General features: G+C 41.0%; 1 protein-coding gene and 1 long non-coding RNA gene across 3 annotated transcripts; one reads left to right on the forward strand and one right to left on the reverse strand.

Moving 5' to 3' along the window:
- Positions 1–10,264: 10,264 nt before the first annotated feature.
- LOC125456798 (uncharacterized) lies at positions 10,265–121,199 on the reverse strand. 2 transcript variants are annotated; one of them, XR_007248515.2, is made up of 4 exons: positions 121,080–121,199; positions 68,858–68,995; positions 56,290–56,429; positions 10,265–11,696 (listed from the first exon to the last, which is right to left on the reverse strand). It is a non-coding gene; the product is annotated as an uncharacterized LOC125456798 (long non-coding RNA). The 2 variants fall into 2 exon arrangements; XR_009446560.1 differs by lacking the exons at positions 10,265–11,696; positions 56,290–56,429; positions 68,858–68,995 and adding exons at positions 78,245–79,432; positions 88,633–89,607.
- On the forward strand, positions 14,569–79,517 carry LOC125456797 (uncharacterized). Its single transcript, XM_048540205.2, has 6 exons — positions 14,569–14,809; positions 32,161–32,505; positions 53,130–53,207; positions 54,465–54,554; positions 59,024–59,099; positions 76,174–79,517. Coding segments are annotated over exons 1-6 (639 nt in total). The 5' UTR covers positions 14,569–14,760; the 3' UTR covers positions 76,175–79,517.
- Positions 121,200–133,831: the final 12,632 nt, after the last annotated feature.

A 133,831-nucleotide genomic window follows, 5' to 3' on the forward strand; every position in this document is an offset into this window, starting at 1 on the left:
TCCTCGTCCACATGCTTGGTCATCTTCTCAAAAAGCTCAATGAGGTTTGTGAGACACGACCTGCCCTTGACGAATCCATGCTGATTATCTCCAATCAAATTGTTGCTTGCTAGATGATTATAAATCTTATCTCTTATAATCCTTTCCAAAACTTTTCCTACTACAGACATAAGGCTCACAGGTCTATAATTTGGTGTCTACTGCCTTTCTTGAACAAGGGCACAACATTTGCAATCCTCCAGTCCTCTGGTACTAAACCTGTAGACAATGAGGACTCAAAGATCAAGGTCAAAGGCTCTGCCGCCTCCTCCCTAGCTTCCCAGACAATCCTCAGAAAAATCCTATCTGGCCCAGGGGATTTATCTACCTTAACTTTAGGCTTTGGGAGGAAACTGACAGACACAGGGAGAATGTGTAAACTCCATACAGACAGTCACCCAAGGGCAGAATTGAACCCCACTCCCTGGTGCTGTGAGTCAGTAGCGCTAACCACTGAGCTAACATGTCACCCTTTAGCTTTCAAAAAGAAAGCACAGGGTGAGGTAACAAGAATTTTCATCTCCTTATTAATAAATGGAAATCACCATGGAACGATATGCATTGTTCAAGAAACGCTGCAGATCTCAGCATCACATGAAATTTCCTATTAATTGTGCTTTTGCAGTTTACTCTATTGTCCACGATGGTACAGAGCTATTTTCCCATGGAACTCCAAAATGCTTTTGTTTGCACCTCAGCAGTCTCCAACTGTAGCAAAGGTGCAAGTGGTAGCTTGACCTACAGAAAGAGAAATTCCTATCTTACTTGTAGTGAAGAAGACTTTATTGCCTCACTTTCAGCATTGTCGTCAGAAAGTTATTTGTTCTTTTCATTTATCAGTTTCATCCCTAGTTCAGAAAGCAAAGTCTGCAAAAAGTGAGAAATTTGTTTCCTTGTCTTTCTTCCCAAGAGGAACATAGGAAACCTGGATTCTCATCCTTTTCCTTGATTGGTCTACATGCAAATCTTCTTGAGCATCACAGAAGTTGGCATCCTATTCTATTAATGTATTGGTCTTTGAAATAAACAAGGAAGCATACACAGCCTATATGTCCTCGAAGGTAAGACAGAATGCCATTGGAGATTGCTTCCATCTTCCAAATCACCTCCCCCCAACACCAAATGCTGACTCTTTTGCACAAGAAATTACACTAAAGGAGTTAAATTTTCTTGATTAAAGATTAATGCTAAAAACGCTACCATGACATAGCTTTGGAGAAGTTGTGCAAAGGGAATTATACCTTCAATTTAAGTGCATGTGCAAATGTAGCTCTGTCGTGAAGCACATATCAATTTACATGTGACTGGAGCCTGTGTCTGTAGCATTCCACATAGCATGATAAAACCTGTTGCTGTTTACTCACAAGAGTATAGAACATTTAGTACTCATTATCCGGGACATGCGTATTGTCGTCATCCTCTTTTCAGAAGGCATTCAGAGATTTGTGACTGTCTTAGACAGCCAAATGTTGCAGCTCACTGATGGGATGCTGAGTTTGTCATTTGACATGCACTCTTGATTTGTCTCAGAATGCTAGGGCTTAGAGACTAAGGTGAGAGGAGGACAGGGATCCAAGAGCTGTAGCCAGGTTCTCTCAGGGAAGCAGAAGGGATAAAAAGGAAGATAGGACAATGGATGAACAACTGCTTTTGTGTCTTAAGGGCTGTTTTGACAGAGTAGTCTCTCCTCTGACCCCTCCCATTGACATCAATGCCTCACAGCACCATGGTGACAGATGAGACTCCTGCCCTAGGAAACTCTGACAACTGATACTCTGACATTCAGTCATAGCCCTGACATGTGCTTATGCCAGGTAGATAGGCTTTGCAGATTCACAAGATTGCTAGCTCTGACCTGCTCCTAAAGCAGAGGTAAAAGAATAGCTCGTGCATTGTTTGTGTATTGATATGGCTAGACCATTTCAATTTCTAGCCAATGGTAACCCGGGATGTTAATATTAGGGGAATGAATAATGTAATGTGATTGGATGTTAAGAAGCGATGGTGAGATTGTCGCTTATTGCAGGTGGTTATTGATTGGCATTTATGTGGCGTGAATTTTACTTGCTACTTATCAGTTGAAATCTGGATACTGTCCAGGTTCTACTGAATTTGGACATGGATTGCTTCAGTGTGTAGGCAGTCGCGAATGATGTTGAACATTATGCAATCATTAATGAACATACCCACGCGTTGGTCAGTGGAGGGGAAAGGAGAAGGAGGGTTCACTGAGGGCACATCAGGACAACGTTTTTAAAAGTTTGTTCTGTTCATAAACGTTTGTTTTCCTTCATTCATCTGGTGATCCGCATTTCTGTTTAAAGCCTGTACGCATCACCGTGCCCTGTGGCATCACTCCTGGGGTAGTAATTGTTGGGAATGGCCAATGATGAACACCAAATTCATCATGTGGGAACAGGGTTAGCAATGTGAATACGTGGCACCTGCTCGCTCTGACACATTAGCCCAACCACTTCAACATTTCTTACTTTTCAGCTGTTTATGTGAATTTATCGACAGGACACCAGCAGAATCTCTCCATTCTTTCACACAATTTGAAGAGCCCATATTGCTCAGACTCTGTAAGATTCTGCCCGTCGATACAGAAATATGCTAGTTAGCACCTCAAGCTTATTCTGTGAGATCATGGTTCATCTTCTACAAAGCCACACGTTTTGCCCGGTATTCCTTGACATCTAAATATCAATCCATTCTTTAATGATCCTCCAAGCTGCGATTCTTGGTATAGGCTTCAATTATGTTTGTGAAAGATATAGGCAAATCCAACTTTTCAACTTTAGACCCCATTTGGCTATCTTGGAATTCCTTTAGTGCTTGAGGTATTATCATGGTAAATCATGGTAAGTATATAAATGCCATATTTGGGCCTGGTGTAGAGCAGTGGCAGCGTCCCTGCCTCTAAGCCAGAAGGTTCATGCTCCATCTGCGCTGGAAATGCATCTTAAAATACCCACATAGGTTGATTTAAAATATTTATAAATGCCACTTCAAAGCACTGAAATTTACCAGTTTAGTGACATGGAAATGCAACCTTACTTGTTCTTTTTCACAAGCCATTGCAATGCGCTTTAAATCACCACATCCTAATGATTTATTGGCAACACATAAACCTGCCTCTGTACGTCACTTTCAGGCTTTACTACAATTCTCTTTCATGTTCAGCAACATGAAGCCAAGAAGGATAATTACTGTTTAGATTGTGCAGCTATCTCAGCCATTCTAATTCCAGATTGTAGCCACATCTAAACATGGGTTTGCATCCAGATTTCACTGTCAGCAAATAATTCAACCGGAGAAGCTGGTGGCATGTAACTCAGGTCCAGCTGTTATTATCACTGGTCCGACCAACAAAACTTCCAGGTTGATAACCCATGTGTCTTGCTGACTGATCGTACTGAGAGTTAACTTGCCTCCTTTCAGCATTTTATCAAGTTTGGTGATCATGACTATTGCTCACCATGTCAAGTTGTGCTCTTGCTTAACCTAAAACCACCTGGCATGAAAACCTTGGAAAGTCCCCGTCCAAAAGTCAATGTAACAAAAACAACTCTGCTCTAGGCAAACTCTGAAATGAGTCAGGCCTTGTTTCCCTCTGACTTATCTGCTATTTTTCAATGTATTAATTGTGCACTGGGGCCAACCCTCACTATTACCATGACATTCTGCGTGAGGTCAAATTTGTATCAGATTTCCACTTAATTGAGGCTTGCAGTTGCTGGCCACGAAATGAACTCCACTGCAACACTATCATTATCAACTTCCACTATGTGCCATTCCATTATAGCACCTTTGAAAGTGGTACAAGAGGGCACAGAGAAAAAACGTTCCAAAATTCCTAATCCTGTTTGCATCATCGGACTGTCAGCTGTAAACTGCAGGCTGCCAAGGGAAAATAACATACATTCTAATGTTTGTTTGATATCGTGGTATTTTGCATATCACATAATTTTCTGCAAATTTAAAGAACAGCTCCTCAGCTCTTTACTGAATTAGGTAAATCAACAGCAGTCCTGACAGTGAAAACTCTGAAAATGTATTCAATGGAAGTATAGACCTGTATTTATTTAATTCAAATTAGGCATCAAACTCCTTTCTGCAGAAAATAAGTCTAAGACTAATTTATTTTATGTGCAAACAATTTGTTTGTCACACATACTTTAATGATGATGTTACCATTCTACTCTTCCTTTTACTAATTATTTGCAAAAATAAACAAATGTATTTAAAGAGTAATATTGAAGAATAATATTTAACACAGCAGAAGAATCTATCTTCATGCTTCTTAAATAAAACAGTTTACCTTACAAACTAACACAGCCAACATTTTCTAAGTTGCCAGCAAATAACTATTCAACGTCAATACATCAATATCTCTGGAGATGTTCATTATCAAACTATGTTTGCCAATACCTCCATTTAGTCACTGTCTAAACATTTTTGTTCAAGATGTTTTTGAATGTTCTTTTAAGAGAGTAAGTTTTCTACCATGTGGGTGGTTCATAGATAGAAATTCAAGTAAAAACTGTGAGCTGTATTTTAGATCCAGCTGGAGCTGGGATCAGAGGTGAATAGAAAGTTAAAAAAATGTCCTGCTAGCCAGTCATTGTCTACTTGGTTCCATCAACCCTAGGCTATTTTCATGGTCGAAGAATTGTATGGGGGAAAGGCTATTAATAATTGGTGGTTGACATATTTCAGTAAACTTTAAAGCTAGAAATTCCTAGTTAGCCTTCATGTTCCCACAGGCAAGGGGCTCCTTTTTTTTAATGTATTCAATCATGTGACATAAGTGTCCCTGGCTGGACCAGCATTTATTGCCTGTCGCCAGAGAAGGTGGTGAGCAGCCTTCTTGAACCATTACTGTTCAAGTGATGTAGGTTGACTGCCCGTAGGGAGGGAATTCCAGGATTTTGACCCAGTGGCAGTGAATGAACGCTGATATTTTTCCAACTCAGGATGGTAAGTGGCTTGGAGGAGAACTTGCAGATATCTGTTGCCCTTTTCCTTCTAGATGGTAGCGGTTGTTCTTTTGAAAGGTGAAGACTATGGAGTTTTGGTGAACTTCTGCAGTGCATCTTGATTCTGCTGAACTCTGGTGGTGGAATGAGTAGATTTTTGTGTACCAATCAAGTGGGCTGCTTTGTCCTGGATGATGTCAAGCTTTTTGAGAGGTTTTGGAGATGTAGCAATCCAGACAAGTGGTGATTATTCCATCACACTCCTGGCTTGTGCCTTGTAGATCATGGGGAGACATTAGGGGCTTGGGAAATGCATTACTCATTGCAGGATTCCTAGCCTCTGACCTGCTTTTGTAGTCGCTGTACTTATATGGCTAACCCAGTTCAGTTGCCTGTCAATGGCCAAAATTGCATTTGGACATGAGATGGTTTAGCATTCGGATCACAAACGGCATTGACCTTTTGAAATCATCAGCCAGCATCCCTATTTCCAACAAAGCAGCTGAATTCAGTTGGGCCTAGGACCTACCCTGAGGAACTCTTGCAGGGATGTCCTGGAGCTGAGATGACTGTCTCCAAAAACTAAACAGCGAGGAGCTGGAGGAACACAGCAGGCCAGGCAGCATCAGAGGAGCAGGAAAGTTAGTGTATCAGGTCGGGACCCTTCTTCAGAAATGTGGAGAGGGAAGGGGGCTGGGAAATAAGTAGAGAGAGGAGGGGTGGGCTTGGAGTAGGTAGATGGGATGGTAATAGGTGAGTACATGTAGAGAGTGGTGGGATTGTTAAGTGGGATGAGTGGGGCAGATAGATGGGAGAGAAAATGGTCAGGTTGTGTCAGGTCAAGGATGTGCGAGGACAGATGGATGGAGAAAGGTAGGTGGTGTGGTCATTGGTTGGATGCGGGTAGGGGATAATGGGGATTGGTCAGCAGGAAGGGTCAGACGGGTAGGTGGGGAAGAAGGTTGTGTCAGGTCAAGGAGGCAGGGATGAAAGTGATATTTGGGTATGGGGTGTGGCCAGGGGTGGGGAGATATTAAAACTGGTGAATTCTATATTAAGGCCATCGGGCTGTAGGCTCCCCACATGGAATATGAGATGTTGTTCCTCCAGTTTGTGTGTGGTGTCATTGTGGCACTGGAGGAGGCCCAGGATGGACATGTCACCCAGGGAGTGGGAGGGGGAGTTAAAATGGTTGACGACTGGAAGGTGTTGTCATTTGTTGTGTACAGAGTGCAGATGTGCCATGAAATGGTCCCGGAGTTTGTGCTTGGTCTCAATGATGTAGAGGAGGCCACATCATAGGCAACAGGTACAGTAGACCAAGTTGGAGGATGTACTGGTCAACATCCCTGTACATCCCTGTCAGATGCAAAAGGTTTGCTTTGGGCCTTGGATTGAGGTGAGAGGGAAGGTATAGTGGTAGGTGTAGCACTTCCTGCGGTTGCAGGGAAATGTGCCAGGGGTGGTGGGGTTAGTGGGGACTGTCGAGTGGAGGAGGGAGCCATGGAGTGAGTGGTCCCTATGAAAGGCAGATAGAGGTGAGAGGGAAATATCTCTTTGGCTATGGGGTTGGATTATAGGTGACAGAAGTGGCGGAGAATGATATGTTGGATGCAGAGGCTGATGGGGAGATATTTGGTTCTCATATACCACCCCACCAACCTCCGCACTTCCAAACAATTTTGCCACCTTCGCTGTGCATATAATAATGTTTTAAAGAATGCTGGGTAAACTTGCAAAAAATTCCAGAATTATCGATTGTGAGAGCTGCTTTTGACATGCTGGCATAGCTAAAGAATTCTCAACCTCCACTGTGAAAAGCTGATGGTGGTCTCTGTGATGTTTTTTACTTACATGTACTAACAGTCTGCACCCATAATCTAGATAAGGTTTTTGAAATTATAATGGTTCCAGACAGCATACCCCTAAACCATTTAGCTTGCAGATAACAGAACATTAACTGGCTCCCCTTATTTATTCACCACCCCCTCAACTGGTTGCAAACAGTTCAATTTAGAAATGGATCTCTTCTTATGGGGATTTCCTCCTCCCGTACTCATATGAACGTATGTTTTCATAGGAGCCAGGCTTTCCTAAATTAACAAAGAATGAGTTTATTAAATACTAAATACAAAGTAAGAATTAGTAATGTAACACAGATACACAAGGGTGAGAAAGATCAGTCACTGAATTGTTCATTTTGCTCAGAAAGTTGAACATTGTAGCTATAGATAGAATTGTGAATTCTGGCTGTTTGGTGAAAGGGTAGTATTGAGATTCTAGACAAGCTCACTGGGCCAGTGGGTTTAGCTGCAGGTGTTTCATCACTTTGCTAGGTAACATCATCACTGCACCTCTGGTGAAGCGTTGGTGTTCTGTCCCACTTGCTATTTATATGCCTCAGTTTGCTGGGGTGGTTGGTATTAGTTCCAGTTTTGTTTCTCAGTAGCTCGTACACAGGGTCTAATCCAATTTGTTTGTTGATGGAGTTCCGGTTGGAATACCAGGCTTCCAGGAATTCCCTGGTGTGTCTCGGTTTGGCTTGTGCAATTATGGATGTGTGTCCCAGTCAAATTCATATCCCTCATTGCCCCTGTGTAGTGAGACAAGTGAGAATTGGTCGTGTCTCTTGATCGCTAGTTGGCGTTCACGTATCCGTATTGTCAATTTTCTTCCAGTTTGGCCTACGTAATGTTCTTCACAGTCCTTGCAAGATATTCTGTATATTAACCTAGTTTTGCTCCTAGGTATCAGAGTATCCCACAAAACGACAACCACCCTAAGACAGCTACTGATGAACATCAAGGGTCCCACATCCAAAACCAACATGACAGCTAAAATACTCCAACTCAGGATACATCTCATGGCCACAACCCCCACAGTGCAATCACATCCTTCCTATAGTGCAGTGGCCAGAACTGCACTCATACGCTGGTTGTGGCCCAACCCCAAAGCTTTGAACAGTCTTAATGTAACCTCCCTGCTCAAATAATCTATGGCCTGATTGATAAAGGCATTTGTCCCATATGCCTTCTTGACCACCTTATTAACCGGACCTGCTGCCTTCAGGGATCTGTGGACAAGCTCACGAAGATATTTGCTTCCCTGTGACCTTCCTAGGGTCTTGCCATTCATTAAATACTCCCTCATCTTGTTGTTTTTTTCCAAAGCACAACACCTCACACTTTTCAAGATTAATTCCATCTGCTGCTGATCTGCCCATCTGACAAACTCATCTATGTATTACTCTAACTTAACTTCTTCTTTCCTCACTATTAACTACACAATTAAACTTCACGTCATCTGCACACCTACCTATAATTCCCTCACATTGCCTTCTAAATAATTTATTAACATACAAAAACTGTAAGGAGCTCAGTACTGATCCCTGAGGTTTGTCATTTGATACCTGCCTCCAGTCACTCAAACAGCTTTCTATCACCACCTTCTGTCTACCACGACTAGGCTAATTTTGGATCCATCATGCCAAATTACCCTGGATCCCATGTGTTTTTAATTTCTTTATCAGTCTCCCATGTGAGATGTTAAAATCTACATAAACGAGAGAAGTAAAGTTGCCATAGTCCCAGAGGACCATAGGGAGGGATCATTCATTAGACACAGATGACTGGTAGTGATTTTAACTAGAAGGTCAGCACTCCTCAGGTGAAGTTGAAAGCTGGACTTGCATGATAACCTCGGTGGGCATGGGAATTGAAGGGAGCTGTGTGTCAATTCAATATTGCCCTGAACCTAAGTGCAATCCCCCAGTATATCTAAACCAAAATCACTATCCTGCCAAGAAGGTGTGAAGCTGAATGAACACAACAGGCCAAGCAGCATCTTAGGAGCAGGAAAGCTGATGTTTTGGGTCTAGACCCATCTCCTCCCTACCTCCCCACCTACACTCACTTTTACTGGCTCCATCCCCACCCTTTTAACTTGTCTGTCTCCTCTCCAACTATCTTCTCCTTTATCCATCTTCGATCTGCCTCCCCCTCTCTCCCGATTTACTTCAGAACCCTCTCCCCCTCCCCCATTTCCGATAATGGGCCTGGGCCTGAAATGTCAGCTTTCCTGCTCCTAAAATATTGCTTGGCCTGCTGTATTCATCCAGCTCTACACCTTGTTATCACTATCCTGCTGTTCCTTAATTCAGAGGGCTAAATATTTCTTTAACAAACATGATATTTACGCTTTGTGCCCAGGGCATCTCATTCTTGATTCTAGCACCACTAGAAACAGTTTCCTTCTTTCTATTCATCCAATGGTTTCATAACTGTAAACCTGACAAAGATATCCAAAGTGGGAGTAAGCCAACAGCCAGAGGCAAAGACAGGTTGGGCTACAGTGACCTTGACTACAACAGGAAATGCTATGTTAGCTGCAGCAGACATGTTGCAATTGCATTGTTTTATAAATAAAAGATGAACAATTAATAATCAAAAGATCTTGTTTAAAAATCATCAGTTTCTCTTGTGGCCAGTCATAAAGCAAAATGGATTGACAGCCAGTTTATAAATCTCTTTAGTAGATTACTCATCTCTAACAAGTCAGATTCATAGAACATAGAACATAGAACATAGAACATTACAGCACAGTACAGGCCCTTCGGCCCTCGATGTTGTGCCGACCTGTCATACCGATCTCAAGCCCATCTAACCTACACTATTCCATGTACGTCCATATGCTTATCCAATGACGACTTAAATGTACCTAAAGTTGGCAAATCTACTACCATTGCAGGCAAAGTGTTCCATTCCCTTACTACTCTGAGTAAAGAAACCACCTCTGACATTTGTCCTATATCTTTCACCCCTCAATTTAAAGCTATGCCCCCTCATGCTCGCCATCACCATCCTAGGAAAAAGGCTCTCCCTATCCACCCTATCTAACCCTCTGATTATTTTATATGTTTCAATTAATTCACCTCTCAACCTTCTTCTCTCTAATAAAAACAGCCTCAAGTCTCTCAGCCTTTCCTCGGAAGACCTTCTCTCCATACCAGGCAACATCCTAGTAAATCTCCTCTGCACCCTTTCCAAAACTTCCACATCCTTCTTATAATGCGGTGACCAGAACTGTACACAATACTCCAAGTGCAGCCACACCAGAGTTTTGACCTTTAAAAGAATTCCATTTCAACATCCAAAAATGATATACTAAAATGTTTACTGAGACCATGGCATTAGCATTGCAGAGGTACAGTACTCCATGGAAAGACTGTAGGTCATTCTTAGGTTGCTATTGGGTATGGCAAGGATCAATATTTGGGACTCAGCAAATCACAACATATATCAGTGATCTGGATGTGGGGCACAAATGTAATATTTCCAAATTTGTGGATGACAAAAAATTTAATGGAAATATCAGCTATGAAGAGGATGTGAAGAAGCTTCAAGAATGTACGGACTGGCTGAGTGAACGGGCAAGGAGATAGCGTATGGGGTATATGTAGATAAGTGTGAAGTTATCTTCTTCGGTTGGAGGAATGAAGGCACAGGGCTTTTTCTAAAACATGAGAGATTGGATATTATGCATATCCAAAGAAAACTAGGTTTCTTGTGCTTAAGTCAAGGGAAGTCAACATGCAGATCCAACAAGCAATTAGGACGGCTACTATTACAATCAGATTTGCGTACATGGGTAAATCTGAATCACTTCAATTGTTTAGAACCTTGATGAAACTGCACCTGCAACATTTTATGCTGTTTTGACCTCTGACTGGGAGCATACTTGCCATTGCTGAACTGTGTGCAGTGAAAGTTCATGAAACTAATTCCTGGCATGAACCCTCCTTTGTGGAGAGTTGAGAAGGTTCAGTCTGTATTCTCTAAAGTTTAAAAGCAACTTCCAAAATTCCTAAAGGTCTTGACAAGGTGGATGAAGAAAGGATATTTTTACTGCCTTGTGAGTAAGGGTCTAAAAACTAAAAGTAAAGTCTCAAACTAATGGAAAAGCCATTCAAGACTGAAGTAAGGAAGGATTTCTTCACTCAAAGAATAGCATCATATTTGGAATTCTCTTCCCCAGAGGGTTGTAGATATTCAGTCATTTAATTATTTACAACAGTGGTGTTTGATTAAGTGATCAGACAAGTCATTGATTGCCCTATCCTGTTGGTGGAAGAGTCAGGTGACTGACTTCTGAATCGTAAAGAAAATTCTAGACAGTGAGAGAGAGAGAAAAGACATGCTGTTCTTGTCTGTAATTGCATGTATGTCTTAAGTCATGTCACTAAACTGTTTGAATTCAGAAAGATCTCTGCATCACTCTGAGATAATTAAGGTAAGTAGCAAACCAATTCAACCATAACAAACTCAGAAAACAGCTTTGTCTACCATAACAAAAAAATGGATGCCTAAGCACCCTATGAGACTGTATGTATAGCTCAATTTTACTTTAAAATCATGTTCCTGGTAATCAACCTGTGAAAGTTGGCATCATGCTATTGATTGTGGATTTTGTTGCAGACGTTGACATGACTCTCTGACAGCCTTTTTGGCAAAACAGCTTCCCTATGCATTGCCAGTTGACTGTAGGTCTGTGCTGCTCAGCTTCATTGTGTTGGGAAGGTATGGATTTGTATACGTAGGCCTCCTTCTGTTTTCTCTCCTTGTTGTGTATTGTCTTTGCTCCTTCTTCTTGCTGCCAATCCTCCTTTATCAGCTACAAGGACTGTAACATAAACAGAAGTGTGATGATGGAATCTTCTATAATTACTGAACATTCCACACATTGACAACCTTTGGAATTTGACGATGTAGCAAAAAAACTCAGTGTTGAATACATCATTAATGGCACAAAATCCTCTAGAATTTTACACATGGGAATCCCTTTAAGCATCTCAATCTAAAAATTGTAGCCACCCAAATGATCTAGCCTGTTTTTGGATGAGATCAAGAACTAGTACGAGCAAAAGCAGAAGGGGTTTGTAACAGCATTGTGCATTTAGTAATTAGGCCTGATTCCATAGTATCTTCCGTTACCTCAAGCTGCCCCAAGATCAGAACTTAACAAGAATAAATGCACATGTAACTCTTTAAATCTACTAGCAATTTCACTTGCACCACTGCATATCTTTTAGCACAGAACATTCAGTGTAAAGATGAAAATCAGTTCCTATGTTTGCATATCATAAGTTGATTATGATGAAATTGATGTAAGTAATCTAACGTGTCAATCCATCTGATAAAAAAAATCACATTGTGAAGAATGTCAAAAATGTTGCAGGAAATCTCTTCTGATAATTTTAAGTTGTAATTATTTATGAATGAGTAGAGTTTAAGTCAAGCACATTTATATGCATTATTGAGTAAGTTCCCAGTTGATAAAACAATACAGATACTTCTTCTATTAATAAAATGTTTTTCAATATATCACATATTCTAATGGTTACTTAGCAACTAGTTTCCTGCAAAATTAATATCTTAATCAGTGAATTGTTTTGTGGTTAGAACTTATGTTTATGCTTGTCCAAGAGCACTACAATATTAAGTAAGATGCCACCTCCAAGATTTTGCAACATATTCAGCTTTTTCTTAATATATCAGTGGAATTATAAAAACAAAGATAAATCATTATATCAATACAACTTGAATTTTATTAATTCTAAAGAAGGCCGTTAAAACATGGAGCAGCTGAAGCCTGTCTTTTTTTATTTACCTCTTAATTCAACCTTTTTTTAAAAAAAAATCAAATCATATTATGATGCAATAGGGAATGGAGCAATCTAGACACCCAGCCTGGGCAATATTTCTTTTTTGCAAGTCCTATATATTTGCTACTAATGCTGTAATATTTTGGAATTTTTACTCACCCAACCACAAATATGTTTTATTCCAAAACAGTCAACATGTTTTAACTCAAATTCTCTAAAAAGTTCATGTGTATATGTTTATATCTTTTGTCTAAATTGTTATAACCGAGGCTGGAAGAGTGAACTGTCTCCCTCCAGTTCAACTGATCCACTGGTGACAACACAAATTTACCCATCTACTGGTGGGGCCAATTCCGTAATTCATCCTTATTGGGTTCAAAATAAAATGATTAATCAATCAAGTTTAGTTTGACAAACAACAAAATTATTGATTTATTATAAATACAGAACTAAGATTTGATAAAGCTGATTAGCATGCAGTTTAATGTATGGAACTACAAATATTTACTTTCCTAAATAACTCAAAATATACACAAATATACACACTTATCAGTTAAAAGAGACACAAAGAAGCTTTAGCATTTTGTCAAATCTTTGCATTGCGCACTCATCAGAGTTCTCAAGAAGTGTTATTGTCGAGACTCACTTTGTAAAAAAATTCTTCTCCCAAGTATTTGTTACTTCTCAGAGAATAAAAAGATAATGAATGAAATGCTCCAGATGGCTTTCAGTCCGGCATCCCTGCACCACATAACAGGATGTCACTTGACACATGTATTTGTCGTTGGGATCTTCTCAGAAACGCAACATTCAGGAAATGTTTAGAGGAAGCCTTCCAGAAACCTCTCGGATACAATATCTGTTGTGGCTTATCAGCTCTCACTGGGAATCCGCTGAATGGGTTCTCAGAAAGATGGCAAAGGCTGAGCTAGCTAACTTATCCCTTCATAAGCTAAGCACACCTGAACTCTAAACAATATCAAAGAACCAAAATCCTGACAGCAATAAACACAAATATGTGACTTACCGTTAAGTCCAAGCAGTTCCTCAGTCTATCAGCCTTGACTGTTTACTTAGCTTAAAACATGGGACTGCCAGCAAGTGGTTTGAAAAATAAATATCCCACTGCATACTTTCAGTAATGGTTTAAGAAAATTAGGCCTTGGTATCTACTCAGCACTTCAACTGAATAATTTTCATAATCCTGTATGTCAGTCCTCAAACTATATTAATAATGTATATGCCTTAATTGAAAAAAAATTGCTGGCTAGATTTCTAAAATAAAATGTAAGTACAGAAATACCTACAAAAACAAAGTTGCTGGAAAAGCTCAGCAGGTCTGGCAGCATCTGTGGGGGAGAAAATAGAGTTAAAGTTTCTGGTCTGGTGACCCTTCGGCAGAGCAGATATAGCTATTTTGGCTTAATTCATGAGCATTGTATAATAGAAATATTTTAACAGTTGAAAGGGTCTGAATTTAAATTTTTCATGTATTGACCAGCAACACTACAGAAGGCCAGGTAAAGTAAAACTCAGTCCATTCAGTTCATCATTCTTACACAGTGAGGCTGATTTGGTTACACACAAGACAAAGTTCTGATGAATAGGTTATGCAATAAACCAACCCCTTTTGCAAGTTTAGTTCCTGGAAGTTTGGAGGGCATTGTGAAAATGAGCAATTGAAGTTTTAATAATGGACATTGATAGAATTAAGGCATAAAATGGTTAACAATGTGAAAGCTGTACTTGAATTTGAGGTAAGTATCATTTCAAATGTGTAAATTAGAATAAGTGGGTTGGTGGTTTGGTGGTTAATGACAGATGTATGATGACACCGGATGCAACATTTATTTCAGCATTTTGACTTCTCTGTCAGTTCAGTAACACTTTTGCATGTAACACTGAAATTAGCTATAAAGAAAGAACAAGCAAGGCTGTGAGACACATCAACAACAACAACAAAAACCAAAATTTCTGGAAAGGTTCAACAAGTCTGGCAGCATCTGTCAAGAAAAAAATCAGAGTTAACGTTTTGGGTCCGGTGACCCTTCCTCAGTACTGTGAGATACATCTGTTGTCAGGATGGGTTTTATTTATCATGCAACTGCTCTTTTGGCATTAAACGTGAATGGTAAGTGACTCCTATGTTTGATTAAGTAATATTTCTTATATTGGAAGAACAAATTTAAATCACTCAATAAAGTAGAGAAGAAAGCAAAGATGAAGTGATAATATGAAGGTCATGCAGAAACCTTTGTCAAGGCTACACAGAGTAATTTGGAAAGGCACAATTACACTGGTATTTTTGCACTGATAGAAATTGTTTTTAGGTTGGTTTGGAAGTGTAGACAATATGTTCCAATCTAACTTCCAAATGTAATACAGAGGAGCTGTGCGACTTTTTTCAAACTGGTATTGTTGCCTCAAATCAGAAATAAAGTAAATTCAGTATAGCTACCCGTTGCCTGCTACTTTAACACACCATCCTGTTCCCTGGCCAACGTCTCTGTCTCTGGCTTACTGCAGTGTTCCAGCTAAGCCCAATGCTAGCTAGAAGAACAGCACTCATTTTCTATTCGGGGATCCTGCAGCCCCCCAGACTGACTATTGAGTTCAATAATTTCAGGGCCTAAACTCTCGCATGTCCCATTCCCCTAACACAGACACCAGGCCGAATTATCACATAGCCTGCCATTACACGCCCACTGTTGTTAGTCACTAACAGTCCCCATTAACAACTATTCACCCTCCCAGCCAGATTGTTATCAACTCCTTTGTTTGTCCAACTGTTCTCTCTCTTTAGGCTCTATCCTATCATTTTACTCCCTATCCCATCCAACCTCCATATTTTCTTCCCAGTTCTTCCAGCTGGACCCGAAATGTTAATTCTGATTTTTTTTCACAGAAGCCACCACACCTGCTGAGCTTTTCCTGCAACTTCTATTTTTGTTCCTGATTTACAGCATCCGCAGTTCTTTTGGTTCTTTTTAAATGTAGTTCAACCTGTAGTACAACTTGGATCTTCCAAATTGACTCTACTGATACCAGTGTGACACCAGTTACGGTAACACAAATAGTGAAAAATGGATGTGAGAAAAATACAGAGATTTGCTAAATTACAGGTTATGAAAGTAAAACCCATTCATAAACCAGAACAGCTTGTAACTTGCCATACAGTTACATGGTGCATGCTTTTGTGTAAACCCTTTGAAGAGGAAAATATACCTTAAACATTATATTGCATAAATTCAATGGTGATCAATAAAAATAGTTGCATACATGAGAGCGATTTAATCATGATTTGCTTTTCTGATATTCAAATGAAAGTTGCGATATTCTCAAAATTTTTTCCATGATCTGAGATTGTCCAAAGTAGATTGACCTCTTGAAGTTAGCACCAGTATATATCATATTCTTTACAGTTGCAAATATGATGAAATTTCGTATCTCTGTGAGGTAGAATGAAATGACCAATTACACGCATGTGCTTCAGCAAATAAATTAATTACTATCAAAAAAAGACAAATTCCATTGCAAAGCTGTCTAAATAATCTGAAATCAATAAAATATTAATTTTACGAGATCAAGTGGAACAGATATTATGTTCCAGGCAGTAAATGAACTTCAAATAGTACAGTAGGAGGAGTTGGTTGAGGAATAGTAATGCCATTAGATTAGCAATCAGGAGTCCAGGTTAATGTTCTAGGGAAATAGATTCAATCATTGAATCCCTACCGTGTGGAAACAAGCCCTTTGGCCCAACAAGACAACACTAACCCTTGGAGCATCCGCACAGTCCATCCCACTATAACCCACCTAATCTACACATCCCTGAACACTATGGGCAATTTAGCATGGCCAAGCCACCTAGATTGCACATCTTTGGACTGTTGGAGGAAACTGGAGCACCCGAAGGAAACCCACGCAGACACAGGGAGAATGTGCAAACTCCCACAGACAGTTGCCTGAGGGTGGAATTGAACCCGGGTACCTGAGGTTGTGAGGCAGCAGTGCTAACCACTGAGTCACCACGCCACTCCAAGTGTCATTTAATTTCAGCTCATAAAAAAATTGGAACTGAAAGCTATTCCTGATAATAGGGACCATGAAGCTATAATTAATCGTAGTAAAAGTCCATATGGTCCAATAACATCCTTTTGGCAATCAAACCTGCTATCCTTAACTGTTGTTACCTACATTTGACTCCAGACGCATAGAAATTTGGTTAACTCTCAACTTGTGCAGAAGTAGCCTAGCAAAACACTCAGTAGAAGGCGAGTAGGGATGAGTAACAAACACTGGCCTTATCAGCCATGATCAAATTCCATGAATGAATAAATACATTTTTAACAAGTACTTTGCTGACTCAAAAGCATTTTGAGATATTAGTAGTTGTGAAAAAGACTACATAAATGCAAGCTTTTTCTATAAGAATAATGCTGGTTACTGGGCTGTACCCTTCTTCCTTTTCCTGTTCCCCTGCACCTCCGTTTCTGCTGACTGGTTTACCCTATGTTTGTCCAGTGTTGGTGAGCTACAAAAACAAAGCTTGTTTGGTGCATTTGATTCATCTGCAGCAAAGACTTGAAGTCTGAATCTAAATGTGGTTCAGTTCTCACCCAGGAGGGTGTGTACAGGATCCACACCATGTTTTGAGCAGAAGTTGGTATTGTGACTCTATATTTCACCCTATCACACTGAACACTTTTCAGGAATATGAGCCTTTTCTCTACATGCTGCACATCCACCCCAAATGCCCATTTCCTTGTGTTGATGCCTCACCTAAATAACCTACCTCCAATTCATCCCAAACAGCGTCTGCAAAAGTTGTGTATATTTAAATAAATTATGTTGTTTTAAAAGGCTTGATGCATCTTTTAACTTCCTTGCAGCTATTTCCCTTCAAATCACCACAATGATTAAACTCTAAAGTGTCTCTTTAATTGCTATATGTGATTGCATATATGATTCCTATTTGTGTCACGCATAGCCAGTAACACTGGGAATTTGTTTAAATGTCACTTATGGCTGGTTGAAGTCCATTCAGTTTAACTCCCTGGTATCTGGTATGTGAAAAGACTTGAACAATAGGATCTTGGCAGTCTTTTTAGCTGGAATCCTGAAGCAATTGGAGAATGGCAGTGCCTATGATGTTCTGAGATTACGCTTATGCAGGCGGAAGCTGGTGTGAGGAACTCCTGGATCTGCTTTCCCACCATATTTTCTCTCACTAGTTCCAGCAGCAACTGTTTGCACTTGAACGCGCTGTAAAACCTTGCATGTTTAAGAACATGAGAACATTGGTTGTTTATTATCTTGCTTTTACTAAGAACTGTGCAATTAGTGACTTTAGTTTATTTTTGCTGGGATTCAGCTTGTTGATTTTTTAAAAAATCTATAAAACCTGTTAAATTAAAATCCTATAAAATGGCAGGATTTATAATATTGGACAGATGTTTGTTTTCCGTCAGTGTTGAATTTGAAAAGGTTTGGAATACTGCGTTAGCTTTAGCCTGGAATTTAATTAGCCAAACTCTCATGTGCATTGGCAAAGTTACAACTGTAATTTCAAGTGACATAGTTTTATATTTAGTTGTCAGATACAATATATAGAAACAATGGTAGTGATGTTGTCAAAGTCAAAGCTGACCAAATACCTTATCCGTTGAGGAAGTCATCTATGCTGAATCAGTTCTAGCAATGTTTTAATTTTAACTCTAAACTGAAAAGCAGCCCAAAACCTCAAAACCTAATAGAGATAATTTTAAATTATGGTCAAGCGAACATGGCCCCAAAAATAGACATTCTAAATTGATTCACAGCCGGAGAAATCAAACCTTGTGGAAAATTGACCAAACTAAGTTAAACAGCAGCCAGCAGTTATCAACAATGAATAGGAAATATCAAGATCAAAGAGTTTACAAAGTTTCAAGGAAAGCTAGTTACAACCACCCAAAGCCTGCATGTTGGAAATGCGTTGATCAGACATTCTGGCAGCTTGACTGCCTGAGTATGTGTACTTTACAACTCCCAGCATGGCAACATGGTGATAGCATGACCCAATGTAAACCCGGTCCATGACCCCCATTCAGCAAAGGCCACAGAATATTCTGAAAGTATTGGGTGATGGAAGAGAAAAATATGCGCTCCTCGAAGCCTGTCCCTTAGTTAAGCTTCATTGAAGATTTAGCAAAGACTGGTGAAGACTTGTTGGGAAAACTTATAGCAAGACTCATGGCAGAAAACTTTGCAGCAACCCAAGAAGACCTAGGAGAAGACCCACCCTGATCTGTGAGATCCACTGAGTGGAAGAGAGCTAGCACTATGTTAGAGAGGAAGGAAATTCCACAGCCCAGCTCCAACATGTGGATCATTGTGGGTAATATTCTTTCTCAAACAGATAGAGCTAGATAATAAGGAATATTTCGTTAAGAAAGATCGAGTTGAATTACAAATTGAATTCTGTGTTCCTTTGTCTGCCTCACTGATGAGCACTTGGATAAAGTGTTTTTAATACACAAATTGATCAAAGTGTCCAAAGCACAGACAACAGATTTCAGTCCTTTGTTATTTCAAATGATCACTATGCAAAATTGTTTATTAGCTATGTAGATTTCAGGATTTATTTTATACCTAGAACAAACTAATCAAAAATATTTAACTTTCCTAAACTGACTTGTAATTTTATTTTTCCCCGTTGGAACCTCCGGATTGTCATTTTGTGTGTAAATAGACTAAAATGATACAGCTGAGAGCCGAAAATGTTCTTCAGATAATATGCTATACAGCTGCTGGGCTGTATGAAACTTAATGGAGTTAATGCAAAGCTGCGTGCCCATCAGATCACAGTGCGTTGGGCACAGCCAACCTCCATTATAAGACATAGAAGCTTGAGGTGTCCTATATTGTAGAGACTGGATTTGTTATTATTGAAGGCCTGTTTTCCTGGCAAATATTAAGCTCATTAAGCCTTGTGAAAAATAAAATTAATGCTCTTGCACCACAACATATTCTTGCCACGTGAACAATGCAGCACCTCAAATATAAATACAGCTTCAAGGCTGAGTCCTATTAGTGCATGTAACAGAAGAGAAGCTTGTTTGATAGTTGGAAGTAACTGTGTGCTTTATTATTATAGCTAATCATATGTTTATCATCTTGTATCTGACTTAGTTGTAAACAGGGCTTACCTAGGTCCTAACTAGGCCTCTTGCTGGATATTTGTCTTTACTTGTTGAAGGAAAAGTCATGCAATGCTGGCATGCAAATAAAAGATGATTATAACCTGGTGCATTTTGCACAAACTTCCCTTTAATAAACATTACTGTAAAATAAGCAGGAATAAAGAAGGCCAGGCAGAATCAGAGGAGCAGGAGAGTTGATGCTCCGACCGAAAACATCAACTTTCCTGCTCTTCTGTCACTGCCGGGCCTGCTGTGTTCCTCAAGTTCCACACTGAATTATCTCTGACTCCAACATCTGCAATTTTTACTATCTCTAGGAATAAAGAAGGCCTACACTCGTAGAATCAGAGTCATTGAATTTTGCGGTATAAAACAAAACTATTCGACCCATTGTGTATGTACTACTCCTGAAAGAGCTACACAGCTGCTCCCACTCTCAAGCCCTATCTCCATAGCCATCTAAGTTAATGACTTTGAAACATATGTCCAGCTATTTTTTTGAAACCTTGTATGGAACCCACCTCCACCACCTTCCCAGGTAGCACATTTCAAATCTTAACTACTCTCCAATTAAACAAGTTTCTCCTTATCTCACTCTTAGTTCTCTTGCTGACAATCTTGAAATTGTGATCCTAAATTCTTGATATACTATCTAGGAGAAACAGAATATCTTTCTTTACCCTGTCAAAATTGTTCAGCATTTAGAACACATCAATAAGGTCACTTCTTACTCTTCCCTAATCCAAGAGTAAAAGCCTAATTTCTCTAATCTTTTGTTGTATCTAAAATCCCGCATTCCTGGTGTCATTCTAATAAATTTCTAGTGCATGCATTCTAGTGTTTTAACATCCTTCCTTAAATAAAGTGCCCAAAACTGAACACGATACTCCAAAAATGGTCTGGCTAATGATTTGTGAGGTGTAACATTACTTCCTTGCTTTTACAATCTATATTCTGTACTTTTATACCAGTGACAAAAGAGAGCTTGAAAGAACTTGTGAATATACATTGTTCCTATTCTAATCTCAGATGCACAGCCAACTCACTAATGCTCTCCAGCCCCATAATCATTGAAGAATAATGCTTCCTGGAACTTTGACCTTTGTGTATCCCCTTCTGTCTTCCCAACAATATTGGCAATTGTGCCTTCAGCAGTATTGAATTCCCTCTCTAAATTACTTCACAACAGTGACCTCTTTACAATCTCTCTTTAAACAAGCATTAAGTACCTATTTTAATTTGTCTTCTTTGGCAGGGTGTAAATTTGTGTTTTGCTTAGCTTCTGTTAAGCAAAAAATAGCATCTTTAAATGGTGAATGTGTCATAGAAATACTAAGTTTTGTTATTATAATATGCCAATAAGTTGGTACATGATTTACAACAGTTAGTGATGTGCCTAATCAATGAGAATGTTGAGCTCTCCTATTCATGTAATTGTTCTGCACGTGTCAACTAAATTCGAAGCTACTCATTCTCCATGCAAAAATCTTTCTGCATTAGCTAAAAATAATTTGGAATATAGTTACTTTGTCTTTCACAGCTGTTAGAAATATGGGATTTATATGATCGTTATGCTTTGGGACTGTCTCTTGAAGTTAGGATAAAATGAAGGGGATCATGTGATCTGTTTTGACGTCTGTTTAACAACACGCCTGGATGATGTAACTCTTGAAGAATAAAGAAATATCCAGGCTGCTTTGCTGAGAAGAAGGTGTAAAATGATAATATTTAGAGACTATGGCAATAACATCTGTGCTTATCAAAGTGTGGTCGTCTAAAGAAGTCTAAGGAAGTTGTTCATAATTTTACATAATAAATAATTGTGCTTTAAGCTGCCTACTAATACCAAGATAGAATAGAATTGGATTCTAAAGTAAAGCTAATTAACATTCCTACCTGGATACAAGGCCCACAAGATTCCTGTTGTCGTGGAAATGGACTTTGAGAAAAGGAATTCTAACGTATCCCTGAAATTCACAGAAACAGTTAGACTGCTAGAATTTGGTTGGGAAAAAGCAAATGGAAGCCAGAGGGCTCCATGATTATTGTGAATTTTGATTGGATGATTTACCTACCTTACATTTGAGGAAGAATCTCAGGTGGACAACTAAACTCTGATAGAAAATTCTGACATTAAATATTACTAGCTGAGAAAAGAAATGAACAAAAATAAACTTTGGGAACCAATAATCATTTTAAATTGGCTCTGAGAGAATTGAATGTCTTCATAAAGGACGGTGTAAAATACATCTGTGAAATTTGTTTTGGTTATGCAAAAAATAAAAAGAGGTAAGTTTTATTCTATGGTTGAAATGATAAGTTGTCTTCAAAAATACTGGTTATTTAATTAAACAATAGATGGATCTTATCATTTCCAACAAGCTAGTCCTAGAACAATAGATGCATTAGAAGCAATACTATCAGAAATGGGGCATCAAAAGCCCTAAAGATACCACCAAAGATACCTTCTCAAGCAATAATTCATTCTAAACCTCCAACTATCATGAACTACAGTGTGCTCACAGTGACTGCAGAACCATAAAGTTCACCATAAGAAAAAGAACATTCACTGAGGGCCTTGTCATCTCTAACAGGAAACATCATGACTGGGTTAATAAAAACAAATATACAGGACCTAGCCAAATGTAGGGATTGTGCCTTTTCACTGTTGTATTTTAAAGACTGTGTACTGAAATGAGAAAAACTATTTTAAAAACTAGTGTATGAAATTATGGCTGCAGTTTTGAAAGTACAGGGGCTGATACACATGGCAGGCACTGCAAACACAAATTTGAACAAACAATTATTGAAATTCAGATTGCAGACATCTGGAGCCAAGGATGTGCGCTTTACAATGCATTTATCCAGAATAAGAAATTGGTTGATCTGTGGACTCATGGCTGTTATCAATGACAGGGATATTTTGCTTTCTAACAGCTATGTGATTTGTTCTCAGGTAGCTAGGCTTGGAGCTAGAAACAATGTAGAGAGACATAGAGAGAAAGAGAGAGAAAGAAGTGAACAGATCTTCTTCCAACCTAGAACCTGCCTGTTTTCTGCAGTCAAAAACGTAGTTTATATCAGAAGAAAACCTCTTCCTGCAGCAGGTGCTGTAAACTGTGACTTTTAAATTAATACATCAGAATCATTTTCCAAGTGAATCAGCCGCTTTGTGTTCCTACAAACCCACGGAAGCACACAGAGAAAGACATCTGAACATTAAAATGTTTAGCAACTGAAGAAAGATCATCTGACATAAAAGTACAGTGGGAACCATGATCAGGCCATGGCTAATATGTGAAATTGGAATGGTATTAAATCCAAGGAAGGTGCATACATATTGGCCAAATAAACCAACTGACTTGAGGAATGGAAACAGTTTGGATTCCAGAAAAGGGAGACAAAAGAAAGAGGTTAAGTGGTGATGGAGGTGGTCAGGGGTGGAGGTGGGGGTGGGGGGGGTGTGCGGTGGGGGTGGGGAGACGGAGCATGAGAACCTGGAATTTTTATAGTAGGTGCAGTAGGGAACAAAGAGCAGACCAATTGGTGACATACTTTAGTTCACTAAGGAACACACAGATAACATCTGAAAATTATGAGAGAATGCAGGGCCTAATATAAAGGAGAAATTGAAGGAAACTAATATTAGCAGAGAAATATTACTGGGGAAGTGAATGGGATTAAAGTCAGATAAATCTGCAGGGCCTGAGAACGTTCACCCAGAGTACTGAAGGAAGTTGCCCTATTGACAGCAGATCTGGTACTGGTCATCTTGCAAAATTTTGTAGACTCTGGAGCAGTTCTATAGATTGGAAATGAATTAATGTAACACCACTAGTTCAAAAGGGTGGCTGAGGGAAAATAATGAAATAGGCCAGTTAGCTTTTCATTAACAATGACAAAAGTGTTTGAATCTATTCTAAAAAATGTAATAGCAGAGGACAGGTGGCATGGTGGCTCAGTGGTTAGCACTGCTGCCTCACAGTGCCAGGAACCTTGGTTCGATTCTAGCCTTGGGTGATTGTCTGTGTGGAGTTTGCACATTCTACCTATGTCTGCATGGATTTCCTCTGGTGCTCTGGTTTCCTCCCACAGTCTAAAAATGCACAGGTTAGGTGGATTGGCCATGCTAAATTGCCCGTAGAGTTTAGGGATGTGTAGATTAGGTGGGTTCAAAGGGGACAGATCTGGGTGGGATGCTCGAGGCTCGGTGTGGACTTGTTGGGTTGAAGGGCCTGTTTCCATGCTGTAGGGATTCTATTCTATTCTATAGAGTCAATGCATGTGGTTAACTTTGACTTTCAGAATAGTTTCAGTAAATTCCTATATAAGAGATTATTCTGCAAAAAATGCATGTGGGATTGCAAGGTGTTTACTAAAGTAGATTGAGTACCAGTTGGCACACAGGAAACAAAATGTACGATTAAATGGATTTGAATCCAAGTGGTAAGCATTGACCACTGGGGTAGCATAGTTATTCACAATTGATTTAAATGAGGAAACTTTGTGTCATGTGTGCAAGTTTGCACATTATACAAAGCTGAGTGGGAGGGTACTGCTGTGACAAGGATGGAGAGAAGCTTCAATTATGACAAGATAAGTAAATGGTCAAATATATGGTAGGTGCAGTATTATGTGGATAAATACGAGGTTATCCACTATAGTAGCATAAATAGGCAGGTACGTTATTTTCTAAGTGGTAATAGATTCAGAAAAAGGGAGGTGCAACAAAACCTGGGTGTCCCCATACACCAGTAACTAAAAGTAACTATGTGGGTGCAAGCAGGTGATAAAGTAGAGAAATGGTATGTTGGGATTGGTAGCAAAAGAATTCCAACACAGGAGCAGGGATGCATTGCTGCAATTGTACAGGGCCTTGGTGAGACTCTGCCTGGAATATTACGAGCAGTTTTGGTCTCCTTATCTGAGGAAGATCACTCTGGCTACTAAGATAGTGTAAAGAAAGTTTACCACACTGTCTCCTGGGATAGCAAGACTGACATATGGGGAGAGATTGGCTCAGTTGGGATTATCTTCACTGGGATTGAGAAGAATGAGGGGACAGTTCATGGAAACTTGTTAATTTCTCGCAGGATTAAACAGAGTAGATGCAGGAAGAATGTTTTTGATGCCTGGGCTGCCTAGAATCAGGGGTTACAGTCTAAGAATAAGGGACAGGTCTTTTAAGAGGATATTTCTCATTCAGAGTAGTGAGCTCCTGGAATTCCCTGCCACAGGAACGTGTTGGGCCAAAACATTGAAGACTTTCAAGAAACATGTAGATGTAGTTTTAATTCTTATGTCTAAAGGGATCAAAGATTATAGGAAGAAAGTGGGAATAGACTACTGAATTGGATGATCAGACATGATCATATTAAATGGCAGAGCAGACTCAAAGGGCTGAATGGCCTATATTCTGTTCCTATATTCCATGTGCTATTTCAGCATTGGAACCAGGAAGCAAAGCAAAGACCACTGTGTGTGCGCGTGCGCGCGCGCGTGTATGTGTGTGTGTGTGTGTGTGTGTGTGTGTGTGTGTGTGTGCTTCCAAGTTTTCATTAGTCATATCATACGCCAATGGTTTAAATCTGTTTACTTGTAGTGATAGTAAAATTACATTTAGTAAACAATTCTTAGTCAGTACAGAAACTTCGTGTTTGCTTTCAGTCAACCTTGATCAGAAAGTCAAGTAAATTGGTGTTCTGTGCACATTTAATAAAAACTTAAACAATTTGTACAACCCTGGAGAAACAGGGCTTAATTTATGATGTGCTACCCCAGGCGGACATGACAAATTGCAAGAACTGGCCTGAGATTGGATTAGATTAGAAACAGAGGCAATGAGGATTTGGGTGTGGGGTTAAGCAAAATTGCAAGTGAAGGAAAACATCAGGCTCTATACTGTGCTTGAGACATGGCACTGGAAACAGCCAAAGATTTCCTGCATGGGGCAGGCTACTCACTGTCAGTCTGAAAGGCAATTACGAAACCAAGGTTGATTGACTTGGATAAATGGAAGGCAGCATTGCTTGACAGAGCTAGAAAGGCAGAGATAATTGAGTTATAGCACAGCACTTAGATTGAGAGGAAATGCAGAAATGGCTGATTACTTCAAGTAGTGAAGTGTCAGAAATGGCTGATATTCAGTTAAAACAGCTTGAGTATAAGGACAGAATGGAGAAACTCAAGATCACTTAAAAAGTGTTTATCATCACAACTGTAGTTATGTCAACTCAAATCCCAGAAACTCTTTAAGGACAATTGCAGCTGGGGTTGTGGTGGAAAAATTAACTTGAGTTTTTCCAATCATTATGGACTGCCAGTTGAGATACAGTCTGATCAGATGCCTAACTTCATGTTGAAAATATTCCAGGAAATTACTATCAGTTTAGCAATAAAACAATTGAAGCTAACTGTGTGTCTTCCACAAAGCTTTGGAGAGCAATAATCAGACTTTCAAACCACGTGTAAAGCATTCAGTCATGAGGGCCCACAGAACTGGGAAATCATTATATATTTTATTATTTGCTACCAGAGATTATCCAAATGAATCCACTAGATTTAGCCATTTTAATTTGATTATGGACATAAAATTAGACATCTCTTAAAATTATTTAAGAAGTTCTTGAAAGACAAAGGTGAATTTTCAGCGTTGGATCATATGTCTATGTCTTGAGAAAGACCACAAATAGACTCAGAGGAGCATGTAGGGTAGGGCAGGAATATTTATAAGTTTCATGAGCAAAAATGGAAAAAATGGGCAGATAAATCTTCAGCGACTAGAGTGTTTCAGGTGGGAGATGAAGTATAGATATTGTTGTCTTTCCAAGGTGAACCTATGAAAACAAAATTCAGAAGTCCATAGTAAGTAGCTAGATATGGGTTCATAAAGTGTTTTAGCTGAAAAATATTCCTGTTCAGAAGGAAGGAGAAATTTATCACATAAGCATGTGAAAGAGGTGTTATCATTGTGAAGACGGTAAGGAGAGCAAGTAGGCCAAGTGGTAAGGGTAATGGAAGATGATGAAGATAATGTGAGTGATGTAGAAGAAAAGGTAGACAGTTCTCAGAGTGAACGTCCTAGAATTCAAACTGCTAACATGGAAATACTGGGATAGCTGCTGTGTTCTCATATTTACAGAAGGGCCAGTACAAGATACCATAAAAGTACTGACAAAGTATGAGGTGATCTATAGAGATACATTTGGATGTATTACACTAATTAGGCATGATGTGGATACAGAAGAGTCAGAACCGATAAAACTACATCCTTGTCACTTGAACGCAGCAAAACCATGTCAGGTCAATGTTGTAATTCAGTATGTATTAGAGAACCACTTGATTTAACCAGGTCAAAACTGGAGTTCACCAAAAGTGTTGGTTCCTAAACATGATGGATCAGGTAGAGTTTGTATAGATTCTTGAAAGGGCATTTGGTCATAACAAGAGATTGGTACCTGATTTCATGATTGGAAGATTGCATTGATAGTGTTGGCAATGTCTCATTCCTTTCTAAGATTGATTTGTTGAAGGGGCACTGGCAAGTACCATTAACTTCAAGGGCTAAAGAAATGTCCGTGTTTGATACACCAAGCGGATTATATCAATGTCGAGTGATGCAATTTGGGTTAAAGAACACTCAAGCTATATCCCAGAAGTTTTTGAAACAAATCATTCCTGGTATTGTTACTGCACAGTGCATTCAGATGATGTTGTAGCCTACAGTAGCAAGTGGGAGGAGCATGAAGGACAACCAAAGACCTCTTGATGCAATTACAATGATCAATGTAGTCAAAAGTAAATTTATGAAAGCAGGAGTGGCTTACTTGGACATATGATTACCAGGGGCAGCAAAAGTGAAGTCTTTAATATAATTTCCTGTTTGTAAAACTAAATGAGAAATCATAAGGTTTATAGGAATGCATGGATTTTATTGGAATGTGTGTGAAATTTCAGTATAATGGCTGTACCATTAACAAATTGTTAAGAAACAAGCAAAATTGGTGAGGTCAGCAGAATGCCAAACAACATTTGAGAAGACGGGAGCATTCATAAGAAAAGTGTTGGCCACCCATGATTTTTCCAGACGTTTGAAAATGGCAGTTGATGCTAGTGACTTGGAAGTAGGTGCAGTTTTGTTACAGGGTGATCAGTCAGAAGTAGAGAAGTCAGTGGGGTAGTTCTCTAAGAAATTAAAGTATCAGAAAAAAATACTGTACCATGGAAAAATCGGTTTTGTGATTGTTGGTAGCTCTTTAGAAATTTGAAATCTAATTCTGACATGTGAACAAGGAAATGTTATATTATGCTGACTATAATCCACTAGCCTTCATCAATGTGTTTACAATAAGAATGCAAGACTATTCACATGGAGACAATAAGGGCTGCAGATGTTGGAAACCAGATTCTACAGGTGTAAGGCTGGAAAGGCACAGCAGATCAGACAACATCCGAAGAGCAGATAAGTCAACATTTCTGATGTAGGCTTTCAGCATGAAACATTGACTTGCTCCTTGGTTACTGCCTGGCCTGCTGTGCTTTTCCAGCCTCACACCACTACTCACAATGGAGCCTGTTGTTGTAACAATTTATTGCAAAAAGTATTCATATTATGGAAAAAGATAATGTAATTGGAGATAATGATTGACTCAGGGAGCCTCTCTGACTGTTCATCTTTGGAAAAGTCACACACATGCACTGCTGGTAAACTGGTTAACAGACTTTTGGAGCTTCTCTTTATATGAGATTAGTTGGAGTTTGTTAATCCTGATGTTAATTTTTACTTTTACACGGTCTTTGAATGCCTTCCAGATATTGTGTGGTCCTTTTGCTTCTGCTTCCTGATATTTTATCTCGGTTGCTGCAATTTACAAATTGTAGAATCATTGTTTAAAAAATGTAAGCTTTTAATAGTAGGTTTCCGACTGAAGTGGCATTCGTGCCATTAAAATTTTGCACAAAGTTGGGAAAGAAAATCACAGAACCAACCCTGGTCGGGACACAGGTAATCCTTCTTAATGTTAAGTGTTTTGAGGCTATATTTTCTTTTAGAATCACTTTAGATCTGTTGTTTCAGAGTTACTGAAATGCTATTTTTTGAAAGAAAAATCAGATCAGTGTTTTTTTTTAAAGAAAAAGACTATCACAGTGTTTTATTATTGGTTTTTGGACTTCAATTTTGACTGCATTTAAATTTTAGCCTTTTACACTCAAATCATAAATAAACTATCTTAACACTTTATCATCAGACCTGTACAACAGACTGTTCTCATAGAACTAATGCTGCTGAATTTTTGAACTCTTTGTTGCACAAAGTTGTTGCTCAACTGGATTTCAATTTGTTTTCCATATCTCTGCTTATTGTCTTCTTTCAGCCCGATATAGTAACTTCTGCTAAGTATGATTTGAGTTTATCCCCAACAGGATGTTTTGCCTGGACAACAAAATGTGAGGCTGGATGAACACAGCAGGCCAAGCAGCATCTCAGGAGCACAAAAGCTGACGTTTCGGGCCTAGACCCTTCATCAGAGAGGGGGATGGGGAGACGGAACTGGAATAAATAGGGAGAGAGGGGGAGGCGGACCGAAGATGGAGAGTAAAGAAGATAGGTGGAGAGAGTATAGGTGGGGAGGTAGGGAGGGGATAGGTCAGTCCAGGGAAGACGGACAGGTCAAGGAGGTGGGATGAGGTTAGTAGGTAGATGGGGGTGCGGCTTGGGGTGGGAGGAAGGGATGGGTGAGAGGAAAAACCGGTTAGGGAGGCAGAGACAGGTTGGACTGGTTTTGGGATGCAGTGGTGGGGGGGGGAAGAGCTGGGCTGGTTGTGTGGTGCAGTGGGGGGAGGGGACGAACTGGGCTGGTTTAGGGATGCAGTAGGGGAAGGGGAGATTTTGAAACTGGTGAAGTCCACATTGATACCATTAGGCTGCAGTGTTCCCAGGCGGAATATGAGTTGCTGTTCCTGCAACCTTCGGGTGGCATCATTGTGGCAGTGCAGGAGGCCCATGATGGACATGTCATCTCACACACCACCCTACCAACCTCCGGATACAACGCATCATCCTCCGACACTTTCGCCATTTACAATCCGACCCCACCACCCCGACATTTTTCCATCCCCACCCCTGTCTGCTTTCCGGAGAGACCACTCTCTCCGTGACTCCCTTGTTCGCTCCACACTGCCCTCCAACCCCACCACACCCGGCACCTTCCCTGCAACTGCAGGAAATGCTACACTTGCCCCCACACCTCCTCCCTCACCCCCATCCCAGGCCCCAAGATGACATTCCACATTAAGCAGAGGCTCACCTGCACATCTGCCAATGTGGTATACTGCATCCACTGTACCCAGTGCGGCTTCCTCTACATTGGGGAAACCAAGCGGAGGCTTGGAGACCGCTTTGCAGAACACTCCGCCCAGTTTGCAACAAACAACTGCACCTCCCAGTCGCAAACCATTTCCACTCCCCCTCCCATTCTCTAGATGACATGTCCATCATGGGCCTCCTGCACTGCCACAATGATGCCACCCGAAGGTTGCAGGAACAGCAACTCATTTTCCGCCCGGGAACCCTGCAGCCTAATGGTATCAATGTGGACTTCACCAGTTTCAAAATCTCCCCTTCCCCTACTGCATCCCTAAACCAGCCCAGTTCGTCCCCTCCCCCCACTGCACCACACAACCAGCCCAGCTCTTCCCCCCCACCCACTGCATCCCAAAACCAGTCCAACCCGTCTCTGCCTCCCTAACCGGTTCTTCCTCTCACCCATCCCTTCCTCCCACCCCAAGCCGCACCCCCATCTACCTACTAACCTCATCCCACCTCCTTGACCTGTCTGTCATCCCTGGACTGACCTATCCCCTCCCTACCTCCCCACCGATACTCTCTCCACCTATCTTCTTTACTCTCCATCTTCGGTCCGCCTCCCCCTCTCTCCCTATTTATTCCAGTTCCCTCTCCCCATCCCACTCTCTGATGAAGGGTCTAGGCCCGAAACGTCAGCTTTTGTGCTCCTGAGATGCTGCTTGGTCTGCTCTGTTCATCCAGCCTCACATTTTGTTGTCTTGGATTCTCCAGCATCTGCAGTTCCCATTAACCCAAGATGTTTTGCCTGATGTGTTAAAGTTCATGATGTCTCTGGTGACATGAGAAACTGGGAATGAATATCATTGTATTGATGTATCATATAAACATGTATTACAACCTGCTATTACGTACAAACTTTACATTCACGGGGCTAAAATTAAACTATTAGATCAAAACACAGGAGCATGCTTTTTGTAGCATGTCATGTTTCTCTGGATCCTGGAGTAAAATAGACTGTGAGACATACCCTCAGGTCACATGCTATGATAAATTGATGCTATCATGAGCATGTCTTTTAAATGTATTCTGATATAATGACCATGAGACATAACACATTTGTCCCCCATGTGGCAAAAGCAACTGCCCACATTCTGGATTTATCAGCCATCTCAAAGCTTGTTGAAATGCACTAGAATCAGGTCACCCTCCAGCTCCACACTGTGTTGTCTTTTTTGTGAGAGACTATTTAAGAGAAAATGAACAAATACAAGTGCACATTTGTTCACCACAAGTTCCCATTAACTACAATGGTGAAAAGACCCATTATCAGTTTTCAGTTGTGTTGATTGATAAAGAAAGTGAGGACAATTTTCTTGTTCTTCTTTGCAACTTTGCCACAGGATATTTTAATTCCATATGAAAAGAGTGGACAGTGCCTTAACAGAACATCTCCTGCAATAATGCAAAATGACAAGGATAATCAGATGGGCTGCATCACCCTGGCCAATCTAACACCTACTGTTTTAAGTACAGTCTATTATCAAAGTAAAATTTCATTCCCAATACTTTTGTTTTTTTTTGTCAAGCTGATTTTAAATAGAGCTAATAAATTAATGTTTAAATGTCTTATCACTGAAGAGTCAGACACAAAGATTATCTCTCAGGGAAATATGTAAACCTCAATGAGGAACAATACATTTGCTTTGTTTATCGTTAAAATTTCAAATCATTCGCTGCTTCCAGGTCAAATAATGTATAGATTAAATGTAGAGCCATTCACCCTGCCAAACAAAAAATATAAAACTCAGAAGAACATTGAGTACTGTACTAAAATGAAGATTTCTCAATCCATCTACCTCCCATAATCTCTCTGAGATTACAAATTGTGGATGTTTCTCACTGTGCATCAGCAAACATTAAAAAAGTGGAAGTAATTAAATTTGCACATTTTGCAATTAATGATTCATAACAATTGGTTTATATTTAATCCAGGTTTACTTACTGTTCTTGCATGTTTGGAAGAGTCAAGCAGAAATGCAACTCTTGGAGAAAGCATCTTCCTGAAGCCAAACTACACATATTGTGAAATGTGTTCAGTTGAATGGACATTTTCTTCAAACACAGAGAACCGTCGCATTTCTTCTTATCACAAAAACGAGGGACCAATTTCTGAAACTGTCTTTAGTGCATTCAAACACCGTGTGAACATTGAAGATGATGGCTTTTTTTTACGACTTCTATCTATTCAATTTAATGATACGGGAAAATACACTCGAACTTTCACAGCGTCAGATGGAATGGAAAGCTGTGTAAGCATAACAATTAATGTATATGCAGGTAAGGTCTGAGTACCATACTGGACACACTGTATCAATGTAATATTTAAGACTATTGTAGAACTTAAGGGATATTGAACAGTTGATAACAATGCTTATTTGGCAAATGGAAATAGCTGCCTGTGCAAGGGTCGATTTCCTTAAGGCTTTTATGCAATGCCTCCATAACATCAGCAAAGAGGTTTCCACCAAAATCCCATCAACATTATGGTATCAAAATAGGAGAAACTCAAAGGAAATGCATTTTTCTTGTTTTACTATTCATTTCCTTTCTTCTGATTTACCTGCTTCCCTTCTTCAAGTCACTTCCATTCTGGACCACATGGTTGGCAGTTGACCTTATGGGATTCCATGCAGTAGCTTGTAACATTGCTCGCTTGACAGATGAAAAAAATTACATGATAAATTCTGACTCTAATTTAAATAGGCTAAACTGCAGGCTCTCCCCTGTTCCACCACCATAACTTTGTTAGATGTTCAGCAGATTCTCCGTAAATGTTCATCAAAAGGAATCCATCCAACTTTGTCTGTTAATAGAGGAGTGGGCTAGCAAATGCCTTGAGAATATTACCATATGTTTGGTGCTGAATTTTCAGAGACAAAAATAAAGTTTTCATTTACACTCTTGAGTTTCCAGTACAGCAGATTTGGGAATAAAACAGTCATGTTTGTTCTGAAAGAAAATGTGTTAATGCTTGACAGAGTGCATACTTACGTATTTTCTGAATTTGTAGACTAGCAGGAGAAAATCCTGCTTCTCCTGGTAAAAGAAAACAATGCTCCCAGATAAAATTTATTCAATCGTGTCCATGCACCTCCTTGCCTAAGCTGCCCAGTGTTAACTTGTAACCTGTCTTGCAAGTTTAAGCTTCCAGTTTCATTACTCTACTTAAGTGCTAGCCCGTCTCCTTTCAGAAACTTGGCTGATCATCCCATTTCCTGCCCTCATATAACTCAGAAGAAAGCGTGTTGGGATTCATTTTGAGATTATTAATATTTTTATGCTTCATCCAACCGCAAACCACTTGTTTTTGAGGGTTGAAATTGCCACCTTATTTGAGTGATCTGGAACAAATTGGGGAAGCAGAAACAATCAGTGGTTTCTAAATGAAATTCAGTGAGATTGTTGAGGGGAGTAATCTTGCAGGCCACGGGGATACGGAAGGTTAGTGGGGCCAACTAGCTTGCTCTATAGGGAGTCGGATGAACTCAATTGGATGAAGGGTCTAGGCCCGAAACGTCAGCCTTGGTGATCCTGAGATGCTGCTGGGCCTGCTGTGCTCATCCAGCCTCACATTTCATTATCATCAATTGGTTGTCTCATCACTTCCTATGCTGTTATGACTCTTTGTTTTAACATTTCTGTTGCAAGCACCATTAAAAAAATGTTATTATTAGACAACTTAAAATCTCAGCCAATAATCCTTTTGAAGGGTCTAGGCCCGAAACGTCAGCTTTTGTGCTCCTGAGATGCTGCTTGGCCTGCTGTGTTCATCCAGCCTCACATTTTATTATCTTGGAATCTCCAGCATCTGCAGTTCCCATTATCTCTAATTCTTTTTACTGCTTTTTTCTGTCATTCACACCAACAGATAAAATTACAATGTAAAAAGTATATAAGATTTCTCATTGGGAGTATTGCTACATTTTGCTATTGCTATCATTAGTAAAACAACCTGAACTTCATTTCCAGATTTCTAATTATGATAGTTGAAAGACAATAATCTGATCTAATACACACTGGAAACTTAATTCCACTATATTATGATCTTATTTTCTGGTAATCAACAGCAAATTGCTACTCCATAAACTGCAGTGATTACTTTGTCATCATTTTAGCCTTTATTCTTCAGGGAGGATAACAACTCACATCAATTGTGTAGAGTGGACCCATTGGCATTCTGAGTACAAATCTAAAATGAAATTAAACTGCTCCCTAAGTCCATCTCTTATGTGGGGTAAATATATAACACATCCTAAAAATAATATCATGTCAGCTTGAGAAAACAGAGGAAGCTTTACATAAGCTTGGAAAGCTCCAGATTCAGTAACTAGTCTGGGTTGAGATATTTCAATTATATCAAGATTGAATGCCTTTGAGCTGAAATGAAGAAATGAAAATAAATGAAGGAATACAGATTCATTTTTGCTATTTCAAAACAGGCAATAGCAAATCAATATTTGCTGTTTGGAAAAGAGTTGGGATGGAGTATCATTCAAGAGAAGTTCATAATTTAGGGTTCACAATATACCATAACCAAAGAACTTTTGTGGGAGTACATCAGGTGAACACTGGTAATGTCAGTTGTTAAGTACAAATAAATGGCCTACCAAAACAAATCATTATTTTGTTTTGTGATTTAAGCCATGAATTGCCTGTGTTTCACTCTCGTGGCTTATGACACCACTGAAACTCCAAAACGAGATGCACATTTGGCAATCAATTTTGGCAATAGATTATCAATTGGTCTATAATAATTAAAAATTAGAATTAAATAATTACATTTGTAACTAAATAAAGGGGTATGGGATTTAACAGGAAAGAGGAGCTGAGGTAGCAGATGAACCATGTTCTTATTGAATGGTGAACCAGGCACTAACCTGCTTCTGCTGCTATTGTCTATGTTTTTAATGCCCAAAAATACAAGTTACTTCTAAGTTGTGCAAGTGTGAAATTAATTTTGAAGGTATGAAAATGCTCAGGAAAGGAGAGCAGCAATTTGCAATGGATTAATCTGCTTAATGCATGGTTTTATCCATAGAAATAGAAACGATACAGCATTCAGTTTGTCATCATTATTTTATGATATATTTTTATGCAAGTTCCGTTAATTGAAGGAGAAAGGAAGAAAGAATTTGAATGTCCATAGTGATGTTCATGATCTCAGTGTATTCCACAGCTGATTAGGAATTTTGAAATGCAGTCACTCTAACATTGCATGAAACTGGAATTTTCTGTTTAGATTACATGTTTAGGTTTCCAGAGTGGGACCCAAACCCATGACCCTCTGCATAAGATGCAAGAGTGCTACCAGCTGAATCATGACTGACATTTTACCTTACAACTCGTTTTAAACTGATGATAAAGACAAAAATCTATTATATGTAACTTACTTATTGTATTAAAGACAAGGATGGTGGAATTCATGATTTAAAAATGTTGGTACTCTTTATGGAAACTGCATGCAATTTTCTCTGATAACATGATTAAATGCCTCAGGAGAAAGAAAGCATTGGAGGGATATCAGACAGCTTCTGTAACAGGTCAGCTGATATTACTTTTTCAAAGTGGATGAAGAATCGTAAATATTCTGCATGCAATAATCTCATTTGGAGAGATCGAAGTGTATTTGACAAAACTATGGAGTTAGTCTCCCTCTTCATCATATTAGACAATATCATGTTATTGCTCAAGTGAAAACCTTGTCCTCTCATCCTTGCAAAGTATTGTTCCATTTCCAATGTCTCTGAATATATTCTGTCCTCCTATATCTATGCATTTTTCTTGAAACTCTGTTTGAATATTTACACAAAGGTTTTCAGCCATGCTACAGAGCTAACGGTTCTTCCTAAGTCAGAAAAGACATCCTATGAGGTGTAGGACAAATGTAATCTACCACTCATGATCCTTCTGGAGCTGTTAGCAGCCTTTGATAATGTTGGCCTTTTTATGACATTTGAACCTAAGATGATCTTCTGCCATAATATTCATACCATTTACAATGATCACTCACTTCCAGCTTCATATCCTCAGTGAGACCTTTGATAACGTTAAACTCAGCATCTCTAGTTCAACCTTGTGCGCTTAAGGCATCCTGGGGACAAGTATTTCAAGTTTGCATAAAGTCCTCCTCCTTTATAGACCCTTCTTACAGATGTAGCTTGTCTCCCAGTTCATCAAAAACTTGAAGTTAAAGCCTCATTCTTGTTTTCAAATCTCTTGATAATTTCGCTATGCTCTATCGCTATAATCACCTCCTGCACAAACATCCCAAATAAGTGTTGCTTCAAAATTGGCTGATGCAACTTCAACTATCAAATCTTTAAACTCTATTCTTCCCTTTCTAAATGTCATTGGTTGTCTATATTTTCCTCTTTTGAAATGCTTCTTAGAACTCATCTCTAACCAAAAGTTTGGGCATTTTGTCCAATACATGACTGTGTCAAATTTTGTTTGATAACACTCATGTGAAGAGTCTTGAGACACTTTATTAGATTAGATGTAACACATAATTAAAAGTTGTTCTTGAAAACCTTAACTGCGTTGTAAGGTGATTGTAAATGTGCATGAATATTTGGATGCAAATGATGAATTTAGAGATTAAATGATGTGTTGGTGTTCAAGCTGCCCAAGAGAGAAAGGAATAGAATTTGTTACCTTCCTCATCAAGTCATTGAATTTGTTGCAGTGTCTGAAGGTTATACAGTAAGAAAAGTGACACTCAATATTGCTGCAATCTGTTGTCATATGGATTGTGAGACCCATTTCTAAAGATTTTTCTCTTCAGTGTGTAGAGGAAAGATTGAATAACCACTCAGCAAGAAACCATATTACGACCATACAAATTAGGAGCAGCTGTAGGCCATTCAGCCCTTTTAGCTTTCTCTTTTAGCTTTAAACCTGTGAGCCTTACGTCTGTTGTAGGAAAAGTTTTGGAAAGGATTATAAGAGATAGGATTTATAATCATCCAGCAAGCAACAATTTGATTGGAGATAGTCAGCATGAATTCATCAAGGGCAGGTCGTGTCTCACAAACCTCATTGAGTTTTTTGAGATGGTAACCAAGCATGTGGATGGGGGAAGGGCAGTTGACGTGGTGTACATGGACTTCAGTATAACCTTTGATAAGGTTCCACATGGTAGGCTATTGGAGAAAATACAGAGGCTTGGAATTGAGGGAGATTTAGCAGTTTGGATTAGAAACTGCCTTTCTGTAAGAAGGCAACAAGTGGTGGTTGATGGAAAATATTCAGCCTGGAGTCCGGTTACTAGTGGCGTGCCTCAAGGATCTGTTTGTCATTTTTATAAATGACTTGGATGCAGGCATAGGTGGATGGGTTAGTAAGTTTGCAGATGACACTAAAGTCAGTGGAGTGGCGGACAGTGTGGAAGAATGTTGCAGGTTGCAGGGAGGCTTGGATAAACTGCAGAATTGGGCCGAAAGATGGCAAATGGAGTTTATTACAGATAAATGTGAGGTGATTCACTTTGGGAGGAATAAAAGGAAGGCAGAATACCGGGTCAATGGAAAGATTCTTGGTAGTGTGGATGTGCAGAGGGATCTTGGTGTCCACGTACATAGATCGCTGAAAGTTGCCATCCACGTTAATAGTGTTGTTAAGAAGGCTTGCAGTGAGTTAGGTTTTATTGGTAGAGGGATTGAGTTCCGGAGCCGTGATGTCATGCTACATGCGGCCTCATTTGGAATATTGCGTGCAGTTCTGGTCGCCCCATTACAGAAAGGATGTGGAAGCATTGGAAAAGGTGCAGAGGAGATTTACCATGATGTTGCCTGGTCTGGAGCGCAGGCCCTATGAAGAAAGGCTGAGGGACTTGGGTCTGCTCTCATAGGAGAGAAGGAGGCTAAAAGGTGATTTAATAGAGACATGCAAGATTATCAGTGGATTATATAGGGTGGACAGTGAGAGTCTTTTTCCGAGGGTGATGACTTCAGCTTGTACAAGGGGGCATAGCTACAACTTGAGGGGTGGTAGGTTTAAGACAGATGTCAGAGGCACGTTCTTTACTCAGAGAGTGGTAAGGGCATGAAACGCCCTGCCTGCCAATATAGTTAACTCAGCCACATTAGGGGCATTTAAACACTCCTTGGATAAGCATATGGATAATGATGGGATAGTGTAGGGGGAGGCACTTAGATTAGTTCACAGGTCAGCGCAACATCGAGGGCCAAAGGGCCTGTTTTGCGCTGTATTGTTCTATGTTCTATGTTCCATATTCTATGTTCTCTGTCAATCAATATGTTCATGGTTAATCTAATTATAACCTCAAATCCACAATCCCATCCTAATAACATTTCAGGCTCTTGCTTGAGAAGAATCTACCTACCACTGTCTTAAAAAGTCTGAGGGCTCTGCTTCCACCCCATCTTCTGAAAAAAAAGTTCCAAAACCTCACAAGCCTCTGAGAGAAAAAACATTGTGATCAGAGATAATGGGAACTGCAGATGCTGGCGAATCCAAGATAACAAAGTGTGGAGCTGGATGAACATAGCAGGCCTAGCGGCATCATGGGAGCACTCCTAAGATGCTGAGAGAAAAAAAAATTACCTGATTTTGAAACTGTGACTCCTAGTTCTAGATTCTTTCTTAAGAAGAAAACTCTTCTTCACATCTAGCCTGGAAAGACCCCTCGGATTGTATATGTTTCAATTGAGTCCCCTCTTGTGCTTCTAAACTCTGACTGATACAAGCCAAGTCTGTCAAACCTTTCTTCACAAGACAAAACTTTTATTCAAGGTATTAGTCCAGTAAACCCTCCTTGATTTGCCTCCAATGCATTTACATTAACCCTAAAGTAAATACTCTGCACACTACTCCAAATGTGGTCTCACCAGTGCCTTGTAAAACTGAAGTATCTCCTCCCTACCTTTGTAGTCAGTTCCCATCAATTCTGTTGGCTTTTCCAAATATTTGCTGTACCTGCATTCTAACCTTTCTCCATTTTTGCATGAGGACTCCCAAACCCTTCTGTCTCAGGGCTCTGCAGTCTCTTACTATTCAGGTAAGATGCTTTTTTTTGTTCCTGCCAAATGTACAGTTTCAAATTTTCTAATGTTATGTTACATTTGTCACATACTTGCCCACACACTTAACTTATCTATATCATTCTGTAGCCAACTTATGCCCCGTTCACAATTTAGCTTCCTATCTATGTGTTGACAGTAGACTTGGTAACCATGCCTTCCATCCCTTCATCCAAGTAACTTACATAAAATTTAAACAAATGAAATCCCGCATTTCTCCCAGTGGAAAGTACCTTATTAAATCCTGCCAAACTGAAAAAGACACATTTTTGACTACTCTGCTTTCTCTTAGCCAGTCAATCTTCTAGCCATTGCAATGTACTGCCTACAATGCCATGGGGCTTTTATTTTCTGCAAAAACCCTTGACATGTGGCTTTTGCTAATGCCTTCTGAAACTCTTAAAGTCTGGATAAAGGAAAGCAAGCTGTTTCAATAGTCAAAGGGACAGAGGAGGAAAGAATGGGCCATAAAATACTACGTCGTTTAGCCCTGACAGAAGTTTCAGGATTTGGTGACAATAGAAAATAGACTGTTGCCAATGTTCCTATAGACCAGGATTCATCCCCAGAGCTTTTAGTGCCCCCAAATGTCATTGAATTAAAATGGACTTTGGCTGATCCAATATAAATCAGTAATCCTGTTATTTTCCCGCATGTAATGTAAGCAACTCTTCGGTCATGAATCAGCATAACTTTTAGCCCATCAAACCAATAGGTTATATAGATTCAGAGATAGTAGGAACTGCAGATGCTGGAGAATCTGAGATAACAAGGTGTAGACTTGGATGAACGCAGCAGGCCAAGCAGCATTATAGGAGCAGGAGAGCTGACGTTTCAGGCCTAGACCCTTCTTCAGAAAATGTTATAGATTCACTACCTCCAAACTTCAAGTATTGTCATTGGAATTATTTCACACCAGGTGGCAGTATAACATTTTAAGCATTATTTCCACTTAGCTATCCTATCTGAAGTCATCACATGTCATTAATATGTATTCCTCCAGGTGGCAGTATGTTTGCTTGGATACTTCTGAGATGCAGTCAGGTTATGAAAATGTTTCAAACTCACTATCTCTATTAACCTTTCGCCACTTGATTTACCATTTGTCTCTGTGTTTGTGAGGCTGTCCATCATTAGTGAGTCTTTTGCTAATTGGATTGCATGATACTAAGTCCTTGCTTCTCATTGCCTTTAATTGCGAGAAGAGTAAAGCTGAAGATTTGTAAGAGTCAGAGATTCCATATTCTAGCTACTCTTAACAAAAATATTTAATGGGAAGTCATTGATAAAATGTGCTTTAGATAACAATTCTGTAGTGCTGTCAGATGTTGGCATTTGCAGCAGACCCGTTGGCCCCTTTTCCATATTCAGTGGGGTGGTTTGACTTTAGCTTGTTGAGTTACAATGGATCCTTCCTCCATGCTCCCAGCATTGTGATGAATGAGTGAGGTGTTTTAATGAAAAGAGCTCGCTTTTCAAAAAAAAAACAAACTGCTAGCAGAAAGAATAGATATACCAATCAGATGTTTTATAAGTAAACAAATAATCCTGCCAATTTTGTCAGCTGAAATATGCCTCTTGCTTTCGACAATGTCTGCTTTTGTCAACGTTTTATTTTGGACTCCCACAGAAATCTATATAAATGCTGAATCTAACCTAAGTGGCTACCGACTGTTGCTCATTGGAAAATGTATTATACTCCTAAAGAAATGGGCAGAAATAAAACCGTGCTGGCTAAATTTTAATGCCCTCCACCTGATAGAAAAACAGCATAGTTTTAAATGGTATATAGATTCTAATCCCGCTCTGATTTGACTGACAGTAATTTTTAATTTGCTTGTTGTCTGATATTCCGTGCAGTATTCTCCTGTGTGCTGGTGACGGCCCGGTGATCTGTTTTGAGTGTATGCCTTTTATGGTTGAACCACACAGATGTTCTGAAAAAAACATGAGGTGTAGGGAGCAGCATGGGATGCAGCATGATGACGACAGTGGTGCAGGTTATGGAAGGAGGAGAAACTGAGGTGAAGCCAAGTGTGTTGAAATAATTGTGGGATAATGAGGCGGAGTGGAAGTTGAGGGTACAGTTTTGTGAATAGTGAGACTGCTGGTACTAGGTAAGATTGGTTAATCTGAAAGGTAGGACTCTGGTGAGATGAGACATATCCTGGCAGATGATTTCCAGGCACTGAACTCCCCAGCCATCTCTTTTCACCCTTGACGGTTTTCATCGAGAGTTATCATCCTGATCGCCTTCTCCTCTCCACCCAACACTTGGATCAGATTCTCCAAAACAGCATTAGGAATTCAAGCTATAGATCCTTCAGCTATTTCACACTTTTGAAAAGCTTCCTGTAGTCTGAAGCCAGAAGGTAGCTCCCCTTTAATAAGTGCAGGATGCCTTTAAGAGGTATCAGAGAAATCTGAATTTTCACTCGAACTGGGCCCCACCTCCAAATGGACACCCATCTGATAGGCAATATCAGTATTGTAAGGCATCAAGATGTCTGCTTCTGGCTCTATCTATCACTAATGTTCCAGAGAGAATGTCAAATGCAAACACGTGACATTGGCAGCAACGGTTAATAGTTGATTTGTCCCGTTGAACATTCTGTTGCAGGCAGCGTGTTAAATTAGAACACCTGACTAAGCAACATGCTTAATTTGATGTGCTTAATTCTTTTGTCTTTAACAAGCTGAGTGCTTTATGTGGTCGAAATCAAACATTTTGCTATAATCAATACTAAATGCTTGTATGTCAGGTGTAGACACAATATAAATAGTCTTTCAGTGCTGCCTTTGTAATTTTGCCTCAATGCAAGGTCAAAAGGCAAACTCCTTCTGTGCCTGTATCATTTTATGTTCTATTGCCCAAAATGGCCATCCTTGTTGAGACTGATGATTTACTGCACTTTTTTATTGAATGATAAATTGATTTACAATCAGGACGAACTGTTTACACTTGGGTTCTTGCAAACAACAGCCAGAATAATTTGTTCACTCTTCAGTCTAAACAGGATCAAACTCAAGTTCAAAGGTGAGAGAACAGAATCTAAATCTATTTTCCTGCTTAAAGTGAATTAAAATGCTTTTAATTCAGCTTAATGCAAATCTCTAACTTCATACACTAGAACAGGGAAGGTCAAGATTCATGTGGATGTTGTTTTGATCAAGTTCTTCTGGGCTTTTTATATTTATCAAAATACAGCTTCAGTTGTGAGTGTGTTATAAACTGGATACAGAGGTCAAAATTGTGCTTTCGATGTTCCTTTTGGCAAAGCATTGAAGTAGGTCATTTAGTGCCTCAAGCCTATTCTGCCATTCAATGATGTCAAGGCTGATCTGCGATTGAAATCCATTTACCCATCTCGGCTTCATATTCATTAATATTCCAAAGTAAATCTATCAATCTCAGATTTAAAATTTAGAATTGATACAGCATCAATTGACATTTAAGGAAGAGGGTTCCAAACTTCTACCATCTTAAATTTACTCTTGAAGGTTGGCTGTAATATTTAGACTATCATCCTTTGGGCTTAACTTTCCAACTAGTATAAATAACTGTTTCCCTTACTTATTCCCCTTTGTATTTTGAAAACTTCAATCAAATCACCTCTCAATATTTTAAAAAGAAGCACAATCCTAGTTTGTATAAATCACTCCTTGTAAGTTAACTCTTGAAATTCAGATAGCATTGTGATAAATCTACACTGTGCTCCCTCTAAGACTAAGACCGTTTTTAAAGTGTGGTACCCAGAACTGATGGCAATGCTCCTGGTATGGTTTAAGAGGGCAGCACAGTGGCTCAGTGGCTAACAGTACTGCCTCACAGCAGCAGGGACCCAGGTTCAACTCCACACTCAGGTGTCTGTGTGGAGTTTGCATGAATCCCCTATGGCACTCTGGTTTCCTCCCATAGTCAAAGATTTGCTGGTTGGATGGATTGGCCATGCCAAACTGCCCATAATGTCAAGGGACATTCAGGCTTGGTGGATTGCCCATGGGAAACGCAGAGTTACAAGGACTTGTGGGGGTGGTGGTGGTCTGGGTGGGATGCTCTTTGGAGGGTTGGTATGGACCAAACGGCTTGCTTCCACAGTGTAGGGATTCTATGTAGAAGAGCTTTTCATAACTGAAGTATGATTTTTACCCCCTTATAATTTAGCAATGCAGATAAAAAGGAAGGCATTCCGTTCGCCTTTTTGATTGTTTTCTCCCCAGGTCCATGACATCATCTATATATGTGGATTCCCAACTCTCTTTGGGCCCACACTCTTTCCAGCTTTCCATCATTTAAAAAATGCTCAGTTTCATCCTGTCTTAGATCCAGACTGTGTAACTTCACATTGGTCTACATTGAAATTCATTTTTATCTCAATTTATTTGACAGTTTTACCCATTTACTTAGCTTTGTGCTTTTGGCTGCACTTCTTAAATTCCACCTATCTTTGTGTCATTAGCAAATGTGCATATGTGGCCTGTCAATGTTAATAAACATGGTGGATTGATGAAATTTGATCACAGATCCTTGCAGGAGATTATTAGGCACATTGGGTTAACTTTGCTTGGGGTGATAATGGACCTGATAGCAAGCCAGAAATCTGTAGCAATTTCACCATAGCCATTTCTGAGAACCCTGACTAGACAATGTAACCATCATGTAGCCAATGAGTTTTCATTGGGCTCCTGTCCCTTTGAGGGATGAGATCTCAGGGGCAATCAGCTTTCCGAGACTCTGCAAAAAGAAGCAACATGGATACAGCCCTCAAAAGAAGTAAGTGCATGCGTTTGCTGGGTCTAGCAAAGCAAGCCTGAGCAAGGAGCTGCTGGTGGAGGGTTTGATGGGGGTGGAGGGGGGGGATTGTTGTCTTAGTTGTTTTTGCCTTTGTTGCCAAGAGGTCCCTCTACGAACCAGAGTTATGATCAGGAAGCCCTCACCTATTTCTTTAAAAAAGCCCATAAAAAGCCCACAAGCTTTACTGGTTGACCACCCACATTTTGAAGGACCCTTCCTGCTACTGGTAAGATGCAATCTGTGGCAGGAACAGTTGGGGTTAGTTGGTCATTTAAAGGTCTCAATTAGCCTAGGGAAGGGAATCATCCCCTCCTTCCCCTCCACCAGTAAAATTCCACAGCATCAGGAAGATGATGGATACCTACTACTACCAGCTTCTGCCATTTTATTGCCACCCAGCTCACATTCTGTGGGTAAGAGTTGCTTTAAATATTATGCTCCCAGCCAAATTTAGTACCTGGCCATTATCCCTACTGCTTAAACAATTTCCCGAGTAATATTTTCAATTCCACGGCCATTGGAAAATCTCTTGTATGCCAGCTCTCCCTTCACGCTGACATTGACAGTTGTGCTTTTAGCCACCTAAGCCCTATTTTCTGGTATTTCCTCCTTAAATCCCTCTGTCTCTCCACCTCTCACTTTTTTTTTTAACTCTCCTTCAAACAAACCTCTGTGCCTAAGGTTTTGATTGTCTCTCCTATTAACCACTGCTTAAGCTTGGCATCTATATCTGTTCAATTACTCCTTTAAGAAGTGCTTTGAGACATTTTTCTGCATGTAATGCATTCAATATGCACCCATTGATAATTCTAATAGTGCAATATTTAATAATGCCTTATTAGCAATACTTATTCTTGCTGTTTTCAGGTTATTAGCTAGGTTAAACATTTGTGAACATTTGCTTATGTTTTCCTAACCTTTTGCTGTCAGAGCAGCTTCTAGCCAATCCTAATACTGTTTTCAGTCGCTGCCAATAACCACCTAGCTACTGTTGAGTTGTCAAGGGAACAACATAAAAAAAAACAAATAGCTGTTGTTGTGGGAATGTCAGAAAACAACCAGCTGTAGTGTTAATGCAAATGCCTTTTTTGGGTATTTGCTTGCAATTAGAATGCACAAAAACGGTTCATCTTACGAACTGAAAAAAGCTAAAATGTAAACAGGAAATTGTTTATTAGTTTAAAAAAAATGCTTGAGCGCTGATGGAGTGAAGTCAGGTGTGAAAAGCAGTGGGAAGAATGCCATTGGATGTACTTGCCAGTTGACTCCTTATGTGTGTTGAATAGAAATGTTTACTTTTGTGAGAAAAAACAAATGAGCAGTGTTCCTGGAGAACATTCCTATATTGAGAAACTATTGAATAATCAGTAGCAAAGCATTAAATGAAATGGTAGCAGAATAGATAGACAAATAGTTCACTAATTGAGTTACTGGAAAGTCATCATGACAGGAGGTGCTGAATTGTGATGACAATACAAAGCAAGGAATCATAATTCGTAACATAGTTACAGGTAATCATTTAAAAAGAATCAAATGAAAGAATTTCATAATTATGGAAATTTAAGTCTACAAATAAATAGTGTAAACTGAAAAACTGTTAAAAAATACATAGTAGATCAGATACCATCTGTGGAGAGAGGAACTGAATTAGCTTTTTACGTAAGTGATCTTTTATTATGGAATGGCAAGTTGAACTATTGGACAACTGTAAGGTCGAAGTGAAGATGAATACATCGGCCATCACCTTCCATTATGAAAGATCATTGATCTGAAATGTAATACCTGTTTCCATTTTCTCAACTGCTGTCAGCTCTGCTTCGCATTTCTAGCATAGTTTGGGAGCTTACAATGCTATTCATCAAAAAGTATTTTGAGGGAGGCCCATAATTCGCACAGATATCCTGGCATGCATAGTTACTTCTTCAAATTGCTGCCAGATATCTTGCCTACACTAATGGGGAGTGAAATGTCAAATTTAAGTCTGCTTGGGCTAATTAGAAATTCTTTGAGAGGGTACATTCAGGTGTTAACACAGTGTGGAGCTGAAGGAACACAGCAGGCCAATCAGCATCAGAGGATTAGGAAAATTGGTGTTTTGGGTCAGGACCCTTCTTCAGAAATAGTGAAGAAGGGTCTCAACCCAAAATTGCTTCAGATATAGTAGGAACTGCAGATGCTGGAGATTCTGAGATAACAAGGTGTGGAACTGGATGAACACAGCAGCCCAAGCAGCATCAGAGGAGAAGGAAGGCTGATGTTTCAGGCCTAGACCCTTCTTCAGAACACATTCACTTTCTGAAGAAGGGTCTCAGCCCGAAGCATCAGCTTTCCTGCTCCTCTGACGCTGCTTGGCCTGCTGCGTTCATCCAGCTCTACACCTTGTTATTGAAACCCAAATCTCTGACTCCAGCATCAGCAGTTCTTACTATCTCTACATTCAGGTGTTGCTTTTTTGTGTGTGGCCATCACCAAAATGAACATTTATTAATATGTAAATGAGTCAGGACGAGAGTGTTCTCGTTGGCCCCACAGTACTTCTGCTGACTGCTGGCTGCAACCATTAGTCAAACTACACAGTGTCCTCCCATGCTCAGTGCTTAGCTGAGGTTGCAGGCTGTGAAGAAAGTAGCCCAACATTCAACCCTCTTGAAGAGAGGGCAACATATGGAGGGCATTGCTGGCTCACCATAAGGTGGCACCAGTGGAATGGCTGCATTCGTGCCTGGGTCCTGAGCCTGAGGCTCAGTTTCTTCCATCTGCCTTTCTTTTAGCTTTCCCTTTATTTTACTTTTGCTCTTTCTTTTTATCAATTTTTGTTTCTTTGCTCGGTGGCATCAGTTCCCTTCCCAAAGTGTCGGGAGCAGTCCCCTTCTGGGAGTTTTAGCAGTGGGCCCATTCCTGGGGTGTTGGCAGTGGTGGGACTGGACCCCTTTCTGGAGTGTCAGCAGCAGCAGGAGCTGGAGAGGAATGTAATAAATATAAGTATTATAAGTAATAATAAGTATGGGGAAATTTCAGGCAGACTACAAAATAATTTGTGTCTGCCTTCTGGGGGAAATTATTAAAAATCTCTCCAGCAATAATGGAGAATTCATTAATAGTATAAATTAGGGTAATATCTAAGATATTAAGATTAAGGAAACTATTACTACTGTGATTAGAAAGGGTATATCTAAGAGATTGTCCAGTAAAACTATATGGGTAGAAATTATAAACAAGAAAGGGATGATCACATTGGTGGGATTCTACAATAGGCCCCCCATTAAAGAGAAATTGAGAAGCAAATATGTAGAGAGATCTCAGATACATGTAAAAATAATATGGCTGTGAGAATCAGCATGGTTTTGTGTGAGGGAAATTGTGTCTCATAAACCTGATAGTTTTTTGAGACAGTAACCACAACAGTAAAGTGGTAGATATTGTTTATATGGACTTTAGTAAAGCCTTTGACAGGGTTCTGCACAGTAGCCTAATTAGTAAAGTTAGGTCACATGGAAATTGGGATGAGCTTGCCAGTCAGATGCAAGATTGGCTTGGTGGTAGGAAGGAGAGGGTAATGGTGGAGGTGTCCTTCTGACTGGTGAGTTGTGATCAGCAGTGTTTCACAGGGGATTGTTACCAGGTATACTTTTGTTTGTCATTTATATAAGTGATTTGGATGAGAATATAGGACACAGGATCAGTAGGTTTGTGGGTGATGTCAAAGTTGTTGGTATAGTGCATAGTGAATAAGGTTATCCAAGATTACAAAGAGATCTTGATCAATTGAGCCAATAGGCTAAGGAGTGGCAGATGGAGTTTAATTTAGATAAATGTGAGGTATTGCATTTTAATAAAACAAACTAGGGCAGGACTTATACAATTAATGCTGGGGCCTGGGTAGTGTTGTAAAGCAGAGACCTAGGGGTTCAAGTATATAATCTTTTGAAATTTGTGTTGCAGGTAGACAGGGTGGTTAAGAAAGCATTTAGCACACTTGCTTTCATTGCTCAGACCTTTGAGTATAGGAGTTAAACATCATATTGAGCTTGTACAGGACGTTGGTGAGGCCTCTTCTGGAGTGCAGTTCTAGTCACGCTGCCATAGGATGGATATTATTAAGTTGGAAAGGTTTCAAAAAGATTTAGCAGGATGTCACCAGGAATGGAGAGGTTGAGTTATAAAATTAGGCCAGATAGGCTGGGATGTTTTCCACTGGATCATGAGCATGGGAGATTGATGGGTGATGTTATGGAGGTTTAGAAATCATAAGGGGCATAGGTAAGGTGAATAACAAAGGTCTTTACACTAGGGTGGGGGAATGCAAAACTAGGGGGCATATTTTTAAGGTGAAAGGAGAACATTTTTAGAAAGATAAGAGGGGCAACTTTTTTTACACTGAGTGGTTCATGTGTGGAATGAACTGTCAGAGGAAGTGATGTATGCAGGTATGGTTACAATATTTAAAAGACATTTGAGTAAGTAAATGAATAAGAAAGGTTTGGAGGACTACGGGCCAAATGCAAGCAAGTGGGACTAGTTTAGTTTGGGAATTGGGTCAGCATGGACAAGTTGAACTGAAGTGTCTGTTTCCATCCTGTATGACTCTATATTAATATTTTTCTTTTTAAAAGCATCAGGAAAATTAATGGGACTGAAAATGGACAAACCTCCAGGATATGATGATTTACATCCTATAGTAGATGCAACAGTATCATCTTTCAAAATTATGTAGGCATTGGGATGGTCCTTGCAGATTGGAAGATGACAAATGTAACCCACTATGTCTCAGGAAAATGTAAACATCTATAATAAAGGATGCAATAGCAGGATACGTAGAAAATAATGGCAGGAGTATAAAGTCAACATGGTTTTCTGAAAGAGAAATTAAGTTTGACAAATGTGTTGGAGACTTTTGAGTGTATAACTAGTAGAATGAGTAAGTGGAAACTTAAAATGTACAACTTTTTAAACTTAAATTTATTTACAGTTTTAGGTCACTTTTGATAGGATTCCACACAAGAAGTTGTTCATCTAGATTATGACTCATGGATTTGGGGGAATATGCTGGCATAGATTGAAAACTGATTAACAAATGAAAATAAAATATAGTAATAAATGAGTCATTTCTAGGGTGGTAGGTAGTGAGTAATGAGATGTTGCAAAGTTGAGCATTTAGGCCTCAGCTAGTTGCAAACTAACTTAAAGATTTAGATGTGGGAATTAAATGTAATATTGTCAAGCTTTTTACATGACACAAAACTAGGTGGGAGTGTGAGTGTGAGAAAGACCCAAAGATGCTTCAAAAGGATTTGGAGAGACTGAGTGGGAAATTATTGGCAGACAGATACAATGTGAGGGAATGTGAGGTTAACCACTTAGTTGTAAAGACAGGAAAGCAGAGTATTTTTTAAATGGTGAGAGGCTGGAACATATTGAGCTTCAAAGGGACTTGGGTGTTCTTCTTTATAAATTACAGAAAGTTAATACATAGATACAGCAAACAATTAAGAGGGCCAATATAATTGCCTTTCTTACAAGAGAATTTCAGTATAAGACATCTTACTGCAATTACACCTTAGTGAGACCATACTTAAATGTTCTGTCTTAGTTTTGATTTGCTTACCCTAATGAAAGGTATACTTGCCATAGAGGGAGTATAACTAATTCCTGAAATGGAGGGAGTATTCTGTGATGAAGACTGATGGTTCAAACATGCAAAATTCATACAGGGATTGACAAGTTAGATGCATGAAGCATGGTCCACTACCTGAGAAGTTCTAGAACAGTTTCAGAATAAGGGACATGACATTTCGGACTGTGATGTGACAGAATTTCTCCAGTCTTTGGAATAGTCTGCTGATTGGAGGGTGAGTCACTGGGTATCTTCCAGACTGAGGCAGTATAATTTCTACATATCAAAAACATTGAGGAATATAGGGTAGCAGAGGAAAACAGTATTAAAGTGGAAGATGAGCCATTATCCCATTGAATGGCAGATTTGGTTTGAGGTGGCGAATGGCCTACTCCCGCTCCTATTTGTTATGTTCTTATCTCACTAATTATGGAGTGAGGTATTGCTGTTCTACCTTTAAACAGTGGCATCCAATTGTAATATTTTGAGCTCCACTTACAGAAGTTAAATTTTTGATAGAAGTTGTGTATGTTACAGAAGCTGCAAAATGAACTGTGATACACTTGATCATCGATGTTTCCTTTTGTGCTCATGGTTAGATTTCATCTAGAAAAGGTGGACCTCAAAACTTAGCGCAAAATCTTATGCAAAATTACTGTTAGACTCCATCATGCTCTTTTATAGCAAGTACAATCAGTTTGGCAGAATTTCCAATATCTCAAGCATTTAGCGATGTATACTGTTCTTCTGAATCCTGGATCATTGAGGTCTTCATCATCAGCAGTAATGCTAGTTTTTTGCATTTTTTGGTAACCTTAGATTTACATTATCATTTCCTCTATTTCTGATTCTTGCACTCTTATGCTCAGTATATCACTGCATTCAGATGCCTCCATCATCTTAACCTCTCAATTATGAAGCTCTAATATACCAATCTCTGGACTGGTCACTGTGAGTGTAAGTTCAAGCACCAGCCTCTCTCTATCTTCAATGCCAGCTTCCATGGCGCCCCATTCAATGAAGGCCAGTTCTGTATCTTCTATGGACAGACACATTTGCCCTCCTCTGATTACATTCTTTCGTCGGACACTTTGTTCCAGTTTCTCATGCAAACAAAACAGAAGCAGGTCATTAAGTGTCCTGCATTTTTAAGTAATGTTGTTGTCATGGGGAATAGCTGCCAATGTATTACATCTAAGTTGTGCTTAAGAGGCTTGCAACCATGCTAAGAGTATGACACTGAGATTAAACATAGAGATTGAAATATTGAACATTAATTTATAAGAAATTGTTAATTGGCATCTGATGGGGATTTATTTAATTTGACTGTGAATAAGGTTAATGGCTCAGTTTGCAGGAAATGTATTTTGACAAATGAACTCACTCTCTTAGATGGCATGTTAGGTAATTATGTCTATTCTTTCTCCTAGAGCAATACTCATGGTAATAATCCCACCATTACTTGTTCCTACTGTCTGTGGTATAAATATCTGGAGGTCTTCAACTCCAGTACATATGCAGGATACTTAACCTTTCCACATCTCCAATCCAGACGATTAGGTGAAAATCCTAGCATTTGCGCTGCCCAGTACTCAGCAATTGTGTGAAGTGGCCCAGTGCAGCTTGACATTTGAAAATAACTCCCACCAATTCTTGTAGTCAGAATCCATCACCCTTTTCAGAGTTACAGGCTGCTTCTAATATTGTTAGCTGCTCACAATGACAAGCCCAGAGCTGATTTCGCAGCCAGTGCATGGCACAGGGAGCACAAGAATTGCAGGTTAAAAGAGCAAGCAACACAACTTTGCCATGTTGGCTGAAATGTCATGAACAAACCTAGTTTAATCATGAATCATGATCCTCACGCTGGATTTTGAGGATTGGGCAAAATCTCTCCCATCGACTTTCCTAACATGAATTTCAAGTCTTATGGTCAACTCCAAAGATGCAATCGCCTTCAGTAATTTCAACTCAATACTGCCATGCAACGATAGAAAAGTTGCTTTTTATTCCCAAGAGAGAGTTTTTCTTCTTAACAATTATGGGAATCTTGGCAGTTATTGCCAATAGATATTTCATTACAGCATAAACAATTTTAGATTTTATAGAAAATATGATAACTTCCAACTGTTACACAAATTCGGAATTATCATTACTTATAATTCACATCAATAAAGAGCAGACAATGTATACATGTGGTGGAACATCAATACCGTAGCTTGAGACTTTTTTGAAGACCCGGGACCCATTTCGGGGTGGGGGGGGGGGTGCACAGCTCTTGTGCTGTCCATAATTGTTGCATAGTGACAGAAAAACAATTATTGAACAGACACAGCAGCAAAATTCCCTGATGCTGAATTCTCAAACAACACATGTTCCCTTTTCTATGAAACTGGCTATGCGACAAATGTTGAATTCATGAACTTTGGTTAAGGAAGAGGCATAGTGAGTATTTTTTGTTTATTTGATCACAATGCGACAATATAACAGGCGAGGGATGGCATAGCATTGTCTGATGACAGGAAAACAATCTTAAAGAAACAAAATACCACAGTCTGTGGTTGAACAAAAAATAACAGGATATAAAAGTCTACACTTATAGCCTTCAATTAGGGTGTTTTTTTTAGCTCACAGCTTGGGTTGAATATTTTGCTGTCTCTCTAGCAGTGAGATTAGAGAAGGGAGAGCATTTAGTCAAGGGGCATGCATCTATCTGAACCCTGCGGCCTTTCTGCCTGGGCTAGAATTAGCTTTTAGGCAGGAGAACACTTTCTGCCTCATTCCCAACTAATAATCACTTAAGGGTCTAATCCCATTGCTGCTGGTATTAACCCAATTGCAGATGATGTGCATGGCAATAAATCTATCGGGCTTGCATGTCACCAATGAGTGGTCAAGGCAGGGTGTCACTTAATCAAAGGCATTCAGTGTTTGATTGAGATACTAGGCATCAAGCAGTTGATGAGGATGGCCTGCTGAAATCTATCCTCATCCCTTGCTTCTGATTTGTCTGTGTTGTGTGAGCATAGTTTCACTATAGTCTCACCGTTAGTATATCTTAGACTTTTAAGAAACGTATCATGATATCACCACCGTGTCATAGTTTATAATCTGAGGGTATAAAATTCTCAGACTCCATCTTAATTTGCACCACTTGAAGCATGATATGCTGATGAAAGCATTCTATTCTTTGTAATCTAATGATAGCCCAGACAAGTATATGTTTTAGTGAGCCTTCCCGAAAAGAAGCAGCAAAAGTCTCTTGTCAGTTCTTCAGCCAGCAAGCAAGACCTCCGATGCCTCAACAAGATTCACCTAATACTTCTGTGTGAAGATAGACTGAACAGTTTATTCTTCTCTTTCCCCATTTAAGTTAATATTTTCTCACTATATTATACAGATATTTCAATCTGAACTGAACTACATTTCTGTTATTCTTGCTATATTTTAGAGTCCGAAGTAAAGACGTTTGAGGTAAACCAGTCAAATGCAGAAGTCCATAGCTCAAGAATAATAACACACATTTCAGGTAAAGCTATCAACTATACATATCTTGCAGGCTTATTTTCCTTTTAATATAATTCACAAACTGATGCTTAGTTTTATTTATTGGCAGTGAACACTATTGGATATTATTATTGTCTGGGTCTTAGAGTAGTCTTAAAAGTTAAATCTGGCTGCCCTAGAAACGTTAGTTATACTCAGTTAGATTCTAATTTAAAGCCTGTGCCCAGATTTTCTCCAGGATTATGCCCACTTTCTGATTGTTTCTAAAGTGTGCTGCAGGTTATCTGGGGAAGAACCTTTTACAAGTTCTCAGCATCCACTGGTGAACATGCTTCTGAGCAAGTATTCATGAGTTTTGGAATAATGATGGAGATATTTTCTCTCATGCATTTCCTGTCATTCAAACTGTCACGATTCTAAACACCAGAATTGTCTTTGCAATCCTTGTATTCAGAAATGCTAAGGCAGTTAGATCAGGAAGTTACTCAAGAGCTATATTATTTGATTTAATTGATCAAACAGGTTATAAGTTGCATTAATTGAAGCCATTTTATTTTAAAAAAAGACTCCTCTAATACAAAACATTTATGGATCAAACTATCAGTTGCAAGATAAACTGTCCATTATATCTAACCGTAATAAATTATGCAAATATGCAAAGGTTTTAACACATTTTGAATATACTCATTTTTAAAGAACCTGAAGAACCAGTGCCTGACTGTGGAACTGAAAAACAGGGGGATAAAAAAGAAAATATTCAACTATAAATTCAGATCTATGGCAGTTTCAGATTCCATACTTTCCAACTAATTGTTCCTGTTACCCTCTTCGTCAGAATACCCAGCAGCTTTATATAATCTGTGGTCTTGTGCATTCAAAACTCACTCGCATGCATTGACATAAGGATCCCATAAACAACTACAACCAAGGGAGCTTTGCTTTATTATCTTCTGTCATAAACAGTTAGAACCTTAATGACTTCATGAATTTTGGGCCCTCACCCATCATCTTTGGTTTTTCAATAATAACATTTACATGCCCAATAATAGATCGGTGTATAATAGAGACATTAACATTTTACCCAACAACAGAGAACATCAGTAATACTTCTTGTTATTTTTTGAACATATTTAGATGATGTTTTAAATTTTAGTTTGAGTATACAGGACAAACTATTAAAGCAATTTTTGAATAATCTTTCCTAATGAAAGTTTTGTTTGTTAATTGATAAATGAGCAGTATCATTCATGATTATTGTATATATTATTTATAATAACAGCATCAGTTGTTGGATCCCTATTTGGAGTGATAATCTTGGTTCTGATTATCTGGGTTGTAATGAAATTAACTAGAAGAAGAGTAGCATCAGGTAAGCAAATGTATCTCTGAAAAGAGATATGCCTTGATTTGTTTTTTGTTAAACATTCTGAAATATTAACAGTTTGAGATTATATTCCTAAATCCCATGTGTTTTAGTCACTACTTGTTCTTGTAAGATTTTCATGAGCAGTCAGAGGTGTTCAATGTATATGTATATTTCATTTAACAATCTTTTTGAAGTTATACTGTGAGGAAGAAGTTCCAAAATCAGGTTCTTGCAGATGCAACTTTCTGAGAAAGAACAAGGTTAGTTTTTGTGTTGAGGGGAAAGGCATTTCATTGAAGAGGAATGGAACGGTTTCACTTTGAACACCATTTAAGGTTTCTCTATGAAAGCAAAATCAGTTAAAAAGCAAAGAACACAATTATAGCTTTGTTCCCAAAGTGAAAAGTCCCCTTGCTTGCATCAGACGGCCCCAGGTCAAAGTCCTTGCTAAGGCCTGGGCAAAGGATTTGGAGTCAAGGGTTCAAATTCCTTCAGGGCAGCTGGTGAAATTTGAAATCAGTTAATAAATTTGGAACATAAAGCCATTCTCAGTGATGGTGACCATGTCAAATATCATTGATGTAAACACCCACCTGGCTCACTTTTGACCTTTGGGGGGGATGTTTGCTATCCTGACCCAGTCTGACCTGCACGTGACTCTGAACTCATGACAATGTGGTGATTTTCAATTGTTGTCAGAAATGCCATAGCAAGCCACTCAGATCAACAAGAAGGGATGTGCGATTAATGTTGGCTTCATCAGGGACACTCACCCTGTGAAGGAATTTTAAAAATGGATGAGATTTTCCAAGGAGTGTAAATCACACACAGATTGCCACTCTGCTCATTTTTTTTTGTGTTAAGATTCCAATAAGGATTCTTCAGAAATGCATGAGCATACTTTAATACTGACTGGTCCCCCCAAATGCAAGATAATTTGGGGAAGACAAGGGATGCCCTGTCTTTCACAGCAGTCAGTTGCAGAATTCTGTGATTAATTGTATAGCATCACAGTCACTTTCAGAGCTCCTTTGGAAGTGAAAGTATGTAAGATAAGTGTGAAATTAGGTTTAGTAGGAACTGCCGATGCTGGAGAATCTGGGATAACACGGTGCGAAGCTACATGAACACAGCAGGCCAAGACGCATCGGAGGAGCAGGAAAGTTTGACTGAAGAAGGGTCTTGACCCAAATCATCAAACTTTCCTGGTCCTCTGATGTTGCTTGACCTGCTGTGTACATCCAACTTCACACCGTTATCTCTGTGAAATTATGGTGTTGGGACAGTAGGATGTCAAATGGATAGGGTGCCTGACAAGGAGGGTGCCAGAGTGCAAGGTGGGAAAAGGGCCAGCTTTGTGGTTGAATGTATACGGTAGGCTGGACGGGCAGGAGGTGGCAGGTTCAGCACAGTGTTGGAAGTTGTGTCAGGGGGAAAGTGGGTATTGTCAGAACTAACAGTGAAGTGTGTGTCAGATTTTGGGGCTGTGGGTTGGGGGTAGGGGAGGGGTGAGCATGTTTTAGCATCTGGGCGAAGAGGTGGGTATCATTTAGAGTGTGGGGGCTGGTTTCAGGTCCTGCTTTAAGGGAGGATTTTGAGGGAGAGTCTCCCCCAATGACTTCATCCTTTACCTCAGATTAATTACACCTCTCTCACCAATTTAAACATGCACTCCATCACCACTGGCATATAGTGGCTACAATGACTACTATCTACAAGATACAACACAGCAACTTACCAAGGCTTTCTCGACAATGTTCCCCAAACTCTTAAAGTCTTCTTCCTACAATTACAAGCATAGCAGGTGCAAATTCGAAGTTTTTCTCCAATTTGCAGACCAACATAACTTGGAAGTCTGTTGCCACTTGTTCATTGTTGCTGGAACAAAATATTGGAACTCACAGTCATACAATATTGTGAGCATAACTTTACTGTGTGGACTGCAGAAGTTCAAGAAGGTAACTCATTGCCACCTCACAAGACGAACTATGAATGGGTAACAGAGATAATGAGAACTGCAGATGCTGTAGAATCTGAGATAACAAAGTGTGGAGCTGGATGAACACAGCAGGCCAAGAAACATCTTAGGAGCACAAAAGCTGATGTTTCGGGTCTAGACCCTTCATCAGAAAAGGGGGATGGGGAGACGGTTCTGAGATAAATAGGGAGAGGGGGGAGGTGGATCAAAGATGGATAGAGGAGAAGGTAGATGGAGAAGAGAGTGTAGGGAGGGGATACGTCAGCCTGGGGAGGGTGGACAGGTCAAGGAGGCGGGATGAAGTTAGTAGGTAGGAAATGGAGGTATGGCTTGAGGTGGGAGAGGGTTGATCGGTGAGAGGAAGAAAAGGTTAGGGAGGCGGGGGTGAGCTGGGCTGGTTTTGGGATGCATGGGGGGAGGGGAGATTTTGAAGCTTGTGAAATCCACATTGATACCATTAGGCTGCAGGGTTCACAAGCGGAAAGTGAGTTGCTGTTCCTGCAAACTTCAGGTGGCATCATTATGGCACTGCAGGAGGCCCAGGATGGACATGTTGTGTAAAGAATGGGAGGGAGAATTGAAATGGTTCGCGACTGGGAGGTGCAGTTGTTTAATGCAAATCATTTCATCAGAAAGGTCTAGGCCCGAAACAACAGCTTTTGTGTTCCTAAGATGCTGCTTGGCCTGACGTGTTCATCCAGCTCCACACTTTGTCTCATTAGTGAGGCAAGCATTTGTTACCCATTCCTAGATAACAATCAAAAAGAATTACAAATATCCTACACAAATCATACTTTTGACTGTCTTATATTATGAAGTTCTTATGTGTGTATTGAGCACTATATAGCATGCATTTAAATAGAACTTTATATCATTTAGAACATAGAACATTACAGTGCAGAAGAGGCCCTTCGGCCTTCAATGTTGCGCCGACCTGTGAACTAATCTAAGCCCTCCCCCTACACTATTCCATCATTATCCATATGCTTATCCAAGGACTGTTTAAATGCCCCTAATGTGGCTGAGTTAACTATATTGGCAGGCATCTCAAAGATCTTCAGACTACCTCTAAAGCAGCGGCTGTTTTTATTAGTAAATACAGACTCAATAGCGTAACATCAATAATCCACAGGCATGCATATTCAATGTTAATTTGTGCTGAAAGCAAAGCATAAACGTGAAAAGTGTACATCAAAAATGGAGCTGATGTCGTCAAAAACTTGTTGAAATCAAATTATGATCAGTATCTGAGAAGTGTAATGTTGTACTAAGTTGTACTGTAGGTGAAATTTAGTAGTCTAATATATTTTGCCACCAAATTCTTTGAAAACATTTTGCTCCATCTATTAAGTGAAAGTCTGGATTTTATGACAGGTGCTATTTTATTGCAAGTATTAACATAGTTATTTGAAATAGGTTACTTACGCAGTCATAATGACACTAACTGGAAAATCTAAGCCTATTGATATCATGTTATCTCTCACTTTTCTTGCATGAAAACAAATCAAATGGAGATAGACTAATTTTCTTCTGTGGTTTGACATTACATTAAGTACAAAAATGCCTCTTTTGTAAAACTGCAATAAAATATTATTTTTAAGTGTGAGTTAACAAAGGTCAATATGTATAGGTAGGAGACGAGATTCTGATTTTAAAAGTGATAAATACCTATTGGCAACAGTAGAAGAAAAGAACAACTGTAATTGTTGTTAAAGCCGCATTTATACTGACACTATTGAATTCAGATTCCAGGAATCCTTTAACTCTGTGCCAGCTCCCAAGCTTTATGCTGTGATGTTGTTGTTTTATCCTTTGGCAGAGTCACAGACCCACCAAAAACTTGATCTAATTATTTACCTTCCAAAATAAAAATCTGATTCTTGGATACCTCTCTCCAAAATCTGATTGAATCTGAACTGAGCAATAGGATCAATCCAATTAAAAAAACATCCAGTGAATGCTATCCCATTGTTCAAAAAGGTAAGCTAAATCCTCATAAACATCTAGGATACATTAGGTTATAAATTTAGTTAGATTATTTGAACTCTTTAGAATGTTGGTGAGTCAAAAATATGATCAAGTGAAGTAATGATATACTTTGCTTTTGAGCATTAAGTAATTGAATAGAAGAAAACCAATCCCTTCACTTGCTAATCAGCTGTTGACACTTTACTCACACCATCTGGCACATCTGATCGCCCACAGAGACTTGTTATTCAGCCTATCAATGCTCTACTCACACCATATGTATGGCCTTTGGATCTGTCTGCCTATAAATGCTGTGCCTCTTCGCTTCACCTGATGAAGGAACAGCTCTCCGAAAGCTTGTGGTTTCAAATAAACATGTTGGACTATAACCTGATGTCGTGTGAATTCTGACCTCTTAAACGTTCATTGTAAGGCATGTGAGTGACCTGTTAAATGAAAGTTGTGTTTAGTTACCAATAGTTCTTCGACTGTGTTTGTAATATACTAGTTTCATTTATTTTCTTAGGAAAAAAAAGTTCACTATCGATCCAGATGTCATCTTATCCAATTTATGGCAATTGGAAAAACCCAACAGATGCTTGGTAAGTAGTCAGTCTTTTAACATGATTTTATAATGGGGTGTTAGAGTGAGATTAATGTAAGTCAAAAGTTAAGAGGACTTTTGGCAGAATCATAATGAAATACATGGTTTGAAGAACCTCCAGAGTATTCACATCAATAATAGTTGTAATTTTGTCAGTTTAGACTTTTTGTTAAAATACCCCCGAACAATTCAACTAAATTTTACATAGAAACAAAAGAGACATAATTAACACACTGGATGTGCAGTGATGAAGGATTTTCCATTGCTATTCCTATTTATTCAGTATCCTGTCATTGCCAATTTTATATTACACTTTCACTACAGGAAACCATTTATGGTGAAGGTTAGACCAATGATTATTTTACTCTCCACTCATCTTAGAATAAAAATTAGTACTTAGGGCAATAGACATTATTTTCATAGCATGTTTGTTAGTTTGCATTTTCAAATCTGCATTCAAAGTACCAATAATCAACTGATGGACTTGGACTAAAATAATGTAATCAGTTATTTATGTAAGTTTATTCATATTTACAAACTCTCCCCTGGCTGACTCAGCTGGACAGAGGGGCATTATACAGACCAGAAGGCAATAGTGAAAGGAAATATGATAGTCAGAGGAGCAGAATGAAGTTTTTTCAGCTACCAACATGTATCCAGGATGTCTATTGCCTCCCTGCTGTCAAGATCAAGGATGGCACTGAACTCCTGCAGAACACCCTGAGGGGCGAGGGTGGGGTGAGTTGCCAGAATCCTTTATCTGTGTTGGGACCAAAAGGTACAGGTAGAAAGAAGGACATGGTCTTGAAGTCACTAGCTGGAATTCAAAAGCAATAAGTGTTGGATTCTTTCTGTTACTGCTCACTAGTGTAGAAGATGAAATGGCGGAATGCATGGCTAGAAATCTGATGCAGCAGAAAGAATATTGGTTTCCTGAGACACTGGGACCAGTTCTGCGGATGATGGAGCCTGTGCAGACCAGAGAGATTGCAGTTCAGCAGAAACATTATCAACTTTACTGAGGAATGAATTGCTTATGCTATCAGAGAGTGTTTAATCCAATATGCAAACCAATAACCATTTCCATCCAGAAGGGCAAGGGCAGCAGATACATTCAAACACCACCACTTTCAATTTTCCCTTCAAGACATTCTCGATTCAGCTTTAAAATAGATCACTGTTCCTGAAGCATGGCAGTGTCAAAATATTAGAGCTCCCTCCCCCATAGCATTGAAAAAAATATTTCCTTAACTCAACCCTAATTGATCTACCCTGTCCCCTGAGACATTGTCCCCTGGTTCTAGACTGTCCAACCAGGGAAAACATTCTTCTAGCATCTACTGTATCCAGCCTTTCAATCAGAAACCCTCTTATTTTTCCCAATTCTTGTGAATACAGGCTCAGCCAACCCAATCTCTCTTGTAGGACAGATCTGCCATTCCCAGGAAGTCTAGTAAGCCTCTGCTGCACTCACTCTTTTGCAAATATGTCCTTTCTTAGATAGGGAGATCATCACCTCATACAATACTCCAGATTTGATCTCCTCAGGTCCCTGTATAAATGCAACAAAACATTCTTTTGAACTGAAATCCTCTTGCAATGAAGGCCTATATAACATTTGAGTCTATTTGCTTGCTGTCTACCTGCCTAACAGCTTTCATAGTTTCATTCAGTATGGAGCTTGATTGTTATCCTAATGCACATAGAGGATGATGTTTAGAGGCTCTTTTTACGCCCTTCAGAGTAAGGTTTAAAATGGAATTAAAATTATGACTATTCTCTCTGTTTAAGCCAAAATGATTTCTGAAGATTCAAATTTTCACTTTTTGTCTGTTACTCTGCCATAGTGTTATTAGCTTAGCTGTTCCTGTGCAAGGTTGTGTTTTGAATGCAAAACATGTCTGAGGCAGGCATTCTTTTTTCACGTTTAACATAGCAGATGTATCCCTTGGTTAGTACCTTGAGGGGTCTTTTAGCTCTGCCAACATAATATGCCACTTTGAAAAGCGCTGATGTAAATACTGCTTTGTTCTTCCATGGAACGAGTCCTTTGAGTAGCTAAGAACATTCTGAAATCTGAAGCCACAGGAAAAACAACAAATTCCAATGTTATGCTTGTTAAGATGTTTGCTTAGTCTGTTGGGGATTCATTGAATCTATGGCAGGACTGGATGTGCGATGCGCATTGTTCCTTTGAATACTCAGAAAGGGCTCAGTTCCAGTGCCTTTATACTAGTTCCTTTATGCTACCTAGATAAGTATCATAAATTAGTCTCAAGCTAGTTCTTATATGCTGCAGTTTCTCTTTAGCTGCTTTTATACTGCTGTCTGTTTTGTTTAGATTTCAGGGGACTGGCATCTATGAGACAGTTCCCTGCAATTGGATGACCAAACCTGGCTTCTTTACTCCAGTAACTTTTGAGAAACCTGGCCTAGTTTTCTCATTGCCAGGATGTGAGAGCCTGGTTTAATAATTTGAACATAGGCAGCCCACTCACAGATCCTGAACATCCAAGAATTTGCTCAAAATAAGTCTAAATGCAAAGCCAGCTTTACAAGAGTTATTGGTTATCACAAATAAAGATTTTAGATATGGGTGTTCAAGTGTATCATCATGGGGTTTACCTCACAGCATTTCTTGATGTAGGGTTGATTAATTGACAAAGATTGATTGGTAAACAGTTCCACCATTATCGTGTCACAGAAAGCAACTAAAACAACTTGGTCTTTTACTGTCTAAAGATTCATATGTTCCCCTTACTGCTCCTTGGCTTCTCATTTGCCTTCTACTCTGATCCTGTTTTTAATGTCTAACTTGTCACTCGACCATTTTGCAATCTTTATCCTCTCTCCATAAAGCTCTTTTGCTGTGCACTATCCAATCCTTATGTTGCTTTGTGCTGTTATTCATATTCCTTTTTCCACATCAGCTACCCAGTTTTAGTCTGTAATTGCTCCAGTGTGACCGTGCTCAGGCACAATTTAATTTGGATAAACAATCGGATATAAATTGGATACAGTTTACCTGTTCAGCTCCTCAAATTGGGCAGGATCAGATGAAAATCCTCCTTGGAAATCTTCATCAAGGAGTTAACAGCTTTGAATTACGGGCCTCATTCTGTTGTTTTCAGAAAGAGGCAGATGGCCTATGGAGGTGGTGATGATTAACTGGTCTGGGAACTGACCACAGGCACTAATAGAAGGCTATAGCAGCAAAGAGAAGTTGTGAGGAGAGAGTGGAGTGAGCTGATGCAAGTGTCTCCTACTGAAGAAAAACAACGGATGATTCCCTAAACAGCGAAGTCTCAGACTTACCTTGTGCGCCCCAGAGAATATCTCTGCTTCTCCAAGCCACATAGAGGAAAATGCTTTCATATTAGAGGGAAGCTACCCTTTAGCTTCCAACAAGATTAGTTTACAAATATATATTTGATAGAGAAATGAATACAGAAACAGAGTTAATGGTTCACATGAACATGATTTTTCTGCTGTTGACAGAAGGAACTTAGAAGCAAGTGGTATAGATGGTGAGAGTGCCTAGAGCAAAACACAAGGGACTGCTAATGGTAGTAGAGGAACAATATAGATATAGAATGGATGTTAATTATAGATGCAAATAGTGGAAAATAGATCAGTTCTGCTGGGGGCAAGACACTGGGGAAGGGGTGTAATCAAAATTGATGACAGTGTTTATCGTCAAAAGCTATTGAACTTGATTTTGAGTCCTGAAGGTTGTAAAGTAGCTAAATGGAAGATGAACTGCTGTTCCTCCAACTTGCATTAGGTTGCACTGGAGCTCTACGTCAGGCCCAGGACAGAAATGTTAGAACAGGAGCAAGATGGTGTTTTGAAATAGAAGATCAGGATCTTCTTTATGACAGAGCAGAAGTGTTCCACAAAGGAGTCACCCAGACTGAGTTTGGCCTTACCAATGGAAAGGAGTCTGTATTATGAGCGGTGAATACAGGAGACTAGATTGAAAGAAGTGTAATCAAATTGCTGTTTTCCTGGAAGATGTGTTTTGGATGTTGGACGGTGAGGAAGGAGGGCAAAAACAGGCAATGTGAGTGGGGGAACATTGCATGGGAACTTGCCATGCAGGTATAAAGAGGTGTTAGGAGCATCAATGGAATATTCCAGGTAACATGGAAAGAATAGTTCCTGTGGAATGATGACAAGGAAGAAGATGGCAAAATGTTTTTAGTGCTATCATGTTACTGGAGGTAATGGAAGTGATGGAGGATGAGCCTCTGAATGTGGGAGTTGATATGGTGGAAAGAAAGGGCAAAGGGAATCCTATCTTCCTTCTGCAAGAGAGAGGACATGAAGTGAAGGCAGAAATGCAGGAAATGGGTCAGATGTGGCTGATGGACCTGTCAACCAAAATTGAGGAGAATTTTTGGTTGAGAAAAGGGGGAATGTGTCAGAGGCACAGATGTAACGGAGGCAGAGAATCAGGGAAAATGGATTGAGGTACGTACAGAAAGCTGGGGATGAGGAAGCATAGAACAGGTAACTGTGTAAATTGGTGAGTTTATAATGGATACTGATGGACAATCAATCCCCAGAATTAGAATATGGAAGGGAAGGGAAAGTCAGAGACAGGCTAGGTGAAGGTGCTGCACCTACCTGTTCAGGTTCATTGATTGGAGTACAAAGACACACAGATTCTTTTGTACCTTCACAGTTCTCCATATAGCACCATTTGAATAATAGTCTGGCTTTCATTTTTCACACCAAAGTGTATAGCTTGACACTTAACCACGTTGTACTGTATCTGTCTTGTGTTTCCTCAGTGACTCAACTTGTCTAAATTACCATGAATCCTCCATGCTTTCTCCTCATAATTCACAATTCCACCTAGTTTTCAGTTGTCAGCAATTTTAGAAATGTTACATTTGGTTCTCTCAGCTAGGTCAGTTACATATATCGTAAATAGCTGAGGCCCAAGCACTGATCACCTGAGGTAGTCTACTAGTTACTACATGCCACTTGGAAAAATAAATATTCCCTTTCTGTTTCCTAACTGATAACCAATTCTCAATCCAAGCCAATTTATATATATAATACTTCAAAGTTGCCCACACTTACGAGGGACGTTATCAAAAACCTTCTGAAAATCCAAATGTATCACATCCACTGGTTCTTTATCTATGCTTCTTGGCACATCCTCAAGACTCCAGTAAAATTGTTAAATTTAGTTGCCTTTCATAAACCCATACTGGCTTTGTTCAATCCCATAATGTTATCCAAATGTTCTGTTATTGCTTTTTTAATAATAGACTCTAGCATTTTCCCTACTATAAATGTTAGACTAACTAATTTGTAATTCTCTGATATTTCTTTCTTTACTTTTCAAATAATGAGGAAATTTTAATAGCAGAGATAATGGGAACTGCAGATGCTGGAGAATCCAAGATAATAAAGTGTGAAGCTGGATGAACACAGCAGGCCAAGCAGGATCTCAGGAGCACAAAAGCTGACGTTTCGGGCCTAGACCCTTCATCAGAGAGGGGGATGGGGAGAGGGTTCTGGAATAAATAGGGAGAGAGGGGGAGGCGGACTGAAGATGGAGAGAAAAGAAGATAGGTGGAGAGGAGAGTATAGGTGGGGAGTTAGGGAGGGGATAGGTCAGTCCAGGGAAGACGGACAGGTCAAGGAGGTGGGATGAGGTTAGTAGGTAGGAGATGGAGGTGCGGCTTGGGGTGGGAGGAAGGGATGGGTGAGAGGAAGAACAGGTTAGGGAGGCAGAGACAGGTTGGACTGGTTTTGGGGTGCAGTGGGGGGAGAGGACGAACTGGGCTGGTTTTGGGATGCGGTGGGGCAAGGGGAGATTTTGAAGCTGGTGAAGTCCACATTGATACCATTGGGCTGCAGGGTTCCCAAGCGGAATATGAGTTGCTTTTCCTGCAACCTTTGGGTGGCATCCTTGTGGCAGGGCAGGAGGTCCATGATGGACATGTCGTCTGAAGAATGGTTCGCGACTGGGAGGTGCAGTTGTTTATTGCGAACCGAGTGGAGGTGTTCTGCAAAGCGGTCCCCAAGCCTCCGCTTGGTTTCCCCAATGTAGAGGAAGCCACACCGGGTACAATGGATACAGTATACCACATTGGCAGATGTGCAGGTGAACCTCTGCTTAATGTGGAAAGTCATCTTGGGGCCTGGGATGGGGTGAGGGAGGAAGTGTGGGGGCAAGTGTAGCACTTCAATCTGGAGGAACTGCTCTAAAGCCTAGAGAATTCTGGAAGATAACCAACATTATTTAATTGAAACATATAAAATAATCAGAGGGTTAGATAGGGTGGATAGGGAGAGCCTTTTTCCTAGGATGGTGAGAGCGAGCACAAGGAGGCGTAGCTTTAAATTGAGGGGTGAAAGATATAGGACAGATGTCAGAGGTAGTTTCTTTACTCAGAGAGCAGTAAGGGAATGGAACGCTTTGCTTGCAACGGTAGTAGATTCGCCAACTTTAGGTACATTTAAGTCGCCATTGGACAAGCATGTGGACGTACATGGAACAGTGTAGGTTAGATGGGCTTGAGATCGGTATGACAGGTCGGCACAACATCGAGGGCCGAAAGGCCTGTACTGTGCTGTAATGTTCTATGTTCTATAACAATGCATCTAATATTTCCAGGGCCACTCCCTTTTACACTTTGGGATGTAATTTACCAGGCCCTGGTGATTTGTCAACCTTTAAGTTCATTAATTTCTCCAGGACCATTTTCTTACTGACACTGATTACCTTTAATTCCTCCCTCTCACTTGACCCATGGTTCTCTAACATTTCTGGAAGATTATTTGCTTCTCTTTTGTGAAGACAGAATCAAAGTATATTTTCAATTCTTCTGTCATTTGTTTGGTCCCCACTATAATTTCTCCATCTTCTGACTGTAAAAGACTTATATTTGTCTTTACTAATATAGTCATATAGTACAGAAACAGATCCTTTGGTCCAACTCGCCCATGCTGATCAGACTTCCCAATTTGATCTTGTCCCATTTGCCAGCATTTGGCTCACATCACTCTAACCCTTCCCATTCATTTGCCCATTCATTTGCCTTTTATATGTTGTGATTTTACCCACCTCCACTACTGCTTCTGGTAACTCATTCCACACATGCACCGCCATCTGCATGAACATGTTACTCCTTAGGCCCTTTTAAATCTTATCCCTCTCACCTCAAACTTATACCCTCTAGTTTTGGACTCCACCATCCTAGGAAAAAGACCTTGGCTATTCATCATATCCATGCTCCTTGTGATTTTTAACCTTCTTTACGACAACAATCTTGGGGGAAAAAAGCTCCAGTCAATTTAGCTGCTCCCTATAACTGAAACCATCCAGACCCAACAACATTGTTGTGAATCTTTTCTGCACCCTTTCAAGTTTAAGAATATCCTTCCTATAGAAGGGTAACCAGAATTGTATGCAGTATTCTGAAAGTCACCCCACCAATATCCTGCACAGCTGCAACGTTACTGTCCAACTCCTGTACTCAGAGTTTCACCCATTGAAGGCAAGCAGGCCAAATGCCTTCTTCACCACCCTGTTTACCTGCAACTCCACTTTCAAGATGCTATGCAAGTGGACCCCCAGCTCTCTTTGGTCAACAAGTCTCCCCAGGCCCCTACTACTAAGTGCATAAGCCCTACCCTTGTTTGACTTATCAAAATACAACACCTCACATTTATCTAAATTAACCTCCATATGCCACTCCTTGGCCCTTTGGCTCACGTGATTAAGGTTCCATTGTGCACTGACATAATCTTCTTCACTGTTCACTACACCACCAATTTTGTTTTCACCTGAAAACTTGCTAACCATGCCTCACATCTTGTTTCCTCTTCACATATATATAGAAATGTTTTATAGTCAGTTTCTATGTTCCATGCAATTTTAATTGCTGTTGCAAGGACATTTTATGTGCATGGATAAAGACTCAGCTCATGGCTCAGACCAGGCCACATCTCAGGTCCACTCCCCTGCTCTCATTGTGTTCATTCATTTATTATCTACCTGGATGTTTGTAGCCTTGATGCCTTGCAATGCATGTTAGTGCAGTCACACAGCCAGGCAGCATGACCTATTGGTCAATAGTCTTCAGTTAAGGGGTGTACTTCTTGCTGTATGGTCCCATGCCAAGTCAATCTAACACTTGCACTATGTGCTAGCAGCTTACTCAGCAAACATACTGCAAATGCAACAAGCAAGTAGCCATGACTCAAAGTGTTAGGGGAGTCGTCCTCACTGAAGTACATGGAGGCACCTTTCAGTCCCAGCACAGTGGGTAATGGTCAGCGTCTGATACCATTCAGGGTAAATGTTTGACCTGTGAAGGAGTAGGGCACCAGGCTCAATGATTGTGAGGCCTTTTAAAGGAAAAATACATTACACACAATGTACAGGACACAAATCTGAAGGGATCCTCATTCCTGGCAATCCTAATGTATTAGCTCACTATCTACTGCATACCTCTCTGCCCAACACTGCTGACTATTTCACTCACATTAACACCTTTATACATAGAAACCAGGGAAAGAATAAGGATGCTTGACCAAAATAAGTAATGGTGTCAGTAGAACCCATTAACCTACATACTTCTGCATGATGCAGCAGGGTCTCTCAACACAGACATTGATCCATGATACATCCTGTATGGTCACAAAGTTTGGCATTATGATGGTGAAGTTACATTCAGAGGTATACATGAGTCAAACAAACAGGAAAGTAGTAAAAAAAATCAGTTTTATACAAGCGTGGGCTTCATATACAGTGCATTTTCATCTGTGCCACAAACATTCCCTCAATTGGCTTCTTTTCTTTTCCTCCCTTCCACTGGTTTATCACTGTTCAAAGATTCAGCAGCTGGAGTAGAGGGAACCTGCCCAACAGTGGAGCCTGTTGACTCTGGAGGTTTGGTTGGGTGACCCCCCGGGGTATTTATCTTCGATGTCCTGAGAGTCCTCTTACCGGAGGCAAGTGGCCCCTCCTTGGCCTGAGCTTAAGGGTCACAGGGGTGCTGGCTGAGTAGAAATGGAGGGTCCAGCCACCTCTGGAGTATTCTGAGAGGACACTACTGAGGGATCTGTGTGTGGTTTCTCCAAGTTTTGCCTCTTAGCATCACCGAGTTAACTTATGAAGAAGGGGCACCTGGAAATCATGCCAGATTCCATTTTCCCTTGTTGCTATGCCTTCAGTCCTGAGGATCAGTTACTGGGGTGATGGAGAGCAATGGGTAAATGTATTCAGCAGATCTTAAGGGTGATGGACTAGTTTTCCATGGCAGCCTCTAGCATGTTCATAGAGGCAGAGAGATAGTTGCCTGCTTAGCCAGCTGGGTCCATGAAAGGTCTGGGCCTGAAATGTCAGCTTTTGTGCTCCTAAGATGCTGCTTGGCCCACTGTCTTCATCCAGCTCCACATTTTGTTATTCTCAGATTCTCTAGCATCTGCAGTCCCATTATCTCTCTCCCCATAGTATAAGTGCTCTCCTGAAGCTTCTGGGTAAAGAGATCCATTGCCTCCTACTTTATCTGCCTGCCAATCCTGTTCCTCTCTGTGCATTTGGAGGAAGTCCCTGGTTGGCAGCACAATGCGCTCTCTCCTGCCTGGGACTGTACAGGTAACTGATCTCTGACAGCCCAATTGTCAGCAGCCTGGAACCTTTGTTCACAGACATGTCATTGTAAGCTGCTCATGAGATTGTGCTCTCAACCTTCCAAAAGGCTTACATTCCAGTTGGCGTGTCATTACCTGAGCTGGTGGGAGGTGTAGGAAGCAGCCTTATTGATGCTTCCTGAGTCCTTGGTATTCTTCCCTAAAACATTTAAGGAGGTGGCTTCTAATGCAACTGGCCATCCATGCAGAGATCATGGACATCCCACTGCGGACCTGTAAAACAAAAGACAGAACACGTTACAGCCAGTGGTTATAACTGACAGTGGGGCTGACAGAGTGATATTTGCTTGGTTGGAGGAACATGGATGTCTTGATATTATTGCAGGAGTAATCCTGATCTTTTTCAGTGAGTGTCAGCATTCCCCTCATAATGGTCAGATATACTCCACCTGTACTTGTCCTTTCTGCCTTACTATGGACCATCTTCTGTTAGGATGAGAGAAAAGGAAGAATTGAATAAGCCAAATGCAAATGGAATTTCCGTTAGTGCTGGTGGAAATGTGATAAAGTTTTGCGAGAGAGTGAGTAGGCAGTGGAGAGGTTGTGCAGAGTTAGTAGCGTGGTAAGCTTGAAGGGATTGGGAGTGAGTGAGAGAAAATGTTACAGGCAATAGTGATAGTGCTAGAGCATGAACATGGGAGGTAGGTGCAGTAACAGATATAGGGTGAGTGTGAGATACAAGATAAGAGAGTGGCATTTACCCTGGTGGAGCAGAGAAGGTCATTGACCTACTTATGGCACTGCTAGCTATTCTTCCTTCCCATGGAGACCACACTGAGTCAGATTTCAAGCTCAGACCAGTCTACCAAGATCTGGTACCGTGTAATTCTCTGCTGGCCCTCCAGGAATGGGACACTTGTCTACAACATTAGGACCTCCAGGCCCTGTTGCAAAATTACTGCATTATCTTTCCCATTGCTGATATAGTCACAATGCTTTTATCACCACGAGCACTGGGAAGGTGTGATACATGCTTGTCTAGGTGCATAATAGCCTTTTAAATACGGCATGGATACCAGGGGTGTTAGTCTTTCAGCAGGTATCTGTTGTGTAACTTGTCATTTAGGGAAATGGCTAATGGCAAGATGGAGTTAGATTGAAGAGGAGGGCCACCTTAGGGGTGGAATATGTAATTAATGGTCCAATTTGGTAAGATGTGCCTATCATTTACTGATTCACAATTATTACTTGTGTGTTTTGTAGTCCCAAACAAAACAAAAATTGCTGGGAAAACTCAACACATTTGACAGCATTTGTGGAAAGAAAGCAGAGTTAATATTTTGGGTCCAATGACTTTTAGTTTTGAAGTAGGGTCACTAGATCTGAAACGTTAACTCTGCTATCTCTCCACAGATGCTGCCAGGTCTGCTGAGTTTTTCTAGCAACTTGTTTTTTGTTTCTGATTTCTAGCATCTTCAGTTCTTTGTTTTCTTTCCTTATATGTTATGATCCCAACTGATTATAATACTGGATAAATCAGATCCCAGAATGGCTTGATAGACCATGTATTTATTCTTTGAAGTTAATTAACATGATGGTGAGTCAGTGAAACATAATCACACAAGGCAGATATTAGAGTCTTAGAGTCATACAGCACGGAAACAGACCCTTCGGACTAACCAGTCCATGCCGAACATAATCCCAAGCTAAACTAGACCCACTTGCCTGTTCCTGGCCCATGTCTCTCCAAATCTTTCCTATTCATATACTTATCCAAATGTCGTTTAAACATTGTAATTGTACCCATACCCACCACTTTCTCAAAGTTCATTCCACACACAAGCCATCCTCTGTGTAAAAAAAAGCCTCATGACTTTTTTGAAACTCTCCTCTCTTACTTTAAAAAATTGCCCCTAGCCTTGAAATCCCCCAACATAGGGAAAAGACAACCACCATTAACTCTATCTATGGATCTCATTATTTTATAAACTTCTATAAGGTCACCCCTCAACCTCCTAACGCCCCAGTGAAAAAAGTCCCAGCCTTTCTTTATAACTCAAACCTGCATATCACCAACATCCTGGCAAGTCTCTTCTGAACCTTCTCTAGCTTTATAATATCCTTCCTATAACTAGGCGAGCAGAACTGGACTCAGTATTCCAGAAGAGGCCTCGCCAATGCCCTGTACAATCTCAACATGACTTCCCAACTCCAACACTCAAAGAACTGAGCAATGAAGGCAAGTGTGCTAAACCCTTTATAACCACCCTGTCTACATGTGACACAAACTTCAAAGAATTATGTATCTGCACCCCCAGGTCCCACTGTTCTACAACACCAACCGAGGCCCTACCATTATCTGTATACACCCTACCCTTATTTGTTGTATCAAAATGCAATACATCACATTTGTCCAGATTGGAATCCATCTGCCATTTTTTTGGCCCATTGGCCCATTTAATCAAGATCCCTTTGGAATAAACAAAGCTGTATGACAGTTAGAAATCTCTTTTCATTTTTGGCTGAGTGTGAGTTGTATGGAGTTTTCTGGAAGGTTTATTAACATGAGGATTAATGAGATAGTGAGGAAAGATTGGATAAGCTCATGTTATTTGCCTTAGAACAGCAAAAGTTGACAGGGGACCTGATAGAAGTGTATAGGATTATGAAGGTGTAGATGGGTAGGATAGAACACTTCCATGAGTAGTGTTCAGTAACTATGGGCATAGATTTAAGTTAAAATGTAGAAGGTAAAGAAGGTTTTTAGGAGAATCATTTTTAATTGAAGGGTGGGAAGGAACCAAGGGATCGGTTAAAGTGTGTTTGCTTTAATGCAAGGAGTATCAGGAATAAAAGTGATGAACTTAGAGCATGGATCAGTACCTGGTGCTATGATGTTGTGGCCATAACAGAGACATGGTTTTCTCATGGGCAGGAATGGTTGCTGGATATTCCAGGGTTTAGAACATTTAAAAAGAATAGGGAGGGGGGAGAAAGAGGAGGGGGTGTAGCACTACTAATCAGAGAGGGTATCACAGCTACAGAAGCTTCCATTGTCGAGGAAGATCTGCATACTGAGTCAGTATGGGTGGAAATTAGGAACAGCAAGGGAGCAGTCACCTCGTTAGGGGTTTACTACAGGTCCCCCAATAGCAGCAGGGAGATTGAAGAAAGCATAGGTCGACAGATTTTGGAAAAGTGTGGACGCAGTAGGGTTGTTGTAATAGGTGACTTTAACTTTCCTAATATTGATTGGAACCTCCTTCGAGCAGAAGATTTGAATGGAGCTGTTTTTGTAAGGTGTGTTCAGGAGGGTTTCCTAACTCAGTACGTTGACAGGCCGACGAGGGGAGAGGCCATTCTAGACTTGGTGCTCGGAAACGAGCCGGGGCAGGTATCAGATCTTGTGGTGGGACAGCATTTTGGTGATAGTGACCATAACTGCCTCACATTCTACATAGCTATGGAGAAGGAGAAGATTAGGCAAAATGGGAGGATATTTAATTGGGGAAGAGGAAACTATGATGTGATTAGACATGAGTTAGGAAGCATGGACTGGGAGCAATTGTTCCATGGTAAGGGAACTATAGACATGTGGAGACTGTTTAAGGAACAGTTGTTGCGAGTGATGAGTAAATATGTCCCTCTGAGACAGGCAAGAAGGGGTAAGATAAAGGAACCTTGGATGACAAGAGCGGTGGAGCTTCTTGTGAAAAGGAAGAAGGTAGCTCACATAAGGTGGAGGAAGCTAGGGTCAAGCTCAGCTAGAGAGGATTACACGCAGGCAAGGAAGGAGCTCAAAAATGGTCTGAGGAGAGCCAGGAGGGGGCACGAGAAAGGCTTGGCAGAAGGAATCAGGGAAAACACAAAGGCATTTTACACTTATGTGAGGAATAAAAGAATGGTCAAAGAAAGAGTAGGGCCGATCAGGGATAGCATAGGGAACTTGTGTGTGGTGTCTGAGGAGGTAGGGGAAGCCCTAAATGAGTTTTTTGCTTCTGTCTTTATGAAAGAAACGAACTTTGTAGTGAATGAAACCTTTGAAGAGCAGGTGTGCATGCTGGAATGGATAGAGACAGAGGAAGCTGATGTGCTGAAAATTTTGTCAAACATTAAGATTGACAAGTCACCAGGCCCGGACCAGATTTGTCCTCGGCTGCTTTGGGAACCGAGAAATGCAATTGCTTCGCCACTTGTGAAGATCTTTGCATCCTCGCTCTCCACTGGAGTCGTACCTGAGGACTGGAGAGAGGCAAATGTAATTCTTCTCTTCAAGAAAGGAAATCGGGAAATCCCCGGCAATTACAGACCAGTAAGTCTCACGTCTGTCATCTGCAAGGTGTTAGAAAGGATTCTGAGGGATAGGATTTATGACCATCTGGAAGAGCATGGCTTGATCAAATACAGTCAACACGGCTTTGTGAGGGGTAGGTCATGCCTCACAAACCTTATCGAGTTTTTTGAGGATGTGACTAGAAAAGTTGATGAGGGTCGAGCTGTGGCTGTGGTGTATATGGACTTCAGTAAGGCATTTGATAAGGTTCCGCATGGTAGGCTCATTCAGAAGGTCAGGAAGAATGGGATACAGGGGAATTTAGCTGCCTGGATACAGAATTGGCTGGCCAACAGAAGACAGCGAGTGGTAGTAGAAGGAAAATATTCTGCCTGGAAGTCAGTGGTGAGTGGGGTTCCACAGGGCTCTGTCCTTGGGCCTCTACAGTTTGTAAATTTTATTAATGACTTGGTTGAGGGGATTGAAGGATGGGTCAGCAAGTTTGCAGACGACACAAAGGTTGGAGGTGTCGTTGACAGTATAGAGGGCTGTTGTAGGCTGCAGCGGGACATTGACAGGATGCAGAGATGGGCTGAGAGGTGGCAGATGGAGTTCAACCTGGATAAATGCGAGGTGATGCATTTTGGAAGGTCGAATTTGAAAGCTGAGTACAGGATTAAGGATAGGATTCTTGGCAGTGTGGAGGAACAGAGGGATCTTGGTGTGCAGATACATAGATCCCTTAAAATGGCCACCCAAGTGGACAGGGTTGTTAAGAAAGCATATGGTGTTTTGGCTTTCATTAACAGGGGGATTGAGTTTAAGAGTCGTGAGATCTTGTTGCAGCTCTATAAAACTTTGGTTAGACCGCACTTGGAATACTGTGTCCAGTTCTGGTCACCCTATTATAGGAAAGATGTGGATGCTTTGGAGAGGGTTCAGAGGAGGTTTACCAGGATGCTGCCTGGACTGGAGGGCTTATCTTATGAAGAGAGGTTGCCTGAGCTCGGTCTCCTTTCATTGGAGGAAAGGAGAAGGAGAGGGGACCTAATTGAGGTATACAGGATAATGAGAGGCATAGATAGAGTTGATAGCCAGAGACTATTTCCCAGGGCAGAAATGGCTAGCACGAGGGGTCATAGTTTTAAGCTGGTTGGAGGAAAGTATAGAGGGGATGTCAGAGGCGGGTTCTTTACACAGAGTTGTGAGAGCATGGAATGCGTTGCCAGCAGCAGTTGTGGAAGCAAGGTCATTGGGGTCATTTAAGAGACTGCTGGACATGCATATGGTCACAGAAATTTGAGGGTGCATACATGAGGATCAATGGTCGGCACAACATTGTGGGCTGAAGGGCCTGTTCTGTGCTGTACTGTTCTATGTTCTATGTTCTATGTTATAGTTGTCTAGAATTGACTGCCTAAAAGCATGGTGAAAAGAAACCTGATTTAGTGCCTTGATATTCATATGCATTCCCATAGCCTCCAGGATTATAATCCAAATTTTAGAAAATGGATTAGTGTAGTCAGATCTTTGACTGGCACTGATATGATGGCCCAAATGGCCTATTTCTATGTAACAAAATTCTGAGTCTGTACAAGTCTCACCCCTTGATGTCCCCATGTATCCTTGATATCCAATATTTTCACAATCACTATATACAGAACTATTGATTCCTGGCAAGTCTGACAAGTCATTTAAATGCTGCTGAAACTGCTACAATAAGCAAAGAGTCATTGAAAATGTCCATTAGAAAAGAAACTGCTAATCTAAGAGTCTAGTAAAAGCTGAAAATCAAATATTTGGCAATTTGTTCAGTTTGCATTATTGAAATAAAAACAAACAGCCAAATTATGAATGCTGGGCTTTGTTCCAGCAATAACTAATGGCCTCAATCTGGTCGGTGGCATTGAAACAACTTGTACATTGTTGACATACGAGACTGATGACTTTGTTCTTTTGGCATCTTTACTTCATAATCTTTCTTTAAAGAGTTTCTTTTTTCCCAATATCTATGTATTTATTTGCATAATGTTATGAAGTCAGACATTGTACCATTACTTTAATCAATGAATGGCTTTGCCAGCTTTATGAAAAGGTAATCTGGTCAATGTAATTTAAAGTGAATGCTGAGAGTCTTTTCTTTGTTTCCCACGTCAGGACAAGTAATCCCTCATGTTTAATGGCTCCCTAGCTACAAAATATGTTGATTTAACAGAATTGCTCTGGCTCCATCAAAATTAAGTGAGAATTTAAATGCTCACCTTTTAACGGAACCAACAGCTTCTACATATGACTAATCCTGGTCAAAACAAGATTCTGGTAATAGAATTGGAAGCAGCAATTCTAGAATCAGGTCCTCTCTGCTATTTTGAAGTTTCTGCCACCCAAATTTGTGCCATTGACTAAAATGAAAAAGAACACTTGGTATCCCTGTGAATGTTTAATTTTAATTACTTAGACTGAAATGCACATTATTGAAAAAAATTATATGAGGATGTTTATTTCATTTTAGTGCAAACTGAAATGTTCCAGTTTCTACAGGAATGTTCAGACCACATAACTGACTGATGGAAGAACTCAAATAGCTATACTGTGCAATTTTACATTGGTATTCTTAATTAATTAACAAAATTGACCCAGAAGTTAACACAGAATAGGTTAACAGAATAGTGATCACGCTGTTCACAAATTAACGTGCTCCATGGAGATAAAAATTATGAGTTGACTGTAACAGGGAAAATATTTATAATGTTGGGTTATGCCAGAAAAGCTAGTTGAAAATTAAGACCTAATAGTCTATATGTTTGCACATTAAAATATGTAGCATTATCTCAGATATTGTCATAATTTATTGACTAAGAATCTGAGCAATGTTGTGATACAGCTACAGTAATGAAGGTTAGCTCCGTGTACTGTTCATATCAAAACCAGTTAGAACCAATCCTCATGACTAAAATGCTCAGAAGAGGTTAAGAGGTTCATCTGAAATTCTGAAATCTAACATTTTCACAACAATGATAAATGGAATAGATAAAGGAAACTGTGATTTCACTCCAATAATTTTCTAGCTTGCATTTTATTTGTAAAAGGCAGAAATACATAGCGAGTAAAAAGTAATATTGAATGTTCTGTGAATAGCAAACATAACACAAAAATTGAAAACTTTGTATTTTCACAGAAAAGAAGAATGAAAGAGACAGCCTGATAACATGTTTGATTATGTCACTTGTCTAAATGTCGCAAATGCAAATGGCATTCTTTGACAGGAAATTTTGCAGACAAAAGTTACTGTGTGACAACATTTATGCATTCATTTTCAGTAATCATGTTTGTAATTTCGTTTAGCTGGTAGTTTACCTCATTGCTAAACCTAAACTAAGGAATGTATTACAAATCACTGAAACCTGGTAATCAGTTTTGAATTTGAAATACTTTAAAGTTAACTTGAACTCATATTGAATAATCTGACTGACATACAATATTTACATTTTGTTCAATTCAGAATATTTAATATTCAGCACAATATTTCTTGTTACATGCACACTAGTGCTATATCAGCCCAACACAGTAGTTCGCTGTTTGCATCTGTTGCTGGAATCACAGTTAGACAGTTTTATTCAAGTTCATTTTGTCTTGTTTAAATAGCCATCTTATGGTGGCTATTTATCTGCTTTTCTTTGGTAACCTTCAGACATCTGGCATAGTGGGATGGGTGTGGTGGATGTATGCCATGCACTTAATGACTTCTATTTGCTTAAGGAAATAAATGAAGGGCTAGGGGATAAGGCATTGGGTGGGTCACAGTGGGTTTAACATCCTCTTGCACTGTAAACACTCCATGATTCTGCCAACTTCAAGGTGAATTCTAACTCAGGAAGAGAATTGCTGATGGGTGTGGCAGTGTGGGTAGGGTGGAGGGAGGGAGGTGTTAGCTATGGGACTTGCAGGTGACAAACTGTTGAGCCCTCTGAGGCATAAGTACTTGAAATTCTGCCTCCCTGGCCTCAGTTAAACACCCTGAGTGATAATGCCACCCAAAGCCAGTGAGAAAGATATCACTGCAGACAGGTGGGAGTCAAAATTCTTGGGTATTTGGAGAACTGGGAAAGAAAGATTGCTTTTAACTGCAGCAAAACTCAGGAGGTATCGGCCAAAAATTTGACTGTAAATTATTCTAGGCTTAATTGATAAAGTTCAGTGTGTTTCATTTGTAACTTATGATTATTTATGTCCATTCAGCTCACTGAACAGAATAATATGCAGAATGAGAAAGGAACTTTCAACTCATCAGCTGATTGTTTCTTCCAGTTACAAAATCTGTCCTCTCCTGCATCTTACTTCATTTGCGCACAGAGATACTTGTACCAAGCAAGTAAGATTAATAATCTTTTGTGTTTGAAAAAAATGCATTAATTAGTTCATTTACTTTATGCAAGCTACCAAACCCACTAAAATAGTCTACAGGGAAATTCCAGTCATGAATTCATCATTTCCTGCAGAAAACAGTTACAAGCCTTTGCTTTCCCTCAAGCAGCTTCTGCAAAATTTTTACTCGGCATCCACAAATTTGGTAAAATTTCCAAACTATCACACAACACCCAAAAACATAACATAAGTGCAATGTTCTCTATTGACGCTGCAAACTCTGCTGGATCAGCACTAAAAGATGTTAACAATTCCAATCCTGGAAAACTTGGATCATTGATTTTAGCAAATTCACATTGATGAACTCTAAATTGTTACTCCATCTACTTCCACAGAATAAAATATGAATCTTTCACAACAACAGTGTTATGACATGGTCATAACATGTTTTTGATTCAACCAAGTTGGTAACATAGGGAATCGTAATGGTTTAAGACTGTATTGATGTACCAATTGGTACAGTATGGTCAGTATTAAAAACAAGTTAGCATGTATTTAAAACAGTGGCTCAGTGGTTAGCACTGCTGCCTTACAGCATTAAAGCCAAGTGACAGCTTGTATGGAGTTTGCACATTCTCCCTGTGTCTGCGTGAGTTTCCTCCCACAGTCCAAAGATGTGCAGATTAGGTGGATTGGCCATGCTAAATTGCCCATAGTGTCCAGGGATATGCAGGTTAGGTGGGTTAACCATGGGAAATGCAGGGTTATAGGGATTGGGTGGGATGCTCTTTAGAGGATCAGTGTGGACTTGATGGGCCAAATGGCCTGTTTCCACACAGTAGGGATTCTGTGATGAAAAACTTATCCAAACAAAGATCATTGAGAAATAGGTTTGATTTTACATACCTTTATTTAAAAGAAAAGGAAACTAACATACAAACATAGTCAAGCCTGGTTTAAAAAAAACAAATAAAAAATGAAAATTCCGCCAGTTATTTAAAGTATTTTGGTCAAGTAAATTTTACTCTCATTATAAAAGGATAAGTCACTCATTGTCCTAAATGGTAGTCCGTGTTTGAAGTTGTTCTGCATCCACAAACTTCTGGTACTGGTGTTTCCTTGGAACAGTTGCAGCTGGCTGAAATCCTTTTGCTGGAGACAGTGAGTAGATTCCAAAAACAAATCACTAGAAATTCTCCATGAATGATTAAACTGATTTCAGGTGGGCTTTCAACTCATATTTTCCTGAGAGGTATTGCAGACAAAGGCTACAATGGACTATTACTTCTCAGACAGGCCTTAACATTTCTCCAAAGTAAGCAAGAACTACGGATGCTGAAGATCTGAAACAAAAGAATCTCTTGAAGAGTCACTGGACTGGAAATGTTAACTCTGCTTTCTCTCCACAGATGTTGCTAGACTGGCGGAGTTTCTCCAGAAGTTTGCTTTTTCTTCCCCCTCAAATTTTCTGAGTTCAAACTATAACAGTTTTATTCAACCCACAAACTAGGCCTTTTTTAAAAAAATGTTTTCCAAAGTAAGAAGACATCCAAGCTATCTGTTCCTTTCAGCTACAAAGTTGATATTATTGTTACCTCTGCCTTCTCTTTCACAAAGTGTCCTTTGTTTAAAGGTTCAACATAAAGTTTTATTAGTCCATATGATCTTTTTAAAAATATTTTTGTATAACATCTTTTCTTAAAGGTGATTTGGATGGTGTTTGAAATATTGATTATTTCCAACAAAGCTAATTTCCATAACATTTTGGATAAACATCTCTCGCTAAAACAAAATGTGATACCAATCTTGTGTATTATGGCTTTTATCTGTTAAGTTTACAATTCAACCAAAATAAAAAGAAAATGAACTTGACTGGGTATCTAATCCAACTTGTGTTTGGTGGATTTGAAGCAGTAACAGCTCTGTATGAAGGCATAAGTACACTTTTTACTTTAAAACAGTAAAACAATGAAAATAGTGCTGAGATGATATTTTCAACATTTTGCACCATTCTGGTGAACCGAATTTGCATGTTTTCTTTCATGTGGAGGATACATCCTTGTTAATTACACCTGGAGAGACAAATAAATTAACAATATGAATAAAGCAGAATGAATCCTGGGTTGAGCTACTTAAAGGATCAAAGAATATATTGTAACTGGGGTGTTTTTGACTTGCTGAAATAAACATTTTGGAAATATTGCGGTGTGGGGTAGACTTTGTTAAATGTTCTCTATTGCCTGCTAAAAAAAATTACACAGCACCCTAAATGACGGCCTTTGTATATTGGGACAAATCCTTATGGGTATTAAATGTAGCATTCTTCTGGGAATCTTCATCTCACCAACTGCAAGTACGCAAAGCTTACGTCCAGCTTTAGAAAGGTCAGCCTTTCTGCCAGCTTTGCGTATAAATCCTCTATGTGGAAGTTTGGGTATTTATCCAGCTGTGAAAAGTGGGTAACCATTTGTTTCAAATCCCTATATAGGTGAACCAACTCATTGGGCTTCACAATTGGTATGATTGGTCCTCCCAATTCTGCAAACTGGACTAGTTTGATTATTCCTTCACTTTCCAGCCTTCTGATTTTTGCCTCTAATTTTACCTCTAAGGCAATTAGCACAGAACAGACCTTGCAGAATCATGAAATTGCTTCCGAGTCAACAAGCAAGTCAGCCTTGGCTTCTTTGATGGACTCTAGATCTTCCTGAAAAACATCAGGTATTTAATTAGGACTACACTCAGGCAGCCATTTTCTATTTAAAAAAGTGTTGAGCCAATCTAGCTAAAGTTTTCCTCAATCAATTTGGCCCCATCAAGCTTGGGCCCGAGCCTTTTACTCTAATCAATATTAGATGAAACAGCTGCTTCTCATAAGAGACTGGAACCAAAGTTGTACCCTTAATCTGGAAAGGTTCCTGATATTGGTTCACAGTCTAGTTGTGGCTTTGTGCAAACTTAAGGGTTAAGATTGGCTTTGCGATCACTGAAAGGGCTGCGCTGGTATCAATCTCTGTTAGAACAGAGTGACCATTGAACAAGATGTTTATTTTGATTGGTAGTGATTGGGATGTTGCTAAGCAATTTAACTGTTCCAAACCAGGACTTTCTGCAGTGTGCACTCTCCTGGATATTGGCCTATGAGTTCTCTTACTCAATTTAGATCTAGTGGGACATTTTTGCTGTCTCGAGTCCACGTACCAGCAGCAACCACAATGGTTTGCCAGTCCAGATCCTGAAAAAAATTTTAACTGTTTGGTCAAGGTTGGGCTTTGTTTCAAGGTTTTGCTGTGGGCTGAACTGGAGTCCCTCTGTTCAGGGCATGTCCTGAGTGAAGCTATGCAATTGCATTCACTCAAATAGCATTTCCCAATCTCAGTCAGACTAACAAGGGTGAGAGATAGTAAGAAATGCCGATGCTGGAGTCTGAGATAACAGTGTGGAGCTGGACAAACACAGCAGGCCAGGCAGCATCAGAGGAGCAAGAAAGCTGATGTTTCAGGTAGGGACCCTTCTTCAAAAATTGAAGGGTCCAAACTCAAAACGTCAGCTTTCCTGCTCCTCTAATTCTGCCTGGTCTGCTGTGTTCCTCCAGCTCTACACTAGACGAGTGAGAGTATCCATTTCCATCAGAATACCCCACGACTCATATACTCCACTTGCTGAATTTTCCAATGATTAAAGCCAATGTAGTGCCCGGTTGAAGTCCATTTGAATTTCAGCTATTAGGTGCTTTTGTGCGGTTACATCATTTGTCCCACATATCAAACAAACAAACAAAGTCTCCCAGCATCTCAACAAAGGTTAAGCCAAAATCACATGCCTCTGCCAGTCATCTTCACTTACTCAAAAATCCTGATGTCTGAAAGATGTTTTAAATTCAACAGTAATGTTTAGCTAATTGCTAATGTAAAGAAAACCTAGAATTTTAGATTTTAACAAAATCAACTCTTAAGCCTCACACAATTACCAGCTGTCAATGCAGTCAATGTACCTCTGAGGGAGTTATTTATTTACACTTCCTGAATTACAACTGAGTCAAGTTTCAAAATATCAGGTTAAACTAGCCACCGACAAACTAGCTATATCTTCTCCCACAGCTCATATATTCCTGATTTAAGGTTGCAATAAAACTAAACTTTTAATTAATGTGTAATGTTTAGTTAATTGCGAGATGAAAGGAAAAAAAACTTGTCTTACTTCTATCTGCTCATATTGTAGATGGAGAGCAGGCCATTAATAAAGCAGCTGAAGCTGTTTGCACTGGGTAACCTTTTATAATGATGCAGTGCTTCTGAGATGACTGACCTCCAACAACTACAACCATCTTCTTTTGAACAAGGCAGTATGGTGTGTTTCCAAGTTGCTCTTAAAAACAATCTCCACAGAGCCCAATATCCCATCATAAAACCATCCGCTAGTTACATGTGGCGCATTCTTGGCACTGATCCATATTCCTCCGAGTTTGCTCTCACAGTGAGCAGGGTGACTGACATACTGATTTATATCTATCAGCCAGGGCTCCCTGATTAGAGCAGACTAACAGTCCCAATCTTAGAGCTCATATTCTATGAGGTCCACCTGCCTGACCTTGTTACGTCGCAGGGATACTTAGTCGTACATCAGAGATAATGGGAACTGCAGATGCTGGAGAATCCAAGATAACAAGGTGTGTAGCTGGATGAACACAGCAGGCCAAGCAGCATCTCGGGAGCACAAAAGCTGATGTTTTGGGCCGAGACCCTTCATCAGAGATGATGTAGTCGTACATCAACTCTTTTTGAAGTAAGGAACATACTACATGCTGTAAAGCATAAGTAAAGGTAGAAATGGAAAGAATGCAAAAGCAGAAGTAATTTTACTAATCACAATACCAACTAAATGTTGTTCAGTTCTTGTCACTGTTCCTAAACCAAATGGAGATGTTAGGACCTGTGTGGACCTAACCCAACTCAGCAAAGCAGTGCTGAATGAAATCAGTGTTGATTACAGCCTAGCTAAATTGGAAGAGAGTACACTGTTCACGAAGTTAGATGCTTTCAGTGGTTTCTGACAAGCAATTTTCGGCCAGGGAATAAGTACACTAACTACTTTATAATGCCTTTTAGTTGATACTACTTCAATAAACTACTTGTGCCTGATTTGCTTGAGCTATTCCACAGGCCTATATCTAGCATATTCCAAGGTTAGGATGGAACAATCTGCCAAATGGGTAATATTCTTTCACAAAGTACAATAAAGGACATGCATAATAATGGATTAGGGAGGACCTGAAAAATTTGCAGGATTCAGGCCTAATTTTAACTGACAAATGTGCATTTGCAAAGCCATTTCTAGATCACACAGTGCAAGACACAGGTACAAATTCTTTTCTGATCCCCAGAAAAATAAAGCAATTGAGACCTTCTGTAAACAAGATCATAACAGGGCTAAAGATTTCTAAAGAGGATTAACAAAGTCAAGAAATTCATACCTAAACTACCAACTATTATTGAGCAGTTGAGACAGTTGCTGAGACAAGGCCAACGGCAGTGCTGGAATTTTGATCAGAGAAACTTTTTGAAAGGAATAAAAAGTAGCAACACCTCACCTGCACTTCCCAGAATCTAGTCTACTGCATTCACTAGTCAGAGAGTGGTTTCTTCTACTTTGGGGAAATGAAGCATAGACTGGGTGTTTGCTTTGCAGAACATCTATGCTGTGCTCACAAAAAAGACCCTGATCTTCCAATTGCCTGCCACTTTAATACACAACCCTGTTCCCTAACCAACATCTCTGTCTCAGATAACAAGACGTGGAGCTCAATGAACACAGCGGGCCAAGTAGCATCTTAGGAGCAGGAAAGCTTCATCAGAAGGTTCTAGGCCTGAAATGTCAGCATTCCTGCTCCTAAGATGCTTCTTGGCCTGCTGAGTTCATCCAGCTCCACACCTTGTTATCTTGCGTTCCCCAACATCTGCAGTTCCTATTACCTCTGTCTCAGGCTTGCTGCAGTGTTCCAGCAAAGCTCAATGCAAGCTGGAAGAACAACACCTCAATTTCCAGTCGGTGACCCTGTAGCCCTCCGGACTCAATATCAAGTTCAATAATTTTAGGGCCTAAACTCTCCCCTGTCCCAGCCCCCTACCCGACACACCAGCACTTGTTATCACATAGCCTGCCATTACATACCATCTATTGTTAGTCATTCGCAGTCCCCATTAACAGCTATTCACCCTCCCAGCCTGATTGTTATCAATTCCTTTGTCTGTCTAACTGTTCTTTTGTCTCTTTAGGCTCTATCCTATTGTTTACTCCCTGCCCTGCCCCCTCCCTACTTTCTGCACATAAACTGATGTTTTCCCAGCTACCATCAGTTTTGAGGAAGGGTCACCAGACCCAAAATGTTAACAAGGTGTAGAGCTGGATGAAGGCAGCAGGCCAAGCAGCATCAGAGCTGCAAGAAGGCTGATGTTTCAGGCCTAGACTTTTTTCTTCACAGATGCTGCCAGGCCTGCTGTGCTTTTCCAGCAACTTCTGTTTTTGTTCCTGATTTACAGCACCTGCAGTTCTTTTGGCTTTTAAAAAAATGTTAACATCCTCTGACATTTTGACCCACATCTAGTAATAATAGTTGCGGACGGATCATCCACAGATCTGGATACCATGCTACTCCAGATCCAGGAAGATGCAAAGTTGAATGTAAACAGAAACTGCTCGAGAAAGTCAATAGGTCTAACAGTGTTTGTGGAGATAGAAACAAAATTAATGTTACACTAACTCTGTTTTTCCCTCCAAAGATGCTGGCAGACCTGTTGAGTTTCTCTAGCCTTTTCTGCTTTTATTTCAGATTTACAGCAGCCTCAGTATTTTGTTTTTAGATTCAATGTGAAGGCTGTTGTTTAATGCTCCAAATTCCCTAACAGAAAAGAAAATGATGTACCACTATTGATTTAAATAAAAAAGCTTTGTGGTAACATGGATCTACAAGAAGGTCTCCAATTAAATTATTGAGCCAAGGTTTAAGACTAAAATACGTAGTGAGCAAATGTTTCACTTCTCAACACAAACAAAATTACAGGATGTATTCAATGTTTCACACTGCATTTGATGAGATGCAATTCACCCACTGGGAACTTTCAAGGGAACTGTCAAAAGATACCTTTTGGAAAATACCAGTTGAGCAGACTGACAAACAAGTGTTAGAGTTGACAGCGAAGTAAAATGGCACACATGTTCAGTAACAAAACACTTGCCAGCAGCAGAGAAAACTGAAAGAAACCAAAGAAGCTCATAACAAAGACAAAGAATTTCTCCTGATTAGAAGGCTCTGTCAGCATGGATGGTCAGCATACACATCAGCAATTTTTTTTACAACAATGCTTTAAGCAATGTAAACAAAAAGTCACAGAGCTGCACAGCACGGAAACAGGCCCTTTAGTCCAACTCGTCCGTGTCAACCAGATAATCTAAATTAATCTAGTCTCATATCCTTTTAAACCCTTCCAATTCACATAGCCATCCAGAATAATTTTAAATGTTGTAATTGTACCAGCCTCCACCACTTCCTCTGTCATCTTATTCCACGTTCTGTGTGAAAAAGTCACCTCTTATATTCCTTTTAAGTCTTTCACCACCTTGAGCATATGCCCTCTAGTTCTGGACTCCACCACCCTGGGGAAATGACTATGTCCTCCTGATTTTATAAACCTGTATAAGGTCACCCCTCAGCCTCTGACACTCCCTGGAAAATAGCTCCAGCCTATCCAGCCTCTCCCTGTAGCTCATACCCTCCTACCCTGGCAACATACTTGTAAGTCTTTTCTGAACCCTTTCAAGTTTCACAACATCCCTCCTGAAGTAGGGAGATCAGAACTAAATGCAGTATTCCTAAAGTGGTCTAACCAATGTCCTGTACAGCCACAAGACCTCCTAACTCCTATACTCAACGCACTGATCAAAAAAGGCAAGCCTATATAATACCTTCTTCACTGTCCTGTCTACCTCAGACTGCACTTTCAAGGAAATATGAACCTGGACTCCAAGGTCTCTTTGTTCAACAACTCTATCCAGGACCTTACTAATAAGCATACAAATCCTGCCCTGATTTATCTTAGCAAAATGCAGCACCTCACATTTATCCTAATTAAACTCATCTGCCATTCTTCAGCCCATTGCTTCATATGATCAAGGTTCCATTGAACTCTGAGGTAGCCTTCCTTGTTGTCCACTGCACTGCCATTTTTGCTGTTATCTGCAAACTTACTAATCATGCCTCCTATGTTCACATCCAAATCCTTTATATTAATGATGAAAAGCAGTGGACCCAGTCCTGATCCTTGTGGCACACTGCTGGTCACAGGCCTTCAGTCTGAAAATCAACCCTCCACCACCACCTTCTATCTCCTACATTCAAGCCAGTTCTGCATCCAAATGGATAGTTCTGCCTGTATTCCATGCGATCTAGCCTTAGCAAACCAGTCCACCATGAGAAACTTTGTTGAACGCCTTACTGAAGTTCATATAGATCACATCCACTGCTCTGCTGTCTTCAGTTTTCTTTGTCCTTTCTTCAAAAAAGTCAATCAAGTTAGTGAGGCATGATTTCCTATGCACAGAGCCATGTTGGCTATATGTAATCAGTCCTTGCCTTTCCAAAGACATGTAATTCCCGTAGGATTCCCTCCAACAACTTGTCCCTCACAAATGTCAGGCTCACTGGTCTATAGTTCCCTGGCTTTTCCTTATCACCTTTATAAAATAGTAGCACTATTAGCCAACGTCCAGTCTTCTGACACTTCACTTGTAGCTATCGATGAAACAAATATCTCAGCAAGGAGCCCAGCAATCACTTCCCTAGCTTCCCACAGAGTATTAGGCTATATCTGATCAGGTCACAGGTATTTATCCACCTCTGTAAAATAGTCATCTTTCAAGATATCACTATTTATTTCACCAAGTTCTCGAGCTTCCATATTCTTCTCACATTCCATCTCCGAATTATTGATGATGTAAGCTCCCACGGCTACAAGAGAGTCTGGAGACAGACCTCAAAAAGGCACCTTGAGCTTGTGTGGATCCATGAATGTGTAAGTAGTTAAAATGTATGCAGACTACTGCAAAATCATTTGAGAGGCAATCAGACCACGATCACGCCAAGCAAAAGACAAAACACTTCACTTGACTAATAATTACCTCCAGGATAGCATTGCTAAAATGGGAAGTGTGAACTTTGGTCTGGTGTCACATCTTGTTTGACCCTTTCGTATTGATTATCCATGAGCTGACAGTCATTAATGCAACTTTCTTTTAACTGCACATTTAAAAATGGAAGTTTCCATGGAGCACAAACATAATTCAAACTCTACTTGGCCTCCTGTGGTGCTCAGATGCCACTGCCTATATAGCCAGGAGTCCAACACAGGATCTATTCCAGACTAAAATACAATTAATTTTACATCCTGTCCCCCTCATTTGAATCTAGCAAGGACAGGTCCGAAAGCCCAATTTGTAAGTCCTAAAATGAAAAATTCTAATTTCTAACCCAAAAAAAGTCAGAACTTGGTGATCAAAAACAAGAGAGTTGTTCCACAGAACTAATGTGATGGTAAATGACAACAGCAAAAAGGATAATTCTGGATCTGCAAAAAATGGCTGCTGAGAGTTTTGTCATCATAGTTAGAACTTGGGTCAGAAATCAAATTGGGAATCTTGCTGTGTTCGACAAACTCAGTCCAAGTCCATTCATTTTAATAGGCACCCTAAGGAGATTGAAGAATGCAGTGAATTCATCAATTGACTGATGCTTGAGAAATATATAAGCAGTCCTTCTTATTGCTCATGTTATTGGTGGGAGGAGGGGCAGTATTTGATGTGGTATGGTAGCATAGCAGTTTCATTATTATAGTAATTCAGAGTGGAAAATTAATGATACGGAGACATGAGTTCAGTAGGGGAGTTAATAGTCAGCTGATGAAATAAATCTAGAATAAAAGCTAGGATTTGTAATGGTAAACATGAAACTACCAGACTGTCATAAATTACCATCTGGTTCACTTAAATCCATTGTCCTGTACTCAGCAGTCTGGTCAGAATGGAATCCCTTGTATCTCTCAGATGGCTGCCTACAGTGTGTATGTGAGCTTCATGGCAGAGATCACATGTCTATGACAGCTAAGGAGGGGCATTCATACATGATTGTATTTTGTTCCAAACATGCCCTGTTAGACAAACACCCCAAAAATTTGCATTTATAATCATATATATTTTAAGTTACCCTAGGTGACCAATATACACACAACTGTTGTCATGCAGTGGCAGTTTGATGTACTCATCAGTCTCTGCATATGCATTGAATATGTAGAGGTAGACTTTTTGCTCACTAGACAGTTATTATTCCAATGTAGCTAGGAGTTGGGCATGGGACTCCCCAGTCTTCATAATTTGTCTACGACTGGAATCCTCTGAAAACTTCCATTTGAATTAGACACTTTGGATGATTCCAATGGAATCAAAAACAATCATGGTCTTGAAATGCTAGACTATTAAATACATAGTCTAATTCCTAAGTAACTATTTAACAGACATCGTGCTCAATGCAAATGTACAGCCACACACAATTCCCCAGACCACTTACACCTCTCAGATCCTGATCCAACATTGCAGCACCCAATTCTCCTGCACCCAACACCTCAGGGACCTGGCACCCTTGACTGAGGAATCTGCCAGCACCCCATCACCAGACTCAAAACTCTATAAGACCTAACACCGACGAGGTTTCTCCAGCACACCCCACCTTCCCTAAATGCATAACTGGCCCCTTTGTCATTTTGCACCCTACTTAGTTGGCCCCCTACACCCACTCTAGCTGGCACTCTATCCATCTCCAGCTGGCACTCTACCTACCCATCACAACAACCTAACACATAACTTAAATTAACCTGTTTAGAGATGTTATGACACACCTCTGAAGGAGGTGGGACTTGAGCCCAGGTCACTTGCTCAGAACTATACATTTAACTTATATACTTACTATTGAAGGGCACCTGTCAAAGTAGCTGTCAGGAATTTTAAATGTCAGAATACATCTGTTGTTAAAAAAAAGGGAAGAGTCGTTTGTCTTTCCGTGAGACCTCTACACTAAGAAGGAATTGTCAGGATTGAGTACATTTTTGCCCTACTTTGGGTGACCTGAACATAATCTCCTCTCAGAAATGCAAAAAAATACTTATCACGTCCTTCTCTCATTAGAAAGAAATGTCCGAATGGGAATACGCATGAGATTATCACTCACTGGAAATTTGATTCATGGTCTTCCCTAGTGAGTATTATTCTTATGTCGTTGGCTGTTGTGAGGTATCTGCTGCTATTGTTCCATTTCCACTGTTAGTTGTTGTGTATCTTCTGGATCTGCTAGCTAATCTAGGTGCTCTGCACATGGTTAATTCATCTCGTTCTGATCAGTCACCTGTAATGAAAGAATAGCTTCTCCAGTTTGGTTATAAGCCTGTAATTGCAATGGTACATCTGGTCATTCATTTCAATCACATACTATCAAGATGGCAATTGCTTTATTCAAGTCCCAAATTGGTATGTCAGTTGAGATCATTTGTTGAGATCATTGAAGGTTTGTGCCTCATCCGCTCCGTCATGTTCAATTCTGGCAATAGTTGGCAGTCTTATGAAAATGAGATTTATGAAGGGGTTGAATTCTTCACTTGTGAACAGAGGGCCATTGTTGCTCATCACAATGTCAGGAATTCCATAATGGCTGTGTTTTACTTTTGGTATTTGATAATCTCTGTAGTTGTCATTGATATCAGCTGATCCATCTTCCAATATTTGGAATAATAGTCTATGATGACAAGATAATCCGTTCTGGCAAATGCAAAGAAATCTATTCCCAGCGATAACCATGGTCAGCCTGGGATGTCATGTGTCATTCAGTGGCTCTCTGACTTGCTTAGGTTGGCATTCGTGATGAGCACTGCACTGGCTGATGTTGTCTTGGTTTTATTGCTCATGTTTGGCCAGGAAAGGACATCTTTTGCCTCAATTGACTCAATTGCTTGGTGGCTTGCATGGATCCACTTCAGCATCTCTCATCTCAAATTCTTAAGGAGTTCATTTTATTTCCTGTCACCAACATATAATCTCAGGCTAAGGTGGAAATCCGGTTCTCCCTTCCAAGTTGAGTTCTTTTGACTTTCCATACTTAACGTTTCCTGTGTTGCCTCATTTAATTGTGTTAACAGTAGTAACTAGGCTCCTACAAATATAAACAAAAGATTTATCAGGAACCATGCTGCTCAATTGTGCATGCAGTGCTTCAGACGATAAGGTTTTATTCTCAGAACTAATGAAAACTAAGCTTCAAATAGAACTGGAGAAGGAGACAAGGATCATCCAAAACTATGAACAGTTCTGATATTACTCTGGAGCTTAAGAATATGTAAAATGGTATGTGTGAGTGCGCATGTGCGCGCGCACACACACACACACCACACACACACACACACACACACACACACACACACACACACACACACACACACAAAGCTTCATGCCATCATAAGGGCACCATTGACGCAATGCCACCAAACCATTTAATCTAGTGAATTGGGTTGTTTCCAATTTTAGCACTGGACTCAGGAGTGCTGCTGGAACTCATGAACTCATGCTGTTGTTCACTTCAATAATGATCTCCATTCAAGTCTCTTGGTCAGGCAGGGTCATTCTATTTGGAAGATTATCTCCTACCATTCCTTGACAGTCCATTGGAGAACCTATCTGCAGACATCACTGAGCCCTGGGGCTGGTTATTGACTTGTCATTGTGTGTTGCGCAATTGGAGTGGGCATGATCTAGGTCCTGAAATAGATGCTTTTATATACCAGGAGGGAGTGATGGGGTCTTAAGTCAATATGGCAGGCAGACTCCAAGTCAAACAAAATGCACCATTGGCTTTGAGGGGAGATTGCTCACCCCCAGATGGTTCCCAATTCTCCTTGCCTGCACAGCCGGCATGCTTGACCAGGCAATTCTTCTTTAGCCTGTTCAGACCTGCAAAGAAGCCAGCTGATGGTGGCTTCAGGCACATCCTACATCTCCCTATTATATTATTGAATGTTCACCACAAAACCACAACCTGGCCTTTAAATGGCCATGTGATTGAATGTGTGCCAGCATATACCATAAGCAGAAGCTGTAACAACTTTTGGGTCCACCACTAGGAACATGGTTCCTAGAATTAAATTCTGCTCACAGTATTGATAGCTAATGGAGCATCCACGCAGAACAGAAGGTCAGAACATCATGACAAATCAATGATATATAAATATAAGATAGTAATCAGCAAAGAAAACAGCAACTCCCTACCAACCTCCCACAATAAAGAATAGTGTCAGAAGTGAGGAAGTGACAGCTATTGGCTCCAGCCAGTTCGCTGCTCCATTTTGTCTAGTCTTCATCCATCCTGTGCACACCAGCTGTACCACTCATTGCATTTATGATGACCATCTAGTGGGGTTTCTCGGTCTCCCACTTCCATACCTGATCACCATCATTAATTGGATGGCCATCCCAGGAGATGCCTCGCAGTTGTGTGCCTCATATGAAATGACCTCAGGAGGGGCACTGCTGCTACAATTGGAGTCAGCCCATGGAAACATGCCGAACTGACCAAAATTTTTGAAGTCGGAAAGCTTCCAGTCAATCACATCGCGAAATGTGTCGTGCTAATGTAAATTGAAATTTCTAATTCTTTGAAATTCTATTATAACAAAAGACTTTTAAAAGCCAAGAATTTAAATTGACTAAATTATTGTTGTTGAACATTGGAATCCCAAGTAATTTTCTTCCAACTGTTAACGAGAAACACATTCCCAGACCACTTATGTGGTTCTATTGATGTTTGTGTGAGGAGACCAAACTTCCTGCAGTAAAGAAGGGTTTCTATTGGTACAATGCATATTCCAGTTTGTCAGTCATGTAACACTCAAAATGCCTGAAGAATCCAAGTAATTCAGAGCTTACAAAGGCATTAGTATAAATAGTTATTCCAATATATATTATTAATATCCTTATTAATTATGGTAATACATTAACTAAATAATTCAGGAATTAAGTTGAATTTTGATTGTGTAGCCAGCAGAAAATAGGAATGATCTACAATAGGCTAACTTTGCGCTACTGAAATGAATAAGAACTTAAATCAATTTTGATCCAGGATTTTTCTGATTTTCACTTGCATTTCTGAATCAAAACCTATGATTTCCTACTGCAAAGATGGACATAAATCAAAAGGAATACAAGGAACTTTAAGCTATGATTGCCTGATTTAATTCCAAAGCTACAACCTCATATGACCTTAATGAATATTTCATGGTTGCGTAAGTTTAGCTGCAGATGTGTGCATGCTGTGGCTGTAATAGAAAAGGAATTGAGTTAGAAAACAGACCACAAACAGAAGCAACAAAGAGACATGTTAGTATAATGCTTCTATTATTGCTACAGTTGTTCCTTTGTTATCTGTTGGTTACTTACTGTGATGGAACATTGGTGGAAAATGTGGCTGGCATGTTGCTGCAAAAAGCTAAACACTTCATTTACTACCCCTGACCAGCTGCTTAACCTAGTTTTCATTGTAAGTTTTATGTTTGGTTAAAGCACAAAATCTGAGAAAAATGGGACAGAAGTGATAGGTTTCTGCGACCTTTGAGTGTTGTGCACTCTTTAATTCAAGAGCTCTTACTCCAAAATGGTCACTCTGGTGGCTCATTGCCTAATTTGATGTTCCAGGCAAACATCAGCACTTGCAGTGAGTACTCATTGGGAAGCAACAGGCACACATTACTTAATTTACTGCCTATTAATTTAAATAATCATAAAATCAGGCACCATAGCTCCTCTTCAAGTGTCCAATTATGCAATCAGTTCTGAAATTCTTCAATCAAAAAGGATATCATGGAAAGCCCAGAAACAAAGAAAAAACATAGGGCAAACGATGTGAATTTCATTTTCTGGGCTTTTCAAGAGTGCTTTGATAATTATGATAGACGAACAAGGGAACCCTCAAAATAATTCATCCCAATAAGAATGATTCAATGATCATGTTTTCTTTAGGCTCACCTGAAGCCAATCTCATAAAGCTCCTCAAGCAATTTCCTGTTTGGTTTCCTAATAATATCCATATCTACTTGTAATATTTAGTCCATAATTGGTTAACTTGAGTTTTCTGATTTACTTTGTTTCTGAAAACAGCATATATTTATATAGAAAGTGTTGGAGAAAGTCAACAGGTCTGACAGTATTTTGAGAGAGAAACAGAATTAACTTTTGAGTGCAATATTATTCTTCTTTGAAGTTCTGAAGAAGAGATAGACTGGACCCAAAAGTTTAACTCTTTTTCTCTACACAAAAGCAGCCAGATCCATTGAGTTTGTCTAGTGCTTACTGTCTTTATTTCAGATATTCAGCATCCACATGACTTTGCTTTTATTTATGTATTCACATAATCCTTTTATAATGCAACAAATTACCTTCATAAGAGTGTAATCAGATTAAATTGAAACCAAACAAAAGAGGGAAACATAAGGATAATGATAAAATTCCTAGCCAAAAAAAGTTTAAAAGCTATTGTAAAGGAGGAGACAGATGTGGAGAGGCAGAGAAGTTTAGTTAGAAATTCCAGAATGCATTGGAGGACTAGCAGCACGATTGTCATTGTGTCATGTGGAGTGTTTTAGTTTTTCAGTGGCTTAGAAGGCTGAAGTAGGTTACAAAAAATGAACAGGCCAGGTCATGAACACGTGCACAAGTCTAAATGTCTGGATTGACAAAACAGGGAATTTTCTGAACACCATTCTTACTCTAAGGCCCTCTGCTCCTATGCAAATCACAACAGCTGCTGGGGGAATTCTTAGCTACAGAGATGTGACAGAACAAATGATAGAAATGTTAGAGAAATGACTCATACTCTAGCTGATAGTGCAATAGGCCTGCAGCAGTTGCATCTTATATTGGTTGCATATGTAGATACTGGATGATCATTCACCTGTAAAGCATAAAGAGACCTATACACCTGCATTCCGCATGCAGATGGCCTCAAGGCCCTCCGCTTCTTCCTGTCCCGCAGGCCCGACCAGTCCCCCTCCACCGACACTCTCATCCGCCTAGCTGAACTCGTCCTCACCCTCAACAACTTCTCTTTTGACTCCTCCCACTTCCTACAGACTAAGGGGGTGGCCATGGGCACCCGCATGGGCCCCAGCTATGCCTGCCTCTTTGTAGGTTACGTGGAACAGTCCATCTTCCGCACCTACACAGGCCCCAAACCCCACCTCTTCCTCCGGTACATTGATGACTATATCGGCGCCGCCTCTTGCTCCCCAGAGGAGCTCGAACAGTTCATCCACTTCACCAACACCTTCCACCCCAACCTTCAGTTCACCTGGGCCATCTCCAGCACATCCCTCACCTTCCTGGACCTCTCAGTCTCCATCTCAGGCAACCAGCTTGTAACTGATGTCCATTTCAAGCCCACCGACTCCCACAGCTACCTAGAATACACCTCCTCCCACCCACCCTCCTGCAAAAATTCCATCCCCTATTCCCAATTCCTCCGCCTCCGCCGCATCTGATCCCACGATAAGACATTCCACTCCCGCACATCCCAGATGTCCAAGTTCTTCAAGGACCGCAACTTTCCCCCCACAGTGATCGAGAACACCCTTGACCGCGTCTCCCGTATTTCCCGCAACACATCCCTCACACCCTGCCCCCGCCACAACCGCCCTAAGAGGATCCCCCTCATTCTCACACACCACCCTACCAACCTCTGGATACAACGCATTATCCTCCGACACTTTCGCCATTTACAATCCGACCCCACCACCCAAGACATTTTTCCATCCCCACCCCTGTCTGCTTTCCGGAGAGACCACTCTCTCCGTGACTCCCTTGTTCGCTCCACACTGCCCTCCAACCCCACCACACATGGCACCTTCCCCTGCAACCGCAGGAAATGCTACACTTGCCCCCACACCTCCTCCCTCACCCCTATCCCAGGCCCCAAGATGACATTCCACATTAAGCAGAGGTTCACCTGCACATCTGCCAATGTGGTATACTGCATCCATTGTACCCGGTGCGGCTTCCTCTACATTGGGGAAACCAAGCGGAGGCTTGGGGACCGCTTTGCAGAACACCTCCGCTCAGTTCGCAACAAACAACTGCACCTCCCAGTCGCAAACCATTTCCACTCCCCCTCCCATTCTCTAGATGACATGTCCATCATGGGCCTCCTGCACTGCCACAATGATGCCACCCGAAGGTTGCAGGAACAGCAACTCATATTCCGCCTGGGAACCCTGCAGCCATATGGTATCAATGTGGACTTCACCAGTTTCAAAATCTCCCCTTCCCCTACTGCATCCCTCAACCAGCCCAGTTCATCCCCTCCCCCCACTGCACCACACAACCAGCCCAGCTCTTCCCCCCCACCCACTGCATCCCAAAACCAGTCCAACCTCTCTCTGCCTCCCTAACCGGTTCTTCCTCTCACCCATCCCTTCCTCCCACCCCAAGCTGCACCCCCATCTACCTACTAACCTCATCCCACCTCCTTGACCTGTCCGTCTTCCCTGGACTGACCTATTCCCTCCCTACCTCCCCACCTATACTCTCTCCACCTATCTTCTTTACTCTCCATCTTCGATCCGCCTCCCCCTCTCTCCCTATTTATTCCAGATCCCTCTCCCCATCCCCCTCTCTGATGAAGGGTCTAGGCCCGAAACGTCAGCTTTTGTGCTCCTGAGATGCTCCTTGGCCTGCTGTGTTCATCCAGCCTCACATTTTATTATCTTGGAATTCTCCAGCATCTGCAGTTCCCATTATCTCTGATAAAGAGACCACAATGGCTTGTGCATATTAAGGATCTATCAGGAATCTGGATATGTGTTCTGTTTGTTGAATGGCTATTTTATTCATCAATTTATCTTAATAAGTAAACGTTTGAATGTGCATGTGATTCCTTGATATATCCTTTCAACATGTCCAACATCGGGAACAATACCTTGACATGGAACATATGGATATGAATTATGCCCCTTCTTACACACATTGCCACTAAATAATCTATGGAAACTAGCTTCCTCAACGCTTTACACACACAACTAGGTATCAGAAACATCATCATGCCTAACCTCAGACCAACTCAGTCACCATTCCAGGTGCTTGACGTTCTGCTTTGTAGCTAATGGATAACTAAGAGTTGTATACGTCTGCAAGATTGCCTTAAACACAGGGACAGTTACATATCTCATGCAACTGTACAGAATTCTTTGTTGCTGGCATGAACACAGGCCATCCTAAGGCCTACTTGCATAGCATTCACTTGAAGGCCATTTGCCTCTGTTTGGGTTGCTTCTTTTGTTATTACAGATTCACTGCCTTACCGGCTACTGGTTTCTCTATTGGTTGCATTGGTTGTTTTAACACACAAGGTCTCAAGTGCTCAATTATAGGCAGCCAGCCTCTGTGGTATAGATAGCCTTTAAGTATCAAGGTGGACAGCTTGTGATTGTGGGTAGCACTGAACGGTCAAGCTGTCAGTCAGATAGAGGATGGGTACGTTGCTGTATGGCACCAGCCTATATAAATGGCAGAGTTGCAGCATGTGCCAGCAGCTTACATAGCAAACACATGGCATGTGCTTTAAGCAAATACTAATGTGTCAAAATCAAAGAGGAAGTGTCCTCAGTGGGGTGAAGAGAGACTATAATCCGTCAGCTTTACAGCCATAAACAAGTCAAGGGACTCATTCTCTTCCTGTACATGGTTGACCCTGATCGGGTGATTACATGTTGGTCAGCCAGGGGGCAGTTGAGACATCAGACCGGGGATGAGCCAGTCTTACCTACAATGAGATAAAGGGAGGGATTGATCAGGCTGGAAATGGATCAAAAGCAGTTAATTGTGATGCATGAGCAGAAGATATGATAAATTGAGTAAGTAGTAAGTACTGAGGGAAGGATAGGTTCATAGAATCATAGATCACAGAATCCCTACAGTGTGGAAACAGGCCCTTTGGCCCAACAAGTCCACACCGAACCTCAGAGCATCCCACCCAGACCCATCCCCCTTTAACCCACCTAATTTACATATCCCTGAACACTGTGGGCATTTTAGCATGGCCAATCCACCTAACCTGCACATCTTTGGACCGTGTGAGGAAACCAGAGCACCCGGAGGAAACCCACACAGACGTGGGGAGAATGTGCAAACTCCACACAGAGAGTCGCCCGAAGCTGGAATTGAACACAGTTCCCTGGCACTGTGAGGCAGCAGTGCCAACCACTGTGCCTCTGTGCCACCCCAATAGTTCATACTTTTAATAGTTAATAGGGTTAATAATTTGGGAGGAGGAGGTGGGTGAGAACTGTTGAATGGACATGAAACATGTTATAGTGAGAGATGTAGTCCATGAGCCTTGATGAAAGGCGAGTTGAAGGGAATGGTGGCTTTATGAGTGTGAGGTAGCTGAGGGAAAATAATGGAACTTACCCTTGTAGAGCACAGAATATCATTGACCTGCTTGCAGCATTGCTGAATGTTCTTCTGACTTGTGACACAACATTGATGTGGTTGCTATTTCTGTCTCAGCTGGATGGGTCTGGTGGCCTGGCTTCCTTTGGCGGTAAGCTGGAGGAGGGACTGCCCTCCTGTCCAACGCTGCATCCACCCAGTTTGTCTAGATCCATGTCTTGGAACAAATTAGCTTGCTTACTTTTCCTCTGAGACATTCTTACGGTTGAGAACTACAGAAGTTCACAGCCTCTGACTGGCAGTGTCTGAGTGATGTTCAGCTGGAATTTAAACATGGCATTCGAGATGTGTAAGCTAGAAGGTCTCCAGCTTCGCTTATCAGGCAAATGCCTAAGTAACACACCTAGATACTCCAGTACATAACCAATAAGCTAAAAAAAAGGAATATTTTCCAGAGCAGACAGGACATCGTAAAACTCACCTCACTATCACTCTTTTAATGTAAATGAGAAAATGTGTTGTAAGATTCTTCACCTAAGGTTTTCCTCTCTCTTGAGGTTGGCATTAAATGTTCCTGTCCCCAATCCTTATGATGGATTAAGTGCATTCTTCATCCTTTATTGATGATCAGCCTCTTGATGGCAGACAATTCTGCTGCAGCTCCATTGGCTATATCATCAGTAACCTGAGGGCATTTATCTCAGCAGGGCCGAGCCATCAAAAGAGGTAGAAGCAGAAATATTATAGGGGTTAAGGTAAAAGAGTCAATTATAATCTCTCTCTTTGAACTGCAAAATGTCAGTGTAATGGAAGTTTTTTTTTAGAGCTATCCTTTGGTGTACTGGTGATCCTTCTCATATTGAGGATGACATTGTTATAGGATTTATAAATATTAATGATAAATGTTAATCCTCTTCTCTTATTCATTGATAAGTGAAGTACAGTGTTACCCATCTCACATTTTCACTGGTCATTCTTTCTCCCTTCCCAGAAATGATTCTGAAGAAACATGCTGAAGAAGTAAAAGTCTCCCAGTTGTGTTAAATGTAATTCTTCATTGCTAATCTCATCCAGTAGGTAAGGCTTACTGACACCTGGATTACATTGCCCATGAATGGTTCACATCCACAACTTTTTGAAGGAAAGAATTGTATGCAGTATGAGAAAGGGGGCTTTGGTGGTGCAGTGGCTATGTCTCTAGCTCTGGAACAGGAGCCTCAGGTTCAAGTATCAACTGCTCCAGAGATTTGTAATAAGATCAAGAAGCAGGTTAATTAGAAAATATCTACAGAATGAGGGACAGACTTGTCTCTGGAAGAGGAAGAACTCCCTCTGGATTCTCATTTTATTGCTGTTGGATAGAGAAAATGTGGTAATGTAGCAGCCATAGGTTTAGCAGTAAAGTCTTTATCTCATCTCATATTACCATCAGCTCCAGCCAATCAACTGAAAGCTCTCTGTTTAAATATCTGAATGTGAGGCTGGATGAACACAGCAGGCCAAGCAGCATCTCAGGAGCACAAAAGCTGACGTTTCGGGCCTAGACCAGAGAGGGGGATGGGGTGAGGGTTCTGGAATAAACCCCATCCCCCTCTCTGATGAAGGGTCTAGGCCCGAAACATCAGCTTTTGTGCTCCTGAGATGCTGCTTGGCCTGCTGTGTTCATCCAGCCTCACATTTTATTATCTTGGATTCTCCAGCATCTGCAGTTCCCATTATCTCTGTCAGATTTAAATGTTTTGTCTCATTTAAAAAGTAGCTCTGTCATTTACCATTTACGTCGTACATATCAATTTTTACATTATTTATTTTTTTCCAGATCAACTTCAGGTACTCCAGGACAATTAACAACCTTTAGATCAAATCTCGCATGCACCCTTTCCCGACAAAATCAGGTCCTGATTTACTGTGTAATTGACTTTAGTTCCCTTTATCAAACGACAGTACAATAGCATTTACCTAAAAGGAGCTAGCGTTTGCAAGAAGAGCTCTTAAGGTATGGCACAGAGCGTAGGTAGCGAAGATGATGACAATATTGAGTTTTAAAACAGTCTGGAGGAAACAGAGATGCTTGGTCTTGGCTGGGGAGCTGCAGAACTATGCTCTCAGTGATCCAACATTTAAAATATAGGTTTATATCAGCCTGTGTTGATGCTGTAAATATATATTCAGGTGTGGGCATCAGCTGGTGGCACAGATAGAGAAGCCACAGTTGATGATAATTGATATTCAGACAAAAAAGCAATTAAGTGTGATGCAAATGTCAGCTTCCATACAAACGTCAGCAAGAGCACAGAGCCAAAGAATCTATGGGCATTTGTTGCTTCAGGCTTTGCAGCCATAAATTGCCGTTACTGGTGCTTTGGATGATTGTGTAGATTTTTATTACTACTGTATGAGTACGTTGTTTATCTTGGAGTATGTTAGTTTGCAACTTGTTAGTTTCTTCTTTCTGATTCTATGGGCGGAAACTTTAGCACCCATATTGAAAAAGGTATGTGGGTGTTCCTCACCTTTTCAATCGTGCTCAGCCCTACCAGCTCTATTTGCAAACGTGGAAAAACAGATCCATTCAACTTAGTCACTTGTCACTCGAGAATACATGTTGAACTGCAAGATTAGCCCAGTATTAGTGATTTTTTTTTCTGTTCAGAGATGTTACTGCACACCTCTGGACATTTTATTTACCACCACCAAATCACTTATGTTAAGGGTTAGTGATACTTAAAAAACCAGACAACAGTTTACAAGTATAGACTGAAAGAATTGCGGATGCTGTAAATCAGGAACAAAACAGAAGTTGCTGGAAAAGCTCAGCAGGTCTGGCAGCATCTGTGAAAGAAAATCAGAGTTAAGATTTCGGGTCCGGTGACCCTTCCTCAGTTCTGAGTAACTTACCCAGCAACTTCTGTTTTTTGTAACAATTTGCAGGTGGTGGTGCTTTTGGCTTCTCCTACTTGGGCAGTATTTATGGAAATAACATGTTGCGAATTTAGAGGGTTTTTTTAGTGACCTGGTGCTTAAAATTGAGAAGGGCACAGGAATTGCTTCCCAAGATATAGAAGATCTCATTGCTTTGCCTTTTGGTCTGCTATGTGACCATTAGCTGGAAGAGGGGCTGCACAAAGGTGGAAACTCTGCAAAGACAAGGAGGAGGAGGCAGGGTACACACAGAATGTCCCACCCACCAAAAAATTTTCAGGCGGGCATCTTTTGCCTACATCTGACCAAGAAAGTGATTCTAAGTTGACTCAAGTTCAGCAGGGTAGTGGTCACTGAATATCTGCAACCCATACTGCAATTTCATACCACAGTGGTCCTGTCAGGTCCTGAAGATCATCACTGACTTAGAATTTTATGCTTCTGGGTCCTTCTAGAGGGTCAAGGGAAACAATTCCAAGATATTTCAGTACACCATCCAACAGACCATTCAGGCAGTCAGGGAGACCATGTTCTCTCCCTGATAAAAGCAGAGCATATTAAAACCTCAAGGGATATGGGGATAGTGCAGAAAACTAGTGTTGAGGTAGAATACTGGTCATGTTTTCACTGAAGGGTGCAGTAGGCTCAAAGGACTGAATGGCTTTGTGCTGCTCCTATGTTTTGAATTCTTATGTGCAGTAGTCTGAAATTCGATTGCTGATGATGCAAGGCACCACCAAATGCATGTACTTGGCATTTTGCTCCCCTCCCCTACACTCACTCTCCCACTACATCATTGAAATTGCAGAGGGAAAAACCACAGGGCGATTTGAGGAAAACATCAAACAGGCAACCGGACTACTATAACAACTTTTCCACTGTCTTGAACAATGAAGGGATGGGACTGAGGAGGTTCACGGCATGGTCAGTATTGCACTATGCACTGGACCGGGTTTTAATACTTGCGGTGGTATGTTGCATATGCTGCAACCAACAAAATATGACAAGAAAGGGGAAAATGAAATCAATTTTAGGGTAAATTAGCAAGTCATATCAAGATGGACGGTAAGAGCTTCTTTAAATATATATGTCGAAGAGGCTAAATTCATTACACATTAGAGTTCCAGACTTTGAAGCAAAGAGATTTCATTTGTGATATCACAGGGAGTCAACACTGACAAAAGCTCAGGTTCTGAAGACTCCAACAAGCACAAAGGAAGCAGGGTTTATACAGCGGTACAAACAAGTTAAACAAACTGCAATTGTACTGTGTTCTAGCAAGGCAAGGTCGTTACTTAGGCAACCAGACATACATTAATTAAAGTAGAATGAGGTGACGATAAGAATGTACAGATGCTGCGAACTCTAGCTTTTTGCTATCCATCCTACGTGACTTTTCAAACTAGAAAAAGCAGAGTGCAGTTATGGCAATATGCACTGTTTCACAAAGCTAAACTTCCTCTGCTTTGTGCTCCTAGACATTACTACTCAATCTAAATTAAACAGTCTGAACACACAATTATTCCACAATTCCCTCCTTTTTGATCACTAGATCAACCATTCTTCCTCTGCGAACAGAGGGTCGTATTGCAGGGAGAAAAGTCTCATGCTCAAACATTCCTTTTCACCTTAATCAGGACTGTTGGATATGTAATGGGGAAACATGGGAAAAGGGTTTTGTTGCCCCCTGGGGGAGGATGGCACCTATGAGGTGGGTCACAAAAACGCACACTGCAATTATAACAAGGTTGATCCCAAAGTGGGTCAGGGTGCTCCACCAAGTCCCAAATGGCCACCAACTGGTTCCAGGAGTGTAATAATTATGAAATTGACCCTGTACTGCTTTAATCTTTTTGGCAGCCTGCTGAATGTGGTTGGCCAGATTGATGATGGTTTCAGATTCGTCGGGTACGAATGTGCAGCACTCCTACCCTATCAAGGCAACAGGTAGGCCCTTTCTCAGCTGGAACAAAGCCCAAAGCCATGCGGCTTGCAATGCCACAATGCAGGTGGCTACCACTTCTGCCAACAGGTCACTCAGGGTGGCCTGGGTCTGGGTCAGGGTGTAGGACAATTGATTGGACACTTTCTCTCGTGCTGTCTCCATCTTGATTATTTCCTGAGATAACCTAGCCCGTACCATGCATTATCATCCAAAATCTTTTGGTACTGGTTGTAGCCCTGTTGCGTCATGTAATCCAGGGTCCAGGGGATCCAGTAAAATCCCCCCTTTACCTGCATGCCCTTGCTTATGCGCCAGAGGGCAAGTGCTTGGAACAGACCTTTTGGGCACACCACCTTGCCATCGGGTTGTCTCCATAGATTATCTGAATCTGGTATGCAACCGTCCCGAGCACAGTTTACTTTCCTGGGTCCTTCCTGGACTGTACTGCAACTGCCAAATCAATGGCCTTCAGCAATTTTTGGTGTGCAAAACTGGAAACAACAGTTGCTCAGGATAGAGCAGATGTCTGCGATGGAGTTGCCTAGTGAGGGCCTTGTCTTGTGTGTGCCCCTTGCATTTGATAATGGCTAGCCTACTGGGGAGAAGTACAGCTCAGAACAGCTTACCTATCAGGGTAGCATGCTGAATGGGCTTACCGGAGGAGGTGATAAATCCACAGTGCTGCCACAAGCTCTCAAAATAATGCTCCATTCCGAATGCATACCGAATCAGTGTAGATGTTAGGTATCTGGCCTTCGGTGTAAATACAAGCGCAGGCGTGTGTAAACAGCTCAGCTGCTTGCACTGAGGTGCCGGGGGCAGAGCAAAGGCTTCCAATGTTTCAAAAGAGGTGATGACTGCATACCCAGCTAATGTAGCGGTGTCATAAGGCCAATAAGAGGAACCTTTGGTGAAAAGCAGCACATTGGGAATGTCCAGGGGTGTGGATCATAAGTCAGGGTGGGGACATGTGACAAAACCAATGACCTGCAGGCAGTTGTGCTCACTTTCATCCATCAGTGAGAAGGGTGGCGGGGTTTAATGAGGGTGCTGGCCTAAAGGAAATGTTCAGTTTGTAAAGGGTTTGGTAAAGGGTTTAAGTGAAGAAAAGGCACTGAAGAGGTACCTCTTGAGGCTTTCGGGAGTGTAGTGATTGATGTCCTTTTAGTTCACTCAGGCTAATTAGAATACTGCCTGGGAAATGAGTAGTGACAATCTGTCGATTTCAGCCACCCCACTCGGTAAACTTGTTTTATCCCTCTCCTCCTGCAGACGGTCCCTTTCTTCCTGTGGGCACTGCACAAAAACCATGTTGGCCTGACCTCCTTGGACCTGCCATGTCAGCAGAAAGTAAGGGAAAGTGAGGCAGAAGGTGGTGAAATGTTGCGTCGCCACTCAATTTAGAAGCAGTAGAACTGCATGAGGGGCCAAAATCACACATTTATGGCCCAGAAAAATAGGGTTTGATTTTTCCAAAATTACAGCAGTGGCGGCAATGGCTTGTAGACAACCAGGCATTCCTCTAACAACGGAAGGCAACTGAGCTGAGTGGTATACTACTGATCGCTTGAGTCCGCTGTGCTTTCTTGGGTCAGAATGCCACTTGCTGATCCCTCCTTTTCGCTGACATAGAAGGGCAAAGGGCTTGTTGTAATCAGGAATCCCTGGGGCAGGTGATTGAGGGTTTTGAGCTCCCCAAAAGCTTGTTGCTGTTCTTCAGTCCAGTCTATTTCTGTCGGTTGCCCCCGCAAATGTAGTCTGCTGCAGCACAGCATCCATTCGCCAATATTCAGGTATCCATTGTCTGCAATAGCTCATTATACCAACAAAGGACAGCATTTCTTTTTGTGTCACGGGTCTGGGTGCCTTCAAAACCGCCTCGACCATCTCTGGTCCCACTCAGCATGTGCCGTTCTCGAGGACAAAGCCCAAGTCTTGCACTGAGGGCTGGCACAACTGTAGTTTTGGAGTGGAGGACCAGTGTCCTCTATCACCCAGATGACACAGCATCACCACGGTGTCTCATTGACAGGCATTACAATCACAGGGAGTCAATCAATAAACAATCGGAATATTGCAGTACTGTACTATCACCGGGCAATGATAGTTGTAGGAGGCCTGTTCAGACTGCGGAGGCAGATATAGCGGGGCTCTGGGTGTAGCCTTGGGGAAGCCGGGTCCAAGTGTGCTGTCTGCCACTGTAGGTAAATGTAAAGAGATCTTGGTTGTCCTCATGGAGAGGATTAGAAAAGAAGGCTGAGCAGGGGTCAATGACTGGCACAGGACGAATCAGGGGGAGGGAGAATAGAATCACATTGGTGTCAGGGACTACTGGGGTGATGGGTACTATAATCCGGTTGATGGCGCATAGGTCCTGGACAAAGATCCACTTGCCTTTCCATCCAGGTTTTGAGATTGGCAGTAAGGGAGTGTTGCAGAGGCTATGGGTAGGGTGCAAAATGCCTTGAGCAAGTAACACCTCAATGCCCAGCCTTGTGCCCTCCTCTGCCTCCTTTGACAAACAGCACTGTTTAATAGAGGGTAGGGCAGCACTGGCCCTTACTTTCTGCTGACATGGCAGGTCCAAGGAGGTCAGGCCAACATGGTTTTTGTGCAGTGCCCACAGGAAGAAAGGGACCGTCTGCAGGAGGAGAGGGATAAAACAAGTTTACCGAGTGTGGTGGCTGAAATCGACAGATTGTCACTACTCATTTCCCAGGCAGTATTCTAATTAGCCTGAGTGAACCAAAAGGACATCAATCACTACACTCCCGAAAGCCTCAAGAGGTACCTCTTCAGTGCCTTTTCTTCACCTAAACCCTTTAGCAATCTGCTTAGTAGTTGCTGGGGCATTTACAGCCAAGTGACGTGAGAGACTGACTCAGGACCCATTTCAAACAAGGAATGCTGGGTATGAGTCAGATAAATTGCTGCTCCCAGTCCCAAGGAGCTGAAATAAATCTTTCCCCAAAGCAATGGGCATTGGGCACATCTAAGAAGGGTATAGCTTCTCTAGTGTAATTCTCGGACTCAGGATTTTTGGAGAATAAGGCCGTGCAATGGGTCTTAGTAAATAATCTACTGGTGGAGAGCAAATGATATATATAGCACAGGCACTCATCACTCCTATCTGCAAGGGCTGCAGCTAAGCACACCAGCATTTTCTCAAGGGGGTTGTTCCATAGTTGCCAAAAGTTCAAAACAGCTATTTCAGATTTTAGAGCTTCGTTTCTTTGAACAGCATGCTATATAGGCTTGTGGAACTGAATGTTCGGGCAATTCCAGAAATGGTCCCTGCTGAGTGCAGTGAATCATAGCCCCTAACTTGCAAAGCGTTTTGCGTCCTAATAAGCTCACTGAGGGATGTTTGGCAATAACAAAGGTCTCGTGCACTATGATCTCCAAGTTTTATAGGCACGGGATGGGTCAGGGGCTGAACCATAGGAATTCTGGCTCCTCTTATGATAGGAATCTTTTTAGCACAACAAGGTAATTCCACAGAGGTGGGTACAGACAAAATTGTCACATCGGAATCATTTAGAAAGTTTACTCATCTCCCTTTAATTTCTATTTCTGCTATTGGGTGCTCCCAGGAGAAGAGGATGATCTGATCATAGCTTGTTTTGCTGCTCATCCATGGCACTCCTACTGGCCCCAATGGGAAGGGTTGTTGAGCGAAAAAGGGACACTCTATTTCTGGCCTATTCCGCAGGCCACTTCCCCACCAGCTGTGGCTGTCCCAGGCCCAATGGCCCTTCTGCCCACATCACCAGCAGGCATCCTGCTCTCTGTCTTTTCCCTGCCATCTCCAGTCATGATCACCATTATGGGGCTTTCATTGGTTACCTCTGTTACCTCCAGATCTAAACTACTGGACAAAGTAGCCTTTAAGTTCAGTTGATTTTTTTGTAAACAAGCCTTGCCTATCCATGTTGGTCAGAGACGTAATCATTTCATTCCATCCCTGCTGTTGCCAAGTCAGGTTAGCCAATTTAAAAGGCATGCACAGTACTAGGATCAAGGCAATATAAAAGAGTTTGTATGGCTAGGGGTCTGTGCTGCTTAAGTGCCACACCTGCCGAGGATTCCCAAGTATCCTTAAATCTAGCAATGAATTCTGTTAACAGCTCACCCTCTTCCTGGATACATCTGGTCACTTCCCCAAAATCACTGTACTGTCTGGCCCCATTAATGATAACCTCTTTGGCCCGTGTCTGGAGCCAGGTATCTCTACTCTGATTCTCCTGGCCCTGGTTGTTATTGTCAGTGCCCAATCACTGTTACAGCCCACAGGGACGGCAAACAAGTCCTCGACCACAGGCCAGGAAGTCCCATACGCAACTTATAGGCAGAGGATTATAAATCTGACATGTTTGGACCAGCCAATTGTTGAATGGAATAGGCTTTTTCAGAGGATTTGGGCCTTATTTATCATGCTTTGGACCTCTGAGGAAGTCCAAGGTCACAAAATGGCTGCTTGTCCGACTATTATTTTGGGATATTGTTCAACCGTGCTACTAACAGGTACCTCAGAGTCACTATCAGGAGTGTGATCCCGCCTTGTGATGGCCTTACTTCTCGTCTGGACCCGTTCTATGCCCGAAGCATTGAACGGGAGGCGAAGAGGCCTCTATTTCAGAAAGTTGGAGAGGTTGTGGGTCATCATAAGGAGACAGATAGTCCCTGAGGGCAACTGCCAACAGAATGTCATCCATAGCCTGACCTTTGTTTTCATCACTCTGTTCTAATTTTGGATATATTCCCATATCAGATTTCTCTAATTTTGGATATATTTACATATCAGATTTCTCTAATTTTGGATATATTCCTGTATCAGATTTCTCTAATTTTGGATATATTCCCGTGGCAGGGATACTGGCCTTATTACCTTTTCCAACTCATTACTTTAGTCTTTCCTGGGTCTTGGGTGGCTGATGACGTTTTGCCACCTCCAACCATTTGTTAAAGCACAAAATCATGTAATTTTCATCCCAACTGGGATCCCCGTTTCCCGCTTCCGTCTCACTTTTGCAAAATTGAATCTTTTTCAAGTTGAGTGTGCCTCCATAAGGCCAATCACTGTGAAACCACCCATACAACTCACTGTAAAAACGTAACAGAGAACCTGCTGTTTCCAGTTTCTAGCCAAATCTTACCGGCGGGTGATCCTGGAAAGTCCCCAGGCATCTTTCTTTGTTTATCAAATTTCTTGATCTTCTGTACGGTTTTCTTTTTCATCTTCATGGGGAACTCTTTCTCCTTGAGCTTCTTGGCTTCCTTTCCCATTCTGCTGCCCATTGTTGTACCAATTCTGACTTACCAAGGGATCAAACTCTGAATTCAAATGAACGTTAATACTCTATAGTTATGTATCTGAACTCTACATATTTCTATGTTCTAATTCATTCTTTCCCAACCCTTAGATCTCTTTATACCTTAGTTCTTGAAGTCTCCTGGACTCTTTCTTTCGTCTTAATAATTTATGTATATTAAACTTGAGAATTCCTCAACAAGTTTCTGTCTTCTACACATTGCTTTGCCTGTCCTGTCTTTCCGGCCTCCCTGAGATCGGACCAGGATTGCTTAATGTGGGTCACCGGCTGGAGAAACTTGAATCCTTCTCTCACTTTCCTTTTTATCAATTTGTTTGGATCCATATGTATGTATATATATTATATAAATAAATGGATCCTGCTGACTACACCAGATTATTGAAGTGACAAAGTTAGTTACAGACCAGAGGTTCAGAATTTGCAGCAAAGAGATTTTATTCGTGATATCACATAGGGAGTCAATGCTGACGAAAGCTCAGGCTCTGAAGATTCCAACAAGCATAAAAAAGAAGCAGTATTTATACTGCGGTACAAACAAGTTAAACAGACTGAAACTGTACTGTGTTCTAGCAAGGCAAGGTCGTTACTTAGGCAACCAGACATACATTAATTAAAGCAGGATGAGGTGAAGATAAGAATGTACAGATGCTGCGAACTCTAGCTTTTTGCTATCCACCTTACGTGACTTCTCAAACTAGAAAAAGCAGAGTGCAGTTACGGCAATATGCACTGTTTCACAAAGCTAAACTTTCTCTACTTTGTGCTCCTAATCACGTACTATTTATCTCATTACTACTCAACCTAATTTAAACAGTCTCGACATACAATGATTCCACAATATAAAAAGGAAGAGATGGCCAAAATGGAACAATAACTCCTTCAAGAGACTGGGGAAATAAAAATAGAGAACCAGTGGAAGAGGAGGTGAAAAGATACTTTGCATTAGCCTTCGTGGTTGAAGACACTAGTAGCATTTGAAATATATAAAGTAATCAAGGGGCAAAAGAAGAAATGAAATACATGCAATAACATAAGAGAAAATGTGTTGAGAAAGGTCCAGCTGAAGGCCAACAAGTCCCCTGGATCAAACAAAAACAAAGATTGCTGGAGAACCTCAGTAGGCCTGGCAGCATCAGAGCCTATGACAAAGGATATTAGAGTGGAGCATTTAAGAATACATCATACAATCAAGCAGAATTAGGATGGTGTTGCGAAGGAGCTATTATGCCTGATAAATTGATTAGAATTCATTGAGGAGGCAACAAGTAGGATAGGCACCAGGAGCCGTGATGGATTTAAATTTCCAAAAGGTGTTTGTAAAGGTACCACACCTTAAGCTATTGAATAAGGGAAGAGATTATGATTGGGGATAGTATATTAACATGCATGGAGCACTGCCTAATTAATAGAAAACAGAGAGATGGACAAAAAGAAGCATTTTCAAATGGCAGCCTGTAACTAGTGGACTGACACAGGGGTCAGTGCTAGGGTCACAATTATTCACAATATGTATTAATGACTTGGATGACAGAAATAAATACTTCACCACCTCCCCACAACTTAATCTGCAGCTCCCCCCGCCCCCACATCCAGTCCTGAAGAAGGGTAATACACGAAACGTTGACTGTTCATTTCCTCCAGGTGCTGCCTGGCCTGCTATGTTCTTCTGTTTGCCTCCTTGGAATACAGTGTCTGCTGTTTTTCTTTTGTCTCTATTAAAATAGGAAAGTCTTGCTAAAACTATAGCAGGCATAAATTAGAAAATACTTAGGATACTGCAAACAGGTTGATGCCCATTCTGAAGGAATAATAAGCTGACAATGGAAACAGTCAAGACAAAGTTCATTTAATCCTGGAATGGAGGGAATATTTTGTGAGGAGGGTTGAATAGGTTGGCTTGCACTCTTTGGAGTTTAGAAGAATGACAGGTGACTTTATTGAAATATTCAGGATTTTGAGGTGGCTTGACAGGGTAAGTGCAGAAAGGTTATTTTCCTTTGTGAAGAGTCTAGGACCAAAGGAGACAATGTCAGATTTAGGGGACCTCAATTCGGACAGAGATGAGGCAGATTTTTTTCTCTCAGAGGACAGTGAATCTGTGAAATTCTGTACTACTGAGGGCTGTAGAAGGTTGCTCATTAAATATATTTAAGGCTGAGACAGGCAGATTTTAAGGGAAAGAAGAATTATGAGATCAAGGCTTGAAAAAGGAGCTAAACATTATCAAACCAGCCATCACCTGATTGAATGGGACAGCAGACTCAATGGATGTTAAGTTCTTATAAGGATGCACCTATTGCCTCCAGGAATCAGAAAGGCAGCTTGAGAGGAGGAGGAAGAACATAATGTGGAAGAATTAACGCATCCTGCACCACTATTCTAATGGAATAGTTGTCGGAAAGTGTGTCAGAAGACTTAAATTTCAATTAAACTACTTCCAGTACCAGTATGGGCCCACTATTCCCCAAAATTCTTTTGTGTTTGTCTCACAGGTGTGCATGCATTATTGTATGATTATTGTCCTATGGCTATCTCTTTTAATTTCCTTGTGTCCTGATACTTCCTAATGTTTCTGGCGTGATTTCAACACTATTTAATTCAAGTTCCTGTTTGTGAGCCATTCCAATTCTCTCAGGTTTTACTGACCGCTGCAGGGCTTCTCAACCTACAAGCAGGCAAACTAAAGAGCAGGAATAGCCAATTTGGCTCCATGAAACTGTTCCAGCATTTAATAAAATCATAGCGGATCAGATAGTAGTCACAAATCCACATTCTCACTGACTATTGATAATCTTTTGCACTTTTGGATTGCAAGGATCTATCCATCTCAGCTTTGAACATAATCAAAGACTCTGCTTCCATGGTCTTTTCAGGAAGAGAGTTTCAAACACCTTTGAACTGGTAGTGAGTGAAACCAGCTGGATCTTGTTGACTATGAGATCCTTGATTGGGGTTGTTAACCTGGGCCAATCAGGAAAGGTCTGGCTGACCAATATCACTAGCGGATCAGAGTCTCCTTGGTGGAGCACTGACTCTGAGCTGGCTGGTGAACTGTTCTTCTTTACACTGGCTAATTACAGCCAGTGTTCTGTTATTTTTGGAATGAAAGCAAAGATGATGTGTTAGTATGGCTTGCTCTTTGCACCATAGTCCTAAGTATTTACACTTTACTTTTGCAAGTGTTTTCACCTAGACTGAGCCTCCATGAGTCAGCTGTGCCTTTGTGAGTAGACTGTTTCCTTGAGTAGGTTAGGCCTCTGTATGGACCAGACATCCAATGGGTAGGCCTTATTCTCGAATGTAGGCCTAGCCTCTGGAATCATGTTGTGTTTCTACAGGTGGCCCAGGCCTCCAGGATGGACTGAGTACCTGTATGTTGGGTGTGGACTCTGGTCCTTTATGTCAGGATTGTTTCATATGTACTGTTTTGTGTGTCCCTGGGTCTAGCAGACATTTTTTAAAATATAATATAAGCTGCCTGATGTGCAGGTTGCCCTGAAAACTGTCATCCCAAAAAGGCATGTCCTAGAGGTGGATAGAAGGCAAGTTTGTGTTGGGCTATGAGCTGGAAAGTATGCAGGGGTGGGCTGAGAGCTGGAAGGTGCTTGCATGCAGGCTGTCCTAGAGGTGGTCAGAAGGTGAGTAGGGGAGGGCTGATTGCTGGTTTTCCAGGGGTGTCATGGTTGCATGTTTTGTTATGTTTGTGTGGATTTATCTTGTATGCACTTTTGTCTGAAGTTTTTTCTTGTGGTGAGTTACAATGGGATTTGGGAATCTGTTACTGTCTTTGTTCCCCTGTAAATTGTTGACTGATTTGTTAACTGATTGCATAGTGGGATTTGGGTTTTGTTTGACCATCTCCATTTCCCTGTCAATTTGTTGTTACTTTTTTTAAAAAAAAAACATGTAACCAGGAGTTTGGGATCTTTTCTGTTCGGGGGACTGACTCTGAACTGACTGGCTGTAGCCAGTGTACTGTGCACAAGTAAATAAAGGGTGACTTGGTGACCGGATAGCAGCCTCTCTGCAGTTATAACACATCTTCTATCAGGGTGGATTAAAGGAAAAAGTGTGCCTCATCTCTATTTTAAGCAGGAGACTGGAGAATACAGTCTTTTTAAAAAAAAAACACCAATGAGACAAAATATCTGTTTTTCATCTAATCCTGTCAAGATCACTCAGGACCTTGCACTTTTAAAATATATTTGCTCAAGTGTAAGAGTGTCACTGGCCAGGCCAACACTTGTTGCCCAGACAAGTTGAAAAACCTCAAGCCTGTCAGATGCTTACAAAGGCTATGGCTCCTTGTCCCCTGGGTGCCTCTACATGTCTCACACGCAGTCCTGCTTGCCTGTAAACCAGACAACCTAATCCAAGGAGATATGGCTGCAGGCTGCATCCTGCTTTAAGGATAATTCTTTCCCCCCCCCCCCCCCCCTTAACAATGCATTGCAATGTCTATAGTTCAGCCTTCAGCTCATAAACCACTCACCAAAGCTTCTGAAATTTCAAACACTGAATGCATTTGTCTTGGAACAAACTGGTATCCAGCCTTTACAAATAAGAGATGTAGTTCTGTATTCAACAACATTGGATCACACTCATTTGCAATGTTTTGCATTTGAGAATGTTCAATCTGTGTTTCAAAGAATTAATTCAGTCATCACTCAACATCTAGTAGTGATCTATTGAAATAAATAACAATGAAATGAAACCACTGACTGCACCAAGTACAACAATTGGAAACATTTTCATAACAGTTTCCTTTAAAACGCTCAGTGTTCAACAGAACTCACTGGAAATTGACTGAAAAGAAAATAAGCTAGAACAAGTACTTGATCAGCCTTGAAGCAATCCAAAGAAGGAAATACTCAGATTAGGTTTTTGTCTATGTCCCATGTGCAAGATGTGATAATTTAACAAGAAGAGCAAGAGTTCTGACAAATTCTTTTTGCCAGTGTGACTGTTTAACATACACAAATCACTACAGTGATCATTATAGTTTAATTAGTGTTAGTTATACTGGTTGTTCTAATTACTGTAATTAGTTATAATAATGCAAAATAGCTTTTATTATTGTTATTTATTATTATAGATCACCCCTTTCCACACTCTCTATTCCATCCTCAGCAGGTGCCCATCCCCTGCTCCTCCCCTACTCTCAAATCCCTCTATCCAATCCTACACCATTTGCTTTCCAGCTGATTGTACTCCACATTCCTCTCCTCCCCTGTCAATTCTACACTATTCCTGCCTCCCCACCTTGCATTTTCCAGATGCCCGCACACTCCACTTTGTTTGCAGGCACTCCCACTGCACCTCTCCTTTCTTAAACCACACTTTCTCCCATACAACTCTCCTGCCCATAAAACCCCATCCTCCTCTATCTACCCCTACAATTTCCCATTCCAAATCCCTCGACCTAGTACCATCTCTCTCTATCTCACATCTATATATGCCCATTGATTCTCTACTCCCAGCTGATATTCCACACCCTCCACTCCACCTCCCATCAATCATTCTGCCCACAGCTTTCTGCTCATGTCCGGCCACCGTCAGAACCAAAGGTTGCACTCATTACATTATAATTGCAATGTTAATCTGAGTAGGAATCGGGCAGTGAGGCAAGTGATTTTGGGATGCAAAAGGGCAGGAGTAGGGGGCTAGAGACAGACAGAGAGCACACAAGAGAGACTGTCAGTGTACAAAGGAAAGAGAAATTGCCTCTTGTGGAGATTTCATGGGGCTAGCACTAACTTGTATTTTTGGAAGACTTGATGTGAAGTAGGTGACCTCAAGGAAGTGATTTTGGGAGGGTGGGTGGGATGGCAGTCAGTATCAGGTCTGATTGGGGTAGGGGAGCATGTGTGAGCCTTTGAGAGAGGGGGACTCATGAGCCTGGGGGAGGTTTGGGTATGAGCTCATAAGGCTAGGGTTGGGGCTATGGTATGACTCCTCCAGCCAGAGCGGGACGTGAGCCCTGGGAGCGGAGGCTGTAAGCCTCACGGGGAAGGACTTGAGCCCTGCAGTCTAGGTACAGGGTGGAGTTGTGAGCATGAGCCTCAGAGGGACACAGCCTGGATTTTGGATTAGAACATGCTGTGGGCTCTGGTGGTTCAGCCTGGCAGCCGGCTGAGCTCCTCATAGTTGCTGATGGAAGCTGTAGGTGGCAAATTTGATGTGGGTCCTATTTGTCGTCCTGGCTCACATTGTTTCCCTAGCTCCAGGATCTTAGCAGTAGGTAATCTAGAAAAATCGCTGAGTAGACAGGGATTGTTAGGAAGAAAATTCTAGGTTTGGACCCAGCAACAGTGAAGGAATGATAATTAAGTTCCAAGTTAGGAGGCCTGGGGAGGCATTTACATCTCGTGGTGTTACCATGCATCTTGTGTTTCTAGATGATACAGGATGCTGGTTTAGAAAGTCTCATGGAGACATACCTTTGGAATTAAATTTAATGTGCTCTTATTTCAACGTTGCTGCATTTAGGTTGTTAACTATTTATCTATAGCCTCACTATTGGTTCGTTGGTAAAACTGACAGATTCTTCAGGTGGGTCTATGGATGCTAAGCATTGTGTCACTGGCTAGTACTCTGTTTTCCTCAGTCTATGATAGGTAAAAATTTGGGTGTTGACACTCAATGGGCAATCCATTTTTCCAAAGTGTTCCAATGTTTGGTTGTCAAAATTCCTTATTATTTTTGTTACAGATGTTACCAGGAAGTGGGTCTTCAATCATCCTCATTGAATAATGAGATTCAGTTTTATAGTTTAGTTCCAGGAATACTTGTGATTGAGAAATCACATGCTCACCCCTATCCCCACCCCCAAAACAGGCAGATTTGAAGGGCTCACTGTGAAGTATTACTGCAGATGATGAATTTTAATTCCTAGTCATTATATCTGTGACAGCTGCTTCTGGGTGTGGTAGTCAGTCCCAACAATTCAATACTCTTTTGTAATTTCTGTGGGCTTAACAACTGACAGATCAGTTGGCTTTGCAGCCATTTTCGAATGTGCCTGCTCATTGATAGCAGTTCTTCTTTTCAACATCAAAGTGCAAGGCTATTACGACAGGTAGAGAGATTTCAAAGTTTAATAGCACATATGTTATGTAATCATGACACTATTAATTTTATGGAGCAGAAAATGATGTCAAATTTCTGATTGGCAATATTCTGTTTGGAATTGCATATTAGGAATGTTAATCTTAACATCTATCCATAGTGTTTTCTTTGCAATAAATGACGGTAATGACTAATTTATAATTACGATTTCAAAAAGGCTACTCTTGGAACTTTATTGCATGCAACATTATCAAATCAATCTTCTATGTATTTCTATGCTATTATTTTGCTGTGGGCAGTTAATGAAATAATATTTGGGCTTGATATTTTAGCTCTTTCTAAATATTTTCCAGGACAATACTAACATCTAGTTTCAATTCAAGACAGCCAGTAATTATAAGACGTGCCATTTCTTACATTTAAATCTGATTTCCTCTCATGATACCCCTTTTCAAGTTTTTAGCCTTCTGCCCCCAATTGAATACAATAATGGAAATGAAAGAGTTAAACTATGAGCTAACCTGAAGCTCCACCTTTGACATAACACAGCCAGTGGGTGGAGCATTGGGCAGTTTGGAGGTAGTTTGCGCAGAGCAGTCTGGCATAGTTTTGTGATAGAAGCATCTGAATACTATGTACCTACTAAAAGTTAATGTAAGCTGTATATAATTACGGTGATGGAATAAACCACATCCTGTTATTTAGGACAGGAGCTTCATTGAATCCTTACAACATGGAAGCAAGCTATTGGCCCATCAAGTCCACACCTACCCTACAAAGGGCATACCACCCAGACCCAACCCACATCCTATCCTGTAACCGTGCATTTCTCCATGACTAATCTAGCTAGCCTACACATCTCTGGACACTATAGGCAATTTAGCTAATCCACTCTAACCTGCACGCCCTTGGACTGTGGGAGGAAACTTGAGCAGTACAGAGGAAACCTATGCAGACACAGGGAGAACATGCAAACTCACAGAGTCAGTCACTCAAAGGTAGAATCCAACCCAGGTCCCTGGTCCTCTGAAGCAGTAGTACTAACCACTGAGCCACCCTTTGCCTGATAATATTTGTGGTCTGTTCTCCAACACAGATTAGGGAACAGCCTCTGAGATTAGCATTGGAAGGTGAATGAGTGGCAGTACTAGCCGTCAGTGGTTGGTACGAAGGAATCAAATAGTGGCAACAATGGCTTTCTCCTCATAGTTATAACACAATCATTTCATTCCATTCAGTCAGGAGAATTTATTCTTGGCTCTGGATTTCTTAAAGCATGCCTCAGTGCTGCTCCATATGCGCTGGAAGGATCTGAGCTTGGAACAGATGGATATTTCCTACTGCAGTTTTCCTTTGTGTTCCAATGAAATGATCTGTTACTATGAAACATTCCATTTAACAAACTGAATATTAAGCCACAAATCAAATAATAAAGGATGACAGAGATCAACCATTACCAAAGTCTGGGATTTAACTTGGGCTGACTGATTAAGTCTCCATTCCCCATGTCCCAGTCAAAACCTTACTTCATATTTTCTTGGTTGATGATACAGTTAATTAACAAATTCACTAATAGCAGTGATATAACGCAAGAAGCAATCAGTAAAACAGAATTTATTATTGCTGCATGCTAAGTCCTAATTTTTCATATTTAAAAAGTCCTTTCTTCTTGTTGTTGCCATAGATGCAATAAATTCTCAGCACATTTCACCTGATGATATGCAAATACATCATGCATCATGAAATGTGAAGATGCCATGGGTAACAACAATTTGGCAGATGCCCTAGTTTTATGCTGTGACTATCCCATGTGAAATCAAGAGCAAGGAAAATATATTTAAATTCCTTTCACTTATCATGTGGCTGAATCTGCATAACTATATTCATCTTTGCTTGGGTTGAGGGTTAATTGGTGTTAGAGTTATGAATAATGGTTTCAGATCATAGCTTCTGTCACTTAAGAATAAAACTAAAAGAAATTAGACATGAAGAATCATAGAACCTGTACAGTGTGTAAAGAGGCCATTCAGCCCATTGAGTCTGCACTGACTTTCCAAAGAGCATCCCACCTAAACCCAGATCCCTTCCCCAGCCCTGTAACCATACCTTTACCATGGCTAATCTACTTAACGTGCATACTCCTGGAATCTATGGTCAATTTAGCAGGCTAATCCACCTGCACATCTTTAGAATATGGGATGAAACCGAAGCATCTGTTGAAACCCAGGAAGACTTGGGAAGACTGTGCAAACTCCACACAGTCATCCAAACTAATCTCCCTGATGCAGTGAGGCAGCAGTGCTAACCACTAAGCCACTGCTGCCTAGACATTAATTTTAAATTAATTTTTCATGATGAGGTCATCAACCAGTTAAGACAACATTGCTGTGGGTTTGGAGTCACAATGTAGCCCAAATCAAGTAAGGATGGCAATTTCCTTGCCTAAAGGACCTTAGTGAACCAGATGGGCTTTTCCTGACAATCAACAATGGGTCCATGGTCATCAGCAGACATTAATTCGTACATGGTCCCCAGATAATTATCTGGGTCTCTGGATTAATAATCCAGTGATAATGCCACAAGGCCATTACCTCCTCTAGGCTAGAGAACATTGTGCAAAGGATACTTTATTTCAAGTAGTAAGTTGTCCCTTACTACTACGTCTGGGATGTTCTCCCACAGAGACTGATTATGCAAAAATGAATAATTCATGGTTGAAAGCACATGAATTCTTGAAATCATGAAGTTTTCATTTGCTAAATATCAAGAGGAGATTTTTCACACTGCAATAAACAATTTAGCAAGTATAGGTAACTGATAAGCTAGCGACGAGAAGTCAGAACCTTGGAATAGTGGGAATAAACAAGTTGTTAGTTGGATATTGGGAATATATGGAATGCTGAAACTTTCTGAGTAAGTTTATGATGGCTATTACCATCTCACTGATGTCCATGGTCTCATAACATGGAGCCCATGATATACAGCAGAAGTAGAACGTTTGCGCTATTATTATCTGACATGGCAGATCATCAGATTTAAACCTTTAGAGTTCATAGGTCATTTATGTGCCATCTGAAACATGGTAACTCCATACAAATGCTACATTCTGGTTTATAACATGTGCCTGCTCTCAATAACCCGAGTAATTTAGAGGGACTATCCAGTACATTAAAAAATGGTAGTTTGTATGTGATTTTGTTGATTGATACTTGGGTTTTTTTTAGAAGGACAAGACAAATAAAATCACCAAAGGCAATATCAGGTAATCTGAAAAGAAACTTGTTAGGGATTTAGGTTGGGTATTCAACCGTAGATTTGAGTACCCTTCTGGAGAACAGAGTCAAAAATAGGAAAGTTTACTGTTTAGCATACAAGTTGAATAATCTTAGCTCTGGAGAGCAGTATTACAAATGATATGAGGCATAGACACCAAGGTTAAAACTTCACTCGTTGCATTCTGATGTGTAGAATCGACAGCACAACAGAGACTTGCCTGACCCTGACCCTGCCACATTTGAACCTTTATCTTCTCTAAATGACATGACACTGTTTCAAAATGCAGCTAATCATTCCCGACAACCTATTATGTGCTGCTGGCTGTGCTGGTCAGTAGCTGAACAACAGTTAGCAGGTGGCTGGTGTTCAATTGTGGCTTGCACCGATGGTTAGAGTTAATTGTGGGAACATGCCTGTTTCTTCTGGCTTCACATGCATTTAAAAATGAAATTAAATACACCCTTGTTGGTGCTCATACCTAGAATGGCTGAACAGTGTGGGCCCAATGCCAGCCCTTTTCAGGGTGGCTCAATTTCCCAATGGGCCCTAAAACAGATATTAGACTTCCATTAGTACACACAAAGGTCCTAAGATATTTGCGAAACAACCTGTTCAATGATGTTCCTATACAGCTGTGGAGTAGGTAGGACTTGAAGATATTAAAATGTGAGGCTGGATGAACACAGCAGGGCCAGCAGCATCTCAGGAGCGCAAAAGCTGCTGCTGGGCCTGCTGTGTTCATCCAGCCTCATATTTTATTATCTTGGATTCTCCAGCATCTGCAGTTCCCATTATCACAGGTAGGACTTGAACTCAGGTCTCCCAGTTCAAAGGTAGGGACACTCCACTGGAACACAAAAACCCTACAGAGTGTCATAAGAGCAAGGTGTTATTAGCATCACCCTTTAACCATCTGAGTAACCAGCCTTGGGGCGAAGGTCCCAGAGCTTGGTTTAGGTGGTTGACCCAATGCCAGAACAGTTCTTAGACGAGCTACAAAGGCAGTCTACTCTTGATTATTGGCAAAGTAATTAGAGGAGTTATGTCATTTGTATTAGGTGGCACTCACACAACAATTACCTGCTCGTTGATGGTCATCAGCGCGTAGCATATACAAGTTCCTCTGTAGCAACTCACGTAGATTATTTTGAAAGCATCTTCCAAACTAATCTCCTCTACTGCCAACAAGAGTTAGCTACAGAGATAGTGGATGTATTGGTTGTTTCTAAAATGCTTTGGATTCTTGGAGTACCAGAAGACTGAAAAACTGTCAACACAACACCCCTTTTAAAAATGGAGGTAGACAAGAAGTGGATAACTATATGCCTATTAGCCAAACACACATTGTCAGAAAATTATTAAGTAAGTAATAGCAGACCATTTGGAAAATCATAATCTAATCAACAGAGTCACCATGGCTTCATGAATGGGAAATCAAGCATGATTAATTTATTTGAGTTTTTGAGAAAGTCTCAATAAAAATGGATAAAGGAGAACCAGTAGATGTGTTGTATTTGAACTCTCAGAAAGCATTCAACATGGTACCGCCATAAAAAGTAAATCATAAGATCAGCCAGCAGCACATAATAGGTTGTCGGGAATGAGTAGCTGCATGTTGAAACAGTGTCATGTCATTTAGAGAAGATAAAGGTTCAAATGTGGCAGGGTCAGGTTCAGGCAAGTCTCTATTGTGTTGTCGATTCTAGACATCAGTGTTGGAGGTAGTATTTTGGTATGGATAGAGAATTACCTTGTAGGAAATAAATGAATGCGGATAGGGGTCCTTTCTTTTGATTTGGAGAACCGTGACTAGTGGGGTTCCACAGGATTAGTGTTGGGACCACAACGGTTTACAATATATGAATGACTTGGAGGAAGGAGTGAATGTAATGTGTCAAAAATTGCAGATGTCACAAAAATAAGTGGAAAGGCAGATTGTGAAAGGGATTTGAACAGTTTACAGAGAGCTACAGATAATTAGGTAAGTGGGCAAAATTTGACAAATGAATTATAATGTGAGAAAACTTGAAATTGTTCATTTTGAAAGGGAGAACAGAGTATCATTTAAAAGGAGAAAAAATACAGAAAGCTGCAACACAAAGGAACTTGGGGGTACTTCTGCATAAAACACAGAAAGTGAGCACAGCAGGTAATCAGGAAGGCGTGTGGAATGTTGGCTGTAATTTCAATGGGATCAGAATATAAGAGTAGGGAAGTCTTACTGCAATTTTACAAGGTGCTGGTGATGTCACATCTGGAGTACTGTGAGCAGTTTTGGTCACCTTATTTAAGAAAAAAATATTATTTCTTTGGAAGCAGTTAAGAAAATGTTCATTGGGATGATCCTTAGTATGGGGGATTATCTTATGAGCAAAGACTAAATAGCTTGGTACTCTACTCGATAAAGATTAGAGGAATGAGATGTGATCTCATTGAAACACACAGGATTCTTAAGGGGTTTGACATGATAACTGTTCAGAGGATGCTACCCCTCATAAGATAATCTAGGACCAGAGGAGACAGCCTCCAAATTACAGGGCACCAGTTTAAGCCTTGAATGAGGAGGAATTTTTTCCCACAAAGAGTTGTGGGGTAAAAGTGTGTGTGTGTATTTATGGCTGGGATAGATAGATTCTTGATCAGTAGGGGAATCAAGTGTTATGGGAAAAAGGCATGGAAGTGAACGTGATGACTGTTGGATTAGCCTGATCCGACTAAATGGTAGTGCAGACTCAAGGGGCCAAATGGCCTATACTGTTCCTATTTCTTATAGCCTTATGGTTTCAAAGGAAAAGAGCAGCAAATTCATGGGAACACCACCACCTGGGAGTCCTTTCAAATTCACACACAATTCTGATGTGGAGTGTATCATCACCCATTGTATTGCCTTCCTAACAAGAGTATAGATGTATTACCACAGATTTCAGTGGTTCAAGAGGCAGTTCACCACTATCTTGTCAAGGGCAACAAGGATGGGCATTAAATGCTAGCCTAGCCAGTGATTGCAATATTTTGTGAAAGAATACAAGTAAAGCTTGTCTCGCCATTCGGGGCAACCTCCCTTATGCATTCACAAGGCACTCCCTTGGTATAGTGATAATGAGAACTTGTTTTGATGTGCCAATCATGTGGCCTTTGATTCAGATGATTTTTGCCTCTGGACACTCAGTTCAAGCAGGCAGCTTGCTACATGTATGATAATGAGGACCAAGCATTAAAATGATTTTTCTTGTCACTTCCTGATTGGGAACACTGAGCCAACAACTGGTGTCAACACTTCCTCCTCAAAAGCTCATAAACGTTTTCGAGATGTGGGCCATCAGTATATTGGAGCAAAATTTCCTATCTGCTGCTTAACAGGAAAGTCTAAATGTTTGTCTGAAAAATGTATTGCATATTACGCACACATTAAATCATTCTCCTTTATAGTCATACAGAGTTTATACAGGAAAATACTATTGATGGTGCCTGTCATTGAAATTAATGGCATGGAAGCAGCTGAGAGTTTTTTTGAATTAATCCCAACATTGTGATATTTCGTTTAAAAAAAAAACTTGTCATTAATATGCAGAATAAAACTAAGTTAAATATCCCAGCAAACTTGTTTGTTGTCTGTTAAGTATATTAGAAGAATAAATTAAGAATTCCCACCTGAAATGAATTGATGAATTTATGTTGATCGCTGCAATCAAACTCCATCGGAAAGTGAACAGCCCTCCAGCATTTGGCACTTGATCAACTGTTCTCCTGGAAACAATGGCTCTGGAGAAATTCTCCCACAGGCTGTGGTTGTATCGAGAGCTGTCTTTGAATAAACAAAGGGCATTTCTAATGTGCAACTACTGTATGATGATATGCCCTAAATTATACTGCAGGCAATTTGAAAGGATTAGCAAATTCTATGAAAATTTACACATTTTAGTTTGACAATGAGGTAACATTACCAAAATCATTCACTATTTTGATTTGTCTCTGCAGATTTTAAATGCATATCCATGTAAAAACAGTTACAGTATTATTTTATGTATTTATGCTTTTTCCATTTAATTATTATATATGAACATTTTAATTTTTATAAAAGAATAATGTCTGAGTTCCATCTCCATCAAATAGCAGGAAATATATACTTTGGACATAATGGCAAATATTCCAAGTGTGAACTTCTCATTTACAATTTTATATGTCAGGAGTGCAAATCAATAAATCATGCACAAGCAGCTTGTGACTTCTCAGTCAGTGGATTTCTTGATATATGTCCTTGGTTGTCAACATGAGCAATCAGAAAATACACCTCAATAGCCTGTAACTAACATTTCAAGAAGTAGATAAGCTGTGAAGTGTCTGACTAAGATCTACTAGTTAATTGTTTTCATCACTGTTTTATTGGTGGCAGCTGTAAATTTGTTCACTGGCTAAGTTGAATGAGTTGTTCTCAACTATGGTAGCTGTGAGTGTGCAAATTTGTGTCAGCAAATATGGGTTAGAAAATAATCCTGATTCTTCCTTGGGCACAGTTGAGAACACTTTTTCAGTTCTCAATTACAGGTGTTCTCAATACTTCTCAACAGGTTGATTAGAAAAAATAAGTTCAAGAACAAAAAGAAATAAAGAATTGTGAGCCCAAAGTCCACTGGAAAGAGTAAATAGGCAAACCAGGACACTAACAACATCAATAAGGACACCACCATGCCATTACTAGATCTGTTCCTCACAAACTACTTCAATGACGGCCAATACAGACAAATCAACAGAATACCAATGGGATCCTCAATGTCAGAACTGATTGCAGAAGCAGTAATGCAAAATTAAAATGGACAGTGCTCCCCACTATACAACCCAGACTGTGGGTCTAATATGTAGATGACACCTTTGTGATTATCAAATGCAAAAAATGAGGAGAAACCCACAGACACATAAAAACACATCCTTACTGGGATAAAATACATGAAAGAAGAAAAGAACAACAACTGACTACACTTCCTAGACATAATGGTAGAATGCAAAAACAATGGGGTTCTTCAGACTAGAATAGACAGAAGGACCACACATATGGACCAGATACTCAGTTACACTAGCAAACATCCCGACGTTCACAAATGGAACTGCATCAGGATGCTATTTAAATGAGCCACAACACATTGCAGCAATCTAGAACTACACAAAACAGAAAGGAGCACCTACATGGAGTCTTCAAAAGCAATGGATACCTGAAAAGCACAATTCGCCGTTACCTCCGCGACAGACCACAACAGGGACGACACAACACGACCAGACTCACTAATCATCCTACCATACATCAAGGACATGTCAGAGATGACCACAAGACTACTCAGACCCCTAGGTTTTAGAGTAGCCCACAAACTGACAACCACTCTACGACAGCTACTGATGAACGTAAAGGATCTCATACCCAAAACCAGCAGATCTGAGGTCACATGCAAAATACCATGCAAGGACTGTGAGTAACTCTACACAGGCCAAACCGGAAGAATATTTACAATGCAGATACATGAACACCAACTAGCCACCAAATGACCAATTCTCACTTGTTTCTCAGTGGTTTAAACTGAGGCATATAAATAAGAAGTGGGACAGAACACTGACACTTCACTGGAGACATACTGAAGATGTTACCTAGCAAGGTGATGAAATGTTCACAACCAAACCCATTGGCTTGGCAAGCGTGTCTACAACCTCATCTATTGGAAAGACTTATGTTGTATAATGTAGTAGCTCTACAAGGATTACTTATTCTCTTACATTGGCACATCTGATCTACTGGTGTCACATAAAGAATGAGCGGAGACAACAAGCTCCACTCTGATTTTTGGACTGAGCAGATATGTTGGTAGCAGCTCCATAGTTGACGTAATTATGCTTGACTGAATTAAGTTGTAATTATTGTTGTTATGCAACAAAATTGCAAAAAAAAAGCCTTTTCTAAACCTCTACTGCTAATCACGAGATAGGCTCAAAATAAAGCAAAAAGTACAATAGCTGGCAATAACCAACCTCAACCCTTACCAACTACTACATTACAGTGTGGCAATACAACAAGGTATCGGAAAGCACATTTAGGAAAATATCACAAGTTATACACAAAATCTAAGTTGACAGTTCAATACGATCGTGAGTGCATGCTGCACTGTCAGGATTGTCTTTTAGATTACTTGTAATATTGAGATTATATGGGTTCTCTCAGTTGAATAGATAATTATTGAATGACAACCTTGAAGAGCTAGACAGCTGTGATGATCTGGTAAACATTTATCACCCAGTCAATATCACTATAAACGCAAAAACAGAAATAGCTGGAAAAGCTCAACAGATCTGGCAGCATCTTTGGGGAGAAATCAAGTTAATGTTTTGGGTCCTGACCTCAGACCTGCCTCCATCACCAAGTGAGACAAGTTCTATACTTCTACCACCTCAGGGTCAAAAATTCTTTACTCAAATCACCTTATTTTGAACATATGCTTTCTGATCTTAGACATTTCTGCCACGGGGAAAAGATTATCATGATCTATGCTGTCTAGCCCTGTCATAGTTCTGTATATCTCAATCAGCTCTCACCTTAGACTCCATTTCTCCATGTAAAACAAGCCCAGCCTATCCAGTCTGTCTTGATAATTGAGACGTTGCGTTCCAGGCAACATCTTGATGAACCTCCTCTGCACCTTCTCCAGTGTAATCACATGTTTCTGATAGCATGGTAATCAGAACTATACACAGTTTTCCATGTGTGGCCTTATTAATGTTTTACAAAGTTGTAACAAGACTCTCTTGCTACAATGTTCAACACACCGGCTAATGAAAGCCAGCATCCCATATGACTTCACCATCCTGTCTACCTGAGCTGACATCTTCAGGGATTTATGGACTTGTACACCATGTTCCCTTTGTTCTTCAGTACTCTATAAGATCTAAGGCCAGAAGATGTAGGAGAAGAATTATGTCATTTAGCCCATCAAGTATTGGCCTCCACAGCTTTCGGTGGCAATGAGTTCCATAGACTCACCACCCTCTGGCTGAAGAAATTCCTCCTCAACATAGATCTAAAGGGTCGCCTCTTCAGTTTGAGGCTGCACCCTCAGATCTTAGTGTCTCCTACTAGTGGAAAACTTCTTCAGGTCCTCTCTATCCAGGCCTCTTGACATTCAGTAAATTACAATCAGATCTCCTTTCTAAACTCCATTGATTACAGACCTGGAATCCTCAAATCTCCTTATATGACAAGCCATTCATCTCCACGATTATTCTTGTAAACTTTCTCTGGACCCTCTCCAACACTCACATATCCTTCCTTAGATATAGAGTCCAAAATTTTTCACAATATTATAAATGCAGTCTGGCCAAAGCCTCACACAGACTCGGCAGTGCATCTCTGCTCTTGCTTTCTAGCGCTCTTGAAATTAACACTCACTTTGCATTTGGCTTCATAACTGTCATTTGAACTGCATATAACATTAAGAAGATCCTGAATTAGGACTCCTAAATCCCTTTGAGCTTCAGATTTCCAAAGACTTTTCCCATTTAGAAAATAATCAACTCCTTTATTCTTTTCAACCGAAGTGTATAACCTCACACTTTTCCAAATTGTATTCTATCTGCCATATCTTTGCCCAATCTCCTATGTCACCCCAGGCCTCCCTGCTGCCTCAACACTACCTGTCCCTCCACCTATCTTTATATCATTTGCATACTGAGAAACAATGCCCTCGGTATCTTTGTCTACATCATTAATATATAACATGATTATTTGTGGTCCCAACACTACCCCTTGCAGCACTCTGCTAGTCACCACTGCCACCTTGAAAAAAACCCCTTTACCCCCACTCTCTTCCAGTCAGCCGATTTTCTATACATGGCAGTATCTTACCCCTAACACCATGGGCGCTTATCCTATTCAGCAGCCTCCTGTGTGGCACCTTGTCATAGGCCTTCTGGAAATCAAAATAGATCACATGCACTGGATCTACTTTGTTTAAATTGTTCCTTGCCTCTTCAAAGAATTCTAACAGGTTTTTCAGGCATGACCTCCCTTTGTTGAAGCCATGCTAACTCCACTCCTTTTTTAATCACACATTTCCAAGTACTCCTCAATCTCATCTAAAATCGGGCTAACAACAGAGGCTAGGCTAGCTGGCCAAATGTTTCCTGTCTTCTGCCTCTGTCCCTACTTAAAAAGAATGTTACATTAGCTATTTTCCAGTCCTCTGTGACCCTCCCCGACTCGAGTGATATATGAATGGAAATCCATCATCATCTAATGGCAGAAACAATCCCAAATTTAACTTGAGTGGGTCTCTTTGATTCCATCATCTAAGAAACTGGTCAGTGTGTGTAAAGAATGCCAGTTCTATCCTGGAAGCCTTATTTGCATATTAAAAACAGCTTACCATCTTTTACAGGTGAAATCTTTGGGGACTCAGCACAGACACCTGACAAAATGTCACCTCTTTGACTGTGTTAATAGGAGAACTAAACTATTCAACTCTTTTTGAAGTCTTTATCTTTCCAGTAATGCCAGGGAGTAGAGGTGAACATTGACCCAGATATGCGACATTTGCATTTTCATAGGGTATTATTCAAATGCCAACCATACTTTTTCAAAGTGTGATTGTAACATATGGCCTTTGCACGCTGTACCAATGTTCAGCCAGAAATGAGATATTTGAATTATCAACAACAATACATTTTGGATTTTAAAAAGTCTTATATGAATTGAGGGAACCCACACAGATAGCATATTGAATACAGATAATAAAATGGCAGGACAAAAGACCTCTCAGTTCAAACTAAAACAATTTCTCTGTAACATTAATATCAATATTTAAACATTGCTAGTTATTTTAAATTTTGTTTATATCAGCAAGAATTAATCTGTAATATACAGTAAACTATATTCACTTGGGAGGCAGGGGATTATCCAAATACAATATATTTAGAATGCAAAACATGTCAAAAGCAGTAAACAAAGGCTTCCTATTTTGCCTTTGTTACACAATGTTATTCAGCCAGATGAAATTCAACAACCATTATCTTAACTTAAAAGTTTTGTTCATCTATGGAAGGTTTCTTTTTAAAAGGCTGCATACCACAATGACAAGTATAGCAACTTAGAAATGGTGATTCTGGGTGAAAAACATTTTAATGATCTCAGTAGACTAGCCAAGGTAAGTTGAATCATAGAATGGTTACTGCAAATAAGGAGGCTATTTGACTTGTCATTCCCATGCTAGGTCTGTGGCAAAGCAACTCAGCTATTCCCATTACCTTACCTTTCTCCATAACCCTACAATTCACTTTCTTTTTCTAATTCTCTGTTAAGTGTCTTGAATGAATCTGTTTCCAATACTTGCATTCCTGATGTTACTAAACTCCCCATTAAATCCTACTGCACTCCATTTCAGATCGTAACAAACGTACACTCCAGATTCTGTTAAACTCCATTCCAGATCCAAGTAGACTCCCAGTCTAGGTCCTATACATTGCAATCCAGATCCTAATGCATCCTGCTTTCAACTAATGGGGTGTATCTCAAGCCATGCAATGACAATGAGGGAAAATCGTACTGTCTCCTTCCCATGCTCTCACCCTTGCCTGATTTATGTAAATCGTGATTTGGGTATGCAATTCTCTGTAATTGATGATATTCTCATTTTTTTAATTGCCACTACCTTCTGATGTATCACTGGGAGGGAACTTGTTCCCCACTTAAAGTTTCTCCAGTCATTTGTTGCTGCAGGAGGAATCCTATTGCAGTGTCATTAGAATTTCCCACTTCTATAGGATGGTTGCTTACAGTGGAGATATCTTTTGAAAGCCAAATTACTCTTGGTCCAGGGAAATGCTGCCATATTCCAGCAGTGTCAAATGGAGCCATGACACTGCCATTGGGACAAGAATCAGTCTTTTAACTTAAGATAACAAAGTGTGGAGCTGGATGAACACAGCGGGTAGAGAGGAGAGTATAGGTGAAGAGGTAGGGAGGGGATAGGTCAGCCCAGGGAAGGCGGACAGGTCAAGAAGGCGGGATGAGGTTAGTAGGTAGGAGATGGAGGTGCGGCTTGGGGTGGGAGGAAGGGATGGGTGAGAGGAAGAACAGGTTAGGGAAGCGGAGACAGGCTGGGCTGGTTTTGGGATGCAGTGGGGGGACGGAAAGAACTAGTCTGGTTTTGGGATGCAGTGGTGGAAGAGGAGATTTTGAAGCTTGTGAAGTCCACATTGATACCATTGGGCTGCAGCGTTCCCAAGCGGATAATGAGTTGCTGTTCTTGCACCCGGTGTGGCTTCCACTACATTGGAGAAACCAAGCGGAGGCTTGGGGATCGCTTTGCAGAAAACCTCCACTCGTTTCGCAACAAACAACTGCACCTCCCAGTCGCAAACCATTTTAACTCCCCCTCCCATTCCTCAGATGACATGTTCATCATGGGCCTCCTGCAGTGCCACAATGATGCCACCCGGAGGTTACAAGAACAGCAACTCATATTCCACTTGGGAACCCTGCAGCCCAATGGTATCAATGTGGACTTCACCAGCTTCAAAATCTCCCCTTCCCCCACTGCATCCCAAAACCAGCCCAGTTCTTCCCGTCCCCCCACTGCCTCACACAATCAGCCCAGCTCTTCCCCTCCACCCACTGCATCCCAAAACCAGCCCAGCCTGTCTCTGCTTCCCTAGCTTGTTCTTCCTCTCACCCATCCCTTCCTCCCACCCCAAGCCGCACCTCCATCCCCTACTTACTAACCTCATCCCACCTCCTTGACCTGTCCGTCTTCCCTGGACTGACCTATCCCCTCCCCACCTCCCCACCTATACTCTCCTCTCCACCTATCTTCTTTTCTCTCCATCTTCGGTCCGCCTTCCCCTCCCTCCCTGTTTATTCCAGTTCCCTCTCCCCATCCCCTCTCTGATGAAGGGTCTAGGCCCGAAACATCAGCTTTTGTGCTCCTGAGATGCTGCTTGGAGTGCTGTGTTCATCCACCTCCACACTTTGTTATCTTGGATTCTCCAGCATCTGCAGTTCCCATTATCACTTAGTCTTTTAACTTACTGTGTTACCAGCATCTAGAGTAACTAACCCATGGATAATGGTCACTCATATTGTCACTGAGGCCTCATTTGGAGTTGCAAGACAGCTTTCTTCTGAGCCAAAATGGCAACACTAGAAAGGAAATTTCTCAGGCCGAAGGGTCTTCTGAGACAGCACTGGACCCTTTGGATCAATTGCACCAAGTAGCATGGAAAGATAGTGAGCCCAAAGAACATTTAACTTCAGAAAACGATGCTGGTAGCGAGTTCAAGTGGACCTACGATATTTTTATGCCAGTGATAATGGGAACTGCAGATGCTGGAGAATCCAAGATAATAAAGTGTGAAGCTGGATGAACACAGCAAGCCAAGCAGCATCTCAGGAACACAAAAGCTGACGTTTCGGGCCTAGACCGTTCAGCAGAGAGGGGGATGGGGTGAGGGTTCTGGAATAAATAGGGAGAGAGGGGGAGGCAGACCGAAGATGAGGAGAAGAGAAGATAGGTGGAGAGGAAAGCATAGGTGGGGAGGTAGGGAGGGGATAGGTCAGTCCAGGGAAGACGGACAGGTCAAGGAAGTGGGATGAGGTTAGTAGGTAGGAGATGGAGGTGCAGCTTAGGGTGGGAGGAAGGGATGGGTGAGGGGAAGAACAGGTTAGGGAGGCAGAGACAGGCTGGGCTGGTTTTGGGATGCAGTGGGGGGAGGGGACGAACTGGGCTGGTTTTGGGATGCGGTGGGGGAAGGAGAAATTTTGAAGCTGGTGAAGTCCATTTTGATACCATTGGGCTGCAGGGTTCCCAAGCGGAATATGAGTTGCTGTTCCTGCAACCTTCGGGTGGCATCATTGTGGCACTGCAGGAGGCCCATGATGGACATGTCATCTAAAGAATGGGAGGGGGAGTGGAAATGGTTCACAACTGGGAGGTGCAGTTGTTTTTTGCATACCGAGCGGAGGTGTTCTGCAAAGCAGTCCCCAAGCCTCCGCTTGGATTCCCCAATGTAGAGAAAGCCACACCAGGTACAATGGATACAGTATACCACATTGGTAGATGTGCAGGTGAACCTCTGCTTAATATGGAAAGTCATCTTGGGGCCTGGGATAGGGGTGAGGGAGGAGGTGTAGGGGCACGTGTAGTATTTCCTGCGGTTGCAGGGGAAGGTGCCGGGTGTGGTGGGGTTGGAGGGCAGTGTGGAGCGAACAAGGGAGTCACGGAGAGAGTGGTCTCTCCGGAAAGCAGACAAGGGTGGGGATGGAAAAATGTCTTGGGTGGTGGGGTCGGATTGTAGAAGGCCCGAAGCGTCGGAGGATGATGCGTTGTATCCGGAGGTTGGTGGGGTGTTGTGTGAGAACGAGGGGGATCCTCTTTGGGCGGTTGTGGCGGGGGCAGGGTGTGAGGGATGTGTTGCAGGAAATGCGGGAGACGCAGTCAAGGGCGTTCTCGACCACTGTGGGGAGAAAGTTGCGGGAGTGGAATGCCTCATCGTGGGATCAGATGTGGCAGAGGCAGAGGAATTGGGAATCGGGGATGGGATTTTTGCAGGAGGGTGGGTGGGAGGAGGTGTATTCTAGGTAGCTGTGGGATTCGGTGGGCTTGAAATATGCCAAGCATATTTGACAAATCTAGATGACCACAAGTGTAACATAGGCTAGGGTTTCCCCACTTCAAACTAGTGAATGGTGGTGAGTGTTTTTCATTTCTACCATGGCTTGCAATGGGTGATAACATGCAATTACCTAATTGTCATCTTGTTATTTATGCCATTGATAATTTGGTAGTGTTATATGTGAACTGCATTATAAGCTAAAAGGGAGTGCTTTCCAGCCAAGACCTGCCAGTTCCCTAACATTTGGCACTAAACACCTCAGACTCTGTAAGCCAGGAATTACAATGACCCGCTGTCTTATGCACCTTTGAATTCTGACCAGATGGTGTAGATGAAAAAGAAGCTCACTCCTTGCTTCATGGAGAATGATCTGGAGGCACAGATGGGTTGAGTCATGTAGAGTGTGTTGGTCCTTTTCACAGCTGACTGCACCAACAGGTCATCCACACAGATCCAGCCAGCCTGGGGAGAGGTGGCTGCAAGAATCATTGTTGTCAAAAAGGATGCCCATTAGTACCGCAAGAAACTCAGCGATCTCCTGTGCTCGCCAATAGTAATTGACACAATTTTCTCTCTCACACAAAAACAGGAATTGCTGACAAAACTCAACAAATCTGGCAACATCTGTGGGGAGAAAGCAGGTTTAGAATTTTGAGTCCAATGACTCTTCATCGGTTTGCTCTGCTTCCTTCCAGCAAATGATACCAGACCTGCTGAGTTTTGCCAACAATTTCTGTCAGCTGGAGATTTGAAACAGAAACGGAAATTGCTGGCGAAGCTCAGCAGATCTGGTGGCGTCAGCTTCCACTGGAGAATAGTTTTTTTATTGCTGTTTTCTTTCTGCCGTCTCACAGTCACAGGACCAACAGTCAGACAAACAGTTCAATTTGTCTTTTGATAATCCATAAAGTTTAGCATTGTATGCATCACAGCCACTCAGTTACTCTTCCCCATCTCATATTCCACAACTACTAATCCTTTCTGCCCTCTGTAACTCCTACTCACTCACTGGGGAGACCTTAACACCTCCCTTGCTTCTTCATGATCACAGTGCTCTTGCATCAACCTCCATCACGCTCTATCCCTCCCTTTCTTTCAGAGATGTTTAGGGAAGACTCCTCATGTGGCGACAGAGAGACAACAATGGACAACCAACTGAATATGCTTTTCTGTGCTGATTATCATCAATATAAATTCAATCTTTGAAGCATAAGCTTTTATCCACCCTGTCCAACTGCTTCTCTACCTTCTTTTATGCAGGCACTGGTGACACTTCCACAAGGAAAAAGCCACAGCTTCACTACTGACAGGGAGGCCTGTGAACCCTCAGAGTTTGCCCTGGAAAGCATTTTCACCTGTAATCTCCAACAGCTGGCAGAGTTTCAGCCCCGTGGGTACTCTAATCAGATTAGATTTAGGGGAATAACCCGGTGACACATCTCCACAGACAGTGGATGAATAGATAAACAATGTTTCTGGTGATCAGACAACTGACAGAGAGCAGACATCTGCTCAGCGACATATAGATGATATGGCCAGTAGTTAAAAGCTTATAACTGCAGAGACAGACACAGAAGCACCCAAATCACTTGATAAACTGGAACTATAGATGGAGTTGTCATTGCAGTGCTGACACACATGTTTTTCTCCATGGAAAGGGTGGCAGCCATCTTGGAAAGCTGGGTACTACAGAACACTCAGGAATGGCAGCGTATGCCCATGTACCTGCACTCCATTGCTTTAGCCATATATGCTCAGCAAGGTGACATGGGCACAAAGGGCTTTGACATCAGTCCAGGTGCCCTACCCTCCCAGGGAGACAGGATGGTGCATGCAGGCACTCATAGGGAGGGGTGCCTCAAAGAGTGCATCAAGGAGTGCATCCTAGAAGCTCCCTCACAGGGAACACCTGAGTTGCTCTGCTCTGCAACTTCACCCTGACAGCATACAAGCCAAGGAGGAAAAACCTGCATCTTGTTAGCAAGTCAACGGGATCAACTACACTGCAGGATCCCTGTGATCCAGTTGCAGAGCTCAGTGTAATGGGGAAGAAAAAGGAGAAAACATACTAAAGGCATATGGTAGGCATGGGTGCTATATCCTTGTAAATAACATAGAACATTACAGTACAGTACAGGCCCTCGATGTTGTGCCGACCTGTCATACCAATCTCAAGCCCATCTAACCTACACTATTCCATGTACGTCCATGACCTCACGTTTGTCAATATATTCTCACTTTCAATGTTACACTGCCTGTTGCAATAATATTTTACTGACTAGGTCACACCTGTGTTAGAGATAAGACACATTTTCGCACATCCTAAGGGTGTAAGATTTTCAATCACCAAGCATTGCTCATCTCTCACAAGCAACTGAGTCTTGTCTGCTTATAGCCTTGTATTGTCAGGCATCCTTGGAACTTAACTTTGGAGAGAGTAGCCAATACATTGCGCATTAACGTGGAGGACTCTAAGGCTAAAGGCAATGTCCTGGAAATGTGCCAGGACCTATCTAGCCTGAATATATCCCTCAACACTTTCAGCCTGAGACTGTGTCTGAGAGTATGGAATCCATGATGATTCCCCACACCTTCATCGAGAAATGTTGTTCTCATGTATGGGCTTTTCAAGGGAGCTCAGTGACCTTCAATGCTGGGGATGTTTGATGGATAATTATGTCTGCTGCCCCTGGCAGGATGACTGTCTGTGAGGAATCTGCATATAGTACAGCCTTTCAAAGGTTAAGCACTGATGTACAGGATGTTCCAGCATAACAGGAGTGCATTACAATTGCTTCACATTCTGAAGCATTGAAAGGATTCAGTTGAAGGAAGGGTCAAAAGGAGCTTTCTCAAACTTCATGTTAACTGGGTGGCTGTCATGGGGAACAAAACTACAAATGATCCATATGTCACATCATCACGGATAGTTTCAGAGCATTATAACCTGAGCACAATGCAATGCAAGTGCACTGTCTCACTGTTGCTTTTCTGCCTCATAGTGATGCAGGGCAGGTTATGTGTAGTTACTTTAACATCGGTTCAACTGAAGATGCCATTTGTAGATGAATATTTATCCTGCAAGACAAAAAGTGAAGAACAGTAAACTAATAAGCTAGACATGTCTTTTGCACTAAGCAGGATGATACCTGCCAGATAAGCAACTTAGCTGCAGAAACAATCAAACAAAGTTTGAAGATAGTAAAATGTGAGGCTGGATGAACACAGCAGGCCAAGCAGCATCTCAGGAGCACAAAAGCTGACGTTTCGGGCCTAGACCCTTCATCAGAGAGGGGGATGGGGGGAGGGAACTGGAATAAATAGGGAGAGAGGGGGAGGCGGACCGAAGATGGAGAGTAAAGAAGATAGGTGGAGAGAGTGTAGGTGGGGAGGTAGGGAGGGGATAGGTCAGTCCAGGGAAGACGGACAGGTCAAGGAGGTGGGATGAGGTTAGTAGGTAGCGGGGGGTGCGGCTTGGGGTGGGAGGAAGGGATGGGTGAGAGGAAGAACCGGTTAGGGAGGCAGAGACAGGTTGGACTGGTTTTGGGATGCAGTGGGTGGGGGGGAAGAGCTGGGCTGGTTGTGTGGTGCAGTGGGGGGAGGGGACGAACTGGGCTGGTTGAGGGATGCAGTAGGGGAAGGGGAGATTTTGAAACTGGTGAAGTCCACATTGATACCATATGGCTGCAGGGTTCCCAGGCGGAATATGAGTTGCTGTTCCTGCAACCTTCGGGTGGCATCATTGTGGCAGTGCAGGAGGC

This window comes from Stegostoma tigrinum, chromosome 12, assembly GCF_030684315.1.
Source record: "Stegostoma tigrinum isolate sSteTig4 chromosome 12, sSteTig4.hap1, whole genome shotgun sequence".
NCBI lineage: Eukaryota > Metazoa > Chordata > Chondrichthyes > Orectolobiformes > Stegostomatidae > Stegostoma > Stegostoma tigrinum.

Excerpts from the sequence above, each read along its gene's own strand:
- LOC125456797 (XM_048540205.2), top strand. The coding sequence starts at position 14,761 with ATGGGTTTTATTTATCATGCAACTGCTCTTTTGGCATTAAACGTGAAT. Across the intron at positions 53,208-54,464 it reads AATAATAACACACATTTCAG|CATCAGTTGTTGGATCCCTA; the intron begins GTAAAGCTATCA and ends TTATAATAACAG. Across the intron at positions 54,555-59,023 it reads TAGAAGAAGAGTAGCATCAG|GAAAAAAAAGTTCACTATCG; the intron begins GTAAGCAAATGT and ends TTATTTTCTTAG.